This window comes from Peromyscus leucopus, chromosome 4 (genome assembly GCF_004664715.2).
Source record: "Peromyscus leucopus breed LL Stock chromosome 4, UCI_PerLeu_2.1, whole genome shotgun sequence".
In the NCBI taxonomy this organism is placed as follows: domain Eukaryota; kingdom Metazoa; phylum Chordata; class Mammalia; order Rodentia; family Cricetidae; genus Peromyscus; species Peromyscus leucopus.
The window spans coordinates 93,682,949-93,797,216 of record NC_051066.1 but is presented as its reverse complement, the minus strand read 5'-3'; the positions used below and the strand labels follow the sequence as shown (position 1 = coordinate 93,797,216).

The 114,268-nt window shown below is 45.5% G+C and overlaps 1 protein-coding gene across 1 annotated transcript; it reads left to right on the top strand.

Annotated features, from left to right (window-relative positions):
• Positions 1-2,675: 2,675 nt before the first annotated feature.
• On the top strand, positions 2,676-106,555 carry Gpr176 (G protein-coupled receptor 176). Its single transcript, XM_028888062.2, has 3 exons — positions 2,676-3,080; positions 101,195-101,447; positions 105,033-106,555. Exons 1-3 carry the CDS (start codon positions 2,765-2,767, stop codon positions 106,153-106,155), a joined length of 1,692 nt encoding a protein of 563 aa, XP_028743895.1. The 5' UTR covers positions 2,676-2,764; the 3' UTR covers positions 106,156-106,555.
• Positions 106,556-114,268: the final 7,713 nt, after the last annotated feature.

Below are 114,268 nucleotides of genomic sequence, written 5' to 3'. Positions count from 1 at the left end.
TTTCTTCCTACACAGGACCCTTCGTGCTTTTTTAAACAAATGCCTAAGAATATTAAAGTCTTGAGAAGTCTTCTGAACACAAATGAAGAGATAAAAGGAAACAAGCTTTAGTGCTATTTTGGGCCTCCCAGTCCAGAACTATCAGAAACAAAATTTTGTTGTTTATAAAGTGCTCAGTACAGGGCATTTTGTTACAGTAGCCTAAGCAAATCAGGACAGCTCCTCTAAGTCATGTGGTTTTGACCTCTTCAGGGCCAATTCCAGATAAATAGCTAAATTAAAAAAAAAAAAAAACTTCCAACAGGAAACTATTATGATGTAACATTTTTATCTAATGACTCCAATATCCTGCTCATTCTACATGTTCTTGTACCTGTTTCTTGAAACCCCCGGAGACCACCAAGGAGCCGGTTTCCGAAGCATGTAAGGGTCCTTTTATTGTCACGTTCAAATCTGGGCCACTGCCAGGCAGATGGAGGGAAACGCTGGGGCAGTGGGCCCAGGGGTAGAGAGTTTTTATAGGGAAAAGCTGCAAGCTGGGAATTACATGCTTTGGCATCTTGGGATTGGGTAGAAGGGATATGAGGCAAGGTGAGTTTTTGAAACTATTGGTCTAGACTTTTGGCATGAAACCACAACTTGCTGAGCAGGATTATCTGGGCTGCTCAGCAGGATTATCTGAGTATCTTCAAGGGCCATACACCACAGACAGAATGTCTGCAAGAGCATACTGCCCTGTATCTGTTGTCATGGCCCATTCCTGCGGTCCTTCCTGGAACTGAGTACAGCAGGTGGTCTAAGATGGTGGCCCTTCCCTAAGATGGAGTCTATATTGCCTTCACACTAGTGACTGGCACTCCTGAGGGCTGACTGCCTAAATGTAGTCTGGCTTTGTGACTGCTTCAACCAATCTAGGACAGTGGACAGGATACCATGTAGATTCTGAAATAGGCCATAAAAGTGAATGGAGCTTTTGCCCTGTCCTCTTGCTATTTCTTCTCTTGGGATGCTCACTTGAAGAACAGAGGTGCCTATGAGGAAGGTGAGCAGCCACATGGAAGGGCCACGGGTGGATAGTCCAGGGGACAGCTGCAGCTGAGTTCTAAATTACAGCCCGAATCTCTTGCCAGCCATGAAGGACCTCCATATTCTAGACTCAGCCACTGACTGACCTACTGACAAGATACATTGTTGAAGCCACTGAAATTATGAGTTTGTTGTGCAGTAACCAGAGAGTATAAATACATATTTAAATAATGTCCCAGCTCCTATATCTCATATAAATCTCACCCTTGACTTGTCATTGGGATCTGTGGGAAAGTCACCTAAGATGTAACTGTAAAGCTGATGCCACCTTGTCTTTGGTTCCGTGTTTTCATAAGGCAAACATTCCTCAAATTTGGAAATCAAGGTGACCTCAGCTGTTTGGTTTTTTGTTTCTTTGTGTTTGTTTTATTGTAAAAGGTCTCACGTACTTACTAAGTAGCAAATTCCAGATCCTCTCCGGTCTCCACCTCCCAAACTCCGGGATTACAGGCACGCACTACCGTGTCCGACTCATTTCTCCATTCTTCCCTTGGTCCCTCTCTGGATATCTCCCCCCACCCCCAACTTCACTCCTCCTTTACTCTTTCTTCTTGTTGGCCTCGTTGTTATCCCAACGTCCCAATGCTTGGCATCAATTTGCAGGAGGCGGCCTCCAACTCTTCTCAGCTGGATTCATTAATTAGCAATGCCCATTGCAGAGGTGAAGGGGCCGAGGAAAGCCCCACCACTGCGGTCCTCTATTCCGCCTTTCTTAACAGGCTTTGGCTTGGCTGAGGGCCCCGAGGCTGGGCTCCCGGCCCGGGTGGCCGTGGCAAGTGATTATGCGCTGCCGGCGGCTCCCCTGATGACGCCGGAGCAGCGCATTCCACAGACACCAGACACGGCCACGGCGCGCCTCCCACGCTCCCCGCGACGAAGTCACGCTCCACCGGGGCAAGATGGCGCCGTCCCGGTAGCAGCGTGAGGGGGCGGGTCGTGAGTCATGTGACCTCGCCCGCCTGCCGCGCGGCCCCGACTGCCCCAGGCACGCGCCGCCGGGAGTCCCGCGGCCCGGCGAGCGGTGCCACTGCCCCGCTAAGGGCTCGTCCTCGCAGGTCCCGTCCCCCCTCCCCGGCTAGGTCACGGCAATCTGTCCCAGCCACGAACCGACCCGGGGGCCGTGAGACCAAGGGTCGGGGCGGCGTGGGGAGGCCAAGGGGCTGCAGAGCTGGTTCCCGGGGGGTGGGGGTGCAGGCAGCCTTGGGGAGGCGGGAGATCGCAGCCCCGCAAGCCGGACGGACCGTCCTGGAGTCCTGGAGCTCAGCCCAGTGTGCGGGGCCAGGCTGTGGACCCTCGGGGCCTCCTGCCCAAGCCTTGGCTGCCCACGGGGTCTGGCCCTCACCCTCCCAGCTCCGATCACTAGGCTGGGGCATTTCTTGGGGTTCGCACCACTCTAGCCTCGAAGCCAGTAGCATTGAAATAATAGATTCGGCCAAGCGTGCCCTTCTCTATAGGGCGAGGGGAGCAGAGCGTGCGTGGGTCCTCCGCAGCCACCGATGATGTCTCTGCAGGGTGGGCTTGGCCGCGGAGCCCCCCCACTCTCGGGAGGAGGGCCCAGCGATGGATGCGCTGTGACCGTGCCGCCTCCATGTGGCTGCTGACGGGTCCAGGGGGGGAGCAGGCATGGGGCGCGGCCGCGCCTCCCTCCCACCCCTGCTCGCGGACTGCTGGCTAGGCTATGAGCAGACGTGAGGGGCCAGCCTCCCGCCCGGCTCTGCAGGACGCTGCTCGGCACCCGCGCGTCGCTCCCTCCGCGCCCGGGCCAGGAGCGGCTGTGCGCGGGGCTCCGAGGCCGGGCGGGCGAGCGCAAGCCCCCGGCTTCGCTATGGGGCACAACAACAGCTGGGTGTCGCCGAACGCCAGCCACCCGCGCAACACGTCGGGTGCCGAGGCTGGCGCCAACCTCAGCGCGCTCGGGGAGCTGAGCGAGGCGCAGCTGTACCGCCAGTTCACAACCACCGTGCAGGTTGTCATCTTCATCGGCTCGCTGCTCGGTAAGCCACCCCGCGGGCCACCAGCCAGGCCGGTCTTCCCCCGAGGACAAGAGAGCCTCGGTGGGTTACGGGGTGCTTTGGCAATGTGTGGGGAGTTGAAGGAGGTTGAAGAATGCCTCGGTAACTGCCGTGGAGTTAAGCGAGTTGGGACAGGGCTTCTTTTGGCTGGAGGATGGTACAGGATTCTGGCGGAAGACCTGTCCACACAGCCCTTGCCCAACGTTTCGGGGCTCCGCGCATCACCACTTACCTCCTGGTGCCCCGAGCATCGCTGCCTCTAGCTCTTGTTTACAAATAGGAGCAAAGATTCTGTGGGAATTTGTTGCTGATGAAGGAATGTTACTCAATGAAAGATGTGTTTTTGCGTCACCATCTGCTTCCTATATATGATAATTATTTTTGAAAGAGTTCTATTTTGCGTGTCAGTGTTGGCTTGATTCTTAGGAACACCACCGACCGGCTAAAAGAGCGCGTGAAGTTAAACTTTATACTGCCTTCAGATAATTTTACAATCTCTGAGTAACACGATATCCGTTCTACTCCTCTACCTGTGTTTTAAGTGCAGAACAGAGTCAGGGGGAAAAAAGGAAGGAAGAGAGAAAAGAAATCTCAAACCACACACAATAGATTTTTTACCTGTTCAGAGGGGATTTAAAAATTGATTAAAACGAGGTCCCTGCCCCCATTACAGGCCCCTGAATCAATTTCAAAAAGAGCTGGAGGACCTACGAAGGATGAAGGAATTACTTACTGTCCATGGGATTTCTTTGCGCAATAGCTAGTAAGATAGCGTGAGAATCACCTGTACTTCGACCCACTCTTGAATGGTGCTTGTTCTTTAGGGCTACTCTTTAAACGATGAACAACAGTACAATCACTACTGCTTTCCACTGAGGTTTGGCAAACATAACGGATACTAGCAAACATGTCTCAGTTCTCTGTTGTGGCGTTTATAAGAACGTGAAAAGATTACAATTTATGTGTGGATGTTGTGGAGAAGTCAAAGTTTCAAAGTCAGAATAGATTTTATTTCCTAGACTCTTGGGAATTTCCATGGAAACCAAGATATCTGAGATATTAAAAGACCATATTTGGAAAAAAAATAATGTTTGGAATTTCCCTTCGTACTTTCTCAAATTGTCATCTTTCTAGTCTATTCTGTTGTAATAGTTATCATCCCTTTATGTCATGCAGGCATTTTGAGGTGTAGACATCTGTGTGACTTTTCAAGTGGACTATTAAATACACATTTAGAAAATAAACCCTATGTTTCAAATATTTCCAAGATTCATTTAACAGTCACTACCTAAACATTTACTATGCAAGGTATTGTGCAAAGAGTTAAATTCCAATATTGCTTCATGTAAAATATATGTTAAGAGAAAGGCAGAAAAAAATGACTCTGGGTTTTTCAAATATATTCCCCCTCCTATTATACAAATGCATATATGAATAGCTTTCTCCCATGGCAACTTTGGTGTTGAATTTTTTTTTATGGATTGAATCTAAAAAGTTAAGTATTAGCAGAGTAGAAGATAGCAGTCTCTAAAAGACATATCAAACAGTGGGCATTTAAATATTATTTCTGCTACCCATCTGTGTTTTTCTCATTTCTGTCTTTGCTCTGGATTCAGGAATTCCTAGGTCATCTGCTCTTATTTCTATTCTTTCCCACACAGTCCTTGTAAGTGACATGCAAGACTGCCTTCATGGATATCTCTACAAAAGAGACTCATTTCCCCCCCAGATCTTTGGTTATGCCTGACTGCACCTACTGAGAATTCCATTTGCTCTATTCTATTTTCAGAAAATACAAATATAGATAGCATTTCATGTTTCTTTGAAAACATAGCCAAATCATAATATTGTCCTGTGAGCTTATTCCTTGTGGGTGTTCTTGAATCATTGTTCTTCAAGGTTCTGATCCATTCAAACACATCTATGTACATGCAGATTTTCCTGGAAATGACAATTGAAGCCTCACACTTAAGGTCCAACGCTATGTCCACTTATACGCTAGGCAAGTAAACTTGGAACTATAGCTCCAAAGTCCATACATAAATAGAGCAAAGTCATAGGTTAGAAGTATGAGGAAGGTGAAATCGTGGAGGTTGGAGTATGTCTAATGAAAGACTGACCGTGACTTACTATACTTACTTCCCATCCCCAAACATAGGCAAATGAGTTGTTCTTTACTTTTTCTCTTTAAACAAATACAAACACTCTTTGCATACCCCCCAAATAGATTCTCTTTCCTAGGCTTCCAGAGACCCATGGGTATGTGGGAATACTTTCCTTCCACTGCTGTCTTGCAAAACTGTAAGCACGTTTTTTACTTCTCTGTAACTAGAAAAATGTCCCAGCAACTTGGAATAACTATAGTATTTCAGTCATAGGGAACTTTATTTATTGTGCTGAAAATGACTCAAGAATTATATATAGCTCAAATAATATAATATGCCTTTTGGGGATCTGAGTAAATGAGTCTTTTTCAGCCTTCATGATACAACAACTTGGGATACCTTCAGTTATATAGGCATCCTGGAAGAGAGTCCAATAATTTAAGTCCTTCAATAGGTGGCTCACACCACTTCTAGAAGTCAACAGTGGGAAATCAAAGACGCAGATTTGGAATCACCATGGCCAATAAGGCTGAACTCCGCCAGGCAAGGTGGCACATGCCTTTAATCTCAGCACTCAGGAGACAGAAGCAGGCAGATCTCTAAGTTTGAGGCCAGCCTGGGCTACAGAGGGAGTTCCAGGACAGCCAGGGCTACTCAGAGAAACCTTGTCTCAAAAAACAGACAGACAGACAGACAGACAGACAACCAAACTCCATAGGACTGATCTTTCTTTTTCCTAATCTCCTTGGATTCACAATGAAAATACCCACAGAGCTACATTTCTCTTGGTTGCTTTGGCTTAGAAAGGCCAGTAGCTATGGCCGACTATTACTGCCAAGCTACTCCAACACAGATCACTTGTCACCTGTGCCTGTCATCCTTGGAGGCATGGAAGACATTTTTATAAATGAGCTGCCCATTAAAGAAAGTCACCAAATGTGAACAATAGCCAACATGTAAGTATTCTACACCGAAATTTATCTTAAAGTGTTTTCAAATATAGAGATCAGCCTTTTTCCTTCTTGTGGAGCCAATATGTATATATGATTCTCATTTTTTAAGTTGGCCTCCTTTTGCAACCATTATGCCCTGAATATTGCTAGGTAACCAGTCTCCTGCATTCATATGTTGCAGATCTAACCCCCGTGTGATGGTCTTTAGGAAGTGGACCTTTTGGAGGAAATTTAGATGAGATCAGGTTTAGTGCCAAAGAGCTCACAGACTCTGGTCATCTTGTAAAAATGTAGAAGGAAGGCAGTTGTCTGCAAGTCAGAAAGAGGCCCTTCCCCAGAACCTACCCACCCTGGCATCTGATCTAGGACTTCCTAGCTTCCAGAACTGTAGAAATAAATGTTGTTCAAGCCACCCCGTATATGGCTTTTGTTTGTTTGTTTGTTTTAAGACAGGGTTTCTTTGTGTAGCTCTGGCTGTCCTGGAACGCACTATGTAGACCAGCCTGCCTAGAACCTGGAGATGCTCCTCCTGCCTCTGCCTCCCAAGGGCTGGGATTAAAGGTGTGCACTACCACGCCTGGGTGTTTGTTTGTTTGTTTTTAATAGCAGCCTGTGCAGCCATTATACTTACAGTGGTGTATAGTGAATCACTGTGAACCTGATAACCACCAAGTAAAGGTTCTTATCACCTTTTGTCTTATTCTTTCAAAACAGGGTCTCTCACGGAACCTGCAGCTAGGCTGTTGGCCGGGAAACCCCAGCTATCTTCCCGCCACTGCCCCCACATCACTAGGATTACACCTTGACCTTTCACATGTGTGCTGGGATCTGAACTCAGGTCCTGACGCTTGCAGAGTAAACACTCGTACCCACTGAGCCATCTCTATGGCCCTAAAGTATTCGTTTTAAAGAAAAGACGGAGAGAAGGCAGATGCTGCTCAGTTAGGTAGAGTGCTCACCTAGCATGGAAGAGAGCAGTGCTTCGGTTCAAGCACTGGGACTGAGGGGAGGGGAGGAAGGGGCCAGGGAATGGCTTCTTGAATCTGTTTAACAGAGAGATGAAATATATAAACACCATTTTACCTCATGCTTATTTTTTACAGTCTTCCAGCAAAATCACATGGTACAACAACATGTTCTTAATACTTAAAAGAAATATATATTTGTGCCTTTAATACTAGCTGGATAATTCTTAGAGTTTCTTAGCTAAATGTTGACAGGTGATATGTTACGCTAGCTTGTGCTCATAATTCATAATTACACAGAATAATTTTTAGTTAACCATAATTATAGACATTAGTAATATAATACCAGCTACCTTACATCTGTATGCTGTTTCTGTTTTGGCATGTCTAGAAACCTGGACAGATGACATAAAAAAAAATAAGGTGTCCTAGTCAGGTGTGGTGTTGCACACTTGTAATTTCAGCATTTGGGAGGTGGAGGCAGGAAGATCAGGAGTTCAAGGGCATCCATAGCTACATAGTGAGTTCAAGGCCAGACTGAGATACACAGGATCCTGTACACGTGCTCGCGTGCGCGCACGCACACGCACACACACACACACACACACACACACACACACACATACACATACACACACACTGAGAGAGAGAGAGAGAGAGGAGAGAGAGAGAGAGAGAGAGAGAGAGAGAGAAGGTATATCCTAAACTGCCCTAAAGAGTCAGGCTATGGTGGCAGGGTCAGTAATTAGCCTGGGTAGATACTGAATCCAGTTGCCCCATCTTTGATTTTCATAGGATAGAAGCATACTCCACCCATTCCCCTCCCTCCATTTTTATGTTTGTGTGTGTGTGCATGTATATATACAAATGCCTGTGCCGGGGAAGGCCAGAGGAGAACCTTGGGGTCACCTGCAGATATTTCTACCACCTCCTTTTGAGACAGGCTCTCTTACTGGCCTGTAGCTTATTAATTGGGCTACACTGACTGGCCTCTGAGCCCCAGAGATCTCCTTGTCTCTACATCATGAGCTCTGGAGTTACAAGTTACTACCACCATGCCTGACTTTTTTTTTTTTTAAGTGTAGATTCTGAGAATTGAACTCTGGTTCTTGTGTTTGCAAGCATTTTGCTGACAGAGATATCCCCCAGCCGTCATTTTTCTTTCTTTAATTCTGTAGAGTTAGAATATTGAACAGTGATCAATTGGTTCTTTTATAGTGTGTCAGACAGGGAATCGACCTAACTTCCTTCTGAATGAAATGCTGTAACCCCTTGCTGCTCTGTTCTTGCTTACTTATGTATAATACATCCTTCCATTTTCTAATTCTGCTTGTGAACTCAATTTTCCATTGAAAACCATAAAAACCCAGTATTTAAGATAAAATTTGTATGCTACAGAATTCACCCACACAGTACAACTCAGTGGTTTTTAGTATATTCACAGAGTTGGGAAATCATCATCATTATTTAATTTGGGAACATTTTTAAACATTCCATAAAGAAAACATGTGCCCACTAGCAATTAATCCAATTTCCCTCAATAACCTGAGTTGTAAGTAGCCACCAATCTATTTATGTCTCTGTGGATTGTCTGTTGTAGACATTTTTCATGTATTTGAAGTCAAATGTGTTATCTTTTAGGATAACTGACTTCTTTCATTGATAATATTTTTATTGTATATTTGTTTTTCATTCATATTGTATGTAGTGTGTATCAGAACTTCATTACTATTATTTATTCTACCCTTGAAGTGTTGGGAATTGAACCTAGGGCCTCCTGAATGCTAGGCAAGCACTCTACCACTGAGCTGTATTCCTTCTCAGCTCTCACTCTGTATTAAAAAGTTGTGGAATTGGGACCAGCAAGATAGCTCGGCAGGATACTTGCCCCCGAGCCAGATGACCTGAGTGGCAGAAGGAGAGACCATGCTCTAGCAAGTTGATCTTTAACTTCTAACATGTGCTGTCGCATGCACATGGCTGCATGCACAGATACAAACTCATGCAATAAAAAAAAAATAAGTAAAAAATAAGTAAAAACATTGCTAAATAGTACCTCCTAGTATGGACTCAGTACAGGATCCATTCATTGTTTGGTAGACATTTGAGTTAGTCACCTTTCAACTACTATGAATAATGCTGCTTGCTCTAAGTATTCATGTGTAAGTTTTTGTGTGGACATGTTCACAGTTCTTTTGGACACATACCTTAGAATAGAATAAATGGGTCGCAGGAGACCGCTGTGGTTATCCTTTTAGGAACTGTCAAATTCTTTTCCTAAGTGTCTGCATGAATTTTCATTCTCACTGGAGTTGTATTTGAGGGTTCTATTTTCTTTACATTCTTGTCAATATGTTATTACTTGTCCTTTTTAGCATACCCTCATTTTAGTGACTAGGGAATGGTATCTCATTGTGACTCCAATATACATTTCTCTAATGACTAATGATAATACATGTAGACAGACGTTTCTAAGGTTGAGAGACATTAAAAGATAGTTTTGGTAATGCAAGTTAGAATAGAAAGTGAATTAGGTACAACCTTTTGGACTTAACAAGATAGGATAGATATGGAGTATTTTCTCTGAAAAATTTGTCAAAAGTTAATGGACTAGACATTGTTAATGTAATTGTTGCTTGTATATATTGTATATAGTTATTGTACTTATTGTTTATAGTTTCTCTTATATTAGTTATAACCTTTTTATTTTAGACCAGAAAAAGGGGAAATGGAGTGATATTTTGTTTGTGATCTAACAAATAAAGCTTGCTAGAAGATCAGAGGGCAAAGCCAGCCACTAGTTAGCCATAGAGGCCAGGCAGTGGTGGCACATACCTTTAATCCCAGCACTTGGGATCTCATGCCTTTGCTCCCAGTACTTGGGAGGCATGCATGCCTTTAATCCCAGCACTAGGGAGGTTAAGACAGGAAGTGATATGGCTGGGCAGAAAAAGGAATATAAGGTTAGAGGAGCCCTTTTGGATGAGGATTTTGTAGAGGTAAGAACTAGTGACTGGCTACTCTGCTTCTCTGATCTTCAGGCGAGCTTTATTTGTTAGATCACAAACAAAATATCACAAGTAAGCATCTTTTCATGTACTCATTACCCATTTGGGTATTTTCTTTTTAGTAGCATCTATTGAGATCCTTTGTCTTTTTTGTTGAATTGTGAGTTTTGTAAATAGTCAAGACACCAAACCCTTATATAATTTACATATTTCTCTCACTTTGTGTGTTTTCTGTGCTTCATTTTCTTGTTGCCAGAGTCAGAAGTTGAACAATAAGTAAAGCACATTAAAAGCAAAAAGTGGAATGATTGTTGTACTTGATGTTAAATGCCTTTACCCAAATTTAAATTGCTGTAAAGTGGCATGGTGAGATTTGATTAGAATAAAAATGCTTTGTAAGATTATGGAAAATTGGCAGTGGAATGGGGGTAAAAAACACAATAGTGGAAAGTCTAGCCTGAAAAAGTTAAATTAAATTTTAATAAAATGTATGTGTAGGTATAGATATGATTTATTTATTTTTATTTTGTGTGTATATACATTTGACTGCATGTATGTATGTGCATTATGTGTGTGCCTGGTGCCTGTGGAGGTCAGAAGAGGGCATAAGATCCCCAGAACAGGAATTACAGACAGTTGTGAGCTGTCATGTGGGAGCTGAACCTTGGTCCTGCAAAAGCAACAAGTGCTCTTAACCACTGAGCCATCTCTCCATCCCTTTATATTTCCAACATTTGATCATGTTTGACATTTAAATACCATAATTTTACATGTGTGTTAATTACTTTTGTGTCTCTGTGACCATAACCCACAACAGAAACAAGTCAAGGTGGGTGTGGGAGGAGATGGTTTAACTTGACTCATGGTTTTAGAGGGTTCCAGTCCATCATGTCAGGGAAAGCACAGTGGCAGGAGTGTGCAGTGTGGACTTTTCATAGCATGGTAGACTAGGAGAGAGCATGACAGGAACCAGAGGCTGGGTATAACCTCCAAAGTCTGTTCCTTTCTGCCAGCTAGACTCTGCCTCCCAAAGCTTTCAAAACCTCCCAGAAGAGCTCCCCCAGCTGGGGAACAATTGTTCCAAATACAAGTCTCTGTGTGACATTTCAGATTTAAATGGAAACATTCCATGCTTGGCCTCCAAAGGCTCATGGTTATCTCACAGTGAGAAATGCATCTAGTCTAACTTCCAGAGTCCCTAAAGTCTTAATAGTTCCAATACTGCCAAGACATACATGTTCAAAGTCTCTACTGAAAGTCAAGGTAGTTTCTCAGCTGTGAGTCCCTATAACATTAAAAAGAGATTCATATACTTCCAACATACAGTGACACAGAATAGGCATCACTACTCCAAAAGGGAGGAATGAGCGTAGATGGGACCAAGGCAAAGACATCAGGGCAGAAGTTAATCCCTCTAGCTCCATGCTGACATTGAGACTGTGGTGTCAGGTCTGGGTAGCACATCCTCTAAAGCTGTGTCACTTGCAGCCCACATGGCTTCTTGAGTTGCCTCCACTTGGTGTATGCACCTTGCCTTGGCAGATGACCCATGTTCTTGGCATCTCCAACATCCTGAAGTCTCCACTCCAGCTTCGGCTTTACCTTCAGAGCTTCATGCATGGTCCACAGGAGTTCCTGCAGAGAAACTAATCTTGCTACTTATTGCCTGACCTCACCGACTTTTCTCTGGAATGTTGGTGGAAGCCTGCATGGCCCTGTAAATCTTGTATTATGCTCGCAAAACCAGCCACACATGTGAGACGTCAACTCCTATTGCCAGTTTTAGCTGTAGCCTGGTTGGTCCTCTTGCACCATAACTGTGGTGCCCTTTGAGTGCCCGAGTGGCTGAACCATGGAGAACACTTCCCTAGTGTGCTGGCTAGTTTTGTGTCAATCCAATACAGGCTATAGTGATCTGAGAGGAAGGAACCTTGATTGAGAAAATGTCTCCATGAGATCTGGCTGTACACAAGTTTTTAGAACACTTTCTTAACTAGTGATGGATGGGGGAGGCCTAGCTTATCATGAGTGGTGCCATACCTAGGCTGGTGGTCCTGGGTTCTAGAAGAAAGCAGGCTGAGCAAGCCGTGAGGAGCAAGCCACATAAGCAGCACCCCTCCACGGCCTCTGTATCAGCTCCTGCCTCCAGGTTCCTGCCTGTTTAAGTTCCTTCAGTGATGAACAATGATGTGGAAGTATAAGCCAAATAAACCCTTTCTGCTCCAAGTTATTTTTGGTCATGGTGTTTCATCACAGCAACAGTAACCCTAACTAGGACACCTAGTGACTTGTAACAGAGGAGCCCCCTTTTTAGTGCTATCTTTTTTATTGTGTTATTTTTAAGCTTTTATTTTTATTTATGTGTATATGTGGGTGCCTGCTTGTCTATATGTGCTCCACCTGTGCCTGTGGAGACCAGATGAGAGTGTTGGGACTCTGAGAACTGGAGTTACAGGCTGTTGTGAGCCACCCCAAATGGGTCTTGGGAACTGGCACGGAAACCCAGGTCCTTTGCAGGAGCAGCCACCTCTTCAGCCCCAGCACTTTCCTTGAGAAAGAAACTCTTTCAAATGAGTAGTTTTACATCCTGGAGCCTCTGACAGATGGGGTCTGGCCCATTCCTGAAATGCCCACAAGATGTCTTTCCTGTTGTTACAGTGCAACGCTTTTAAAGGCTCCTTGTAGCTCTTGGGTTAAATGGAGAGCCCACAACTTGAATGAGGCCAACTTACTTCTCAAGGGAGGGAAGTAGCAAGCCTGAGACAGGGGTGGAACATTTTTAGCCAAAAAACTTAAAACCCCAGTTTTAGCCTTTGCACTTGGACTAGTAACGGTCGTACAGCTGACTATTTCCGGGACTTGCACCCGCTTCAGCTTAGATCCTCCGGTAATTGTCGGACTTAATCGTACAATCATGATTTGTGTAAGTTTGGCTCCCTTAAAATTCCACTATAAGGCTAGAGTATTACCAAGGATTGAAAGGAAAATAATTATGAATAAAAGTTTCTCAACGCACTCTAAGATGTGGGCAAAGTCAAGAAGCCAAGTGGGAGTCGGAGCCTTCCCCTTGATTACTGTGTTATTTAAAAACACAAACCACGGACTTTTCTTCTGTCTTACACAGACCTTACACTGAAAACAAGAGTGATTGTCCTCAGGACATTTGAGCGCTCTCTGTCTCTCTCTGTCTCTCTCTCTCTGTCTCTCTCTCTCTGTCTCTCTGTCTCTGTCTCTCTCTCTCTCTGTCTCTCTTTCTCTCTCTCTCTCTGTCTCTCTCTCTCTGTCTCTCTCTCTGTCTCTCTCTCTGATGGTTTAGTCCAGTGGTTCTCAACCTGGGGGTTGGGATCACCACAACACGTGGAACTGTATTAGAAGGCTGCAGCATTGGCAAGGTTGGGAACCACTGGTTTAGGCACTTTGGACTTATCTGCCAACATGGTACCTAACTAACAAGGAAACTAGAGTAGCCTCACTTCCACATAGGGCTTTTTAAGTTTGCAGCACAAGCCATGTTATTTCATTCAGTTGTCATAGTAACTGTGTGAAATGATGTAAAGGGTAGTTTCTTTTTAATTTTCTAACTAAATCTTTTCTCTCTAATAGTACAAACCCAAAGGTTTTGATAGCAATTGGCTGGAGCATGCCTACTGGAGACAGCAGAGTCACTGTCACAGAATGCCTGAGATCACCAGTCTTCTATGGAGCAAAGGTTTGCTCTGCTTCTTGGTTTCAGTTCATAGCCGTTTGGCTCCATGGTTTGGGGCCTGTAGTAAGGCTGACCAGCACAGCAGAGTGTGCAGTGAAGCGAAGCTGCTCATCTCACAGCATCCAGGAAGCGAACGAGAAAGGAGAGGTCCCACTATCTCCTTCTAGGCTATACCCCAAGGACCTAACTTAATTTCTATAGATTCTAGTCCCTCCTGACTGTGCTGCAGAACGGGTACCAAACCTTCAATTCATGGGCCTTCAGGGACATTCTAGATCCAAATTACATCAAGTTCCTGTTGTCCAAAGAAGAGTCATATAGTAAAGACAAATACTCGCTTAAGAAGATGAATTGCAAGAACACTCAGGCTTTACAGAAGGGAGCCCAGTTTTGGCAAATAAATCATGTCCCAGGCATCAGACAGAAAACAAGCTCAGGATTGCAATTCATTGCAATTTTCAATTGCTGTCTTCTGTGATAACCCTTCAGTAGTTTTCTTGGGTAGCTCCACTCATGCTTGGGAGAGAGAATTGGCACATGAGCCAGCCTTGCTGGTCCTAGGTCCTGTTTGCTTGTCCATGTGAGATGTATGCTTTATCTGTCAAATCAATCAGAGTGCTTAACATGGAAATGCTGGTAGAGAAGCCCTCTTTCCCTGAGGGTGTGCTGAGTGGTCCAATGGGAACTGGAAGCTGTCTACTTAGGTATGAGGGTAGAGGGAGAAACAGATGTAAGGATCAGAAGGGGAGAGAAGACATGAGTGTGAAGAGCAGGAAGGGAAAGAAACAGAATGAATGAGTTCTCATTCTGTTTGATTCCCTAGAGCTCTGGAGCCTAATTCTGACTCTATATTTTCCAGTTACACAAACCCCCATACTCGAAATCTCCTTTAAAAAAAAACAACTTGAGTTGAGTCACAGTAAAAACAACAGGAGTATCATTATTCATATCCTGCATTTGGATAAAAAACGTCAGCGGGTTTAGTGGCTTGTTTAGTAGCACATTTAACAGCCAGGAAGACCCTATGCAGTGGAAACTGAATGCCCTGCAAGAGCAGTGTTTGAAACCCAGAGCCAGAGAGGTCCTGGCAGCTGGAGACAGGCTCACAGGCCCTGAGGAACGTAAGGTCCAGCAGAGGGCGAGGTCAGGAGTGGAAGGTCCTGTTCAGACTCAGAGGGTCATGAACCCAGGATGTAGTGATGCTGGAAGCCGTGGGGCTGGCAAGAGGTTCATGGCTGTGTTGGAGCAGACACCCAGAAGTGATTCATTGGATCAGGAAATGTTTCAGCTACTGTCTGGAATCAGCACACAACCTCTGATGTTTTTAATCTTCATTTAAACACCTACTTTTACTCAGCAGCTTCTTACACATAAATTACATTCATGGTTAGTATAAAAACCCCCAAACGAGGAAAGAAAGCCTAGATGGGTTAGGAAGGGGAAATTGCCATCCTACCACGCAGCTTCCCAGGAGGCGACAGGCCCAAGTGCCTCTGGCTTGGATGGAAGCTGGCTTCTGCTTTCCGTAGTGTTTCCAGGCTCTGTCAGGGGCAAGGCTAACGGTGAGACCTGAGAACCGCAGCTCTCACGGAAGTCATTCTGCATCTGCAGGAAGTCCTGGACATCTGGCAGGTGTGTGGTTGGGGAACATGCTGCCCTGTGTCCAGCAGATCGCTTCTGTGAGGTTGAAACAAGTACTGTCAGCTGAGAACTTGGGCCCAGGCCTTGGCAGAGAGAGTGAGAGCTTTGGTAACAGGGGATCGAGGCATCGAAGCACAGAGGGGAATCCGGGCCAGACTCTCCACTGCTTTGTCAGGTTCAGCAGATCGCCCAAAGGCAGCAGGCACAGAGCAAGAGCAGGAGAGGACCAGAGCAGAGACGCATCAAGTTCAGTCCTGTGGGAGGCTGTTCACCTTTCCTGGCTGCTCTCTCTGCCATGGAATAGTCTTCTCTTGTTTGCCATACTTGTTTTTTGTCTCCTTCCCTCCTTCCCTCCCTTTTCTCAATATGTAGCGCAGGCTGGCCTTGAGTTCCGGATCTTTCTGCTTTGCCTCACCTACCATCGTGACCATGTGTCATCTTTTAAATTGCAACTCAAATGTCAAGGGGGCCTTTCCTGTGCACTGATCTAAAAAACCCTTCCACCTCTCTCCTATCTCCCTCTTTGTGATTTGAGTCCAGCTTGGGCTACATAGCAAGACTTTGTGTCAACCCCCCCCCCCCCCCCCCCCCCCCCCCCCCCCCCCCCCCCCCCCCCCCCCCCCCCAGCCAAATCTCAAACCAAACCAAACCCAAACCCCACAAATAACAATAATAAAATAATGTGTGTGTGTGTGTGTGTGTGTGTGTGTGTGTGTGTGTGTGTTATATTCTTTATTCAGTTTCCTAACGGTAGCATCTTGCAGTACATCATACGTGCATATGGGGGCTTGCGGGAGAGGCTGGGTCCAGTATCACAACCAAGATTCCACTGCTGTTTCTCTCCCTGTAAGGTTCCTCTTGTGCTCTTAGGCCACACCCACTCCTCTCCTGCCCCACCGCCATCCTTGTCATCGGCCACCAGTTTCTTCTCCATTGAGATAATTTCGCCATTTCAATGACATTATATAAATGAACGTTACTTTACATAACTTTTTGAAATTGGATTTTTTTTTTACTCAGTCTAATTTTGGAAAATTATTCAAATTAGCGCATGTATCAATAATTTATTCCCCTTTTTTGATTCCACGCATATGACCCTTTTTGGATGAAAGTATGGCCAACTCTCCATACTTTCTGGTCATTCATAAGATACACACTGTCTTTAGTACATACTGTGTGCTGTCGGATGGAAGAATCAACGCACCAAACGCCGTTGAAGAGGAAAAGTTCTACCTGCTGAACAGGAAAAGCTCTCCCCTTTGTGAGATCCTAAGTCCAGGCCTGCTGCCTGGGAGAGAGGGTTGAGGCTGGACAACAAAGTTTCATCTGCTTCCTCCCTCACCTCAAGCCTGTGGCCAGGTTTTCTTGGCTCTCCAGTCTGGATGGACTGGGGTTTGTGGCGAAGGAGGGAGGGAGATACAGGATGGCAGAGAAACTTCTGTCACTGGTTGTCTGTTGTAAGTAGTCCCATAGTCTTCAGATTGTACCTGTTTTCCTGATGATCGCGATGCTTCCATTGTGCTCTTAGCCTGTGAGTGCCACTGACCCCAGCTTCTCTCTCCTGAGGCCTGTTGGCCCTAAATGCTGATATGATATCACACCATGGCTCATACCACAGGAACAGGAACACAGAGGCCTCTTTGCCCTTGATGAATTCTGGGAATGCAGGCTGCCCACCACAGCCTCTTCTTTGCCAACCTATCTATCTCTTGTCCTTTAGGCTTCCCAGAACACGATGAACCCCACCCCAATGCAGGAGACACAAATCGAGCTGCCATGATGGCCTTGTTGACAGTGCCTTACTAGGACAGCAGGGAGATGGACACCGCTCTCTTCCTGCCTGGAAAGGACTCACAGTGCACCCACAGTTCTCTAGGCTAAGGAAGGTTCCAGTCTCAATACATTTACCATAACTTAGAGAAAGCTGTGTCATGTGTGTGTGCCATGCATGTGCATACAGAGGTCAGAGGAAAACATCTGGACTCCTCCACTATCACTCCTGATTGTATTCCCTTGAGCCGGGGTCTCATTAAACTCAGAGCTCATTATTTTTTGGCTAGACTGGCTGGCCAACTAGCCTCAGTAATCCTCTTAACTCCCCCAGTTTTCCTCATCACTCCTGGGGTTATAGATGTGCGTGGTGTTTTACGTGGGTCTGGTTCCCATTCACTACTGGGGTTATAGATGTGCGTGGTGTTTTACGTGGGATCTGAATGTGGGTCTTCATGTTTGTGCCTCAGGTGTTCTTAACTACTGAGTCATCTCTCCAGCCCTGAAATCTGCTTATTTTCCCCAAAGGTTTATTTTTAATTATGTGAATGCATGTGTGCCTCTCTGTGTGTGTATGTGCAGGTGTGTGAGTGTGTGGCAGGTGTGTGAGTGTGTGGGTGCCCGAGGAAGCCAGAAAAGGGCATCAGATCTGGAGCCGGAGTTACAGCTGGTTGGCAGCCACCTAACTTGGGGTTCTGGGTACTGAACACCAGTCCTCTGCCAGAGTAGCACTAGTAAGCACTAAGCCACCTCCCCAGCACAGACTCTTGACACCTTACTTTACAATGCCTGTAGCATCTGATGCCTTAGTCAGATTTTCTCTTTCCAGTCACAAAGCACTATGTGGATTTAGAAAAATACTGCATGCCTACTTAGAACACATGAGGCGGTTTTGTTGACGCCTGCTTAGAACACATGAGGCTGTTTTGCTGACGCCTACTGAGAACACACGAGGCGGTTTTGCTGACACCCTCCATGTTCTTGTTTGACATCAGCATCTGGTTTTGTTGGGAGAATTTTGAAGCTATCTCATAGAAGTTTCTAGGGCTTACAGCCATTGCTTCAAGTTCTGGAGATGAGACACCAACTACCTTTAACAACAACAACAACCACCCACAAATGACATGGCCATTGGGGATTTTAGAGCAACCCAGGGCCCACCAATCTGCTCTTTTTTTTTTTTAGCTTTCCCCCTTCTCCCCATTTGTGTGTTTTCCATTCACAAACTCCACGATACAATCATACACTTTTCAGAGAGCCTTTACAAAGCTAGCAGTTTCCAGCTTACGTCTTCAGGAATGATGAATGACGATGTCTCTCTTTTTTACTGATCCTGTCAGATGACCTCCAGTGGACCTAATATATCATCAACAGATAATTTCAGGTCATCATGCCTTCGCCAAAGTTCAGATAACTTATTACTTGTTCCAAATAAAGTAATTGGAGGGCGCCTTGTATTAAGAATGACTTAGTATTTTCTGAGGCAGGATGTCTGAGGACACCTCTGCCTTGTGTGCCTTAAAGGGTAAGTGCTATTGACTCTCTGGTTTCCCCGGCATCCCTGTGTGGACTCATTTGCACCTTTAATTACAGCTACTTTTGGTTGGGACCTACTGTGCGGTTTCTTAGGACAAGAAACACGTTTTGAGGCTGCTAAGTGGGAAGGAAAGAATAACTCTCCAAAGTCTATGTGAGTGTGAAATTAATTTCCAGGAACACAGAGTTCAATCGAGACTCATGCAGAGACAAAATAATCAAATTTCGGTTCCTAACCCCGCTCATCGATTGGCAAGAATAGCATCTCTTATGTCTGTCCTGTTGTTTCTGTAGCTTGCTCCCAAGACTGCGGATCGTTAGCAGCAATGAGTCTACCAACGATCAGAGTCCGAAAATGAAGCCTTCTGCCTCTGCTATGTGAAAGGGAGGGTGAGGGACTGGGGGGCTAACTGCTTGTTTCTCCGTGGGGTGCTGCCCTTGTTAAGATCGGATGGGACTTTGCTCTGAAGAGCACCCAATCATTTTTCTTGTTAGTAACAAATCAATGGGCCTAGCTGGTGAGACTCACACTAGGTGAGAGGAAGGGTGAGCTCTGGCCTGGCCCTGTTGCTGAGCCAGATGGAGGCCTGGTAAAGCTGGCTCTTTATGACCACAAGGTTGAGCTTCTTGGACTTGGGAAGCCATGGGTTCAATCCCTAGCCCCCATGTAAAGTGAGTGTAGTGTGCCTGTAATACCAGAAATTAGGAGGGAGAGGCTGGAGGGTCGGAAGTCATCCCATCTACACTGAGAGTCTGAGGCCAGTCTGGGATACACAAGACAGTGTCTCTGAAAAGAAAGTAAAAACCAGTCTGTCTTACTTGTTAAAAGTGCGGGTTCCTGTTCTGCTAGCAAGAATTCTGTTTGATTGGGTTGTTCTGGCCTGCTAGCATCTGTTGTTTTGCTGGGCACACTAGGTGATTTTTTTTAAATGTAGGTGTTTCACATTGACTGAGGGATGCCTGACTACTTTCTTAGAGTCTCTTGAGATGGTGGTAGGTATCAGGGTTGCCCCATAGGATGTAGCCCTGGGAGACAAACCATGAGGACAAACGTCTGGAAACTGAATGAGAGAAAATTGGTTATTTAATGTAAGTGCTAAGGTCGTTAGGAGGCCTTTGTCCTCTCGGGGAGTGGCATTGTCTGTAACCCTCTTTTTCTTGCAAAGGTAAGACTGAGAAGGGGAGGAATGAGGAATGCAGTTTGGAGTAATTGGTACCAGTTTTACTATTACTTTATTGTTATTGTTTGTGTACAGTCGAACCAGAGGTCAACCTTGGTGGTATTCCTCAGGTGCCATCTACCTTTTTAAACAGAGTCACTTATTGGTACCTGGGTTAGGCTGGTTGGCCAAAGAACTTCCGAGTTCTGCCTGTCTTCACCTCCCCAGTGCTGGGACAACTTTACTGACTGAACTTTCTACTTCCTCTACTCATAATGAGTGGCATTACTTAAACGCTGAGGATAATGTAAGAAAAACAGAGAGACTCTCATATGACTAGACAGGATCCCTTCAAAACTTTACGAATGAGATCACTGATTTTCCAAGTCCCTTTCCTGCTAAGTATCTCTATGATAACCCACATCTTGTAAATAGTCATTAAATTACTTATTCAAAAGGCAAGAGGGGAGTTCTGACATTTGCTTTTATGGTGAATCATTTTATAAATGGTGTGTTGGGTGATATGACTATCTTTCCATTACTTTGGGTTCCCTTGAAGCCTCAGATCTCAGCATCGATGACCAGATGGGCTTCTGTGTTGTCAGAAACATGTTGGAAACTGCCTGAGGCAGTTCTGATTCTACCACATGTACAAGGAACCGTGAATCCCTTTTTACGTGTTCTTGGTAGACATTTTTAAGATTCACAAAATTTTCACTGATGTAGAAATCCAAATTTCAGACCATGTCCATCACCCCATCGGGTCTGGTCACATGTATTCTGGATACTTCTCCCCTTAAACTATTTCAATCAAATTTATTTCTAACGTCTTCTGGGACTGTGGTAAAAGATTGTTTTCAGCTGGGCACTAGAAAGGGCAAGTGGGTGATCAGAAAGAGCAATTAAGGGCTATCCGGCTTTGGGGGAGAATTGTGATAGATTTAGCATGCAAATCTGTTGTTAGAACATAGGCAACCAGGGAGCAGGTGGGCAGCTTCGAAAGGACATTTCTCTGTGATTTGCCTTGTTTATTAGAACCCTTTATTGTTGCTCTCAGGTGTCTTTAATTTCGCCTGTGGGACCTTTGTGTATCACCTCAGGACATGAGTGCAAAGGCTAGTTTAAATCTCTCCTGCCCCCTTTGAATCTCCACGTTAGGGTGTGGGGAACTTGGCTTAACTGAGGTTACACGTAGCCCTGATGACTTGTGCTAATGTTAACTTGTCGATCCAGTGAGTGAAATGTTCACTGAGTCTTTATCTCATGTGCTGTCGCTATGCTTCTCTTTCATTGGCCAGATCTTTATCAAATTCCGGAGGTTAGATTAGCACTTCAGTAGTCTTTTAATCTAAATTTAATCACAGCATTTTAATTCTCTTAACAACCTCTTAGTTTTAGGGGGAGGGGAGGATCTGATTATGCCATGTAACAGTATTGCTTTCAGCCAGCCTTCCTATGTGCTTTTTATGCCTTCATTTAAATGATTAGTTTAAAGAGGTCTAGTGGTCAGGGAGCAAGATTGCCTCTCCAGGTTGATTTTAATTTATCAATCACAATCTTTCTGGAATAATCGTGAAACTAATTATGAATACACAGAGTAGAACTATTATCCGAGCCCATGTTGGTTTATCTTGTTTACAAGAGCATTCTGTTATATCCTGCCAGAGACATCACTGAATGCCAGAGACACCATGTGTGGTGTGTTTCTTAGAATTATTGGTGTAAGAAGATGAGAAGGATGTGCTGTGGGTTAGCCTCGGTGCAGTCATGGTCCCTCCTGATGAGTATGCTTGCCTTTCTGCCAAACGTTGATAGTGGTGTCAGGCTGACCAGTATGAATTTCGTTCCGTTTTTCTTCTTCCTCTTTTTGCCATCTTTAGCCTTTTGGTTCCATTTATGCTTCCCATAATTCCTTGAAGCTCACCAGAGGTGGTGTGCAATAGTTCTCACATTGCAGTGTGTAAAGGAATCTCTTAAGTGAAGATTCTAATTCAGGAGGTCTGGGATGCTGCACTGCCAGCAAGTTTTTTAGGCGATGTTGGCACTGATGGTACACAGACTGACTATATGAACTCTGAGCATCTAGAAGCTAGAAGATTTGGTGTTCCAGATAAAAGTCTAACTTTGGGTAGTCCTCTAGAATATGAAGGAGGGGCTCTGATGGGTGATGCCACCTCTTACTAATTTTTTTTTTTTTTTTTTTTTTTTGTGTGTGTGTGTGTGTGTGTGTGTGTGTGTGCATGTGTTCAGGGCATGTGGAGGTCTGAGGTTGATATCAGATGTTTCCTTCAATCACACTCCATGTTATTTAAGTGAGTGCTCTCGCTGAATCTGGACCCAGTTGGCTAGTCTAGCTAGTCAGCTGGCCCCAGGGATCCCCTGTCTCCACCTCCATCTATCATCCCTGCCCGGCTTTTCCTGGGTGCTGAGGATCTGAATACTGGTCCTCACATTTGTGCCCTAAATGCTTTATCCAGTGATCAGTCTCCCCAACTCCAGTGCTCTTCAGTGTCTATAAATGAAGCAGCATCCTTGTCTTTCACTGGTACCTCCCTCGTTCACTCATTTCCAAGGTTGCTTGCTCCTGCTGGTTGCTCTGCCCCTGCCCCTGCCTCCACAATGCCTTTCATCTTTTTCCCATTCATACTCGCTCTAGGAAGAGCAGCCCTACTGTTCACACTTGTTTTATCCCTTTCTGATTCCTCTTTAGTCCACCACTCTGATCATGTCACTCTTCTCTTTCAAAGCTGCTCTTGGCTCCCCACCCTCTTGAGCTCCTTCTAATGACATTGCTAATGGTTCTTGCTTCCCTCTCTAGCCGGCTCCTTGCACTGCAGGGGTTTCTCACTCTTTCATCCTTAGAGCTCACCAGTCTGGTCACTTTCCTTGGCGCCGTCTGTGCCTTAGCATCTCTGGTTCCCCGTCCATGATAACCTTTCTTTCTTCTTTTTTTTTTCTTTTTGCCATAATCACTCGGCTAACTCCTCTCGTTCTTTGTGTATTCCTTTCGCGCTTTCATTCATACAGCTGCGAGTTTGCCTCAAGTCTCAAAAGAGACTTTGAACAGTAGGCTTTTGAAGAGTTTTAGGACTATTAAGACTATGGAAGGCCGGGCGGTGGTGGCGCACGCCTTTAATCCCAGCACTCGGAGCAGAGCCAGTGGATCTTTGTGAGTTCGAGGCCAGCCTGGGCTACCAAGTGAGTTCCAGGAAAGGCGCAAAGCTACACAGAGAAACCCTGTCTCGAAAAACAAAACAAAACAAAACAAAACAAAACAAAAAAAAAAAAAAAAAAGACTATGGGAGACTGGTGAAGTTGGAATAAATGCTTTTTTGCATCGTGAGATGCCCATGAGCCCTTGAGGGTAGGGGTAGACTATTATAGTTCAGATCTGAAGTGTTCCCTACTGGCTCTCATCTGAAACACTTGGTCCCTGCCTTGTAGTACTAGCCATGTAAGTTTCTGTCTCTGCTTGTACTTACCAAATGTACAATTCAAGGACTTTGGAAAAGGTTCTTGTGAATGCCCATTCTGGGCCACAGCTATAATGGTAGGGTTATGATGGAAGAGGATGGAAGAGGTATTGTCTTAGTTAGGGTTTCTATTGCTGCGAAGAGACACCATGGCCGTGGCAACTCTTATAAAGGACATTTAATTGTGGTGGCTCACTTACAGTTCAGAGGTTCAGTCCATTATCATCATGGTGGGACATGGCAGTAGGCAGGCAGACATCATGCTGGAGAAGGAGCTGAGAGTCCTATATCTTGCAGGCAACAGGAAGTCCACTTACTCACTGGGCGACATCTTGAGCATAGGAAACCTCAAAGCCCATCCTCACAGTGACACACTACCTCCAACAAGACCATACCTACTCCAACAAAGCAACACCTCCTAATAGTGCCACTCCTTATGAGATTATGGGGGCCAGCCACATTCAGACTACCACAGGTATTACCTCAGCTTCTTACCAAAGGGTTTAGAGGTACTGAGTCTGTAAAATCACCATAAATCTCATTTTAAATAAAGGAGTACTTAGCCATCATTCTGTAAATGAAGAGAAAGAAGAACTATTTAAAATTAGTTCATCATTGTATGAATTACTCTTGCTTACCTACACAATAGTTATTATATTCATGGGAATGGATTGATAAAGTTTCATCAGATGTGAATATATTCATTATGTCTGTAGAAATAATAATGAGTGGTAAGCTTGGGACCTTGATATCATCTTGCATTAGCTGCCCCAGATAGCCTTTGTGGCTTTCAGAGTGGTCACAGACATCACCACATTAATTTGGATTTCTCAACGGAAATGGAGAATAGAGGCAGAGAGCTGCCTGAAAGGGTGCAGATGTTCAGGCTGGGTGAATGATTAGCTGACTATTCATGTTGCAATATAGAAGCACAGGAGCCTGTAATAAATTAAGACCCCAAGAAACTAGGCTGTGGCCAAAGGAATTTTTTTTTGTTAAAATTTGAAAATATTTTCCATAGCTGTGGTCACGATTCCCGAGGCAGCAAATGCCATTTGCTGTCAGATGGGTTGCCATGGCACTTACTGGTCAGAGGAGGATGGTGATAGGAGAGAGTGAGGGCTGTCAGACTTCAAACTTTCTGTGCCCAGTGGCCTTTTGTGAAAGCTCTACCCATAGGTCTTAGTTCCCTGAACACAATAGGCATTTAACAATGTACGTAGAATGAAATCTTTACAATTAAATGAAGGGAACACTTACGTTTTATAATGAGGTTTTGGGGCCTCTGTGTCTCTTAGTGACCTAGATGCCTACGATGCTGAGACAGCCCCGAGAAGGGAATTGCTAGCTTCATTAGGATGCCACAGGTATTGATATAATATCCTTTCCCCCGGGACACGCTGCTGCTGAATTATGTTCTAGCTGAAATGCCTGGAGTGGGAACTCAGGCCTCTTTTCTCGTGACTGATTCCCTGGCCACTCTGTTTCTGGGTCTGTGCTGCCCCTGAGCATAAGGCATTTGTTCAGACTGATCTCAGCGTCTGGTGATTTGCACCAGACTACCAAAGAACCACAGCCAGAGCTGGGGGCGATGTTTTCAATTGTGAAAGTTCCTGGTCGTAATAGTTTGTTTCGTGAAAGAGCACTCGGCCATGCCAAAGTGATTCTTCTTTTGAGGATAACGTTCCTGGGATAAAAATAGGACTTTTATGTAAGACCACCGTGGGTTGTGGCTGAAGGGCTCTGGAATCAGATAGCTTTAGGGTTAAGTTCTGGCTCTGCCACTTGCTGATGGTTTTATCCTTGGGTCAGCTTTCATTCTTTTTAAAATAATGGTTTTTCATTGTAATGAATCAAGGGCTGGTGGACTGCTCAGTGGGCAAGTCTGTTTGCCATGCAAGCGTGAGGACCCGAGTCTGACTCTCCATCACCCATGTAAGAGCCGTGCGTGGCCCTGTGTGCCTGTCACTTCAGTGTTTGGGGACAGAGGTGGGTGGATACCAGAAGCTTGTTGGCTAGTCAGATAGCCTGGACAAAACAGTTAGCTTTGGGATCAGTGAGAGACCTTGTCCCCAAGAGTAAGGTGGGGGAGCTGGACACAGTAGTGAATGCCCTTAATCCTAGAACTTGGGAGGCAGAGGCCTTCTGTTCAGGGCCAGATTTCAGGCCAGCCAGGAATGCATGGTGAGACCCTGTCTCAATAAATAAATACATAATAAATAAATAAATAAATAAAGAAAGAAAGAAGGGTTTGATAGACAGCTGACCATGCTCCTTTTGTCTGTGAATGCACCATGTGCATAACACACACACACACACACACACACACATACACACACACACACACTCTTAAAAAATTTGATAAACACATAAGGAAATAATGAAATCTCTCATCTTATTTTTTCCATTTCCAACATTCCACTGTATATAGCAGGGCCACATTCATTTTCTAGGATCATAGTGCCAAATTGTCCCAAGCCAAATGGTCTAAAACATCAGAAATTTGTTCTCGCAGGCTTGGGAGGCCAGAGCTCTACAGTCGGGGGTGTGAGCAGGGCTGGCTCTTTCTGGGAGCTCCGAGGGAGAGTCTGCCTGCCTTGCAAACTCTTAAGGGCAGTGGTGTGTTGTCGATGTCCACCACTTGGTTCTAAGAAAGAAGCCTGGCTTTGTAGTGTGGGTGACTCTCACAGCGTAGACGCTCCCGTCCACAGTCAGTCCTACACCATCAGAGGGACCCCACTGGTCGTGCAGAGAAGAGGAGCATGGCCCTGTAAGAGGCCTGGCTTCCACACTGATGGAGGACTGAATCTTCGGAGAGACTGAGCGTAGCTCCTTTTGGGGCTGTTATTGGTTTATTAATTTCTTTTTACAAATATTTATTAAGCACCAACTATATGTCAAGCATTGCTTTAGGAATTGGGAATTTAGATGGGGACCAGAAAAAAAAAATCACTGAACTCATGACATTTGTGTCCCAGTGTGAGGCATTCAGAAAGTTCTAATTCCAGCTGGTTCCAATATTCGGGAATAGCATGAGTCAGGCTCCCAAAACACTTTTACTGTAAGCCTCCTGATGTGGGTGCTGGGAACTGAGCTCTGATCCTCTGGAAGAGTAGTAAATGCTCCTAACTACAGATCCCGTCTCTCAAGTTCCTTCGGAACACTTTACTAAACACTGAAACTTGAGTTAAGTTCCTGTAACTCATTAAACAGAGAAATCTGCGTGGCTCGTTGTCTTGTTCCTGGGTGTGAAGCAGGGACTAACTAGCAAGGGAGGTAGACCTGTCCTCTCACCTGTCTCTGAACTGCGGAGTCCCGACTGCTCTGTGAGGACTGGGGCTGTGTGCCTCTAGAAGAGGAGGCGCTGAAGAGCGGAGAAGACAGTGTGCTCGCTCAGGATTCCAGGCACCCAGTAGTCCAGAAGTGACTGTGGTGGCAAACTGTGGCATAAAAGTTCCAGGTAAGAGTGGATAGGCTTTGGGAAACCAAAGGGAGTCTTAAGATCAGGAAGTCTGTGTGCTCTGGAAGGTCAGGGCCCGGTTTAATGCGGCTCCTGAAGGGAGAACAGTCGAGAGAAGGGTGACTCGTACATGTAGGGAGGAAAGATGCTTTTTCCTTTAGGAGTCTCAGTTCTCAGCCGAGATTCTTGAAAGGTAAGACAGGCTAATAAGAGAAGAATAAAGGGATCCTTGTTAGTGGGTGTGTCTCATGAATATGTATGTTTTAGCCAGTTTTATACTCTAACAGAATACCACAGATTAGGGAATTTATGAAGCAGTGAAACTTTCTCACAGCTCTAAAAGCTAAGAAGGCTAGTGTTGAGGAGCCCATCTGATGGGCTTCTTGCTGCGTCCTAATACGATGGAGGGCACCGTGTGTCAAAAGAATACGCTTTAGTGCTCTGACTTCTAGAACATCTTTAACAAAGAACAATATAGTTTTAGAGAGCTTAAAATACCCAAGAAGAGAGCCTTGGATTTCTCAGGCCACTAACGTCTGGGAAGGAAGATCTAGTCCTGTGCACTGAACAGTGGGCTATGATCTGAGAAGTGTTAAGTGATTTTTGTCATGGTGTGCACACCACCCAGATGGTAGAATCCACCACCTAGATGAGGTAATAGACTAGACCCATGAAAATGTAAGCCAGCCCCAATTAAATGTTTTTCCTTTTATAAGAGTGCTGTGGTCATGGTGTCTCCTCACAGCAATAGAAACCCTAACTAAGACATGTGTGTACTATGAAATACAGGCATATCCATTCCAATTTCCCCTCCAACTCCCCCATATCCTCCCCAACATGTCCCCTTCCCAACTTGATGTCTTCTTTGTGTGTGAGAACCCACTAAGTCCAGTTAGTGATGTCTATGTGTGAGTTGTGGAGCCGTCCACTGGAGCATGGGAACCTTACCAGTGGCCACACCTTGAGGAAGAATGTTCTCCCCTAACCCCAAGCAACTCTTAATTGACAGTAGCCCCTCAGTAAAGAATGGAGCCTGGAGAGCAAATCTGCAAGAATTTTGGCTGGCTTGGTCTTGTGCAGGTGACCACAGCTGCTGTGACTTTGAGAGTGCAATCAATTTGCCGGGTCCAGGAGACAGCGCTTCCTGGTGCTCCTTCCCATCCTCTGGCTCTTGCATTCTTTCTGCCTCCTCTTCTGAGATGTCCTCTAAGCCTTCTGGGTGGGAGTTAGTTAGTTTTTCTATTGCTGTGGCAAACACTTGAGAAAAACAATAGTGAAGAATTAGTTATCTTGTCTAGTGGTGTCCGTAGCAAGCTTTCGTGTTGGACTGTCTTTGGACCACCAGTCCCCAAATAATGACCTGAAGACTTATTATTAATTATGAAAGCGTTTCCCCAACTAGCTTTTATAACTTAACTAACACTTATTTTTAAATCTATGCTCTGCCATGTGGCTTTTCTTAGCATGGCACATTCAACTTGCTCCAAATCTGCTGGTGAAATGGAGCACCTAGATTCCTCCTCCTAGTTTCTCCGTCTCTGCCCGGAAGTCCTGCCTATTCTCTCCTGCGTAGCTATTGGTCATTCAGCTCTTTATTAAACCAATCACAGTGATACATCTTCACACAGTGTAAACAAATATTCCACAACAGGTTTCAGTGGTTTTCAACCCATAGTTCTCACGGTGAGGCAGAATATCATGGCAGAGGCCATCCACCTTGTGGTGGGCAGAAAGCAGAAAGAAATAGGCTCCCAGGACAATATGCAGCCCACAGGGTCATGTCCCAATATCCTCCTTCATCTCGACCCCATCTCTTAGTTCCCAGATTTCCCTAAAATAGGACTACCAGCTGGAGACCAAACCTTTAATACATGTGTGTTTCTGAGGGAGACTTCATATTTAAGCCATGACACTAGCTAGTAGAACTTTATCAGCTCTGTTTTTATCTCATGGGACCACTGTTCTCTATGTGACCCATCAGAGACCGATATTATTTGATACATGGCTACCTTTGAAAGCTAGGGAGTCAAGTTTGTTACGTGAATTCCTTTGGTGCCTTCTCCAGTCTGAGAAGGGTCTAAAGTCACCCATGGCAGTCAAGTCAGCCTCCAGATGGGAAATAAAACATTATTACAAATTTATGTCCTCATCCTAGGCAGGTGGAGGGCAGGGAGCTTTTATTGCCTCATTTGCTTCAACCGTCTTCAGACTGAAATAATTGTTATGTAACAGTAGCATGGTTTGGGTGCATAATCTTCCTTCTTTGGACATACTTCCTTGTTATAAGACTTAATATTCCTGTGCCAAGTTTACTAATAGCTGGGGTGACTTGAGGTGAGATTTTCCTCTAGAAGGTGTGTTTTCCGTAAATTCAGAAGCTTTAGAGGAGCAAGTGCAGGAAGAAAGGGGCATAGTGTTTCAGGGGCTCGTGAGGTGGCTCAGCAGGTAAAGGCGCTCGAGGCCAAGCTTGACCCTGTGAATCCAGCCTCTGGAGCCCCCATGGTGGGAGGAGAGGGCCAATTCCTCTGGTTATCCTCTGGCCTTCACATGCATGATGTGGCCTACTAACACACCCACACAAAGTGAAATAAACGAATACATATAAAAGAACAACCGAGGAGAAATCAACGGCTGGGTGCTGCATGGGCCTGGGCTGGGTTGCAGGGCTTGTTGTAGCCATTGCCCAGGCTGGTTTTCAGTGGAAGGAATGTACCACCTGCTCACAGTATCCAATGCTGCTGTGCAGCAGCTACCCCCTTGTGTTTGGGAGCACCACTGCTCCCTCGTGGCTAGGCCACCTCCATCTTTGCTAGGAGAATGGACCCATATACCTGGAATGCTGGCTTGGAATTTAAATTGCAACTGTTCTGTGCTTAACCAAGTAAAGAAGATGAAGGCCCTTTTCTGGTACTAGGACCCCTTCCAGTTACTCAGAAATTGCCTGTGTGTCCCTCTGCTTATTCAGTATGGATGTCTTGTATCTGTAGTTACCTAGGAAGCTATCCAAAGCTTCCTAGAGCTATCTAGAGTTTCTGGAGTGGAGTTTAAACATATGTATCTCTAATAAGTGTCACAGATGATTCTGATTTTTGAGACAGGATTTCTCTGTGTAGCTCTGGCTGTCCTGGAACTCACTCTGTAGACCAGGCTGGCCTTGAACTCACAGAGATCTGCCTGCTTCTGCCACCTGAGTGCTGGGATTAAAGATGTGTGCCACCACCACCCAGCTTGTTATTTATTTATTTTTTTCCAGAGCTGAGGACCGAACCCTGAGCTAAATCCCCAACCCCGGTTTAGACTCTTAAAGCCAGGAAATCTTTAGAGTTCCCCAGGGTCACAAGCTGTGTTCCATTGGGACAGACTGAGAAGAATTACTGTAGCCCAACCTTTCTGCTGAAATTAGAATGCCTGTGCAGTCTTAGGGCAGCAAGGATCTCCCTTGCCCAAGCATCTCTGTGATGTGACATTTAGCAGATAGCAGGCTTGGTCCATTCCTCATTATGGATGAAAGCAGAGACAATTATTTTGTTTTTGACTGTTGAAGTGTAATTTTCCTAGTATTATTTAAGTGACTCAGGCATTTGCATAAGAATTTACAAAAATGATCAGGATAAGTAAACATTTTCTGTACCTATGACTCCTTTCTTGTCACTCTAGCATTTGTGTGCCACATGTGGGTTCTTCCGCCTGTGCTTGGAGGAGAAACAGCGCAGATACCCTTGTGTGGGTGCAGTATTGTCATTTTGCAGATGTGAAAATCAAGATGGGGGTAGAAGATGCTTTCTTAAAGCAGGCATGTTAGGCTGGAGGGAGTCTCCTGATCCCCACTTCTAAGTGCGAACCTGCTCCTCGTTGAACAGCCCTTCCAATAGGAGGGAAGGGTCCTATTGGAAGAATTCACATTCTCTGCTGAGTCCCACAGTTCTTGGCAAACAAAACCTAACAGTCCCATTTCTAAAGACACGTATGGATTGTGTTCTTCTGGGGAAGCAGGGAAGTTGCTAAGAGCTGTCACTCAGCCTGAGAAAGTGTCTCACTGTCTGTATCTTGTTCTACAATAGTGAACCATCTCATATTAAAAGAGAGGGTCCCTGTGTGGCTGAACTAATCTAAGCCGGGGGACTGCCCTCAGTGCCTGTGAGGGCAGGTGTGCTGTAATTATCAAGTCCTGTGATAAATGTGCCACAGTTAATTAATTGGAAGACTTGTCTCTAATTTTTTTTTCGGAGACCCACAAACGATTCAATTAATTAATGTGTGGCAGTAGCTGCCCAGATACATAGAGGTGGGGATGGGTTTGTACATAGTTTGAATTCCTATTCTGTCTCCCTTACCCTCTTTTTACCTGATATGCTTTGGAAAGCATCTTGGCTTTTAAAAAGAGAACAGACATAATACTTACTGTGAATTAGCAGAAAAAGCATAGTTCTTGGTTCCCTGAAAGGATGCCAATGAGTTGGAGAATCTCTGTAACTTCTAAAGTGGCATTTTCAGACTGTCACATTAATCCAGTTAGGAGAACAGGGGTAATTTGAGTCATTGGTAAAGAATAGGTTTCTAGCTGTGATAGTTAATGTTGTTGACTTGATAGGATCTGGAATCACCTTAAATATAAGTTTCTGGGCATGCCTATGAGGGATTATGTAGATTAGGTTAATTGAGGTGAACTCTGACACCAACCTGTAAGTTTGGGTCCTGGACTTTTTAAAAAGCAGAAATCCAGCCGAGCATAAGCATTTATCACTCTTCCCTCCGGACTGTGGCTGCAATGTGGCCAACAGAGACTTCCTTGCCATGATGGACTCTACCCTTGGACTCTGAGCCAAAACAAACACTTTCTCAAGTTGCTTTTGTCAGGGTCTTTTATCAGAGCAACAAGAAGGGTAATACAGTGGTAAAGGACAAGGGAACTTAGGGCAATTTCTTGGAAGAAAAACAACCACTGACGTTAGCAGACAGTCTGAGGTTTGAGTCAGTGGTGTTTTGGTTCGTGGAACTTAAGGAAATTGGAGATGTCATTGGTTATATGGCAGCCACTGCCTCTGAGGCATCCATCTCCTTATTTCCTCCTCAAGGGATCTTGCTTCTGTTTTCATCAACACAATGCCCAGATGGAAATGCCTCCTAGACTCCTTTGCCGCTAGGGGTATCTGTATCATCTGTATTTTGACCATAAATGCCAGTGATGCTGAGTGAAGTTCTGAAATACTGTGAGGTAAAAGGGGGTAGACTAAAGCTGAGTTCTGCCTTTTATCTTTGACTTTCCTACCTGGTAGTGGGTTCTAAGGGTGGACAATTTGTCTTGAAGGCAAGATGATACAAACCTTGTGTTAAAAAGTTGTAAGTCTGGGCCCTTCATGATGATGTCTCTGGATAACTTCCTCCATTTCTTCTGGAGTTTGGTTTATATGGACAGAATCACCTTCATTACTTTGATGTGTTGCATTTCTGATACAGAGTCAAATGTACCTTTTAGAAGCTATTAGGTAGAATATTACATATATGTGCATATATATACATATATTACTAGGTTGTATAATTATAGTGTATGATAGTGAACTGTTCAGCTTACAGAGTTAGACAGTTTAGATATGGAGAGATTCCCGCATCTGCTGGGCTTGCTCTGTTGGAAGTACTGGACATGGAGGCATAAAAACTTGCCAAATGTTGCTATACCAGGCAGTTTTTAACAACAGTCAGGTCGTCATTTACTCTGTTTACTGCTCTGTGTAAGGGAAGAGCACACCCAAAGTCGGTCAAGGCAGGAGCCAACAAGTTGGTGTGACTCCTTTGTTCGAAGGATGTGGCCTCAGAGGGATTTGTCTGCAGCTAGCAGGAGGCTCTGTGGGCATGACCCGGTGACTGCCTCCATGAGGAATGTTTGGACCTCTTTTTTTCCCCCTCCTCTCGGCCAGAGATGTTGGTCTGGGATCACGTCCAGCTATAGATCTGTTGCCTTACTGGAAGGCAGTTCCATCAGGCAGGTTTTCTCTAAGTAGATTCAGCAAGCGGCAGCTAACCATGACCTGAACAAAGGCTTATCAGAGGAGTGTTACAGGCATCTCCTACTGCCCTCTCCTCAGGCCACTTTTTAGTAATTTGTCTGGACCATACTGTTACAGATACCTGTTGATTATTAATCCCTTCTTCTTGTGACAAGAAAGGAAAAGTACTGAGTAGGGAATGTTTCAGGACTTTATGCTCAGAAGAGAAAAAAATCTCCCAAAGATCATATGGAATATTCTAGACTGTTTATTTCTATGCCTTGATGTTTCTCAGATGTTTAGCCACCACATACCACTCAGAGGGTGCTTTGTGAATGTCCACACCGTAATTGAGGTAAACTTTAAAAATAATGGCTATTTAGAAAATTTTAATTATAATTTTGTTTACCATGTATGTGTATATTTGTGTGCATGTGTGTGTGTGTGTGTGTGTGTGTGTGTCTGTCTGTCTGTCTGTCTTTCAGTTTGTCTGTCTATCTACTGGTATCATGATGTGCATGTGGAGATCAGAAGACAGCTTGTAGGCATTGATTCTTTCCCCCTGCTTCTTGGGTCCTGGGGATAAGACTCAGTTCATCAAGCTCTGTGGCCAGAGCCTTTACCTGCTAGGCCATCTTGCTGGCTAGAGCTAAACCTGTAAAAGTTTTAGAAATAAAAAGTATGCTTGCTAGATCTTAGTGGGGACATACTTGCTTAGTCTTGGTCTCCATCTCTAGTAACACACACACACACACACACACACACACACACACACACACACACATCTCTCACGACCCCCACAAAACCTCAGAGAAGCGTGGATGGTAAGAGATGGGAGGAAGCTGAGAGGTTATGAGAATGTTTGTATACTTTATGTTGGGAATAGTTTTAAATCCCAAGTTCATTGACTTGTGTATATTAAGTATGTATGGCTTTTTATGTGTCAGTCATACCTCAATAAAGTGGTCTTTTTCTTTTAAAAACGAAGTATGTTTGAAATACCAATGGTAAATAACTGAGAACTATTAATTCTAAATTCTAAATGAAACATCTAATTTTCATTAAATTATAAATTCCATATCCACCGAGTTTCTTTCTTCTTTCTTTCTTCTTTCTTTCCTTTCTTTCTTTCTTTCTTTCTTTCTTTCTTTCTTTTTTTCTTTCTTTCTTTCTTTCTTTCTTTCTTTCTTTCTTTTCTTTTCTTTCTTTCTTTTTTTTTTTTTTTTTTTTTTTTTTTTTTTTTTTTTTTTTTTTTTTTTTTTTTTTTTTTCTTTCTTTCTTTCTTTCTTTCTTTCTTTCTTTCTTTCTTTCTTTCTTTCTTTTTCGAGACAGGGTTTTTCTGTGACAGTCCTGGCTGTCCTGGAACTCACTCTGTGGCCCAGGCTGGCCTCAAACTCACTGAGATCCGCCTGCCTATGCCTTCTGAGTGCTGGGATTAAAGGCATGCGCCACCATTGCCTGGCTTCTTTCTTATTTTTACCAAATAGGAATTACCTCTTTCTAATTGGAGCATCTTAGGGCTAGTGATAAATGTGTGAGAAGTCTGGATAATTCATATTGAACTTGTGTTAGGAATCTGGCAAGAGTTCCACCTGTATGGAGCCTGTGCCTCCACAGCCTATCTCCCTAAGCTTGCCGATCAGGCTTCTCAAAGGTTTCTGTGCCTATTCTTAATCTTCAACATGAGCATGTCTTAGTCCTGGAGGAGAGAGAGGTTTAGGGATACCAAAATGCTGACTATACTCTACCATTTTCTCCTAGAAACCCTGGCTCTGCCCCTTTCTGACAAGATCCAAAGGGGCCAGCAACTCCTTGGTCTCACTCTTCATTTAGAAATTTTTGTGACTGTGGGGCGCATGGTGAAAGGGAAATAGTTGATGTAGCAGTTGCTAGGTCATGCCGTGTTCTGATCCCTGGCCAGGCCTATGGAGCAGGAGGAACAAGGAAATCAAACTAGCAGGGCCACTGAGCCTGGAAGCTTGGTAGTCAACTCCTTGATAGTCAGTCTGGGAACACAGGCACTCGAACGTCCTCTGCCTCTTTGTAGAGCATGTAGAGAAGATACTCAGTGGCTGTGGTTTTCTCATACTTACCCTTAAAACTCTTTTCTATAACTTTGCACTAAAAAATTAGGAACTGTATTATAGTGTTTTGTATATTTGATATCATTGCCTGGGGGACCAGCCTCCAGGCATCACAGGGCTTGAAAGGAATCCACAGCGGTGTTTACTAGACTTTTCTATCTGAGGGGGTTAAAGGAAGGAAACACTCACACACTGTCTTGATGGTTTCCTTCAGAACTTTTTCTTTATTCTTCTTCTTTTACATTCTCTACTCTTTATTTTCCTGGTGATTTCCTTCTTTGATTCTGGATGATTTCCTTATAACTCTATCTTTATTCTTGATGTTTTCTTTCTAGTTCCTTCTAACTCTCTCATTCTTGATGTTTTACCTCTAACTCATTTTAACTCTCTCATTCTTGATGTTCTCCTTCTAGCCCATTTTAACTCTCTTTTTTTCTCTTTCTTTATTCTTTTCCTTGCAGCTTATATACCCCAGCAAAATTGTTCAGGCAATATAAAAAATTACAATGTGGTTACATTTTGTTTTTCAAGTGAATGATTACAATGTATACAAAACAAACAGAAAAAAAAAACCTGCATGTTTTCCAGATCCCTTAGGTGATTAAACATTTTACGCATTACAGGTGAAAAACAAATTATCCCAAGAACCCACATAAATTCACACCCAAGCAACTTGTTGTAGATTAACCGTGTGGGCAAGCAAGGCATTCTTCTCTGTCAGGTCTTTAACCGGCAGGCTGCGTTTTGCAGTTGCAAAGAAGGAATCAATTACTTTATTACTTACCTTGAAAGATAATCTTATAAAGAATCACAAACCTAAGCTTTCGTCTATGAAAAAGAATAAGTCAGCTCTGCTTTAAATCTTTAGGGTACATACGCACTCATTTTTTTTTTTTTTTTTTTTTTAATATCAGGAGACTGAGGACAGAAATGGGTATAAGGAATTAATCATCACCTTTGATCATCAACCAACCCTAGCAAGGAAAATATGTCAGCTAGTAATAATTGTGCTGCTTTGTATTTTTGGCCTCAGCTGTTTGTTCTTGTTTTCTAGGGGTTTTTGTCTTAAAGCTATTATCAAAACATCAGATCTAACCTGAAGTTATTTTGAGGCTTTCTTTCAGCTAAGGATGCACTCTGAAACCTGTGAACTCATCTCCCAACATTAAGGTTAAAAGAATTTCAGCTATCTGGGTTAAATAGGACTCAATTGTTTTTCTTAGTCATTAACCTAAGCCACAGTCTGTACAGCTCCTCAATAGAAACTCATGTGTTATAGCAGTGTGACACTTCCTTGTTTATATTTTTAATCATCAGAACTCTATTAAAACTAACATTATTATTATCATTGGTATAGTACAGCTTAGGAAGAAATCATCTTCATAATAATCCACAGGTTGGGGGAATAGGCAGGGGGATGGGGTGGGGAGAGTGGGAGGAGGGAAGAGAGTGGGATCTGTGGTTGGTATATAAAATGAATAAAAAAAATTCTTAATAAAGAAAAAAAGAGAAAAAAAAAAAAGAAAAAAATGATCCACAGGTAAAAATGCCCAACAGAACAGGACGTTTCCATGAGATAAACACACTACATTACAGGCAGTGGGGATCTCCCCACGCCCATTCACGCCATGCCAGATACTAGAGGAGGATGGCAGAGGCAAACATGTAAAGGACCAGCAGAAGCAAAAGACATTCTGGGGTCTGTGGTCTTGGGGCCTTGCCTAACCAAGAGAGTTTCCTCCTGCTGGGCTGACACCTTGGATTCAGTTGCCACCTGCTGCTCCTCTGGCATGGCCACCGGCAGTTTGGGTGAATAAAGAATTGTATGTTTCAGGACCAAAGTAAAACTTCTGTTTATCCTCACGTGTCCTCATGGTTGACTGCCAACATAATTGGTTATTCTGTCAGCACTGATAAAATATTCCATTTCCAGTTCTTGTGGCTTGCAAAAGAATGCTAGGTAAATGGAAGTTTTCTTTTTGAACATGATTTGTTGGTGATAGAACCAAGAGTCGTCAAGTACTTCTCTCTCAAACATCTTCCACTCTAATGCTGACTCCTTTGATTTCACACACACACACACACACACACACACACACACACACTGCCCCTCGTGAAAAGCAGAATACGAGTGCCTGTAAGTATGTGATTTCCCATGCTACCTGCCATTTACATGTGTCATCCAGCAGGACTATCAGTTATGTTGCCAGTTTGCCAGTGTACACCCACAGTCGAATCTTCCTCTGAGAGTGTCGTCCTTAACTACATTGCTAGCCCCATTCATTTCCTGGGAGTAATTTTTGTCTGCCTTGTCTGAGGAAAATGTGGCCTTGAGTAAGGCTTGAATAGCTTTGGTCTTTTTTTTTTTTTTTTTTTAAGCCTTTAGATGAGTCAACTCCATCCTAAAAGGTGTTATACTTGTTTCTGAAAAATTCAGAAAGTTAATAGGAAGATTTTTGTGTCGTACCATCTCTGAAATACAGTTTAAACTGATGTGAAGCCTTTGACTGCTTCAAGCTGTTTTTTGATAAGAGCTTATAATGCAAGCACTGCCACATGTAATCATTGTCTAGTATAATCTTGTCCAATGTGTTCCTTGGCTGCTGATTGGACTTTGAAGCCACTGATGTGAAGTCATCTTATTCTCATTCTCTTCCTGTGCTAGGCTGAGATTCACCACTTAATATAGTTCTGTGAGGCCTAATATCTTTATTACTGTTTTTTTTATCAGCATTCTTGCATCAAAATGAGGACTTTCAAACCGTCTGTTCACTTGTGTGAACTAGAGATAAGACACATGAGCAGCAGTAAGAAATGCAAAAGTTTATTAACAAACGGTAACACATAAAGATGCTAAAATACATTAACAGAGACTAGCTGCCCCAAGTGTGCCTTTAAGAGAATGGTCAATATGGAGATTGCTAAGAACAGAGCAGGATTGCTATAAAAATCCTAATCGACTTTGTCTTTCAAAAGTAACATGTATGGGATAAAAGTACCTATGGGTCATTTGACGGAGTGATTGCCTGAGAAATTTACATTCTCAGATCCTTTAAAAATGCCATAGTAGGGTTGGAGAGATGGTTCAGTGGTTAAGAGCACTGACTGCTCTTCCAGGGCACCTGGGTCTAATCCTCAGCATCTGGGGTTCTCCATCTTGGTGGCTCCCAACTGTTATTCCACTTCCAGAGGATCTGATACCCTCTTTGGACACTGCGCACATGTGGTGCACAGATGTTCATGCAGGTAAAACACCCAGACCCACAAAATAAAAACAAGTAAAACAAACAAACAAACAAACAAACAAACAAACAAACAAGAAACCCCCCAAAGGTGGCATAGTAGGCTGTGAAGCCATGCTTTTTAGAAGGCAATTTCTGAGTTTGTTAATTAACATTAATTGAGTTAGGCATATGTTATACGAATAAGATACCATTAGGTATCTTAGCTCATGTTTTACTGGAGAAGACGGAAATGCAGATCAATTGTTGGACTTCACTGTGCTAAGTCAACGCTGGAGATACACTCATGAGAACACAGCGGGGCACATGAAAATCATAAGCCGTTCAGAGAGGGTGGAGCATACACTCCAAGATTGAAACAACAGAGGGCGAGGCTGGAGTGGTGGGCAGAAGCCAGCATCCTCAGGGCTCCGCATGGCTGCTTAGGAAGTAGAGACGGAGAGACATGGGGTGGTTTAACCAGGGCAGGGGCAGGATAGCTTTATGTTACTGTAAGATCATTCTCTTTGGGGCCGTGTGAAGAATTGATTGGATGAAGTAAAGCTTAGCACAGGTAGACCATCTAGGAGACCACTATCAAAATTCCAAGCTAGATGTAGTGAAGACAGACAGAGGCCCAGCCATGGGAACGAAGAGTAGGCGACAAATTCAAGAAGTATAGAAGATAAAATTGTGAGGACTTGGGGGGTAAGCTGATATGGAGGTGAAAGCCAGGTTCTCTAGGATTGAGTTCTTGGGGGTGGTACCATCAATATGGAGAGAGATGGTGTCTGAGAGAGGCAGGTGGGATAAACCAGGGTATAAGGAGATAGATTATTGAGTTTGGGCACTTTTGGAATGCCCAGTTTGACCCAATAATCTGAAACTTGGTATAAATCTGAAACTCTTCAGAACAAGCTTCAGCACAGCTCACGTGAAAACATCACCTTGTAGTCTTGAGGCACACACAGTCTGAAGATCCAGGACAGCAGGGAGAATGAACGTCGGTGGTGGTGGTGAGGCTACCTGCTCCATGTTCTCGTCATTCCTGTCAGGGCACACTGCGTCCATGACAGTGAGAGCCTGGGGTTGAGAGCCAGGAGGCCCAGGCTTTGATGCACCCAGCAACATGTATGATAAAGGGTGATCCAGTATTTAGAGGAGTTCCTGATTGCATTCGATGAGGCATCTGTTGTTTGCTTACGTTTGAATTTGGGTAGGCAGGACTAGGTGCGCTCATCAAAGGATGTTCACTTGTACGTTACTGTGTGTGTGTTGGGGGTGGGGTGGGGTGAGGGAATAAATCTATATGCTCTTAGCTGCTGTTCTCCATCTTGTTTTTATGTTTCCTGGAAACAGCAATTGCACTAAAAGAGATCTTTCTAAGCAGAATGGGACATCAAACTGAAGAATGACAGAAGGGAGAAAATAAATGGCAGTCAGGACCAACATGGGTTTCCACTAGATGTTCTCAGGGTGGCTAGACTCCATAATTAGGCTTTGCTATGAGACTTCTAATTGTGTCATTAACAAAAATAGGATGGGATAATGTTAAACAGATAAGGCAGCCTAGCTGGGCAGCTGAGAAAAAGATGTCTCTGTAAGTGGAAGAAGTAACCTCCCCTACCTACTGATTTCTATGGTTACCTCGAAGCGACAGAAGAGACTGTTGAGCTCTGATCCTAGAGTGTTCACCTAGCCACTGCTAAAATTTCCCACCAGAATGTGAGCCAAGAAGGCTAGTTCCAGGAGGTAACTTCATGGGCGATTCTATAGTAACAGCAGCAGTGAACTCGTTAGCATGAATGGAAACATCACTTAGGGTATTAGTTGCTTTCCTTGTTCCTGTGACAAGTACCCGAGAAAAGCAACCTCAGAAAGGCTATTTTGTTTCATTTTTGAAGGATATCTGCAGCCAGGAAGCAGAGAGGAATACATGCTGTGCTTAGATCCCTTCCTTTCTCATTTAGTTACGGGGTGGTGCTGCTCCCTTTCAGAATGGGTTGTTCTTTCTCAGTTAAACCCTTCTGGAAACGTCCCCACAGAACAGGTGTGTTCTAAATCTTGTCAAGTTGACAAGGAAGATGAACCATGCAGCGAGCACTTTGCCTATTTCACTTAGCAACTGTGATGACCGACCCAGTGTTCAAGATGGAAGAAGGCCTGAATTCCTTGTGTGCAAGAAGGGAACACCAGTGGGATTCATCCTTCCCAAGCCCCTTTCCTGACTGGCTTCCCTCCCTCTCTCCCTCCTTCCTCCTTCCTCCCTCCCTTCCTCCCCCCCCCACTTCCTTCTTTAGGACTGAGAGAAAGGAATTTATGAAGTTCTTGTTTAATGGTGTGGGGGACCCTTGAGCCCATGAGTTGGAGCCCAACTTGAGGAACACTGCAACCCTTGTGTGGTGCTATTGTGTTCCCCGAAATATTGTGCACCCTAATAAACTTATCTGGGGTCAGAGACAAAACAACCACAATATTAAACATAGAGGATAGGCAGTGATAGCATACGCCTTTAACCCTAGCATTCCAGAGGCAGACATCCATGTTTCAAGGAAACATCCAAGCATGGTGACCCATGCCTTTAATCCCAGAAATTGAGCCTTTAATCCCAGGGAGTGATGGCAGAAAGCAGAAAGGTATATAAGGCATGAGGACCAGAAACTAGAAGCATTTGGCTGGTTAAGCTTTTAGGCTTTGAGTAGCACAATTCAGCTGAGATTCATTCTGGATGAGGACTGAGAAGCTTCCAGTCTGAGGAAACAGGATCAGCTGAGGAACTGTCAAGGTGAGGTGGCTGTGGCTTGTTCTGCTTCTCTGATCTTCCAGTGTTCACCCTAATACCCGGCTCAGGTTTGATTTTATTAATAAGAACTTTTAAGATTCATGCTACACCCTTGTTCCCTGTTTCAAGAAAAAGAAGTGTTAAACTGAAAGTTTAGAAAAGACTCAAATAACTGAAAATAAATTAATTAATGATGGTTGATGGCAAATATGTAAGAAACTTCTTTGAGTTAATCAAAATAATAGGACCTTTTAATTTCTCTCATACTTCATAATTTCTAAACATTTTCATGTTATCTTGATTTTTTCAAAGAACCATAAGATACAGAGTATTGCATTATAATTCCATTTTATATATGAATAAAATGAGTCAGGTTTTGACCAAGCATAATGAGTGGCAGACTGGATGAGAATCTTGCTGATTCTTTAGCTAGTGATCATTTTCAGTACTCTCCACCATCTATGTATGTACAGTTTAAAGATGCTGTGTTTAGGAATCAGCCAACTTGGCTTGTGTGTAAGAACCTGTACATTTCCCAAGAGTGCTTCATGTCACCTCTAAGAGTCATAGCATGGATACTGCAAAGACAAATATTTCTGTGAGAACAAATCTTGCAAAGCAGTGTTAGCTACCTTTGTCATTATACCATGGCACTGATGTTGGTTGCATTATCTTGACAATCTTAGAGGTCTTCAGAAGTGATTGCTTTTACTTTAATCAGGCTCAAAATTTGGATGGTGGCTTCTGTATTCAGGAACTTAACAGCTATTAACCTTAAAAGGTTGGAATGGGGGAAGAAGCCATGTTATCAAGCAGAAATAAGCTAATTCTGCTTGCTACCAACAGATGGCGGTATAGGTTACATACGAGCTTCTATTTTCTGTTACTCTATGGCAGACTTCTTTGTTGGGCTTGGTCTTAAAGTCAGTCAGTCAGTCAGTCAGTCAGTCAGTCAGTCAGTCAGTCAGTCAGTCAGTCAGTCTGTCTCTGTCTCTCTCTCTCTCTCTCTCTCTTCTCTCTCTGTTAATTTCACTTAAATATTCTTGAGACAAGATCTCACTAAGTAGCCAAGGCTGTGTAGGTAATCTTATGTGACTTCCGAGGGCTGGGCGACTGTTGGGGCTTCATTAAGGACAGGTGTGGTTACTTGCCAATACAAGTTCTAGAAAAGGTTGCACAGTTTTAAGTAAGACAAGTGGAAAGAAGAGGAAGATGATCAGCATTGACGTTTTGAAGTGTCTCCTGTTTAGTGGAATCCTAGATAGACACTGTGATGCCATTTGGGACTTAGAAGCAGCCCCTTGAGGCTGTGTATTTATATAGTAAAGTTTGAGTTTCATGCTGTGGATTTTAGGAAATGCATGGCTTGCTGATTTCACAGATTTTATTTTACTCAGTAATTTGACCATCTGCCCTGGGAAAACTTTAATCAAAATCGTCTAGCTTTGTGTTTTTCTTCTTGGTGATAAAAGTGTGGTTGATGATTGGATTGCTCAAAATGGGGACCAAGAAGAGAATAAGATGAGAAGTAAAGGATGCAAGTGGCATCCAGGATGGCTGGTGGTGGTGGTGGTGGCGGAGCAAAGTGTCAGTATGCCACAGTTGGCCTCCTGGGTGACTAAGGTCCACTAGGAGAACTTTAGTCCCTGGCTGGTTAGCATTTGCAGGAATGAAGGGCTGACAACCACAAGAGTCATACACTCAGTGAGTAGCTTTGCATTTTCGGGTACCCAGTGTGGGTATTCTCAGTCCCCCGTCTTCTCGGATTGTGGACATCCTCACTTATAGATAGCCGGCTTGGAAATCCTCCAGACATCTTTGATACTTTTCTCTTCTGCATCTCCAAATCAAATCTGTCACCAGCACAGTCTTTACTAAAGCCAGTTGTTAACAATTCTATCCATGAATTGGCTTTCCAACCCTCCCACCACTGCCATGGTCCATACCTGGTGCCCCCAGCCTTGGGATCAGGAGCAGCAGCTGCTTTCTGAAGCTGGTGCTGCTACCGACCCACCTTGTCACCTTGAGCTAGATGCTCCCTCTAAGCCCGGCTTTTCCCAGGCAGAGAATGAGGTTAGTCCTAGCCCCTCTTTGTGTAGGGTCTTGAATATGAAATGAGATAATGCAGGGTCATTGCCTAGTGTCCGATAACCTGCCGAGTCAGCGCCTGCATTATTATAATGGGATCCTACCTGCTTCTCATTTCTCCAGGCTTTTGCTCCCACAGACAGTTCCCTACTGCTGTCAGTGGTGCTTTCCAAAAGCACTGTTTGAATTCTGTTAGTTTCACGGTGGAGCACAGACAGGAGCAGCCGCCGCCGCCGCCCTTCCTTGGCACCTCAGTTCCTGTAGGATGGCATTGGTCCATTATGACCTGTTCCAGTTGGGTCCCATGAGATCTCTACTCATGAGGAGCCCGACTGTCAGCCTCCTCCTTTCCTGCCCCTGCTTCTCATCTTCCTGCACACATCGGGAACATGGACCAGTCTGCCTTTGACCTTCTTTCTCCTTAAATTTGGAAGGAATGTCCCATCTCCCCTCAGCTCCTCACTCTTCAAGGACCACCAGATCATGTCTTCTCATTTTTCCCATAATGCTTTTGTCTCTGATGCACCGTCTTTTTTCCCTGCCTTGAGCATTTAGGGGTTGTTTTCATGTTTCTGCTACCATCACATGCTAACCTTGGGAATGTCAGGAACTTGATTTAGGAATCTTTCTTTTCCATAGTGGCCAACTCAGTGGGTTGCAGATTTGCAAGCGCTCGGGAAATAAATGCTGAACTGGATGAAATAATTATAGCTTCATTAGCCTTTGCCATGTAACAGCGGTCTCATTTGCTAATTCGGGGCTTGTTTCTAAATGTCTTTCCATTTTAGCTTTTGGGTCACTCAGCAGGGATCAGCACAGAGCAGGTGTTGGTATTAGATGAAGTCAAGTGTTCTGAATTCAGTGTCTGATTGGTTAGATCCTTAGGTAGGTGGGTTTTTCTGGTTGCTAGGAGATCATGTCAAAAAGATCAGGCACTGGTCATCTGAGTGGGTGGAAAAGAGTCTGTGTAGTCGCTCCTGAGATGAGGGAAGACAACTTGGAGCTTCCATTCAGAGCCTCCTGGAAAAGTGTTCTAATGTGTGTTTATACTGAATGGTGAGCCACTGTAGAGTGTTAGGGAAGGGAGATGAGGAAAAGGGGCATGAGGTCAAGGTGGCAGTTGAAGAAGGCAGGCACTGCCAGTTGTATACAAGTATTCTTTCTTTCTTTCTTCCTTTTTTTTTTGTTTTTTTTTTCTCTGTGTAGCTTTCACACCTTTCCTGGATCTTGCTCTGTAGACCAGGCTGGCCTCGAACTCACAAAGATCCACCTGGCTCTGCCTCCCGAGCGCTGGGATTAGAGGCGTGCGCCACTACCGCCCAGCGTATACAAGCATTCTAGCAGTAGGACCTGCCCTACTCTGTTTCTCTCTCAGAACTGCTTTGCAGTGAGATCTCCTCCAAGACTCCCCTGTCTCCCTTGCTCTATGTGACATGGGAAGGTACCCACAACACATAGCTTCTGAGTCCCACTGTATGTTTGTAGAATTTCCAAACCCTTTCATATCATGCCAGATGGGGACCCCAAAAGAATCTCCTCAAGAGGTTAATGTTTAACAGCTTCATTAGAATCCTAATTTAACGTTCCTCATCTTGGTATAGGTTTTTAGCCTGTTGAGTAAATTGATGCAAATTGTGAGCTCGTTCCTTAACTAAATGTATATGTTTATGGGAATGCTAAAATTTTCATGTAATTTCATGTCAGTCACTGACTTTTCAAAGATTATTCATTCAGCTCTTTGCTCATGTTCTATGCTTGCCAACTACAATAGTTTCCTCAATTGTTTTAACAGATTACTGGAAACATAATGGTATAACACAAGTGTGTAATCTCAGTTTCTGGGAACATGGGCTAGCTCAGGGTCTTATCATGAGTCAGGGTGTAAGTCTGAGCTGTGATTTCATCTGGAGTCTTCTTCTCTGCTCAGTGAGGTTGTGAGCGGAGTCAGCTTCCTTGCAGATCTAGAAAAGGGTCTCATTTTCTCACTCAGTGTTGCCTAGGTATTGCTATCCACTCAGAGGTCATTGTGACATGGCTGAATAGTGGTCCTGGAGATATCCTGGTCCTAATTCTGAGATAGGACCTTACATGGCGAAAAGAACTTTGTGGATGAGATTCACTTAAGGTTCTTGAGATGCAGAGACTTTCCTGGGCTCGCTGGGCTGACTCTAAATATGATAACAAATGTAAGAATGAGAGATAACTCTGCAGAAGAGGGAGATGTGACTGTGGAAAAAGATCTGAGCCAAAGAATTCAGGACCCTCCAGAAGCTGGGAAGACAGGGAAGTGGGGTTTCCTTTGGAGCTTCTGCAGGATCCAACTCTGATGTCCCAATGGCTTCTGGCCCGAAGAACTGTAAGAGAGCAAATTTGGGGCATGTCAAAGCACTGGTATGTTATAGAAGCCCCCAAAGGGAAATGGACTTGTAGAAATAACTATGTGCAGAATATACATAATGCTACATATAGCACTGAGACCAACCAGGGTTAATCATTCCCATATCTATGTCTACTTTTTTTTTTTTTTGTTTTTGTTTTTTGTTTTTTGTTTTTTCGAGACAGGGTTTCTCTGTGTAGCTTTGCGCCTTTCCTGGAGCTCACTTGGTAGCCCAGGCTGGCCTCAAACTCACAGAGATCCACCTGGCTCTGCCTCCCTAGTGCTGGGATTAAAGGCGTGCGCCACCACGCCCGGCATACTTTTTTTTTGTTTTTAACAATATTCTCAAATGATTTGGGGTTAAAACAAGAAGAAGTAGAAATAGATTGGAGTAAAGCACTCACAGTGGGGCTTTGAACAGTAGGAAAAAACCCCACAGATACCAAGACAGGGATCACAAGGGAGGGTAAAAAAGATAGAGGAACTCTAGGTGCGGGCATGAAAGAGAGGGAAGACGATGGACCTGAGAAGTATGATCTGGCTGTGCAAACTTGCTCTGTAGACAGCATGTGACAAGTGGCTTCTGTTTGGGAGGATCAGTGGCTCATGGCTGGACCCCTGGGAGCCTAGAATCCTGCTAGAGGTCAGCATCGTGACAGAACCGCGGCTCCCCACAGCCCTGAAGGGATGTCACGTGAGCAGCTTGACATGGCGTCTCTGAGCTTTGTCGTCTTCGTCTGGGGCTCCAGATCCAAGAATCTCCACTTTTTCTTTAAAACCATTTTCGTTGGAGAAAGAAAGAATGTACTTGTATTTTCTCGGTCTTAAGTACTGTCCAAAGTACTTGGGGTACAATCCTTTCTAACATAAAGCAATAGACCTTCAATCTGAAAAATGGTAAGCTTACCAAGATGCCCTCTTTTCAAACAACCAAACCCAAACTATTGCAGAACAAAGGGCAGGATTACCGCTTGAACCAGAGCAGAGTGTGCCCATGGTTCATGGGAGCTTGGCTGTCAGGAGCAATCTATAGGGCTAACTTGTTTCTTTTGGGGATACTTCAGAAGTGAAGTCAGCCCCCATTTTTGGTGACCCCAGATCCTTTTGTGAAGCTGAAACTGTTACTTTGCCAGTGACAGGACATTCGGGGAGAGAACCTGTCCTTGTTCTCCTGCTCTTTTCTGTGGTTACAAATAGGACCTGGGCAGCTCGAGGACTAGCCAGCTCGCAGGTCACTGAAATGTTGGTTTATCTCCATATTTAATTATAACTACTAGGTTAATAGGCTAATGTTAACACTAATTAAAAATGTCTTAAAGCCATTTTTCATAAAAGTTCATGAAAGTCTAATTAAAACAATTAGAGCAGGCCTTTTGGAGGAGTGTGTTTATTTAAAATGCCTATACGCAAAGCACCAGCTGTCTTTGAGTGGCCTCCTTGACTGCCCTAGATAGGATGCTCAGCAGTGTGCCAGTTCTGGTGAAGCCATGCCCAGGTTGTCTTTCCTGCTTTGTATCTCTTGTGTGTCTTATTGAAATCTCCCGCGCACCCTGTCCACACTGCTTTCATCTGGAAGCGTCCTGTGCCCACAGTCGGTCTCAGGAGCCTCCTTGTTCCTGAGCTGGGTTAGGGTCTTTGTGTAAGGAACAAAGCCCTCTGTAGACTGTCTTCTAATTGCTTCACTAATCAGCTGCACTGTTAACCAGCGGCCAAATCTCTCTCTCTCTCTCTCTCTCTCTCTCTCTCTCTCTCTCTCTCTCTCTCTCTCTCTCTCTCTCTCTCTCTCTCACACACACACACACACACACACACACACACACACAGAGACAGAGACTTGGAGAATGGGAAAAACCAGTTCGTGGGTGGCTGTTCACGAGTCAAGACTTTAAGCTCTTCTGGTATCTTCTCATCCTACCTTCTCCTGGAGCCTGTGTTAAGTCTCAGTGTGTTACTTTCTAGTGTCCTCCTCTCACGTGCTGTTACATCAAAGGAGGTTCTCACACCCCAACTCATTTCTCTAGTGAGGTGTCCTTTATCAACTGAGAGGGTGGCCTCACAACCTACTTTTTGGTTGAGTAATAGAGTACAGTTAATAGTGAAGTTGGAGAAAATTGCAAAGTTCCACACAATCTTTCCCCGCCCCCAGGAACCCAGGCTGCCTCCTATTCCAGAGATACTTGAGCAAAGACACCCAAGTTCTCATCACTCAGGGCAGATGGTCTGAGGCCTAGATGGTGGTGGAGGCACTCACTCCAGGCTCCTCCTCTGCTCTGGACCGGCTTTCACTCCTCACAGGACTCCTCCCTGCTGTCAGTTCAAACTAATAATCCACTGCTGGGTTCTTTTCTCTCTCCACTGCTTATTCATGCCTCATGGAGTAATGCTAATGAGGTCTCTGTCTCTCTAGTTTCTTTCCCCTGCAGTCATGTGAAAATTCCGTATCTGACAATTTCATATAGTTGCTTAAAATCCCCCGGTGGGGCTGGAGAAGTGGGGCACAAAAAAGTCTCCAGTGGCCTTGAGTAGCCTCCATGGCAAAGTTCAGACCCATGGCCTGTGAGGCTTCTTCTCATAGCTGGTCCTGTGCTCACCTCCCCTCTGACCAGCCATAACTCTGGCCAGTTTTCTGAGCAGCCATGCATGTCCAGACCTTGATGTCTCTGCATGTGCTATGGCAGCTTGCAATCTGACCTTTCTCTCTATAATTCACTCTCGACCTTGAAATTTGGAACCTGAACCCAGGGAGTCCAATAGCCCTTTACTGTGGCCCCAATGTGCCCGACTTTAGCAGATCCCCTAAACCATACACAGCATGTGGTGGTGGTGGGCACACTTGGCTTTGGACCCCACTAGATGTCTAACGTGTGTTATGGGAGGGATTGGGGTCATCTGGCATTAACACATGCAGATCAGTTCTGGACTCTGTATCCTCACCTCAGTGAACCGTCTCTCATCTGCTTTCACCGTTTATGCTTCTCTATTGTTGGACAGTCTGCTCAAGGGGTCCCCTGTTGGTGTGCGTTCACTTTGTTTGAAATCTTGTATACCTTGTGCTGCCACGGGAAACTTCCGTACACGGTTTCCTATTTGTGGAAGGGGTGAAAGGTTACTTCCTGGATAGACTCATAGAAGTAGGCATCGCAAGTCAGAGGATCAGTAGATTCGCAGCTTTGGTCAGGGCTGCCCAGTACATTTGTGAATCCCTTAGATCAGTGGTTCTCAATCATCCTGATGCTGTGACCCTTTAACACAGTTCCTGATGTTGTGGTGACCCCCAACCATAAAATTGTTTCATTGCTGCTTCATACCTGTAATTTTGCCACTGGAGTCGTAATGCAAATATCTGATAGGCGACTGCAGTGAAAGGGTCGTTCGACCCTCTCCCCAAAAGGGGTGGTGACCCATAGGTTGAGAAGCACTGCCTTAGACATTCCTTCCATGGGGTGTAAAGAAAGCATGTTGATTCTCAGCAGCAATGCACAAAGTTGCTGCCGCTTCATAGCCTTGCCAATACGACACGTTGTCAATACAATAGATGAAAAACGACATCTGATTGCAGTTTGAATTTCTTACTCTGAAATCTGACATTTCCTCTCATCTTTCTAAAGGTCGTTTATCTTTCTTTTGCTTTGAACTACCTCTCTGATATTTTTGGATGCATTTTTGTTATTGAGTGGCTTTTTCTTTCCCAGTTTTAAAGAGCTTTTTATATATTAGGAAGATTAGTCATCTATGAATAAATTACAGGTATTTGCCTCTCAATGTGTGATTTGTGTTTTGACTTTACTGATCGTTTTCTTTTTCCCTTAAAGATATTTAATGCTTTCCCCTCTTCTCTTCCCATCCCCCAACCCCCACCTCTTTTTCTTCCATTCCTGAGGGAACCCAGGTTCTCATGAATTCTAAGCTTGTATTCTACTTCTGAATCACACCCAGCCCCAGATTTTTCTTTTCTTTTTTATCAAGAGATTTACTATTCATTTTACATATCAACCTCAGATTCCCCTGTCCTCCCTCCTCCCACCCACCAGCCTTCCCCCCCAACCCCCCCATTCCCACCTTCTCCAAGGCAAGGTCTCCCATGGGGAGTCAGCAGAACCTGGTACATTCAGTTGAGGCAGGTCCAAGCCCCTCCTCCCTGCACCAAGGCTGTTCAATGTTTAACTTTAATTCCTTCTAGATATTTAGTTATAATTAGAAAAGCATTTCTCCTGATTATAAAGAAGTCACCTGTTTTTTAATACCTGTTCATTCTCTGTCTCTCTGTCTGTCTCTCTCCTTTAACTCTGAAATCGTTGGTCTGTTTAGAACTGAAGTGGTTTCTTTGTGTGCTCTGGAGGCTTTCTCAGCCTCTGGTGAGTTCACTCGGGGCACTGGAGGGCCGGACACTCAGTGGTCACTTAAGCCTTTGCATGCTCTCTTTCCCTGCACAGCTGCAGAGGTGATCATGTGTCACTCCTCTGACAAGGGAGGTGGCCGCACAGTGTGGTCCTCTTTGTCCACTCTCTCTCCACCTGTCCTGCAGGCTGCTCTTCCAGTTACTCCACTTTCTTGGTCTCAGGCTGGCTGTGTGACTAGTTCACAATCTGTTGGGGTCGGGTGGAGGTGGGGAGTAGGGCTTGTCCTTACCGCCTATGGAGAGCTACCTCCTGTCTCAGAACTATGTGTGAGCCATGGAACTAAGATAATCTTTTCTGGATGTTATTTAATTCCCTGGTTCTGTTATTGAGAACTTCTGGACTAGGCCGGATGGCTCAGTGAATATAAATGCTTGCTGCACAATCTGATAGCTTAGATCCCATGACCTCCGCATGCTTGTTGTGACATGTGCAGACCCACATTCTCCGCTCCCCCCACAGTAACATACATGAAAGAATTTCAACAACAACAAAATCCCTTTACTGAGGGGCCACCGGAGAGGGGAAAGGGGTTTGTTTGTTGAGGCGGGGTTTCACTGTGTAACCCAGGTTGGCCTTGAACTCACAGAGATCTACCTGCCTCTGCCTCCCAGGTACTGGGACTAAAGATGCATGCCACCACAGAGGAGGGAGCCGAGGTCAGAGCCGGGAGGAGACTGTGATGGGATACAGGTCACCTGAAAACAGAAGAAGGTGGTGGCCGCTGTTTGGGAGGGGGAAGGGAGCAGCAAGCAGGGCCAGGGCAGTGGGGGAGGGGAGTGAGTTAGAACAAAGCATCCTGACGCACATGGATGCCAATGCCACGACGACGACGAAACCCATTACTTTGTGTGCTGAATTTCAAAATGAGCTTTCGGAGCCTTGTTTCTCTGCGTCATCGTTAGTTGAGGTGGTGTTTCCATTCTGTCCTCACTACTCGGCGGTTCTTGGCCTGCTTGTTTGGCTCTCTGTCCTGCTTCATTGCTTTGTTCATACGTTAAGTTCAGAGCCACGGCTTCAGTCAGGATGTATGGGGCGTTGAGTCGCCCCCTGAGCCCCATCTCCCATGATGCTCTCCTTTTTCAAGATTTTCCGAATTATCCTCCATGGTTCATCTTTTCATAGGAAATTTAAAATTGGAGAGTAAAATAACTTGTTGGCTTTGTTATGTATAGTTATATGTATATGTATATGTAAATGTATAGTATATATAATGTATGGTGTTTCACTGTGTAACCTAAAGCTCACCATGTTTACCACTCCAGTTTGCAGTGATCCCTCTGCCTCTGTCTCCTGAGTGCTGGGACTGTAGACATGCCCCACAACAGCTGACTTATAACTAGGTCACGCTAGGGAATGCCTTCCTATTTCTAGTTTTCTCTGTTGACCTCAGGGCCTCATAAGTTCTAGGTGAGCACTCTGCCTCTGAACTATAGCCCTGGTGGCTAAAATCTTGTGTTAATTGGGGAGATGTGCTGCTGTCTTTAAGAAGTTGATAGTCTTTGTTAAGAGTCATCAGTGGTCCTTCCTATGCTCGAGTTTTTCTTCCCCCTCAAAATTTTAAAGATCTTTGAAAATGTAAAGAAATAACTATGGCATGTTTAAAAATAAATTTGGGCAGTCGAGATTGTTGGTGTGTGTAGCTGTTGAAGAGCAGATATAAATGTCAGAGGTCTGGGCTGGAAAGATGCTCATCAGATAAGAGCACTGTTGCTCATGTAGAGGACCAGGATTTGATTCCCAGCGCCCACATGAGGCCACTCACAGTCATTTGTAATTCCAGCCTCAGGGGCTTCTGCAGTCACATGTACATATCTATACATAGACACACACTCTGACCCCCCCCAAGTTAAAAAGATAAATCTTAAAAAATAATACCATAAATCTTACAAAAATATGGGAAAAAGGTCATTTCTTCGGTTTATGAGTATAAAATGATGCCAGTGCCTCAATTTGTACTGAATAAATATGACCAGGTATTCTTTTTACTCAGCAGTGTCTACCTGTACTGTAGGAGTAGCTGGGGTATTTCTGGAATTTTGAATTGTGACTTCATTTTACTGCAGTGGCCCACCGGCTGCTGGAAAGGAGTCTTGGGATCCATGTGATTTCCAGCTCTGGATTTTGTTTATCCCTCACAGCTCACTTGCAGGTCAGGTCATCACCAGGGAGCGTGCTTTTCCTTACCCGGAGAATTTACTACTTACTTTTCTAGTAAGAGTGTTGTGTTTCAGAGTCCTTACCTTGTGCGCACACAGGAAAAGCTTTTCATATTTTTTTTTACAAAATGGCTGGTAAAACATGACATTTTGGCCAATTTCTGTCATTTTGAGCTTTGGTTTTAGATGGCGCCAGTAAAAATGTAAGTTTAGTTTAAGGTATCGCCGCTCTTGCCCATCTCTGCCCTCCACCTCTCCTCTCGTATCCCCTTTCTTGTGTGTTTAGACGGGAGGCCAGCTGCTCTGGTCCTGAGGTCTAGGTGGGGTTCCCCAATGAGCTGGGAGCAGTATGGGTCTCACAAAAAAGACAAGGACAATCCAAAGCCATGAATAGAACCAGAGAATAAATTCCCACTCCAGTTCAGACAACGTTTTATGAACAGTATCATAGAATAGAGGCGGGAAGTGTGACATTTGAGTATGTCTGTTAAAGGCTCAGGGCTGGCACTGGTGGTCAGCCCTAGTTCTCACCCCCCAGTGTTGTCTTGTTAAGGCCCAATGTGCAAATGTGCCTTCGTTTGTAAAACGGACCCTCAGCATGTTTTATTTATTTATTTATTTTTATTCTTTTCCTTTTATTTTATTTTACAATACCATTCAGTTCTCCATATCAGCCATGGGTTCCCCTGTTCTCCCCCCTCCCACCCCCTCCTCTTACCTCCAGCCTACCCCCCTTCCCACCTCCTCCAGGGCAAAGCCTCCCCCAAGGACTGCGATCAACCTGGTAGACTCAGCCCAGGCAGGTCCAGTCCCTTCCTCCCAGAATGAGCCAAGTGTCCCTGCATAAGTCCCAGGTTTCAAACAGCCAACTCATGCAATGAGCACAGAACTTGGTCCCACCCCTTAGCATGTTTTAAGCGAGGGATTTCTGAATGGAAATACTGGCAGTGCTGGCCCAGGGCACTGGTAATCGCTGGTGCTGGATTCCCTTCTAGCTCACTCAGAAAGGTGCAGAGTATTAAATAAGAATGTCTTTGCAAAGCTTTGCTTTTTGGCCATGTTACTACTAGAACATAGTTTCAAACGAAGTGATTCCAGCCATTCTCCATGTGCCGCTCCTGATAGTGCAGCCTGCGTTACTTCACGGTTGACAAAGTGTTCACGGGGACGTTGGGCTTCTTAGGACATTTCAGTTATTGGGGCTGTGGTGAAGAGGCTGGGCACAGCCAAACCTGCCTCAGCACCCCATAGAGTCTCTCCTCATCCGGGTCATGGGAGTGAATTCCTTTAGTCATTCTTTTACCCCATAATTATTTTCCAAATGGTGCCTGATGCTGGGTACTCCAAGGTGGCCCAGCCCTGGCACAGTTATCTGGAACTTGTGTTTTGTTTCCCGGGCCTGGCATCAGCACTGGGAAAGTTGTAAAACAGTAGAGTGCAGCAAAATGCAGTCATCCAAAGGCCTCATGACTCTTTCCTCATGAGGAAGCTAGTCCAGGCCAGCTTCTCTCACCTGGAGCTGCAGGCTGTGTCGTGAACTCTCGGGTCTCTTTTTGTGCCGTGGTGGGGATCAAACCCAGGGTCCTGATCATGGTAGCAGACAAAGGCTCTACCACTGAGCTACTCTGCCACCCAGCTAATCCCTAAACCTGTAGCTAACTATAGTCTACGTCTGAAAATGACCGTGAACCAGGGCATTTTCTCAACATGGACTCCAAAATAAAGGCTGACAGAGGGTGTAGGATCTGGAAGACAGAGTATAAAATTGGCAACATTTTTTCTTCACCTGGCATTTGAATCAGCAGGAGGTTTAACTCCTGGGGTCTTCATTCCCTCCCCAGGACCTGGAATCAGCCACTCTTGTTTCTGCCTCCTTTTTCTCCTTTATGGAGAGTGCATAGAGGAAAAGGCTCTTCAAGTAGCAGATTGGAACTTTCATAAGATAAACTAGAAGGCTCCCAGCAAGCAGGCAGCAGCTGCTGTTAGGGACGGCGGGGACTTTGTGCCTCCTGCTTACCTGCCGTTCACGGATGAGCTCTAAGCACATTTCACCCTGGACCCTGATGGCTGATGTCTTACACTGGCAGAGGTGAGCAATGCGGCAGTAAACACAGGCGTGGTGACTTTCTCGGTTCTTTTGGATACGTCCTCAGAAGTGGGACTGCTATATCGCATGGGAACTCCATTTTCAGTTGTTCTAGAAACGTCCGCACTGTCTTCTATAGCAGCCTGTTTCATCTTACATTCTTATCCATACTGAACAAGACACCCAACTTCTCCATGTCTTCTTGAAAACGTAATTTTTTTTTTCAGTTTTTAATTGGCATATAGTACGCATGTTTGTTTATGGGGCATACTATATAGCTTGATATTGTATAATATGTGGTAATTAAGCAGGGCGATTAGCATTTTGTTTTCTCAAAAATCTGCCATTTCTGTGTTTTGGGAATGCATGTTCTGCTTTTTAAAAAGGCACGCTATGTTAATGGATTCAGAAGAACAGGTGCTTTTCGACGCCTGTGATCTACGGGGTATTGTTAGAAATATTGTAGATAGAGTGGTAAAGGAAGGCCCTGATTTCATTATGTCGCCTGGTGCCTTTCAAGGGCTCATGATGGTTTTGAGTTGACACCTATATTCATTTTAAAAAACTGATCACTAAAGAACCCTGACACAGTATAACGAGCTTATCCTAAAACTGGAGAGATAGCTTGATCCCAGGATTAGGGATGCCTCCCCTAGAAGATCTCCCTAGACCTGGAAGCAGTCCAGACTGATGGAGAGCTTAAGGGAGCTTCCAATGGGATGAAGGAGAGTACAGCCTGGGGAGCAGCTGGGCGTGCAGATGAGAGAGCGGCTGAGTCTTTGTGTCCTGGCATCTTCTGCTGAGGTGTGAAAGTCGTATTCTGTCCAGGGTGAACTGAGCCTCAGGGACAAACAATGCTTGCCTTTGTTTGGGGCCACCTGCTCACGCACAGGCATACTGGTGGGAAGCGCTACAAGAAAGGAAGTTGCCTGCCAGAGCTGTGTGGTCTTTGAAGCAGGGTCCATGTGCACCACCAGCTGTGGAAACTTGGCCACCTCTTCAGTCCTGTCAGCCCGTGGGGTCTTAGAGTCCACGTGTGGCCCAAGTCAGGCTGTGTCTTACAGACACAGATAATGGCTGATCTGATTTTACTGTTGTGGGTTTGCCGGCCCTGCCATTTGGGGCCATGAAGAAGCCATTTGACCACATTTTATTGCTGTTGGTTTCATCTTTTAGTTTTGTGGTGAAGCTGTCTGGGGATTGGCTGTTACTTAACAAAGAGTCATCAATCCGCAAGCTGCTTTGCTTTAAGTCAGTCAGCGATGGGAGGTGGTGGGCAGTGGTGGGCAGTGGCAGGCAGTGACAGGCAGTGATGGGTAGTGGGTCAGTGGCAGGCAATGGGGGCAGTGGGGGCAGTGGGGGGCAGTGGGGCAGTGGCAGTGGCAGGCAGTGGTTGTCAGGCAGTGGGGCAGTGAGGGGCAGTGGCAGGCAGTGAGGGCAGTGGGGGCAGTGGCAGTGGCAGGCAGTGGTTGTCAGGCAGTGGGGGCAGTGAGGGGCAGTGGCAGACAGTGGTAGGCAGTGAGGGTAGTAGGGGCAGTGGGGGCAGTGGCAGGCAGTGGAGCAGTGGTTGGCAGGCAGTGGCAGGCAGTGGGGGCAGTGGTGGGCAGTGGGGGCAGTGAGGGCAGTGGGGGTAGGGGCAGTGGTGGGCAGTGGGGGCAGTGAGGGCAGTAGCAGACAGTGGCAGGCAGTGGGGGCAGTGGCAGGCAGTGGGGGCAGTGGCGGCAGTGGCAGACAGTGGGGGCAGTGGCAGGCAGTGGCAGGCAGTGGGGGCAGTGGCAGGCAGTGGCAGGCAGTGGGGCAGTGGCAGGCAGTGGGGGCAGTGGGGGCAGTGACAGGCAGTGGCAGGCGGTGGGGGCAGTGACAGGCAGTGGCAGGCAGTGGCAGGCGGTGGCAGGCAGTGGGGGCAGTGGCAGACAGACAGTTGTAGGCAGTGGTAGACAAGCGGCGATGGACAGTGGGGGCAGTGACAGGCAGTGGCAGGCAGTGGGGACAGTGGCAGACAGTTTGAGGTTGCTTGCTAAAGGGTCAGCATTTGAAGTTTCAAGTTTCTCAGTTGGAGATCCGCCTCCTCTCCTGATTCCCTGCCTCCTTGCCTGATGGGGTCATCAGTACTGCGCTGTGGCTGTTGGAGTGGGTAGCAGGGAAGAAGCTAGCAGGACCGTCTGTCGCCCCCGTGACTTTGGGTAAACATCGTGTTTTAACCGCCTGAGTTGATAGGTGTGGACCGGTTCACTCTGCAAAGGGAAATTCGGACTAGTTTTGCAAAGTCTTAGCTCCTGCACTGTGATGTCTTTGGAACTCTTTCGACTGTTTGTAGTCCTGGCTAACAGTAAGTCGCAGACAGAGAGTAGGTCCCCGAGGAGACTCAGGGGCTCAGGGCAGGAGGTCTGCTGGTAGGTTTGCTGCAGGGGAAAGGGAGGTGTAGTGGATTGAGTGGGAAATACCTCCATGGGTTCCAGCTGTTGGAGCACTTGGTCCCCGGTTGGCGCTGCTGTTTGGGAGGGTTGGGAGGCGCCGTCTGGCTGGAGGAAGAGTGGTTTGGGGAGTGGGCTTGGAGGTTTCATAGCCTTTCCCTGCTCTGAGTTTGCTTCCTCTGCCCTCTGCTGTTGGAAGATACGAGCTCTCAGCTACCCGCTCCGCTGCCCTGCCTTCTGCCACAGTGGACTCTCATCCCTAGGACCGTAAGTCCAAATAAGTTCTAGTTTCCACAAGTTACTTCTGATCATGGTATTTTATCACAGTGACAGAAAAGTAATACAAGGGGTAACAATGAATGTGTTTTATGTGCACTCTCAGGCCATTTGGAATTTTTTTTTTTTTTTTTTTTTTTTTTTGTTTTTCAAGACAGGGTTTCTCTGTGTAGTTTTGGAGCCTGTCCTGGATCTCGCTCTGTAGACCAGGCTAGCCTCGAACTCACAGAGGCTCTGCCTCCCGAGTGCTGGGACTAAAGGTGTGTGCCACCACTGCCCGGCTCATTTGGAAATTTTTAAATAGGAAACAATTCTGACTTCTTATACTGCAGTAGCTGAGTGATCATGTTAACAATACAACTTTCACCTTAATGGGATGAGAAATAATTTATTCAGCAGTCAAATATGAATGACCATGGCTTAGGTTACTTCAGATTCAATGTTCCAATGTGGTAACAGTTTCATGGACATTTTTTTGTGCTAACAGGACAGAGAAAGCCTTAAATCAAGGTATGTTTCAGATACATTGATGGGTGTATCTGGTGGCTTAAAGCAGAGTGATGCCACAACATTTTTAGCTTCTGGGTTGATGGGAGCTAGAGTTATGTTCATACATTTCACAAAGGCTCATCTAATAGTCATAAGGATGTTGGGCCATACACAGAGATGGGCAATACGCAGCTATTCAAAGAGGGTCAAGGTAGCCCAAGATAATGTGTAATCAGACTCTGAACCGGCAATATTCCAGCCCCTCTGTTACCACTAACATTCTAGTCTGTCAACCAGCCTTATAGGAAGATTCCTCAGGTAACTTCAATTCATATGAGCAATTCATCTTCCATATTCCCTCCCTGCCTCCCTCCCTGCCTCCCTCCCTCCCTGCCTCCCTCCCTGCTCCCTCCCTCCCTCCCTCCCTCCCTCCTCCCTCCCTCCCTCCCTCTCCTCTTTGCCATTAGGAAACACTATTGTCAGAAGAGTAACAATAGAATAACAAGAAGAGATGCCCATCCTTCCTTTTCTGATCTGTCTGATGGACTGGGTCTGATGGCATGGCCTGATGCTGCCCGGACCACAGTACCAAAAAGAAAGTCTTCAGGGGCAGAGAGCAGCCAAGGGAGCAATTACAATCAAAAGGTTAATTAAAGGACAAAGTTGGGAGCCTCTTTTTGTGCCAGCCTTCAGTTAGCTGAAACAGAACAGATCTGAGACAAAGGAGGTGACTAGAAATGTCACCAGATCCATTGTGTGCTAAGATACACACTTCGAAAAAGGGCCACTCCACGTCTGTGTTCTGAGGAAAAGCATGTTGGCGTGTGAAGTCGCAGTTACTATGGCAACCAGAGGCTGCAGCCCACTGACTCAACATTCACAAGGGAAACAAGAATTGATGTTAATGGGTGAAAAGCAACCGTTGGCTTAAGAATGAGCCTGGTGCCTGGGATGTGTTCATCTGAGCTCCAGGCCGTGTCTCAGAGGAGATAATTCTCTATCGCCCCCACTTCGTCTGCCTTTTGGTGGATAGCGTTCAGTTATTGTTAACTGGCTGAGGCGTCCTTTTTGTTACCCAGGAGAAAACACATAAACAAGAATGACGGGTTGAGTGGAAATACATTTTAAATGGAGAATTTCTTTACCAACTCAGAGTAGCAACCTCGTTTTTGTACATGAAGAAAAAGATGGATAAAGGGTACCGAGTCAGCAGTGTGGGTCTTTTAAAACGTATTTTCTTGACTGCTTTGACTCAAAACTCCATGGCCTGGGTTGAGCCTTGGGAGCTCTTCATGTGCAGGGACGGTTTCAGATACTTCAGAAGAGGATAAATTAATCGACAATGGTCTCACGTCACAAGTGTCTCCAGAACAGAATTGTAGTTGAGTGACTCCATTGTTTGTCTGGTTGTTTAAATGAGAGGCCCGAAGCCACAGCCACCTGTAGACACGCTTGATTCTGCCTCAGCTGTGTACACCAAGTCTACCCACTTCTCTCCGATTCTCTTTCCACCATGTTAGTTCAAACACAGTCTCCTCTTACCTGATTGATTTCATCTTCTGCCTGCTTTTTTTTTTTTTTATCATCACTGTTTTTTTTTCCATTCATTTCCCTACACCACTGATGGATTATCTTTTTTTCTTCAATGAAACATTTTATGTTGAGGCAAGTGTATACTGAAATATAGTTTGTGAGAATACATCCCATGTACTTCTAACTCTGTTTTCTCAGATGGCAAGTTCTTGCATGACTGTAGCATAGCACTACAGACAGGAGATGAACCCGGATCCATCCAGATGTGGAGTGTGTTCATAGCCTCACGGATCCCTCGGTTACCCTCCCATTCCATCTCCCCTCCTACGCGAGTCTCTGCCAGCTGCGCTGCTCATCTGTTCTCCAGTGCTGAGACTCTTTGGCAGGGTGTTGTATGGATGGCATCATGCCACATGGCTGTCTAGGATTCTAGCACTAATTTGAAAGGGAGTGGTGATGATGGTTGTATTAGTGGGTTCTTCAGGGAAACAGATTTGGTGAAATTTATAATAGCAGTTAACAATCCTCCCAATGCTTTCTTCTGACACTTCTTTCTGCAGATAATCAGAGAGTGGACTTCTTTAGCAGGAAACCTGAGCCAGGTATTGGGGTGAACTGGAAGATCAGAGAACCAGGACAAGCCACAGCTAACTTTACCTGGCCAACTTCTCAGCTGGTCTTGTTTCCTCAGACTGGATGCTTCTGTGTCCTCATCTCAATGGCTCTCAATTGAACTGCTGCTAGAAGCCTGAAAGCTTAACCAGCCAAATGCTTCTAGTTTCTGGTCTCCATGCCTTATGTATCTTTCTGCTTTCTACCATCACTCTCTGGGATTAAAGGCTCAGCTTTCTGGGATTAAAGGCGTGAGTCACCATGCTTGGCTGTATCCTTGAACACATGGTTTTCTACCTCTGGAATGCTAGGATTAAAGGCGTGTGCTACCAACTGCCTATCCTCTATGTTTAATATTGTGGCTGTTCTGTCTCTGACCCCAGATAAGTTTATTAGCATGCACAATATTTCAGGGAACACAATACCACAGACTTCAGTGATAAGTGACAGACTAGTGGCTTCATAGGCGTTTAACACCCCGGCTTCATAGCCTCCACTGTGAAAGAAGGAAAACTTTAGTGAAGAAAGTGAGCCAAAGTCACACAGACAGAGGCTGCCCTTGGTGCCCTTGTGTTCTGAAGCTGCATTCCCAGGAGATCTTAAAGACGTTGTTGATTGAGATCAGCTTCTACTCCACATGAGCTGTGCCCGCTGCAATCAGCCCAGCAGTTCAAACGGAATATGTATTCTTCAGTGATATTTCTGCTCCATAAATCCAGATGACACTTTAGCTGGGAGTCTGGCTTCCCTCTTTAGGAATTGTGCTTACGTAATAATCTTTTACTTTAGCAGACACTGTTATTGATATCTGTCAGTCAACTGGTGTGTTCAAACTCCAGATGTGAGATAACTTGCACAGTGTGATTCTGGGAGTGGCTCACTGAGTCACAGCAGCAAATGACCTGAGAAACAGTCTGTTTATAAATGGGAAGGGTTATTTTGACTCACAGTTTTGAGGGCTCCAGTTCATGCTGGCAGGCCCTGTTGTTTTGGGCCTGTGACCAGACAGTGGATATTGCTAGGAGTGTGTGGAAAAGCAAAACTCCTCCCCTTAGCATGAGCCAGTGGGTGAAAGAGAAGAAGAAAGGGACAAGAGCCCAGTCTCCTCTGATGACATGCCCTCCAGTGTCCCAGACCCTCTCATGCAGCGGTACTCTGCAAAGGTTCCATTACACCTGACTGCCACCCTAGGGACAAGCCTTTAGTGCACACTCCTTTGGAGAACACTGAAGGTCTAAGCTGTATCGGGCTGATCTGGGCTCCTTTGAAGATCCTGTTTCATTTGGCAGGGACTTTCCCAGGTGGAGTATGAACAGGCTTGAAGGTAGGTTTGTTTAGGGATGGTTGACATTAGATTATGTCCTTAGGCTAGTCTAACAAGAGCCTAAACTGGGGGTAATAAAAATGTCCAGGATTGGGCTGTAACTTAGTGGTGGAACTGTTGTCTAGAATGTATAAGGCTCTGAGATCAGTCCACAGCACAGGGAAGACAAAGCTCAGAATCCACGTCTTTATCAATTATTTTTTGAAATACATCTCATTGAGCCCGTTTTTCTTTTTCTTTCTTTTTTTTTTTTTTAAATGTTGGCTTATGTTGGCTTTTGTGAAGTACTTGTAGGACACCTGATTGTATGTGTTTTGGTTTGGTTTTGTATTGCTGTGAAGAGACACCATGACCATGACAACTCTTACAAATAAAAACATTTAATTGAGGTGGCTTACAGTTCAGAGGTTCAGGCCATTATCATCAGGATGGGGAACATGGTGGCATGCAGGCAGATGTGGCACTGGAGCTGAGAGTCATGCATGTGTGGTGAGCATATTGCCCATCTCCCCATGGGGTTTTGTTTTGAGGAAGCATGAAAAGCTAAAGTTGAAAAGGGTAGATTTCTTTACAGAATTTTTTTTCCTGTGTGGATTGAATTCTTTGCAGTATTTAAGTATATCTAAACTTAAAAGTTTGGTCTGTTGAAAAACCCACCAATTATGCATGAAGTATTCAGAAAGAATAAGTTCCTCTTCTGTCTTTGAAGATTGCTTGATAGCCTTGACCCCTAAGATAGCTAGCTGGTCCTGCCCATACCAGGTGGGCTAGTAGGCGCTCACTGGTGGGACCCACAGTCACATTTGGACAGTCTCAGGTGTGTAGTAAGTTGAGGCATTTGTGAGAAGGCAGGGATTTTTAATTTTTATTAATTTGCTTTTTTGCTTATTTCCGTAGTTTTATTTGCGAGCCACTGGTCCTGCACTTATGTGTAGTGACTCTGAATAATCTGGGGTACAAGACTGAATGAACCCTGAAACTTACCTGGAAGTGCAGAGACTGGAGAGGTGCTTAAATGTTTCTGGGTACATAAAGTTTGAAAAAGCTATTTTCCTCCAAATCTTTAAAGATATTGTACAAAGAAGTATGTTCCCAAAGAGTCTGTTCTGAGTGAATGACAGCAGCAGAAATTATGGGATGCTCCTCTTTCCACCTCTTTCCAGAACAATGCAAACCCTGAGTTTTAGAGGGGCACCTTACTACCCAGAATAAAGACAGGTCCTGTGTCAACTAATGTGGTCATGTGACTAATGCATGTGACTATTACACGGTAGCTTCCTGGACTTTTCTTTAAGGGCAGTTAACACAGGCTGCCCCCTTTCCAGTTTCCCCAGCCTTTCCTCCTCCTGCACCTGTCCTACGGATGTGTTTACAGGAACTCATTTTCTGCCTTGGGCTTACAGGGTAGTCATATGTACAAGGATAACAGTGAGCTGTGGGCTTACAGGGTAGTCATATGTACATGGATGACAGCTGTGGACTTACAGGGTAGTCATATGTACATGGATGACAGCAGTGGACTTACAGGGTAGTCATATGTACAAGGATAACAGTGAGCTGTGGGCTTACAGGGTAGTCATATGTACACAGATAACAGTGAGCTGTGGGCTTACAGGGTAGTCATATGTACATGGATGACAGCTGTGGACTTACAGGGTAGTCATATGTACAAGGATAACAGTGAGCTGTGGGCTTACAGGGTAGTCATATGTACACAAGGATATAACATGTGAGCTGTGGACTTACAGGGTAGTCATATGTACACAGATGACAGCTGTGGACTTACAGGGTAGTCATATGTACATGGATGACAGCTGTGGACTTACAGGGTAGTCATATGTACATGGATGACAGCTGTGGACTTACAGGGTAGTCATATGGACATGGATGACAGCTGTGGACTTACAGGGTAGTCACATGTACATGGATGACAGCTGTGGACTTACAGGATAGATCATATGGACATGGATGACAGCTGTGGACTTACAGGGTAGTCATATGTACATGGATGACAGCTGTGGACTTACAGGGTAGTCACATGTACATGGATGACAGCTGTTGGACTTATAGGATAGATCATATGGACATGGATGACAGCTGTGGACTTACAGGGTAGGTCAGGTGACCGAGGATAACAGTGATCTAGAAAGGGGCTAAATATTCTCTTAGAGCAAAGCCCCTTTTGTAGTGGTTTGAATGGCAGTGGCCCCCATAGGCTCATATATTTGAATGCTTGGTGCCCAGCCGGTGGACTGTTTGGAAAGCATTAGCAGGCGTGGCCTTGGAGGAGGTGTGTCACTGGGGGTGGGTTGTGAGGTTCAAAAGCTCCTGCTAGCCCCAGTTCTCTCTCTCTGCCTCGTGCTTGTGGATCAGATGTGAGCTCTCAGCTACCGCTCCAGTGCCATGCCTGCCTGTCCGCTACCCTGCGCCCTGCCGTGACGGTCATGGGCGCATGCTCCGAAACTGTAACTTGCTTCTATAAGTTGCCTTGCTTACAGTGTTTCTTTATAGCAATAGAAAAGTAGGTAAGACACCCTGTGGTTGCCGGCTCTGGTTTGTCTGTGTCCTACATTTTGATATAAGATAAAAAGCATGTATTTGTTTTCCATAAGATGGTATTTTGTATTAGCCAATTGTGGTGAGTCAGTGATACTGTCATTTAGGAAGTGAAATTGAAATTTTTATTTTATGTGCATCTGTGCATGCCTACGTATATGTATGTCCACAGAAGTCAGAAGAGGGTGTTGAATCCCCCGGAACTGAAGTTACAGGTGTTGTGAGCCGCCATGTGGGTTCTGGGTACAGAATCCAGGTCTTCCGGAAGAGCAATAAGTGCTCTTAACCACTGAGCCTTCTCTCCAGCTCCCAGGAAGGAGGATTTGTAACTTGTCCTAGAAGATTATTACAGGGCTTATTAATCCTTAAGAACAAAATGCTCATTTTTAATTTTTAAAAAAGTATCTTTAGGACATTATATAAACTGAGCAGGATATATATATATATCTATATATATCTATCTATCTCTATATGTGTGTGTGTGTGTGTGTGTGTATCAACAATTAAAGAAAAAGAGGCCATGAATTTGAGAGAGAGAAAGTGAGGTGCATGGGAAGGGATTCAAGGGAGGGAAGGGAAGGGGAAATGATATAATTTTAAAAACTATTATGAAAAACTATTATGAAAAAAGTATCTTTGGGGCTGGGGAGATGCTCAGTAGGTAAGAATGCTGGCATTGCAAGCATGAGGACCTGAGTTCGAATCCCCAGCACCCATGTAGAAACCCGGGCATGGCTGTGGGTGTGCCTGCAGTCCCAGGATTTGGAGCCCCGGGGCAGATGGAGCCCAAGAGCACTCTGGTTAGCCAGATGTGGTGAACTTTGGCTTCTGTGAGCGACCCTGCTCAAGACAGTTTAGGTGGAGGGATACAGGAAGACACCTTGTGTCCTGCTCTGGCCTCTTCAGGGGTACCAGTGGGTGTGCCACCTGCACACTCATGTGTGAGCATCATACCACACACACACACACACACACACACACACACACACACACACAAATAAATAAATAAATGAATATGCAAATACATCTTTGATGGAGTCTGTTTCTATTTTCCCTTGTCTGAATATTTGAAAGTGGAAAACAATTGGTTAGAATCTTCTTCATGATAAATCCTTGTTCCTTGTGGAATATAAGATTATTGGTTTGTTTTTATTTTCTTCCCCTCCTTCCTTCCCTCCCTCCCACTCTTTCTTGCGTGTATATATATGTGTGTTTGTACGTGTGTGTATGTGTATATTTGTGTGTATGTATGTGTATGTGTGTATGTATATGTGTGTGTGTATGTATGTGTATGTGTGTGTATGTATATATGTGTGTGTGTATATGTGTATATGTGTGTGTTTGTATGTATGTGTCTCTGTGTATGTGTATGTGTATGTGTGTGTGTATGGTGCTGGAGATGAGTGCCTGTGTATGTGTATGTGTGTGTGTATGTGCTGGCAATGAGGCCCCTATGCCACTGAGCCACATGCTAGTCTCTTGATTTAATTTTATGTTTTATATTAATTTTATGTAGATCAGTGGATTTAGAATTTTAAAAGTTATTTTATTTTATGAAAACTGTTTTTAGTAATACTTTTTAAATATGAGAATTGGATGTGTTAGGCTCGAGGCTCTACTTGTGCTTAGCATTGGTTATTGGTGGCTTACGGCAAGCTTGCTTTTAGCAAAATAAATACAGTGTTTGCAGAACCGTGAAAGACGTGGAGAGAATACACTGGTCCTCTGTCTGGGGAGAATGTCTAGGGCTTCTTCACTCACACACAGAGAAGGAAGGGGGAGGGAGGGAGGAGAAAGGCCCTTTGTGGGGCGGGGGGAAGTGATTCTGAGAGAGAGATAGCAAGCATATGTCTTTGAATCAAAGCTCTTGGCATGTTTAATTGATGCTGAGTTCCTGGCTTCCTGGGAAGCAACAGGCGCATCCCAGGAGGGACAGTGTCGCTTTCCTTTGGAGCATGAAATTGACTGGTGTCTGAGAGGCTGGACACATGGCTGTGCCAGCTGTCTTCGTATTCTGGCTTACTTAGGACATTTCCGTCCTTGCTAGTCACTTGAAAACAACCTTTAGGAGAGACACAATTGAATCATCATCGAGACTTCTCTCGTTTTTGTGTCTCACACATCAGTATGTGAAATATACTGATGGACTCATTAAAAAAAAACCTTATTGAGATATTCACTTGCAGGATGATTCACCCCTGTAGAGTGTATAATTCAGTGCTTTAATAATCATGTTCCAGAAAAATCCACTACCACAATCCATTCTTGAATGCAGTTATTGCTCCAGAAAAATTCCTTGCTCATTAATATCTCCATTTTCTCCCATTTCCTTTCTTCCCAGCCCTAGGCAACTACTAATCTCCTTTGTATCTTTAAGGAATTGCTGATTCTGGATATATGGAAATGGACCAAACAATATATGGTCTTTTGTTATTGGCTTCTTTACGTAGCCTAATGTTGTTGTGATTCATCCATGTTGTGGAACGCATCCATACATCATCTCTTTTTATAGCTGTATAATATTCCACCAACTGTATATACTACATTTTCTTTATTAATCAGTAGATGAATGTTTGGCTTATTTCCTCTTTTGGCTATTGTGAACAATGCTGCTATGCACATTCTTGTACAAGTTTCATATTGGCATATCTTTTCATTTGTTGTGAGCATATACCAAGAAATTGCTGGATGTGACAGACATGGGCTCCCATGTCATACTGTACCAAAGATGTCAATGTCCTAATCCTTTGAGCTTGTGACTATGTTATGTCACGAGGTGATGGGACATAGAATTATGATGGCGGATGGACTGACGTTTGCTAATCAGATCACTTTCAAACAGATTATTCTGTACCATCTGGGTGGGTTACCCAGTGCGGCCGTAGGGTCCTGAGGGTGGAAGAGGAGAGCAGAACGTGAGTCACAGTGACTCGCTATGGAAAATACTCGGCTGCTGTTTGAAGATGGAGGGTCACCAGCCACAAGAACAGGGAGCTTCCGGAAGCTGGAAGAAGCAAGGAAGACGTTTTCTCCCAAAGCTCCAAAAGCAGAGCTTCGTTTCAGCCATGCTGATTCCTTTTGGACTTTTGACCCAGAGAACAGCGAGGTGATGACTTTGTGTTGTTTTAGGCCATCGTTATCACGACAGTAGGGACATGAATGGGTCGCACGGTCTTCCAGGAACGGCCAGAATGTCTCTGTTACAGTCTCCCACACCCACAGGAGGGCTGGAAGGCTCAGCACCTGTGGCCCAGCACACTCCTTAGTGTCTGTCCGTCTTTCTGAGCAGCCTGTCTAAGGGGTGTGAAGTGATGTCCCTTTCCTGGGGGCTTTGATTTGCATTTCCTGGCTGATGACATGGGCCAGCTTTTCCTTTGTTTGTTGGCTATCTGTGTGCCTTCTTTGGAGAAATGTCAATCTGTTCCTTAGCCAATTGCAAGTCAGATGGTCTCTTGGTTCTTATGTTGTAAGAATTCTTTATATTCTAGATGCAAATGCTTCATCAAATATGCAGAAAATAGCCTATTTTATCCTTTTACTTTCTTCATGATGTTCTTTAGATTTTGATTTTGGTGAAATTCAATTTATCTATTTTTCTTCCATTAAAAGTTTTTTTTTTTTTTTTTTTTTTTTTTTTTTTTTTTTTTCGAGACAGGGTTTCTCTGTGTAGCTTTGCGCCTTTCCTGGGACTCACTCTGGAGATCAGGCTGGCCTCAAACTCACAAAGATCCGCCTGCCTCTGCCTCCCGAGTGCTGGGATTAAAGGCGTGCGCCACCACCGCCCGGCCATTAAAAGTTTTATTAGCACATATTATATGCAATAATAGATTTTCTTTCTTTCTTTCTTTTTTTTTTTTTTTGTTTTTTGTTTTTTGTTTTTCGAGGCAGGGTTTCTCTGTAGCTTTGGAGCCTGCCCTGGAACTTGCTCTGTAGGCCAGGTTGGCCTTGAACTCACAGAGATCCACCTGTCTCTGCCTCCTGAGTGCTGGGATTAAAGGCATGAGCCACCACTGCCCAGCTAATAATGGATTTTCTTATGGCATTCCCACATATATGTATTATATATTTTGATCATATTCACTTCCATTGTCCTCTCTTGTCTCCTCCTTCCTGCCAATCCCCTTCTCCTCCCAGCCAGCTCCGCCTTCTCATGTTTACTTTGTGTAACACAGTGGGCGTAGTTAGGGTGGCCTGTACGAGCGTGAGGAAGGGGTGAGTAAGGGTGGCCTGTGCGAGCATGGGGAAGGGGTGAGTAATGAGCACAGGCAACCTGCCAGTGGCTACACTAGTACAGAAAATGCCTGGAGGACTTTGGTTATTGTGCTCTTGATGTCCTACCTAATAAACCACTGTCTAGTACATTATCGGCTTTACTATAAAAAACCTTGCTAACAAAAATGTCAGCACCCAAATTAATCCGACCCACAAGGTCCGTACAACTTAATGAGCTTATATACAATTAGAACTGGCTTTCAGAACTTAAACCTTGCACTTTCAGTATCAAATATCCTTTATGCACTTGCAGATTTTTTGGTTTTGGTGGTGGATAAGTGCATATAATACACTGACTGAGTTTTAGAGGATGTTTTAGTGGTTCTCAACCTTCCTAATGCTTCCATCCTTTAATACAGTTCCTCATGTTGTGGTGACCTCCAACCATCAAATTATTTTCAATGCTACTTCATAGCTGTAGTTTTGTTACTGTTATGAGTTGTAATGTAAATAATTTTTGGAGATAGAGGTTTGTCGAAGGGGTTGTGACCCACAGATTGAGAACTGCTGCTGTAGGTGCTGTGAAAGAGGCAGGGTGTGGAGGTGATGGCTCAGTTCCTACCTAAGAACATTCCAGGCTAGTGGTGTGACAATGAGAGAGCTTAGAATGGACTACAGTGTGCCTGACAGAAAGCCTGCTGTAGCTTGGAGGCAGAGACTTTTAATCTGCCTTGGAGAGACAGGAAGGCTTGTTTCACAGAAAGGGTGGGTCTAGAATTCTAAAGGATGAGGAGGCATTCAACAGGTCAAGTGATTAGTGGAAGTAGGGTGCATTCTGGAGAGGCCAAAGAAGAGGTACAAGAGTAAGGTGTGCTGGAACATGGGGAGAGGGGGTGGGATATGTATTGATTGATTTTAGAGGCTTGGGATCAATGTGGAGCAGTGCACTCCAGCCCTTGCATGCCCTGTGTAGCAGTTTGTAAAACACTGAGGGGGAGGGACGGTGTTGAAGGATGCGGAGCCTGGTGATCAAGTAGGCAGTATAGGAAGAATTTGGAGTAGCCAGTACAGGAAGCATGGAGGCAGAGGGAGCAGACTGGGGACGCCTGTGGTCAAACAGTCAAGAAATGATGAGGATCAGAAACCAAAGCAGAGAAGGAATTAAAGGGGAGAAATAAACCTATAGGGCTTGGATATGGGGATAAAACCAGCTGAGAAAATGCCAGATATCTGGTTTGGGCCATTGAGTGGGAAGATGGGCCTTTTATGACCACGAGAACCTCTAAAGCGAGATTATTAGGAGCATGCAGTGAAGTCATAGTGTTTCATGTTTTTGGCAGTTCTGAGAATCAAATTCGAGCCTCCATGGCAAACACTACCACTTAGCTAGGAGTATCTCTCCCCCATTCCCACCCAAAATTGTTTTAAACCCCATTTTTTGTTTTTTTTTTTTAAAGATGCTTGTGAGATACCAAGTGGAAAAATCCTGAGGGAGATGGACATGTGAGCATTAAGGAGAGGGGTCTGGAGTGGACAGAAGAACATGGAAGCAACTGTAGGTAGATTTAGCTGAAGCTGTGGATGAGAAAGAGAGTTAGGGTTAGAAATGTTGTCAGGCAAGACGGCACATGCTTTTAATCCCAGCACTCTGTATCCCAGTAACAGGCTACCCCCTCCAGATGTTTAGTTACTGCTTGTCTACTATTGTGTTCCAGCCATTTTTCTTATTCATTTTGAAAAACCTGATATTTTAGCTCAGAGCCTTTTGGTCTAATAATTCAATGGAAGCTTGTTGAGTTATTTAAATTTTTCTTTGCTATTATCTAACACACAGTTCATTGGTTGTTTAATATCAAATGTGTAAATCAAATATCCCTCTCACTCCATAGAGTCTTTCTATGTTGCCCAGGCTAGTTTCATTCAAACTTGCAGGCTTAATCGAGCCTCCTGCTTCAGCCTGCTGAGCACTGGGAATACAGGTGTGTACCACTCAACCCATCAAAAACGTCTTGAGTCAGAGAAGTGATCTAATAATGATCACATTCCCTCAGCAGGACTTGGCCATCCCTTTGTGGCGGTTGCCATGTGATGCCTAATACACCGTGACTGGAATTCTTGTGGCTGCTGACTCTAGCAGCAATAGCAAGGTTTTATTTGACCAGCTGGTCAGATCTGACTGTGTGTAATCATAATTACAGGCATCTAGTAAGACCATTAGACCATACACCGTTGCCAGTGGTGGTGGTGCACACCTTTAATCCCAGCACTTGGGAGGCAGAGGCAGGCAGATCTGAGTTCAAGGCCAGCCTGGTCTACGTGGTGGGAAGTTCCAGGCAGGGATACACAGTGAAAGCCTGTCTCCCAAACCAAAACCAAAACACAAAGTTGAAGCCAGATGGGATGCACTTATAGGTAGTGATGCCATTGTTCAAAAAAAGTGTGTGTGTGTGTGTGTGTGTGTGTGTGTGTGTGTGAGAGAGAGAGAGAGAGAGAGAGAGAGAGAGAGAGAGAGAGAGAGACAGAGAGAGAGAGAGAGAGAGAGAAGCACGCTGAATTGTTCAGACTGAGAAGAGAAAATCTACTGCCCATGTAATACTTGTCAATTCACTGCAGCTCTGTGGTGTAACAGCTTAGGACACACTAGTCAAGAAGCTCACATGCTACCAAATCAGGAGCTAGGCTGTCCTGTTGGGGCCAGACGTCCATGTCTTTGCTGCTCAGGAAGGCCTGGATGGGGCCACTCAGAGTTTTCACACTGCAGTTGTAAAGACGGTTTCCGGGTGGTGTGGGGACCGTGCTGATAGCCACAGAGCAATAAGGGTGAATGTTTTACAACAGAGGAGGTAGTGAAAACCAGACAGCCACCTACAGAGCTCTCTCGAGAAGCCCTTCCCACTTGGCTTTTAGCCAGTCAGCAAAGCCACTACGGCTGCAGGTTCTTTGTGAGCATTGCAGGCCTGCCCTCTGCTCCCAGCAGGCTCCGTGGTCCCAGCAGGCTCCGGCAGTCACTGTCCAGGGCTGTCCTGGATTCTACAGACTGCAGAAGCCCCTTGCATCCTCTCCTTTGAGGGAGATCCTGCTCTCATGGCTTCCTTACATCTAGTTAGGTACAGATTCATCCTGCTCAAGTCCAGGTGGTTCCCAGGGACACACACATCTTGGCCCTTGTTTTCAACGTCAGTGGTGACATTGTCAGGGGGTCTCTTTAAAAGAGGCAGTGTGGTGCCGTAGTTACATCCTAGGCTGTAGAGTTCTATGGCCTGGCTCTGAATTCTAGGACTCCAGTTTCTTATTTCTGACTATGGGGAAACCTTTAATGTCTCAGCACCTGGATTTGAACCATACCTCTGACATGGCTTTTTGCAAAGACCACATGATAAAATCAAGTTGTAAGTAAGATCTAGTTGGCAGATGCTTTCTAGATGCTGGCTGTTGATCTGAGTCCTTCTAACACCTGTATGCTACCTCTGTTTCTGCCATGTTATCCCAACCTGGCCAGACAGGACAGCTTGCAAGGTTGGGGGAGGAGAATCTTGCTGTGTGCTGTTCCATCCTGAAGAACCTGTAGCCTCAGGTTAAAATCCTAGTGGAAGCAGTAATTGTTCATTTTCATTGCTTATCCTTGGAGCAGGCCACTGTCTTCTGAAATGCTGTGTGTGTAATGTATGTGCGTGCGCATGCATGCACATACGTGAACATGCCCGTGGGCATATGTGTGCACCTGTGGAGGCCAGAGGTTGATGCTATGTGTATTCCTCAATCACTCCCCCCCCACTTATTTTTTGACACAGGGTCTTTCATTGATCTTGAAGTTGGTTGATGTGTCTATAGACTAGCTGGTCCACAAGCCCCAAGGATCCTCTCATCTCTCCCTCCCAGACTTGGGATTACTTGTGCGCATTGCCATATCTGGTTTTTGATGTGTGCAGGGATTTAACACAGGTCATCGTGCGTGTGTGGCAGACACTACTGACTGAGCCCATCTCTCCAGCTTCTCCTTAAACTCTTTCTTGATTCTCCTGGCATGTTACAAGAGCAGGCCTTTTCTTTTTCATTTTTATTGGAGCAGAAGAAAGTCACACTTTCCTGATAATTTTTTCCTTTTATTGAAAATAGATTTTTTTCCTCACATAATATATCCTGATTATGGTTCCCCTCCCTCTACTCCTCCCAGTTCCTTCTATTTCCTCTCCTGTCCAGACTCACTCCCTTTCCATCTCTCATTAGAGAACAGACAGGCTTGTAAGGGATAATAATACAATATGATAATATAAAATAAGATACAATAAGATAAAACAAAAGCTAACACATCAGAATTGGGCAAAACAAACAAATAAGGAAAATAACCCACTTATTCACACACTCAGGGATCCCATGAAAACACTAAACTGGAAGCCATACTACATATGCAGAGAACCTGCTGCAGATCCATGCGGGCCCTGTGCATGCTGCCTCAGTCTCTGTGGGTTCATATGAGCCTTGCTCAGTTGATGTAAAGGACTTTGTTTTCCTGGTGTCCCCATCCCCTCTGGCTCTTACACTCTTTCTGTCTCCTCTTCCATGGGGTCCCCTGAGCTCTGATGGGAGGGATTTGGTAGAGGCATCAGTTTAGGGCTGGGTGTTCTAAGGTCTCTCACTCTCTGCTGTGGATCTGTTTGCTCCCATCTGCTGTGGGAGGAAGTTTCTCTGATGATGGCTGACTGAGCAAGGCACTGATCCATGAGTTTAGCAGAATGTCACTGGGAGCCATTGTATTGCTCCTTTTTTTTTTTTTTTTTTTTTTTTTTAAGAACAGTAGTGTTTAGTTTTACCCTATGTCCCTGGAGTATCTAACCTCAGGTTCTTTTTTTTTTTTTTTTTTTTAAAGATTTATTTATTTATTATGTATACAGCATGTATAGCTGCAGGCCAGAAGAGGGCACCAGATCTCATTATAGATGGTTGTGAGCCACCATGTGGTTGCTGGGAATTGAACTCAGGACCTCTGGAAGAGCAGTCAGTGCTCTTAACCTCTGAGCCATCTCTCCAGCCCCATAACCTCAGGTTCTTGATCATCTAGCAGTGTTGGACATGGGTTCTATCTCATGGAATGAACCCTACATCAAATCAGACATTGGTTGGTTACTCCCATAAGCTTTGTGCCACCATTGCCCTAGCATGTCTTGCAGGCAGGACAACACGGTAGATCAAAGGGTTTGTGGCTGGTTGGCGTTTATGTTCTTCTTTTGGTAGCATGCAGAGGACCTTCTGTACCACGATGCTGGCACATAGGGGTGAAGGCTCTATGGAGACACCAGCTCGACTTCTCCGTGTTCAATGGGTTGTGTAGATGTTGTCTTCAGCAGTGGAACCTTGTTGTCGGTTTGTGGGGGGCAAGCCTAGGTTGTTTGGGAGTTCTCATGGGACCCTTTGGCCAACAACTCAATTAGATGGAACCCAAGCTTGGTACTGGAAGTTTCATTTGGTGACAAGAGATGGCTAATAGGGGCTTTGTTTTTTCCACTGTTTGGCAATTTCATTTAGATCACCTTCATATATGTATATATTTTAAGAAGCATACTACATTAGATTTTCATACTAGCCCTCAAATGGCCCCTAATTTAACTGCCTGTCCCCCTATTCCCTCCCTTGTTGTCCTCTCTCCTCCCTCCCTACTTGATCGTCCTGTTCCAGGCCCCCATCCATCCATAATGATCTATTTCCATTTCCTAGTGAGATCTATCTGTCCCCATGTGTCCTTTTTACTACATCTCTGTGGTTCTATGGATTGTAGCTTGGATATCGTTGACTTAACAGCTAATATCCACATATAAATGAATACATACCATATTTTTTTCTAGGTCTGAGATATCTTATTCAGGATGATTTTTTTTTCCTAATCCTATCCACTTACCTGTGAATTTCATGATTTTTGTTTAATGGTTTAGTAATACCCCATTGTGTAAATCTACCACATTTTCTTTATCCATTCTTCTGTTGAGGGACATGAGGTTGTTTGCAGTCTCTGGATATTATGAATAGAGCAGCAATAGACATGATTGAGCAAGTGTCTCTGTGGTAGGATGAAGCATTCTCTGGGTATATGCCCAAGGGCCACTTTCCTGATTAGTTATCCAGCTTTCCAGGTGAATCACAGGAAACTGTCTAGCTGGGCTGGCTACTCTCTCAGCTGAGACTAAATTTTCCACCCTTTAATGGTCACTGTTGACTGCATTCCTGTTGGGACATTGCTAACTCAATGCTTGTGCAAACCCCCAAGGGCCAGAAAGGACCCCCTGCACGTCCTTAGGAGCACTAGACAAAATAGGCAGCAGGAAATGTGGGTGCCCCTGCAGCCTCGACACTTGGGGTCACTTTCTCTGTCTTGGGTTTCCTGTCCAGATGAGATGTTAAGAGTCAGCGTGGTGTGAGGAGTGGCATGCGGAACAACAGAGCAGCTGGGTGCAGGCTGTGCACCCCAGGGCAGTATGCAATATGGGGACATGACCGTGGTCTGTCCTCTTACTTCCCACACTGAGCCCTAAGGCTGTTTCTGTCAACCTCTGTCATAGCCAGAAAGCAATAAAAACATTGGCTCTCGATGTTGAGGGCCACCAGAAACTCTAAGGATTTGTGTATTTTAACAACAGATCTACATGAATTAGCTCCTGTTGGGCATGATGTCATACACATTTGGGGATAGCCTCTCTTTATAGTGATTCCAGGCCAGCATGAACTATGTTACAAGATCTAGACTCAGAAAGAAAGAACATCAACTCCCAAAGAAGGCTCCCTCTCTGTCTCTGTCTGTCTGTATGAGTGTGTGTATACAAACATATTTTTCCTTTCTCATATTTAGTGAAAAAATAAATTATATCGCAACTTCACTAGGTCATCTCTAGTTGCACTTGGTTTGGGATAATCAGTGTTGACAGCCTGGTATATGGTCTTCCGCATGACTGTTTTCTCATAGGGACATGCCACTGTTGAGCCTTTATTATATTCGAACATGAAACCTATGCATTAATTCTGTTTATTTATAGGGCAATCTTTCAAAAGTAAAACTGTCTAGGGCTGAGGAGATGACTTATTTGGTAAAGTGTTTCCTGCGCAAGTGTGGGGACCAGTGTTTGAATCCTAGAATCCATGTAAAGGCTGGACAGGTGCGGTTGGCTTGCTTTTTTTTTTTTTTTTTTTTTTTTTTTGGTTTTTCAAGACAGGGTTTCTCTGTGTAGTTTTGGTGCCTGTCCTGGATCTCACAGTGTAGACCAGACTGGCCTCGAACTCACAGAGATCTGCCTGGCTCTGCCTCCCAAGTGCTGGGATTAAAGGCGTGCACCACCACCACCGCCCGCCTGGCTTGTTTTTAATTCCAATACTCAGGAAGCAGAGATAGAGGATTCCCAGGGCAAGCTGGCTAGTTAGAGTAGCTAGAATTGATGAACTGTGGGTTCTGTAGGGGACCCTGGCTCAATAGTAAACAGTGGAAAGAAGTCAAGAAAGACACCAGTGTGAATTTCAAGTCTTCATATGCACGTGCACACATGTGCAGGTACACCTGTGCCCATACACATGCATCCACACCCATGTAAACACATGCACACAGACACAGTTAAGGTACATGCATCTCAGGTGCTGCCAGCTTTCCTTCCTGTTGTGTATAACAATTCACTTGTCAAACCAAAACATGTAATTCTATCTCCTGGTCTCTAGTACTAGCTGTTGTCAATTTTATTTTGGGTTCTCTTTTTGATTTTAGTGTTCATTTTCCCATTCCGTGAGGAATCAGATTCCTTTTGCATCTTGTTGGTAAACGTTGGCATGGCTTTCCTGCCCAGCCTCTGCTGACTTCTGTCCGTCCAGGCAGGAACTGTAGCAGCAGCTCCAGTGGGCGTGATGGATTTTAGTTCTAATGACTGTTGGGTGCTGTGTTGATTCAAACCCATCAAAAAGATGGACTCCAAGCCGATGTCATTTGAAAAGGTTACGAACGAGAAGAACGGCTGATGTGTATACAGGGTTGCCAGGGGGGTCTGATTTACCCAGCTCTTGGCAGTGGTCGCCCTGTGGGTTCATGACCTTTCTGTGTCCTGTGCTCTGCAGAGCATGTAGAGCCTGTGATAGCTGCATGCAGTGAGGAGGAACTCACATAGTGTCTTAATAGGAAGAGGCGTGTGTAGGGAGGAATTGTGTAGCATGATATGTTAGGGACTCAGGGGAGGCTTGCGGGAGGAACACGGGTGGCATGTGCGTTAGAGAGGCTCATGGGAGGAACTCGGGTGGCATGTGCGTTAGAGAGGCTCATGGGAGGAAGTCGGGTGGCATGTGTGTTAGAGAGAGGCTCATGGGAGGAAGTCGGGTGGCATGTGCATTAGAGAGGCTCATGGGAGGAACACGGGTGGCATGTGTGTTAGAGAGAGGCTCATGGGAGGAAGTCGGGTGGCATGTGCATTAGAGAGGCTCATGGGAGGAAGTCGGGTGGCATGTTTTTAGAGAGAGGCTCATGGGAGGAAGACGGGTGGCATGTGCGTTAGAGAGGCTCATGGGAGGAAGTCGGGTGGCATGTGCGTTAGAGAGGCTCATGGGAGGAACTCGGGTGGCATGTGCGTTAGAGAGAGGCTCACACGGAGACAGGACTTTGCAGCATCCAGCACACCGTGACCTTTCTCCTGCCCCCTGCTAACACAAGAAGAACATCAGAAGGTGTGCCTGTTTTTCTGAGGATTTTTTTTTCTAGTGTAAAACTCGATGCTGCTTTTCTGAACCGTTTGAACAACATGGGTTAGTTAAAAAAAATAAACAAACAATCCAGAAACTGAGACTGTGGTCATGGTGAAGAGCAGAGGCCAGAGGGAGAAATACAGAGCAGAGCTCTGAGGTTTTGAGGACTCACAGGAAGGCCTCAGAGGGCCGGTCACAGCCCCTAGTCCAGGGCCCCATGCACCTCACAGGCCACGGTGCCACCTCACAGGCTGCACTGCCACCTCACAGGCCACGGTGCCACCTCATAGGCCACACTGCCATCTCAGGCCACGGTGCCACCTCACAGGCTGCACTGCCACCTCACAGGCCACACTGCCACCTCACAGGCCGCACTGCCACCTCACAGGCCACACGGCCACCTCAGGCCACACTGCCACCTCACAGGCCACATGGCCACCTTGCGGGCCACACTGCCACCTCACAGGCCACGGTGCCACCTCACAGGCCACATGGCCACCTCACAGGCCACACTGCCACCTCACAGGCCACACTGCCACCTCACAGGCCGCACTGCCACCTCACAGGCCGCACGGCCACCTCACAGGCCGCACTGCCACCTCACAGGCCACACGGCCACCTCACAGGCCACGGTGTCACCACACAGGCCGCACTGCCACCTCACAGGCCACACGGCCACCTCACAGGCCACACGGCCACCTCGCAGGCCACGGTGCCACCTCACAGGCTACACTGCCACCTCACAGGCCACACGGCTACCTCACAGGCCGCACTGCCACCTCACAGGCCACGGTGCCACCTCACAGGCTACACTGCCACCTCACAGGCCACACTGCCACCTCACAGGCCACACTGCCATCTCACAGGCCACGGTGCCACCTCACAGGCCACGGTGCCACCTCACAGGCCACACTGCCACCTCACAGGCCACGGTGCCACCTCACAGGCCACAGTGCCACCTCACAGGCCATGGTGCCACCTCACAGGCCATGGTGCCACCTCACAGGCCACAGTGCCACCTCACAGGCCACAGTGCCACCTCACAGGCCACGGTGCCACTCATCAGGCCTTACTGCATTGCACCCACAGACCTCACTGCCATCCAAGACCTCATTGTCTCCCTACAGGCCTTACTATGACCTCACAGGCCTCACCATCATATCACAGCCACCCTGCAGCACTGAGTTTACACCACAGGGTCTCAGTGCCTCCTTGAAGTCTACGTGGCCACCTCAAGTACTCAGGTACTCCCCGTCACCTCATGCACTCAGGTACTCCCCGTCACCTCATGCACTCAGGTACTCCCCGTCACCTCATGCACTCAGGTACTCCCCATCACCTCATGCACTCAGGTACTCCCCGTCACCTCATGCACTCAGGTACTCCCCATCACCTCATGCACTCTCAGGTACTCCCCGTCACCTCATGTACTCTCAGGTACTCCCCGTCACCTCATGCACTCAGGTACTCCCCGTCACCTCATGCACTCAGGTACTCCCCGTCACCTCATGCACTCAGGTACTCCCCGTCACCTCATGTACTCAGGTACTCCCCGTCACCTCATGTACTCTCAGGTACTCCCCATCACCTCATGTACTCTCAGGTACTCCCTGTCACCTCATGTACTCTCAGGTACTCCCCGTCACCTCATGTACTCTCAGGTACTCCCCATCACCTCATGTACTCTCAGGTACTCCCTGTCACCTCACAGGCATTGTTGCTACCTCACAGCCCTTACTGCCAACATGCAAGCTGTCGTTGCCCTCTCAAAGACAACAATGACGACTTCTAGGCCTTGCCATCACCTCATAGGCGCCATCTGCCATCTCACAGGCTCACAAGGCCACCTTACGAGTACTCACTGTACCTCACGGACCGTAATACCACCTCACAGATTTCACCGCCATGTCAGAAGCATCACTTTGACTACTGCCCCTCACTGTCACCCCACAGGCCTTCAGCCCCACCTGACATTTTCATAACCTCCTCAGAGGCATTCTGGATACACAGGAGGCGTCACTGCCATTTTCACAACCCCTCCCTGTCACCTCACGTGTAACAATGTCACCTTACATGCTGAAGCATTTATCTAATTATTCCTTATCCATGAAAACTCGGAAGTCAGGTATCGGGGTAAGAAGCGGAATGATCAGAGACGTGGAGAAGCAACCAGTGACCTCCTCTCTCCTTCCTTGATCCACAAGGGCTGAGAATCTTTCTAAGCCCCACCCTCCTACTTTCTATGTCTCTCTATCTGTTCTCTGTCCTCCAAAACCTCTATGGCTAGTTTTGGTCAGCTAGTCACTAGCTCCGCCCTCTGATTCCAAGTAAACTTCATCGGCGGTCTTGGGAGTGCAGTGTGGTCAAACTGTCCCACAACAACTTACCCTGACCGTTACCCAACACACCCACTCCTATCACCTCAGAGACCCTTCCTGCCGACCCTCAGACCTCACTGCCACCCGAGTGGCCTCGCTGACACCCACTGGCCTCAGTGCCCGCCATCCGATGTCACTGCCACCTTAGAGTCCCCGCTGGCACCCCACGGTCCCCGCTGGCACCCCACGGTCCCCGCTGGCACCCCACGGTCCCCGCTGCACCCCCGTCCCCGCTGGCACCCCACGGTCCCCGCTGGCACCCCACGGTCCCCGCTGGCACCCCACGGTCCCCGCTGGCACCCCACGGTCCCCGCTGGCACCCCACGGTCCCCGCTGGCACCCCACGGTCCCCCCCCCCCCCCCCCCCCCCCCCCCCCCCCCCCCCCCCCCCCCCCCCCCACCCCACGGTCCCCCGCTGCCACCCCACGGTCCCCGCTGGCACCCCAAAGTCCTCGCTGGCACCCCAAAGTCCTCGCTGGCACCCCAAAGTCCTCGCTGGCACCCCACGGTCCCCGCTCCACCCCACGGTCCCCGCTGCCACCCCACGGTCCCCGCTGGCACCCCACGGTCCCCGCTGGCACCCCACCAGGCCCTCCCTTCTGTCTGACTGGCACCCATTGCCACCTCACAGACTTCACTTTCGCTTCACAGGCCTTACTACCCTCTCACAGGCTCTACGCGTTGACACTTCCCAGGCCCTCATCGTCACCTCGTAGACTTTACTGTTACCTCACAGTCCCTACCTGCCTCTCACAGGCCCTCACTGCAGGGTACAGACTTCTGCCACCAACATGTCTTCAACGCCACCTCTGAAGCATCCCCTCCATCCTGTAGGCCTCAGGGCCACCTCACAGGACTGCTATCCCCCAGTCCCTCCCAATCGCCTCACAGTCTTTCACTGACAGCTCACAGAAATCACTGTCACATCCCAGCCCCTAGTGCTCCACCCCAGGCCCTCACTGCCACCTCACTGGACCTCACTGCCACCTCACTGGGCCTCACTGCCACCTCACTGGCCCTCACAGAACCTCACTGCCACCTCACTGGACCTCACTGCCACCTCACTGGCCCTCACTGCCACCTCACTGCCACCTCACTGGCCCTCACTGCCACCTCACTGGGCCTCACTGCCACCTCACTGGACCTCACTGCCACCTCACTGCCACCTCACTGCCACCTCACTGGACCTCACAGAACCTCACTGCCACCTCACTGCCACCTCACTGGACCTCACAGAACCTCACTGCCACCTCACTGGCCCTCACTGGACCTCACAGAACCTCACTGCCACCTCACTGGCCCTCACTGCCACCTCACTGGCCCTCACTGCCACCTCACTGGCCCTCACTGCCACCTCACTGGCCCTCACTGTCACCTCACTGGCCCTCAATGCCACCTCACTGCCACCTCACTGCCACCTCACTGCCACCTCACTGCCACCTCACTGGCCCTCACTGTCACCTCACTGCCACCTCACTGCCACCTCACTGGCCCTCACTGCCACCTCACTGGCCCCTCACTGGCCCTCACTGTCACCTCACTGCCACCTCACTGGCCCTCACTGCCACCTCACTGGCCCCTCACCCCCCCCTCACTGGCCCTCACTGCCACCTCACTGCCACCTCACTGGCCCTCAATGCCACCTCACTGGCCCTCACTGCCACCTCACTGCCACCTCACTGGGCCTCACTGCCACCTCACTGGCCCTCACTGCCACCTCACTGGCCCTCACTGCCACCTCACTGCCACCTCACTGGCCCTCACTGCCACCTCACTGCCACCTCACTGCCCCCTCACTGGCCCTCACTGCCCCCTCACTGCCCACCTCACTGCCACCTCATTGGCCCTCACTGCCACCTCACTGCCACCTCACTGGCCCTCACTGGCCCTCACTGCCCCCTCACTGCCACCTCACTGCCACCTCACTGGCCACCTCACTGCCCCCCCCCCTCACTGGCCCTCACTGCCCCCTCACTGCCACCTCACAGGCTGCACTGCCACCTCACTGCCACCTCACTGGCCCTCACTGTCATCTCACTGCCATCTCACTGGCCCTCACTGGCCCTCACTGCCCCCTCACAGGCCCTCACTGGCCCTCACTGCCACCTCACAGGCCCTCACTGCCACCTCACTGGCCCTCACTGGCCCTCACTGCCACCTCACTGGCCCTCAATGCCACCTCACTGGCCCTCACTGCCACCTCACTGGCCCTCACTGCCACCTCACAGGCCCTTGCTGTCATCTTAAAGACGAAACGCCACACTTTCACCTCATGGCCACAGGGCCACTTCACATGTCTCACTGTTACCTCACCTGCCCTCACTGCCACATCAGAGACCCTTTCTGTCACCCCACAGCCCACAATACTATCTCACAGGCATCACGGTCATCTCGTAGACCCTTACTTAACAGGCCACACTGCCACCCAGTAGGGCACATCACCATCTCACAGGATTCAGTTTCCCTCACAGGCTTCACTGACACCTTACAGGCCATTAGCGCCACTTCAGAGGCATCACCGTCCCGTCACAGGCCCTCACTAATACCATATAGACCTTGATCACTACCTCATACGCCTCACTTCCAACTCAAGGCTCGCTCTGCCACCTCACGGCATGCCTCACTGTGACCCCTCGGACATCACTGCCACCCCACAGGCCAGGGTTCCCGTGCAGCTGACTTATGCACCTCGATGATGGCTTTGTGCTGTTCCAGGAACCTTCCCGTAGGGCGAGTCACATTTCGCCAGCCTGGTAACTGCATTTTCTGACTTCACTCATTACTGGACGAGAAGAGGTCAAACCGGTAAACTGGTCTTAAGGACTCACCGTTGTTGGGGGTTTTGTTCTCATCCACAGTCCTTAGAAAGTCAAGAGACGCAGTAGGACATTCACTCTCGCGAGTTATCAGGGCTGTGTGTAGGAGAAAAGTTTAAAGGAGCTTGTCTCTATTCTTTGTAGAGGAAGAGTAATTCATTGTAACACTCTGAAGAAGCAATTACTTTGTGGTCGCACAGTGAATGCTGTGGTGTCTTTCATGACTTCTGGTAATCAGTCTCACTGATTCATAGTTAGGCCATGATCACTGACAGGCCCCTGCCATGACAGTTATTTAACACTCCCTGTGAGTGAGGCCGAGCTTGGCACTTTGTATATGTCGTTTCATTGGATACGATGGTCCTTCAGGGTCAGCGTTGGCATGTTCCTTCTGTGCAGTGTTGAAGGGGCGGACCTCACCACAGAGCTACTCAGAGCAGCGAGCGCTCGGCACCTCTCACAGCTGCTGAAGGTCAGGGATGTGCTTGCAGCTTGGCCAGGTGCTCCTGGCTCATGCTCTCTCCTAAAATTATAGTTCAGATGCTGGCCAGAGATGCAGGCACTGGAAGGCTTAAGCATGGATGGAAGGTCCCCTTGGGTTCTTTCACATGGCTGCAGTTCCTCACTGTGTGGACCTCTTCACCGGACAGCTTGGGTTCTGTGAAGCTTATCCACTAGTTGGCTTTCCCCAGGGCAAGTGACTCAAGAGAGAGGAAAGGAGCATGCTCGTGTCTTCTGCAACCGGCCTTGGAAGTCTCTCCATCAAATCTGTCGTGTTCTATTTAGGCTAGTTAGTCCTATTCATTGTGAGAGAGGCCCATACAAGACCATGAATGGGGGGGTGGGCAGAGATCATTGACTATCTTTCAATTACTTATTAATTAATCTTATTAATACTTAGTTACTTCTTGCAATGCAAATGTTAGTTTATTTTTCAGGCTATAAAAATAGATGTCATAATTACAGCCTAGTCTTTGTAAGAATGGTTCTAACCATTTAAAAGTTACATAGAGTTAGCCAGGTGGTGGAGGCGCATGCCTTTAATCCAAGCACTCGGGAGGCAGAGGCAGGCGGGTCTCTGAGTTCAAGGCCAGCCTGTCTACAGAACGAGATCCAGAACATCTAGGGCTACACAGAAAAACCCTGTCTGGAAAAACAAACCAAACTAAAGTGTATTCAGAGAATGGAGAAAGCTATTCTCAGTGGTTCAATGTGTGTTGTTAGTTATTTGCAACTTTTGGGGTTGCTCATAAGGGGAAGGGCAGTGTTTAGACATTTTGATTGTTGCTGCAAAAGCTATAATTTAAAAAATTTAAAATAGAAGTAAGCTCACTTTAGAAATTATAAGTTTTGATCAATAAAGGCAGCTTAAATGTCAGTTTCACTCTATTTTAATAGTATATTAGAAATAGTGTGTATAGTTTTGGTCTAGAATAAATTATTAGTTTTAAAATTATGTGATATGAAACATTAATTCTGGATGTACTAAAGAAACAAAAGAGGTATAGTTAGCTTTAAAATGTTTTAAAATTGCCAAGATTTTACAGTTTAACCAAAAGCTTCCTCTTCAAAAGACATAAAGTGAATGAGTTTGTTCTTTTGAATTTAATTTGAAGATTTTTTTCTCTATTTTCTATTTAAAACAAGTGAGTCATGCAACAGAAACATGTTTCAGAACTTGCCCAAGGCCACATAAATAGTTTTATCTTCAAATAATAGATAATGCAGTTGATGGCACAAAATTCAAGAAAGGAGATTGCCTATTCATTTGGTGGGGGCCGGTCGTACACGGGGGACTTTGGGTCAAAGTTTATATGGAAGACTTCGTTAAGACTGTTGTCACGAGGAGGCTACAGGAACTTCGTTTCCAACTTTGCCCTGAGGTCCTTGTTGCTAGGTTAGGCTTGTTGCTGACATTTCACCTCCATAAGTTCTTGAATCAGTTGAGACCTATAATGGGGAAAAGTGTGAATGAAATAAAAAGACCCACGAATTCTCACTCTTGGAACACAGCTGATACTCATGTGATGTGTAAACCTAATTATCATTATCGATAAAAATTAGGAGTCAGATATTGGAGTAAAAACCGGAAAGATCAGAGAGGCAGGGGAGCAGCCACCAGTGACTTCCTACCTCTTCTGTTCCTCCAACCAAAAGGGGCTGAGATCCTGTCTTCATCCCTCATTATCAGTTCCTGTTTCCTCTCTGTATGGACCTCCAGACCTCTATGGTTAATTAGTGGCTAGCTCTGCCCTCTGACTCCAAGCAAGCTTTACTTGTCCGAACACAAACAAAATATCACACAACACTCATGACCACTTGGCAAGTATATTTGTTGACTTAGATTTAAGTCCTCAAATGTCTCCCATTTTGGGAGACAGGAAACAAGGAGGTGACAGAAGTTTTACCCATTTGCTCGTGTGCCTCAGTTTGAGCTTTGCCTTTGGGTTTTTTCATCTCTTGTGTGTGTGGGGGTGGGGGTGGTCCATGTGCATGTGGAAGCTAGAGGATGACCTCAGGTGTCATTCCTCTTTGGAGATGGTCTCTCACTGGCCTGGACCTTGCCAAGTAGTCCAGGCCAGCTGGCCAGTGAGCCCCACGGATCCCCCACCTCTTCCTGGTGCACAAGTGCAGGTATCCTGTGCCTGGCTTTTGGGGATTCTGGGGACCAAACCCAGGTCTTCTCGCAGGCCTGGATGTCTACATTTATGATTCCCAACTTCTCATTAAACCTTTTACGTCTACTACCTCATTAACTAAATCTAAATCTGAGAACATTTTCCATCTCTCTAGTTGGTTAACTCATTCTATAAGGAAATTTGTCAATATAAGAAAACTTAATATGGAAGAGGACTACAGAATGTGTATGCAGTTCACGTATGTCCGAGTAGTTACTTAAACCTGAACTGAACTGATTTTAAAAGGCTATCCTGAGGGGCTGGAGAGATGGCTCCATTAAGAGCACTGGCTGCTCCTCCAGAGATAACCTGGTTTGATTCCCAGCATCCACATGGCAGCTCACATCTGTCTGTAACTCCAGTTCCAGAGGATCTGAAGTCCCCTTTTGGCCTCTGTGGGCACATACATGCAGGCAAAACACCCATACACATAAAATTAAAGACATTTTATAAACTATCTTAGCATTTAAAACTACATTACTAATATCAGCTGCAAATAAACACTACGAGATTAACCTAGCAACCAACGGCTCCAGATCCTGCCGTGGAGCGGTGTTGTAGGTATCCCAGAGGTAGTAACCAACAGGCCAGTGTGGGAGGAGCTTTGCTAGTTCTGAAGCACATGTTTGATATTGCTCTAAGAACGTCACTAGTGGAGCATCCACGTGAGGCATGCAAAGTGAGCATTAGCACTGTTAAGGGCAACAATCCAAACTGGCAGCAGCTTGGGAAAGGTGTTTCTAGAAATGAAAACAAATAATTTGTTTTAGCTTCAGCACAGACTGCCTTCTAGTGGTTTTATAATGAAGTGCACTCATCACATGAACTTCTTTTGCTGGAACTAATGGGCGATTGGATGGACTTTCACCCTCTAACTACTAGCCCAGTTCTGAAGAATGGAAGCTGGCATTTACAGTCTTCCACATGATGGTGTTAGGAGTGGACGGAGCAGCCAAGGCTCTGGTTGAAGTAGTGTTTCCATTAATCCTCACAGTTCCGCTGGGTACAAGGAGAACTGTTGACATGGATAAGAGGGTTGCTTAGCCATGGACTGGTTGGCAATTTAACATGTTGACCTGGAACTCACTAGAAGTCAACGTCTCAAAAGAACCCAGGACACTCAGCCCTGTGACATCATTTCCATTCCGTATTAAAGTGGCCTTGTCAGATGCAGCCTGATAAGGACTGGTCTTTCTGTCTAAGTAAATATTGCCAAGCAGCTATTCATGTCTGATCTACTTAAGTTTTAAAAAACTACAGACTGGTCATTGGGAGCTCAGAATAGTTTTTCCCTGCAACATCAGGACACATCTGACCTCTTTGAGAGAAAGGGGATAGGGAGGAGGAGGAGGAGAAGAGGAAGAGGCAGGTGTATGAGTTAGAGGCCAGCCTGGTCTAGATAGTGAGAGAGCCTGTCTCAGGAAACAAAACTGTGTAGAGCAGAGCAGAATCTAAGCCACTGAAACCAAAGCAATGAGAAAAAGCCAACAAGTAAAACCTGCTTTTGTCGTCTGGACTCTGGGAAGTGCCCCGATTTTTCTGCATACTTTAACCTTCATAAGCACCATGCGGACTAATGGGAAGTGTGGCTTGCGAAAGTGAATAGCTCTTAGAGTCGATCTTATTTGCTTTATCCATATTACTTGGTGACCTTGATTGTTCTGTGAAAGCCAGTCTTTCATGAACCCTTAAGATAGGAAATCACTCTCTCACAGGATAGAAAACATTTTTTGTTTTGTAATGGGAAAATAACAGGTCATATTTTCTCATTTATGTTTTCAACCAGCTAATAGTGTTGCATGCTGGCTTTTGAACTTGTAGGAAAATTACACAATAAATAACCGTGATATTCAAATCAACTAGTGTGAGAAGGGCAATGTGGGAGCTGGAAGCCAATTTATTCATGAAATTCTAAAATGGTAGGGAAGTTCTCCTGCATCTCTCTGGCCACCGTCATTAGGAATCTTGGAGTCTTAGAAAATGATACGGAGAAAGGGAACCTTTTGTTCAGTTTTCAGCAAGGAAGATCCCAGCACAGAAAGCCGGAGTTGCTGTAAATGGCCCCTGGGAAATGCACGTACACAATGGTGCTCAGCATGGGGAGATGAGCAGAGCAGAAATGGCTCTCCCTAGCTGTTTGTTCTCAATGCTTTCTTCCTGTCTCTTAGCCCACATGTAGCATCCTCTGTTACGGCCTGAAGGGAGGGTAGAAGAGGAAAAGAGAAAGAAAAGTGTTAGGTGTTGCTTTAGAAAGTAATTTGTCACTCTTGTATGTATGCATGCTGGCTTTATTTTGAACCTGTAGGGAAATGCATGACCAGTAGCTCTGTGAGTGAGTGTGTGTATGTGAGTGTGTGTGTGTGGGCACATGACTTGGGTGAGGGCCCTGGTGCCACAGTGAGTCTCTGGAGGTCAGAGGACAACTTTATGGCATCAGTTTTGTCCTCCCACCTTTATGTGGGTTCTGGGGATTGAACTTTCCAGCAAGCTCTGTTGCTGCTGGGTTGTTCCACAGTCGTGGCTTGCATTTTAAATAGTGTTGTTTCTGTCCACTGGACTGCCCTTCATTACAGGCAAGTACTTCCCAAGCGCCTTAGTTCTATGTTAGTTTATATGTTAGCAGTGTGCTGATCCACTCCGTCGCTTACTTTATACCGCTCTCTCCTTCCAGAACATTTTTGACTCCTGGTATTCTGAGCATTTATTCTGTGTTCATATTTTGAGTATCCTCATGGGGCTGTGTGCTGTACATCGTCCTTTCAGTGATCCTTGTGTACTAGGCCTGACCTTGCTCTCAACTTCAGATGGGTCACTTCCTTCCAGAGCCTTCCATGCCTTGACCATCTGGCCCTGTCCTGGATCTGGCCGCCTTAGCTCTCGCCCCATCTGCGGCTCTGGTTCTCCCAGCTCCTCGTTCCAGGACCATCCTTCTCTGTTGGTCTTCTCCTTCCTTCGGGGACAGGAGACAGTGGTGAAGGACTTGGAGAAGGTGTGCTGGGGAAAACAGCCTTTCCAGTTGTGGAAGAATGGCTTAAAAAACCGGGCAGTGGTGGCGCACACCTTTAATCCCAGCACTCGGGAGGCAGAGCCAGGTGGATCTCTGTGAGTTCGAGGCCAGCCTGGTCTACAGAGTAAGATCCAGGACAGCCACCAAAACTACACAGAGAAATCCTGTCTCAAACAAAAACAAAAACAAAAACAAACAAAAAAAAACATAAAAAAAAGAAGAATGGCTTCAAATCTGTTAGAATCACAACACATTTCTTAGTTCTTCAACCTCCGGTCTCTGCTCTTCTCCCCGCCTCCCCTCCAAACTCAGCCATGAAAAAGTAACAGAATTTGAACTTTGAACTGTGTCGTTGTCAGATGAGGCCCAGATCGCGAGGAGCGAAGCAGCTATTTCCAAACCTCGCTCCCCAGCTCTCCAGCTGTGCTGGTCCCGGTGGACTGAAGCGGAATGTGTTCACTTTCTTTTCTTAGTCTTGTAGTTATCTTACCCTCGAGGCTCTTGGAAAGATTTCCAACATGATTTTTCCTTTCCAACTACATAATTATAGTTACTGGAAGAGAGGGGGTAGAGAGTGGAGTGTATGAGCCTCACATGTACACTAATTACAGTACAGCACCATGTGTCATGGTTGAACGTGTCTCTTCAGCCTACTTGGACGGTGTGTTGACAATGGGGCGTAGTAAACATTCAGCTTGTTGACTGGAGTCTGTTGTCATCAGTAAATGTACCTACAGAAACCAAGTACACAGAGAAAAGCATCTGGTGAGTCTGATAAAATCATAGGAAACTTCGAGTTTTCATTTAATTATTCAGATCTTTACGAAGCAACTCCTCATTGTAAAAATGTGCTTGGTTCAAGCTGCGTGTGGTGCTTTAATCCCAGCACTAGGGAGGTAGGTAGATGCAGATGGATCTCTGTGAGTTCGAGGCCAGCCTGGTCTGCAGAGTGAGTTCCAGGACAGCCAGGGCTACATTGGGAATCAATCTCTCTCTCTCTCTCTCTCTCTCTCTCTCTTCTCTCTCTCTCTCTCTCTCTCTCTCTCTCTCTTTCTCTCTTCTCTCTCTCTCTCTCTCTCTCTCTCACACACACACACACACACACATACACACACACACAGAACAAAAGTGCTTGTGCTAATGAAGGTGAACAGAATGATAAGTTATGGCTCTTGATGTTTATTTATTTATCTAGCGAGTGTGAGTGAGTGGATGTATGTATGTGGGTGTGGTATAGATGCATGTATGTGTGCACCTTGCATGTGGAGGCCATCAGAACCTGCTGGGTGTCTTCTTTTATCACTCTCTGTTGTATTCCCTTAAGGCAGGGGCTCTCCCTGAATCTGAAACTTGTGCCATCCCCCACCCCTCTGTTCTGGGGTTTGAAGGACATGCAGGTCCATGCCCTCACTTCTTATATGGGTGCTGGGATCCCAACTCTGGTTTCCAGGCTTGGCTTATATTAGTGAGTGACAATGCCTGGTTCACTGAAGGAACACTTTGGTATCTGAAAAGTCCTCTTACTGAGGAGGCCTGTGCAATAGATACCTAGGACCATGAGGTAGCTCACCTCTCCACAGTCGGCTTGGCTCTTTTGCATGCCTGATGGTGGAGAGTGCCAGAGTACTCGGTTCGTTTTCACAAGATGCATTGCTTTAATATATTTTCTGTTGCTATCGGAAGGTTGCTTTGGTTCACAGTTGTAGTGGTTGGAAGTCTCAGAATTTCTGATGAGGGTTTCCTGAGGCTTCAGCTCAGGGTGAAGAGCGGAAGGGAAGCATGGGTGTGTGAGATAGAGGAGGCACCAGGCTCAAGTCATGACAACACACTCTGCCATACCAATCTAGTCCTGCGAGAACGGGCATTCACTCAATGGGAGAAAAGCATGTCTACCTCCTAAGGGGACGCTCAGCTCTTAAAGGTTTCTGGTTCCTCTCAAGGCTGTTATGTTGCTAAGTAACCGTCAACACAGTTTTTATTTAATTGACAGCAACTAATGAAAGGGAAATGGAGAATGAAGTTATTAATTGTTGTTGCTGTCACCGACGAGGCAGGGCATTCTGGGGTTCTTATCATAGTGTTTCAAGGAATAACACACTTTCCAGGGAGGCCGCAGCCAGTATGAGAGACCAGAGAGAGTAAGGTATTTGTGAACCATGAACGTTTTATAGTTTAGACTAGTTTTGACTCTTGACTTTCCTCTTACCTTGCGCATTTGTGTATTGAGAGACCCAAGGGACCACTCGAGGGCCTCTGACTGAGAAAGTTGAGACTGTGGCCATTTCCATCTTGATGGTATAAAGTTTGCCTCCCTGTTGGCACACACCATTGCCGCTAGACCCTCCGGGTTTGTGGCACTCTTACCTAACGCTCTTTGTGTGGCCTCATGGGAGATGGCCAGACAAGGCTATTACTGGAGTCCCTTTTTATAGTCTTAGGAATTACAATAATGAATCCAGTTAATACTTTACCTGAATTATTCATTGGGAATGAGTACTCCAAGGAGAAGCTAACCAAGGTTAAATTGGAAAGATATATTTCATAAGATGCTTTTCATTCAAAGTGATGGCTTAAAATTCACCATGAATTTTAATATACTCACTGTGAAGCTCTCTCCTGCTAATTCAATTCCTACTTAATTTGAACTCCCTGAATCTTTCTTAAATGAAAGAGTGTCTGAATCAAATTAATTGTAGCTGAAATAACATAATTTTCTCATGATAATAGCTATCAGCTTAGGCAGTGTAGGGCAGATATTAGACAGTTTAATCACAAGTTATAGGAAATTAACACTTCATTAGTGAGGAAAGCGTCCAAACTTCAAGTGAGGGGAGTAGAGTGAATTGCATTGGAAACCACCAGGCGTAACTGTCCAAGCTAGTTCTCCTTCGCATCCTTGTCGGTGGTCAGACTTCTGTCAATACCAACAGCAAAAGACTCACTTTTCATCTAACCAGTGTTGGCCTTCTGTGCTGTGGAACAATCAATCCTTCTCTATACTATGAATACGTATTACTCTCATTGGTTAGTAAAAAGCTGACAAGCTGGTAGCTGGGCAGGAAGTTAGGTGGAAAAGCCAAGCTGAGAATGATGGGAAGAAGGATGGCAGAGCCAGCCAGTCACCAACCAAGAAGGACATGTGGAAAATGAGGTAACAAGCCATGAGCCATATGGCAAAGCATAAAGAGAAATATGGGTTAATTTAAATGTTAAGAGTTAGCCGGTAACAAGCCTGAGCTATTGACTAAGCATTTATAAGTAATATTAAGCCTCTAAGTGATTATTTGGGACCAGGCATTCAGGACAGGAAATGTCCATTTATACTTCTGAGCAGCTGGGAGATGATCTGAGTAGATTAGAGAGGGGAAGTTTTTTGTTTTTTAACACCAGAATAAGAAAGAATCTTTAAGCATTTCTCTGGAGATGTGAACTTTCGTGAACTTTGAAAAGCTCAGCTATTGCGCCATTTCCTCTCCACTGCCTGAAGGTTCACCCAGCTCAACAGTGTCTTCCAAAATTTCTTTAGGGGTCATTCACTTCTCTACACCAAGGAAGTTCTTTCCTCCAGTCTTATCTTTCCATCACTGTCCCTTTTTGTTCAGTTTCCCTTTCTGATGAAAAGGAATTACATTTGAGAGTTTGGGTTGAGCAGTACCTGGAAGGGTTAAAGAAAAATACACATTTGAATCTTAATTTCGCTCTGGTTTCAATGTGTCCCCTTTAAAATGTTGGCATTTAATGCATAGCAATTGATAGGATGGTATTAAAAGAAGATTAGGCCACGAGGGCTGTTCTCCCTGCCCCTGACTGGGATCATGGCTCTTATAAAAGAGGCTCACACAGTGATTGACTCACTTGCCCTCCTGCTTCCCCGCCACACCCTCCTCCTCTAGAGGATACAGCAACAGGGAGCCATCCTGGAAACAGAGAGCAGCCCTGGCTAGACAATTGAGCTGATTCGTGCCTTGATCCTGGATTTCCATACTCCAAAATAAGAAACACATTTTTGCTTTATTTATTATTATTATTATTATTATTATTATTATTATTATTATTATTAGTGTGTGTGTGTACACATGCCATTGTGGATATGTGGAACTCGGAGGATAACTTTGAGAAGTCAGTTCTCTCCTTCCATCATGGGATCCCTGGGTCAAACTCAGATAATCAGGCTTCAATAGCAAGTTCTTTTACCCACTTCCATTTCAACCACATTTCAGCTTTTTGGGTTACTTATTAGTCTGTGGTATTGTCATCATCATATGGCTACTGCCCTCCTTAGAGCCTAGGGGACCTCTCCTTTGGTGCACCAGTATACTTAACTTTCATCACGAAGAGAGACTTTCAGGACCACTCAGAGAGAGGCACAGTCAGTGAGCCGATTGGTTAAACAGAAAGATGCTCAAGATGCACGTGCACAGAGCAAAGGGTGAGCATTAGAAAAGCAGTGCACTCAAGTGGCTCAGAAGTAGCTGCGTGTGGTTTGGAGACTTTAAGATGGCCTTGGGAGATACTAGAGAGAGGATGTGCCATTGTACTCATCCACAGAGTTCTGTCCTGACGTGGAGACCTCGTTTTAGGTTCTTTGTGCAAGCTTGCAGGGGAAGAAGGAGTACCATTCAAGACAGAAGCATCGAACAACCGTGTCCTTCCTCCTGAAGAGGTTGGAATTGAGACCGAGTTCATCAGCCTTTTTAACAATCTCCCTTGCCATGGTTCTCAGAAAAGGCAGTACGGTTCATCTGTAGGTGTTCTGGCTGGTCACGTTGACATTCCTGGGTATGAGGCAGTGGGAGATTGAAATCAGAACCAGGAGAGTGGCGGTGGCCGTGTGAGTGGGTGTTCCTTTCTCGTGTCCTCTTTCTTTCCCAACTGGCTGTCGTGCCTCAGTGTTCTGCTACAGCAGTAGAAAGGACCAAGACAGATTTTAGGATGACTTTATTTCACTAGGATGCTGCAAACCTGGGTAATAAGCACGGGGACAGCCAGGGATCATATCTTATGCAGCACTGGAAAGTTTGGGGTTATTTCTTTCTTTCATCAGTGGCAATAGGGATTGGTGGAGTGTTTTTGGTATAATCAGTCATTACCTTTGCACCTCTACACTTTGAAATGGACTGAACTCAGTCTCATCCTTTTTTTAATCCTCTGGCAGTATGTATTTGCTAATTTATTCATGTATTTGTAAATAAATAACCAACCTGAAGGGGAAAAAAACATGTTATGAAGAACGCACATAGAATCATACCTAGAGAAAATGGAACTGTGCCCTTAGGGATGTTTTGGCTTCCTAGTAATAAGGTTAAAAAAATGAATAGTGTTTTTTTTCTATTTTTATTAAAATTCTTGATTGTTTATCTTATGAGGAAATATACAAGAGGACTTCCTGCCACTCATGGGAAGATGATAGATAAAGGTGTTTTAAATGTTTTTTTTAAACAAATAACCAGATATTCTTATAATTGTTTTATTATATGTAATATATCCTTGGGCAGATGACATTTTTAGTCTCCCTGCTCCAGGAGCTGCTGAGATGGCTTGGTGATTAAGAGTGTTTGTTGGGCTGGAGAGATGGCTCAGAGGTTAAGAACACTGGCTGTTCTTCCAGAGGTCCTGAGTTCAATTCCCAGCAACCACATGGTGGCTCACAACCATCTGTACTGAGATCTGGTGCCCTTTTCTGGTGTGCAGGCAGAACAATGTATACATAAATGAATAAAAAAAATAAGAGTGTTTATTACTTTTCTAGAGGACCTGAGTTTGGTTCCCAGCATCCACAGCAGGTGACTTAACAACTGTCTGAACTCCAGATCCAGGGGATCCAATGCCTCCTTCTGGCCTCCATTGATACAGCATGCATATGGTGCGCAGACAAAAATTAAATGCAGGGAAACATTCATAAACATAAAATAAAATAATATACATTTATTATTTATATATGTCTTGGAGTTTCTATTGCTGTGAAGAGACACCATGACCACAGCAACTCTTATAAAGGAGAACATTTAATTGAGGTTGGATTACACTTTCAGAGGTTTAGCCCATTATCATTATGATGGGGAACATGGCAGAGTGCAGGCAGACATGGTGCTGGAAAAGAGCTGAGAGTTCTACATCATGATCCACAGGCAACAGGAAGTGAACTGTAACACAGGGCGTAGCTTAAGCATAGGAGATCTCAAAGCCCAACCCCACAACGACACACTTCGTCCAACAAGACCACACCTCCGAGTAGTGCCACTCCCTTTGGGGGCCATTTTCTTCCAAACCATCACAATATACTTATTTTTTAGTACTTATATATATATTTTACATATTATTATTTATATACTTATTATATAATTTATATTTTACTTTACTATTTTAATATATACAAATATATTAATAAAATAAATATAAATATAAATACAATCTTTTTTAAAAAGACTGTTTGAGGGAACCATCAGGGAGGACCACTAGACCCAACAGGTAAGAAAGTTAGCACTCCCAGAACCGGATACGGTAGAATAATCTGAAAGAAACTACAAGCACACAGAGATGATTGGACTATAGAAGGAAGGAGGCCATAGTAAACTAACTCTGTGGGAATTAGGAATAGGCTGCTTCAGGGGTGGTGACACACACTTTTAATCCCAGCACTCGGAGGCAGCGGCAGAAGGATCTCTGGGAGTCGAGGCCAGCCTGATCTGCAGAGTGAGTCCCAGGACAGCCAGGGCTACACAGAGAAACCCTGCCTTGAAAAACCAAAAAAATAGTCTGCTTGACATTGCTCAAATACACTTTAGTAAGTTGGGTTTGATTGCCTCTGATGAATTGAGGTTTAATAAAACGGAAGGGGATCTGAGAAGTATCACCCAGTTTGTGGAAGAGAGTAGTTGTTGAAAACATCGATGAGATAAGCAGTGGGTGAGAGCTAACGCACATCTAACATGGCTCGGAAGAAGAGAATAAAAAGGATAGCAGTGAAAAGTGAAAAGGGTTGAAGCCAGGCCTGAAGTAGGCTTTTAATCCCGGTGGCTTGGTAGGCTGGAGCAGGCGAATCAAAAACTCAAGGTCTAGCTGAGCTCCAGAGGCAGGCTCAAGGCTAGCCTGGGCAACTTAGTGAGACTCTGTTTCAGAAACAAAAATGGCTGTGGCTACAGCTCAGTCACAAGCATGATTGACTTGAGTTCTGATCCCCAGCACCCATGTACAAAGCTTGGCGTGGCAGTGCACTCCCACAATCACAGTGTTCAGGAGGAAGAGATGGGGGAGGGCGGACTCCTGGAGCTCAATGGTCAGTCAGTCTGTGTGAATCAGTGAGTGATCAAGGAAGACATCTAACATCAACAGACAGACACCAGACACAGACACACAGACATACAGCCTTAGTTAGGGTTTCTGTTGCTGTGAAGAGACACTGTGACCATGGCAACTCTTATAAAGGAAAACATGTAATTGGGGCTGGCTTACGGTTTCAGAGGATTAGTCCATTGTTATCACAGCGGGAAGCATGGCTGGCAGAGTGCAGGCAGACATGGTGCTGGGAGAGAGCTGAGAGTTCTACATCTTGATGTGCGGGCAACAGAAGGAGACTGAGCCACACTGGGCATAGCTACACTGGGCGAGCCTAGGAGACCTCAAAGCTTCCTCCAACAAGACCACACCTACTCCAACAAGGCCACACCTCCTAATAATTCCACTCCCTATGGCCAAGCATTCAAACACCTCTTCAAATTAACACACACAGAGAGGGAGAGAGAGAGATGGACAGAGACAGAGACAGAGAGACAGAGAGAAACACTGGAGATATAGTTTGGTAGGGTACTTGCCTGACATTTAAATTGATCCAAATTCAACCCTCAGTACTGTAAAAAGTTAATACCATAATAACAAATAAATAATGCTAAAAACTTTTCTTAAGCCTACAGAGAAACCATTTTTTATAGTGTTTGTAGAAGGCCATTGGCTATATATATATATATAGTATTATAGAGAGAAATTTTGCTTATAGGAATTTCTCATCAATAAATATGCAGTTTGATTATTTATTCAGCTTTGTATAATATTGGAATATTAGAAACAGCTTAAACAAGCCCACTAATACACAGTAGATAAATTAATTGGGATATAGCCAGAAACGCACTGTTGCTTTATCTGGCTGTTAAAACAATGATATAGATCTGCTTTATTTATTGTTACAGAAACAGTTTATATGATGACAAGATCTTGTACAGCGTGCATAGTTTGGTCCCACTGGCATAGACAAAAGTCCGTGTCTGCGAAAAGCATTTTTAAAGTTTACACTGGGTGGTTAATTCTTATTCTTTCCTCTGTAGCTTAAAGTGTGTGTGTGAGTGTGTGTGTGTGTGTGTGTGTGTGTGTGTGTGTGTGTGTGTGTGTACATTCCACCTATGTGCAAGTACTCATATAAGCAGGCCAGGAAGGGCATTGGGTCGCCTAGGGCTGGAGTTGTAGGCAGTGGGAGCCCCTGCCATGGGTTCTGGGAACCCGTTTCTGGAGGAGCAGCAAGCATTGTTAGCAGCTGAGCCATCTTTTCAGTGCTTGTCCGTTGTATTCTTATACATTGTCTACATTTTAAAAATTGGTTGTAGATCAGCTTAGTAATCATTTAAAAAGGTGTTTCCCTGGGAAACAAGGGAAACAGCCCTGAAGTTCCAGACTAGAAGTAACTAGACTAGGCAGGCTTGCTGACTCTCAGGCTGCAGTGACCAGAGTCGATCTGGGAATGAAGCGCCTAGGATTGCTCTCCATCTTACCCTGTGGTACATTCTCCTGCACAGTATACCTTTTAGTGAGTAACCGACCCCACCCCCAACTTCCTCTCTTCTTTCCTAAACAAAGTGGATAGTTCCAATATACTTAAGGGCACTCCATGGAATGGGGGTAATAGAAAGTAACTCTATTAAAAGCTAATTAAAATCTCTCGTATTTTCTGCTTGGCTAGTGGGTCATCTGGGAGAGATACAAAGTATCAGAGAAGGTTGGTTAAAAACAATTTAAAGCTTGGTCAAAGGTTGTGTTTCTCCTAGTGTTGCTGCTCCCAGAGGAAGAGCTTCCTCTGTGGCTGGAGCTCAGCCTCCCCAGCAGAGGAGACGAGCTCCGCCCTGATTCTTGATGGAGAAGCAGTCCCTCCAGGATCTGTGGACACTTGTTCTTGGAGTTTCCCGAGATTTCTGTGTTTGCCCTGAATGCTGTGGGACAGGACACTGTTTCTCTTTCTGTTTAAGGAATTCTGAGTGTAGTGCTCCTGCGGTGCTGGGCTTGGAGAAGCTAGGAGGAAATGGTTGTGGTTACTCACTCTGAACTCCCTGCCGGGCACATGAAATTAAAGATTCCCAGGCTCTCCAAGGTTCTGATGTAGTAGGGTCAGATGTGGGGGACTCTGCATTTTAAAAGTTTCCAGGTGATCCCAATGATCAGAGAGGTTTGAGAACTCTGGACTTGGGGCTGGAGAGATGGCTCAGCAGTTAAGAGCGCTTTCTGCTCTTGACTGCTTCCCTCTGGGGTGCTCATTGTCAGGGCTTCATCACCCAGGGAAGCTGGTACTGGACTCAGTGAGCCACAGTCCTCCATAGGCTCCCTGAGCCTGCCATGGGACCACAGCAGGAATGTGATGGCCACCGCTGTGGACCTAGTGGAAATGTTTCTCAGGTTGCAAAGAGCTGTCCAGCCCAGGGGCATGGGTGAAGGCTCTGCTGAGCCGGGTTGCCGTGATCCTTTGGGATTTGACCACAGATCTTACTCAGACAACTTTAGAATGTCCCCAAGGACTGAGGTGCCCAGCAGCCCTGGGGTGCTACAGAAGGGAACTTAGACACAGATGTGACAGGGTTAAAATAATGGGCTGAAAATCCAAAATACGTTTTTGAAAATATACAGGCTACGGGACCAGTACAAAATGGCTCTTTTGGTATCGGTGCTTGCTGCAGAAGCTTGGTGTCTTAGTTATGGTTGCTGTTTCTGTGAAGAGACGCGCTGACCACAGCGACTCTTACGAAAGCATTTCATTGTGGTGACTGCTTACAGTTTCAGAGGCCCAGTCATCATCATCAGTGGTGGGAGCATGGTGGTGTGCAGGCAGATGTGGCGCTGGACAAGGAGCTGAGAGAGTCCTACATCGTGCAGGCCACAAGAAGTTGCCTGAGACACTAGGCTGTATCCTGAGCATAGGAAATCTCAAAGTGTGCCCCCACAGTGACACACTTCCTCTAACAAGGCCGTACCCACTCCAACAAAGCCATACCACCTAATAGTGCCACTCCCTGTGAGATCATGGGGGCCAGGTACATTCAAACCACCACACTTGGAGATCTTAGTGCGAAAGGTCTTAGTGTGAAAGAAAGAGACCCAGTGGTGAAAATCAAGGAGACTGTGATGTGTACATCTCTTCATGGATGACATCTTCTGGTGGGCTATTTCATTAATAGACCATGACAAGACTTTTAAGTCCTGCCTGTAAAACTATGTAAGGGAGGATGCTTTGGTCAGGCTCTAATCTGTGTGTCAGTGAAGAAAGGCCTAGAAAGACCTTCCAAATCAGCAGGCTTCCCATACATCATTATTGTTCATCTTATCACCTTGGTGACAGGTGAAATCAGTATAAGCAATTCTTATCCTGAATAAATGGGAGTGTGTGTGTGTGTGTGTGTGTATAAACACTGTTGATGTTTTCTTACTGAGTCACCATGCTAATACAGAATTCTGTAGAGAATTCCTGGAAGCAGCTGGCCTTTGTACCTAGATACATCAATTGGTTTTTCTACATTGTTTACCAGATAATAGGCATCATAGAACATTGTGTTTGAGAACTTGGCAGTAAGTTCTGTCCACATTCAGGGACCAAGGCAGGTCCTTGGGGTGACCCTTTCTGGAGCTCTGGATCTGCTGTGCCCTGCTTAGCATCATGTCCTTTCCACAGCACATAGCTCTGCTGTCAAAATGGCTCGTTAGCAGGCATCCTCTGGGCAGGTGCACAAGAGCAAGCAGTGTCCTTAGGGAGATGGTCAAGTTACAGAATGGATCTTCTTTCTCACCAGACAAATGAAGAATGTGCTGTGTGGTACCCCTAAAGATGGGCCCTGGGCAGCTTGGCAGGCTGTGGGTTCCAGGTCTAGGAGTCTGAGAGCTGAGCTTGGAGCTCACTGTGCAGTTGAGGGGCCTCAGTCGAAAACAGGCTTTGATTCAGTATGTCTTTCTAACTCAGAGTTCAGTTTGGAAACTCTGATGACAATATCCATACCCCTAAAAGATGGTTTCACTACAAGGACTTTTGATTGCTTTCTGTCCATGTATTTTTTATAAATTAATTTAACAAATATTTGTAAGATGCTTACTCTCCCTAATATTGAGCTGTGTGTGGACTTGTAACTGAACAAGAGTGACATGTTTTTTTTGTTTTTCACTGATGACAAAGAGAGAGGCAAATGGCTAGTAATTAAGGACCTACTATCAAGGAACAGTAGAGGGTATTATAATGAAGCACATGAAGGGAGGAACGTAAGTGTTTAAAATAGAGAGATAATCAGAGAAGGCCTTTTGGAGGAGACAGTATTTAAACTAAAACCTGGACTTAAGAGAACCAAACATATATGAAGAACATGTCAGGCAATCTAGAAATGCTATGCAAAGATACCCCAGGGTTAGGATTAACTTTGATGTAGTTCAAGAGCAACCAGAGAGCTGGTGTCCTGCAAACCAGAGGAGGAAAGGTATGAGGTTAGATAGACAGACACCAGATTATATACACAGGCCCTAGAGGCTGACACATTGAGAAAGGGTTACATTATCAGGCTTAATTGGAGTTAGGAGTCTGGAGTTGAGAGGGAAAGGCTTCTTTGGAACATGAATCTCGGAGTCATCAGCATTGTGATGGAAAGCCACAGGAACAAGTAGTCTAAGCAGGAAGAGGTTGTAGAGACACCAGAGTCCTTGAGAAAGACCAATCAGAGGCTGATGGAAGGGGGAGGTGTTGTGGGATGTTTGTAAACTGTGTGAAGATGTATGGCTGTGATTGGTGTAATAAAAAACTGAACAGCCATTGGCTAGGCAGGAGGTATAGGCAGGACTTCCTGGGAGAAGAAGGAAGAGAAAGAGGAATCTAGGTGTGTAGGAGATGCCAGGAGACATGGAGAGGAAACAGGAGGTGCAAGATGGGAGAGAGGTAACACCACGTGATAGAACATAGATTAATATAAATGGGTTGATTTAAGTTATAAGAGCTAATAAGACAAGCCTAAGCTTTAGGCTGATCCTTCATAATTGACCCTCTGAATGTGGGTGACAGTTATATGGCTTGTTCTGTTTGTGGGGCCCCTGGCAGTGGGACCAGGACTTACCCCAGGTATATGAACTGGCTTTCTGGAACCCATTCCCTGTGGAGGGACGCCTTGCTCAGTCTTGATGCAGGGGGAGGGGCTAGGCCCTGCCTCAATTTGATATGCCAGACTTTGTTGACTACCCAAGGGGGGCCTTACCCCTCTAAGGAGTGGGGAGAGGTGGGGAGGCGGGAAAAGGGGAGGGAGGGGGAACTGGGGTTCATGTGTAAAATGAAAAAATTAAAAAAGAAGTCTCTGAGTCATTATTTGGGAACTGGCTGGCAGGACAGAAATAAATTCGTTCCAGGGAAGGTGGGAGAAAAAAAAACAGAGAAAGTAGGCCTGTGGAAGCCAGAGAGGCAAACTGTCTGAGAGAAATGGTGATGAGGTTGTTATTGCTGCAAAATCTAGAATTTCGCTCTTCAGTGTGTAGGTCACTAGTTACATGTGCTGGGTAGTTTTTTTGTTTGTTTTGTTTTGTTTTGTTTGTTTTGACCCCACAAACAAGGGTCATCTGGGAAAAGGGAACCTCAGCTGAGAAAATGCCTCCATCACATTGGCGTGCTGCAAGTCTGTGGGGCATTTTCTTGATTAATGATTGAGAGAATGCCCAGCTCACTGTGGGTGGTGCCACCCCTGGGCAGGGGTGCTGGGAACATGAAAGGCAGCTTAACTTGAGCCTGGAGAGCAAGCCAGGAAGTAGTGTTCCTCCATGGTTTCTGCTTCAGTTCTTGACAAATCAGTCAGATTCCTGCTTTTCTCTTCCCTGGTTTCTCTCAAGGATATACTGTGACATGGAAATGTGAGCCAAATAAGCTATTTCCTTCCCGAGTTGGTTTTGTTTTGTTTTGTTTTTGGGGGTGGGTGGGTGGAGTTCAAGATAAGGTTTCTCTGTGTAATAGCTCTAGCTGTCTTGGAACTTGCTTTGTAGACCAGACTGGTCTTGAACTCACGAGATCCACCTACCTCTGCTTCCAAGTGCTGGGATTAAAGGCATGAGCCACCATCGCCCAGCTCCCAAGTTGTTTTTGATCATGGTGCTTATCACAACAATAGAAAGCAAACTGATTCACTGCCTGTGGCCTCCCAGTACTTGAAATGTGACCACTTCAAACTGAGATGCTCTGGAAATGTAAAATAAAATGCACACTGGATTTTGAAGACAGCACAAAAGCAAGGAAGGAAAATATTTCATCAGTAATTTATCAGTAATGTTATCTTGCAATCACAATGTTTGGGATTAATTTAGTTAAATAAAAGATATCATTAAAATCCACTTGCTTCCTTTTTCTCCATGAACTGCTAGAGAGTTGTAAACATGGAAGTCATTGGCAAACTCAAGAGGAGTAGACTGATGGTCAGGGGGCATCAGGTGGTAGATGCACAAAGCCCTAGCTTTCATCACCAGCACTTTGTAGATTGGGCTTGGAGAATACACTCAGAAGGATCAGAAGTTCAAGGTCATCCTTGACTACATAGCTAGTTCAAGGACACCATGGGCTATGTGTCTCAAAAGAAACCAAAACAGACTACCTGGGATGAATACCTAACATTGTTTATACTGCCAATAAGACTGAGCTGTCATAGATTATCCTTTGCCTGGAATTAAAAAACCAAAGTAGTACTAAAATTTCATGAGCAATTTTTGGTATGGATGTGCTCCAGCAATTTTACATAAAATGACAGTATGATATCCTTGAAACAAACTCTTAGCATGTTAAAATATTTAACCTGTGTTTCTTTCCTGTCTTCTTTTTTGTTGTCTTTCCTCTTGATTTAAATCCTTAATTCACTTCCATTTATTTATTTTTCTTTACATATCTGGCCAGGAAACTTCATGGTGTTATGGTCAACTTGCCGCACAACCGTGTTCAAATCTGTCACCAACAGGTTCATTAAAAACCTGGCCTGCTCTGGGATTTGTGCCAGCCTGGTCTGTGTGCCCTTCGACATCATCCTCAGCACCAGCCCTCACTGCTGCTGGTGGATCTACACCATGTTCTTCTGCAAGGTTGTCAAATTCCTACACAAAGTCTTCTGCTCTGTGACTATCCTCAGTTTCCCTGCCATTGCCCTGGACAGGTAATTTAATTTTAACTTTTATTCGTGTGTGTGTGTGTGTGTGTGTGTGTGTGTCTACAGTTGGCTGTGGAGGTCTGAAGAGGGCGTTAGACTTTCATCCCCTGGATCTGGAGTTACAGGCATTTGTGAGGTGCTCAATGTGGATGGTGGAAACCGAACTTAGGTCCCCCACATGAGCAGCAAGTTCTCTTAAACACTTAGCTATCTCTCCAGCCCTGAGTTGTTGTTTGTTTTTATGCATTAAAAAATGAGCATCATGGAGTGAATGATGAGTAGTTGATATTTCATACACTGGTTTCTTCTTTGGTTTGCTTATGTCCATAAGAAAGAGAATGCATGTCCAAAACAGAGTCTTAAAAAAGGATGAGTTGAACATCCATGGACCCTCTTGAGAAAAGACCCAGGGGTCGGATTTTTATCACTAGGATGCTACTGGATCATGGTGCTGTTCTAGCCTGGTTGGAATTTGTACTGTCATCTGAAGTAGCTTGCCCATCAGACTGATAACTCTGCAATTAAGGCTCTTTGATGGAGGATGTAAGCATTTCTGGGAGAAAAAGGGAGTTACTTACTGAATGATTAGATGGCTCTGATGATACCAGAATTCCTCCGGAGGAATTAGTTCTGGGGCTTCATGCTGTCCGGTTGGTTGTTTGCTCTTCCATCATCTTTAATGGATGTTTGGGAATGAATCAAATGCCTTAGTTACTGCCATCATTGATGACTTGGACGGCAGAGCGCTTGCCTCGGTTTGCCTTCTGATGGGGGCTCTAATGCTTTGGTTTTCTGCTGGGTCATTTGTGTCACACAGGTGTCTTTCTGTAATCCCATTATACTCTGGTGTAGTCTCTCTGTGTTGTCTGCCATAGCTTCAAATTCCTGGGCTCAAGAGATCCTCCTGCTTCAGCTTTTCTCTTAGCTGGGGTGTCAGGTGCACGTCACCATACCCGGAGTTAGTGAAGTCTCAGGTCTTCACTTTTACCTTATGGACTCTTTTTTTCTGAAAGTTTTTTTTGAATAGTTTTGAGATATAGTTTACATGTTATAGAAAAAAATCACCTATTTTAAGGATGCAAGTCAATGTGTTTTAGTATATTTTTTTGGATTGTGTCTGCGCTACAGTCTAGTGTCGGGATTTCCTTAACTCTCCCAAGAAGCCTCATGCTAGTGGGTACTCGCTCTGTTCCCATCCATCGTCACACCACAGGCAGCCCCTCATCTGCTTCCCGGCTCTGTGTTGGCCTTTGTGAGGCAGTTCATGTAAGTAGAATCACACAGCATGTGTTCTTTTGTTTTCAGCTCATTTCACTTAGCATGTCAGAGCGTGTGTCAGCATCCCATTAGTGTTTTATGAGCACAGAAAAGCCCATGGTTATTCATTTACCAATTGGTAGTTATTTGGGTTGTTTCCACTTTTTGGTTGCTATGAATGCTGAGAGTTTTGTGGGTTTTTTTTAAGATTTAAAATTTTTATTTTATGTGTGTTTTGTCTGCATGTATGTGTATGTTTGTGTGTGTATGTCTGGTGCCTGCAGAGGTCAGGAGAAGGCACTAGGTTCCCTGGAACAGGCATTACAGTTAGCTGTGAGTTGTTGTGTGGGTGCTGGGAACTGAACTCAGGTCCTCTGGAAGTGCAGCAAATGCTTACAACCACTGAGCCATTTCCCCAGACCAATGTTTTTAAAGAATAAGATTCAATGAGAGTGGGAACATATTATTTAGAACACCTTCTTGTTGTTACACCATGAATCAGCACAATAATCCCTATTTGTTATGTCTAGGCCCTTGATCTTAGACAAGAAAATATGCAAACAATAAAAAATCCTGGTTTTTCCTTCCAGCTGATAAACCATCACTCATAGAGAAAAGTAAACAAATGCTTTAGTAGAAAAACCAGGCCGATAAATTCCTGTTTTATTATTCAGCTACAGATTACTTGCAGGCATCAGTGAGGTGCACTTGAAGAAGGGAAGTGGATCTTTTTGCTTCCTTGCATCTATTTGTTTGATGACCCTAAGTCGGCGAGTTAATTACGAGGCCGCCTACGCTTCCTGCATCCTCTTCTTAGAGACGCACACACTGAGAACATTATTTATAACGAGCTGTGTGCATATCTTAGTTTATTTCCCAATGTGTAATGGGATGGAAAACAAATAGATGCCTGCCTGATCGTGTCTCATGGCAGCGAGCAAGTGGCAGCCAGAGCCAGGGCACTCTTGGGCATGTTATATGTGAGAGTGGTACCATCAGATGTCTATAGAGTTGTGATTAGAAAAATTTATCTGTATTCAGGGCCAAAGTATTTTGAGGGCATGCATTGTTCATGCACACTCTTTTCTTCTTCCCCGGGTGTCGGGGAGAGATAAGTAGAGCCTACTTCACAGTGCCCCACCCTTCTGTGATCATCCATGGCCTGTGTGGTACTTGAATCATGTCTCTCTCTGCCTCAGCACATCCCCTCACTGTCCACCATCAGACTCCACAACAGTGCCACTTTCTCTGGTAGTTTCCTAGGTAACCATAGATGTTCTGTGCCAAGTACCTCCTCCGGCAGCTCCATCACCTTCTAGATTGTAATTGTTCACACATTCTCATAGAGTCTGTTCATGTTTGCAACCCAGTCTGGCACAGGGGTACAGGGGTGCTCATCGGTTGTCACTCATTCTTTACCTGTCCCCAGGAGTGTGGGGCTACCATCAGGGGAGGGAGACCACCTCCAGTGTTGGCAGACGCAGAATCTCACCATGCCTCTGATGGCCGATGGCAGCGCCTTGGTGATGGGTATGGTTGTGGGGTCTGAGAAACTACCCAGTTCTCCCAGATCACTGATGATAAGAAGACGAGGTACATTTGGAATTCTTTGGTACTTACAGAATGATCAAATTAAAGCTCGGAGGAGGGGAAAGTCCTCATTTGAATTTTAACAACAAATTCATTTGAGACCTGCTGGTTGCTCTTAGAGTTATGGTAACTGGATGCTGGGCAGACACAGTGCGATTGGCTGGATTTGATGGAGACCCGTCGTTCACTAGGGTGTCTTCTGCCATGAGCAGGAGGCTAATAATCTGCAGTGTAGGGTGTAAGTCTGCTTTCCACGTGTATGGAGACAAAGTTGTTGAGACAGTGGCTTTAAAAAATTTCTCAGAGGCTTCTCAATATAGAAAATTTACAAGTTACCCCTTATCATTACATTGAAAACCAGTTATCCTTCACACAGGAGGCTTTAGGGATCTGTGTCCTTTCTGTTGAAGGCACTCAAGATCTTAGTCCTGTTGGCAATTATTCTAAAGCTAGTTACGAGCTGAGTGTATTTGCTTGTTTTCCTGACAGAGTCTTAAGAGTCGCATGAAGATGGGGCTTTTCTCTGTGTCTTCAGGAAGTTTTTGTTTTGCTGTTTTGATTTGTTGGTTCCCCCACCATACTGCAGAGTCCCCCAAAACTCAAGGTCTGGCTTCCTGGATTCTTCAAATAATTCTACCTGTCTCCGTAACTGTCCCATTCTGCCGACTCTTGGTAGTTTAGGTTACCCTAATTTCAAGAATATTTTTTCCCCTGTGAAGTGAATTGTGATCTTATGTCATGCAGGTACTATTCAGTCCTCTATCCTCTGGAAAGAAAAATATCTGACGCCAAGTCTCGGGAGCTAGTGATGTACATCTGGGCTCACGCAGTGGTGGCCAGTGTCCCCGTGTTTGCCGTGACCAATGTCGCCGACATCTATGCCATGTCCACCTGCACGGAAGTCTGGAGCAACTCCTTGGGCCACCTGGTGTACGTTCTGATCTACAACGTCACCACGGTCATTGTGCCTGTGGCTGTGGTATTCCTCTTCCTAATCCTGATCCGGAGGGCTCTGAGTGCCAGCCAGAAGAAGAAAGTCATCATTGCTGCGCTGAGGACCCCACAGAACACCATCTCCATCCCCTATGCCTCCCAGCGGGAGGCTGAGCTACATGCCACCCTGCTCTCCATGGTGACAGTTTTCATCCTCTGCAGCGTACCCTATGCCACCCTGGTCGTCTACCAGACCGTGCTCAATGTACCTAACACTTCCGTCTTCTTGCTTCTCACTGCCATTTGGCTGCCCAAAGTCTCTCTGTTGGCCAACCCTGTGCTCTTCCTCACTGTGAACAAATCCGTCCGCAAGTGCTTGGTTGGGACCCTGGTGCAGCTGCACCACCGGTACAGTCGCCGAAACGTGGTTAGTACTGGGAGTGGGGTGGCTGAGGCCAGCCTGGAGCCCAGCATGCGCTCTGGCAGCCAGCTCTTGGAGATGTTCCACATCGGGCAGCAGCAGATCTTTAAGCCCTCAGAGGATGAGGAAGAGAGTGAGGCCAAGTATCTTGGCTCAGCCGATTGCCAGGCCAAGGAGGTACTCACCTCCTGCCCAGAGGGGGAACAGGAGCCGCAGCAGGTACCCTCTGTACCACCTCCAGGCACAGTGGACTCTACATCTCAGGTGGCCCCGGTAGCCCCTGTGGAACATGGGATATTCCCTGATAAATATTCTCTGCAGTTTGGCTTTGGGCCTTTCGAGTTGCCCCCTCAGTGGCTCTCTGAGACCCGAAATAGCAAGAAGAGGCTGCTTCCCCCACTGGGCAATACCCCAGAAGAGCTGATCCAGACAAAGGTGCCCAGAGTAGGCAGGGTGGAGCGGAAGATGAGCAGAAACAATAAAGTGAGCATTTTCCCAAAGGTAGACTCCTAGCGAGGATTGTAAGTGCCTGGAAGCAACAGGGGCTTATGTATTCCTGTTCTTCTGCACTCTGGCTGCAAGCCACTGTGGGGTGACTCCTCCTGTCTGGGCAAAAGGGAAGTTTACATAAAATCCAGTGTCCTCTTTATTGAGGGAGTATATATCCATCTATCTTAGTGATCTGTGTCCTTGTCAGACCCACTGTGAGCTGGACAGTATGGAACAGGTCTGAGGGTCCTTCATGCATATTTTCTGGGGGGCTCCTCCTTTCCCTGTGCATAGGAAAGAACTCAAAGGGAGCAGGTACTCAGAGGAGGCCCAAGATAATTATGAGCTGCAATGGCCACAAAGGTGAAGTTGGTTTGGTTTTTTGAATTTTGTTTTAATTTTTTTGGGACTGGGTCTCTCTATGTAGCCCTGACTGTCCTGGAACTCACTATACAGACTAAGCTGGCCTCACACTCAGAGATCCACCTGCTTCTGCTTTCTGAGCACTGAGATTAATAGTCTGTGCCACCATGCCCAGTGAAGAGCCTACTTGGGTAACTAAATAGGAGTAACAAATAGAAGTTTCTATACTGAGAAGTCAGAGCCACGGTGTCCAGTGGTGTTCCTTAGTCAGTCATCCGACCCGTTTTCTAACCCCTTTATCCGGCTTTCTGGTCATAAATGGGGGATGACTGGTCCCACCTCTACTTACCTTTACACCCTGTTGGTATCACTGAGGCCTCCAGCGAATGTACCCGCTTCTACCAGTCACCAGTAGTGCTGCCTAGAACACACTGCCAGCCCTTCGCTGGGGGTTCCGCTTTACACTGTACTTGGCCAACAGCAGGGAGGGAAGCCTTGTAGTGGAGAAGACAGTCTGAGAAATGCCCACGGCGCAGTCTTCTTTTCTTCCACATGACCTAGAACAAAAGACCAGAGTCGGTGTAGAGGCGTGTATTGAGTGACTTATAGGAGTGAAGTAACACAGGCAGATGTTTGGAGTTAAAAGGTGCTGAAGAAATTGCAGGTGACATGTACCGGGTTCTTGGGTGCCGTTAAGGTAAAAATACTTGATTAGGACAAGTGATGCTGCCCCAAGACTTGTTGGTCTGACGCAGAGAACAGGCCAACCCTCCGGTCTCATTTTCAGTGTGCTGTATGATTCTGGTTTCCACGCCCTGGTTAATCGCTTCACTCCTGTTCCCCAGTGGTTTCAGTGTGGACCATGGTGAGTGGGAGAGAGCGCTCTTCTCCGCAGCTCAGTGACCTGGTTCTTGTGTGGGATCGACGGTGGTGGGATTGATCTCCTAGGCCAAGTTCAAACCCAACCCTTCCCTCTTATAGCAAGTGGGCAGCTCTGCTCTTCTTCTTAGGATATTTTGCTCTTGTTCACGATACTTGGTGGAGCCAGTCTGGTGCCTTGAGTGGATGGGTGTTCCTCACTGGCAGACTTCTACATCTCAAAGGCAGTGCTCCTAGCAGCCCCTGTTTTAGCCACGCTGGCCCTTGTCCCCTAGGAGGACGCTCAGTCCACGTGTAAGGCATCTCCTTTTCTGTTGTGTGATGTCCTGTGATTCCTGAGTGTGAACCCAAACACCTTCTCCTCCGAGAGGGACCATCCTTCCTCTCTGTTTGTCACCCCTCAGAGTTGTTTGCCCACAGCAGAAATGGGGGACTGGCACCCCTCTTGAGGCTCTGCTGCCCCCTGGGCCCTGTGTGCATGCCATCTGTAGCTCTTGGCCCCGTTACTGTGTTAATACTGTGGTCCTTCAAGCTCGTATTTCAAAGCCTTCTTAATTGTTTCAGCTTTTACTGAGGGGAAAAACAATCTGTCAGAAAATTCTGTGTGCCTGAGAAGAACCTGTCAAATGTTCTCATGTTGACATCGTCCTGACACTATGTATGTACGACTTAATACATTCGCAGCCGCACAGTTTGGCTTGCAATTTCTCACGTGTGTTTGAAAGGGAAGGCTGATGTCTAATAGGTTGTCACCAAGTGTATTTCTATACTCTGTGAAGAACAACATTTTAATAAAAATTAAAAAGCCTCTTCTGAGCTCTAGTGATTGTCTGAGCTGTTTTCCCTCCCTGAATGTCTCTTTAAACATGGCCTCAAATGAAAGGGACCTGTTTGTCTCCCAAAAATACAATCACAGCACTGTGGGAGCATTTTTTCTATGTTGTTGTTGTTGTTGAAGGAATGAAAATTCACTCTCCAGGAGGAAATGCAACATTTGAATGAATGTCACGAAGATAGATTCTGAGCTGAGCTGATGAGTGGGCTGTGCAGATCACCCAGGAGAGCGCCATAGTAGCTGTGGATGAAGCCTCATCAGCTTTCCAGTCTTTGGAGTCTTTGGACAGGTGAGGAAATGGCCATGTGCCTCAGTTTCCTTTCTGTAACGTGGGATGGTAATTGTGACAAGCTTGTTGTTCTGACTCAGGTACTTCATCTCTGCTTGGATTTTAACTGTGGCTGCAGTCAGCCTGGGCGGCTGTATCCACTCTCTTCCCAACCATGGGAGCGTGTTGTAAATCCATCAGTTGTTCCTTCTGGGAGTAATATTTACCCTAAGCACATGGAAACCAGTGAAAAATACCCTTGCTCTCTGCCTTTCTGCTTGATAATTATAGAGCATAAATGCCCAGTTCTTAGAAGGCTAAATAGAATTGAATGCCCATTGTCACTCTGGGGCCTGCTTAATGCATCCCTAGACTGGCTCTTTTTATTTTTCCAGCCTTCTTTATACTTTGAAGGATCACTCCCAAATTTTATCTGCACAAAGCCTTGCCTCAAACTGTGTGTTCAGGAAGACTCAAGATATACAAGAGAAAGTTCATCAGTGTGCACGAGGGTTAAATACTCCACACAGGCTGGCCCAGAGTGGAGCTATGTCAATGTTGGGACCTAGACAATTAAAAAGAGATCATGGAATTTATTTAGAATGTTATTTAGAGAACCACACTAACTGGTGCTTTCCCAGGTTATTCTAGCAATAATCATCACAGTGCTGATACTTTGGGCAGTTCATACACAAAGGACTGCTTAAATCCCCAGGGAAAGAAACCATAAGCCAGAGTGTTTCTTTAGACAATGCAGAAGCCATATCTGAGAGCAAATGCATATAACCTGTTATGCCGGTGACACAGACGTATAACAGAACACACAAAGAGCATCAGGAGTCACATACAGACCCAGAGTGGCCTATCTACAGAAAAGGAGACTCGAGTCCGTCACCTGCTGCACTGGAGAGAAGAACCCCCTCATTACCCTGTGATGCCCAGCTTGTGGCACACCTGCATCTGGAGTTCAAGGGTTTGACATGCATTGCAGATCTGATATGTTCTGAGTGGGGAAGAGTTTATTTTACGCCGGGTTTCCATGAAGGATAGAGATTAATACTTTCATATTTTTAACTGCATCTTAAATGTTTTGAAACTTTCATATATATGTATATATATTTACAAATATATAGTGTACTGTGACCATACTCACCCCGAGCCAGCCTCTTATCCCCCTCCTGCTAACCGCTTTCCTCTCGACTCGTCCCCTCCCACTTTCATGTCTTTGTTTTTGTTTTTGACCCCCACTGAGTCATTTAGGGTTGTCTGCATGAGCATGAGTGGGGGATATTTATTTACTGGGGCACAGGCAACTTACCAGTGGTTACACCACCAGAGAAAAGGACGTCTCCCTCCCTGACATCCACTGACTAATTCTTTCAGATTGCAGGCTGCCAGTATACCGACGTATATGTAATTCACACCTGTGACAAAGTGATTCACTTCCCTCAAATGGTTGCAAAATGTTAGCAGGCATATGCTGCAACTGATGTGCTATGTTAGAGTTCTTTGGGCCAGGGAAAAGTACATCATGGTAAATGAGAGGGTGTGTGTCTGTGAATAAATCAGGAATTGAGGTCAGTACTAGCTCCCAGGGCAGCTTCCAAAGCCTTCGTGTGGGAAGCTTTTAAAGTGAATGGAAATGAGCTCCGAGTCTCCATGTACGATGCTTTGGGAGTAAAACATTCTCTCTGCTTTAGGTTCCAGCCAGTGTTCTCATTTGTGCCGAGGGCATCAGTTAGTTAATCAGGAGAATAAAGTCCTGGGGCCTTTCATAAATAGGAATCTGTGATCTCCGACGTGGTTTTATGAAAACCTCCATAGCTATTCATGTTCTTAGCACTAAGGAGCCTCTTACTGTCAAATTCAAATGAATTAATGATAGATGAATGAATAAATAAATAAGAAATGACAGCCCATGGGGGCAGTGGTGAAACCTTTCTGGTGGAAGATCTGCTGTTTAGGAGCGTTGTTGCTGGTTTTTTATTAATTCCTCTAATGATTTTGGCCAGGGTTAATATCATAGAGGCAGGGTTTTATATCCTTCTGTCTTCAGCCCTCCAGTCTTATTTTAATTCAGTAGAGATGTGTAGGTTATCAAGCTGGGGCTTGGGGGGGGGAGGGGGGATAGTTCAATACTGAGAAACATGGTTCCTGACCTACATAACAGACATGAACAATAATTCTTTTTCAGCTATAATGATTAGAATTTAGTGATCCCAAATTTATTTGTTTTTATTCATTGCAGTCCATAAATAATATAGCACCCACAAAAGGTGCTAGAAAGAACATGATAATTTCCAACCTAGAGCTTTCTCTCCAGCCACACTTCAAATGCAAAGGTAGAATAAAAACATTTACAAATAATTCTCAGAAAGCTTACCTCTCATGTACTCTTTTCCTAAAAGCCACTAGAGGATATTGTCCAAGAGGAGGAGGAGGAGGAGGAGGGGGAGGAGGAGGAGGAGGGGGAGGAGGAGGAGGAGGAGGAGGAGGAGGAGGAAGATAGACAGAGGGCCTGTGACGCTGATGACAGCCATGGTGTCACAGAGGAGGGAGACTTTGGGATGACAGTGCATGAGGTGTTTGAAGTCACCCGTCCATGCTGGAACAGTATGGCCTGAGACATGTCTTACTGCACGTGTGCTCCTATGACGGGATGCCACAGACTACATGATTTATGAAGAACAAAATCTCCCAGCCTTAGAATGTGGGAGATCAAGGTGCCAGTAGGTTCCGTTCTCTGAAGAGGGCGCTCTGTGCTTCAAGACAGGTAACTTGTTGCTGTATCCCCTGGAGAGCAGGAGGGCAATGTGCTCACATGATAGGAGGCAGAAAAGCAAGCCCATTAGGGCCATGAAACCTCTTTTTACATAGGCCATAGTTCCATTCAGAAGGGAAGAGACAGCCCTCATGGCCTCATCACCTGGTGAAGGCCCAACATCTTTATTTTTTTATTTTATTTTATTTTTCAAGACAAGGTTTCTCTGTGTAGCCATGGCTGTCCTGGAACTCACTCTGTAGACCAGGCTGGCCTGGACTCAGAGAGATCTGCCTGCTTCTACCTCCCAAGTCCTGGGGTTAAAGGTGTGCACCACCACTGCCGGGCTGACCCAATGTCTTAATAATATCATACTGATGTTAATGTGGTGTCCAACTCAGTGGTAGAAGTTGTCCTTTCTTCTGTCATGGCATAGCCATTATAATCTGATGGCAGTTCTAGATGCTGTGTTTCAATAAAGCAAGAGTGAAAAACGTGAAAGAGGAAGAAGTAAAATCCAGGAAACAAGAAAATGGCCCAGGATGCATGTCAAGGAAACTCCAAGGGTAAGAGTAGGGGGACATATAGGGATACTGCCCTGGGGATGTATAGGAAGACTACTCCAGGGGATGTATAGGAAGACTACCCCAGGGAATACATAGGAAGACTGCCCCAGGGGATGTATATAGGGGAAACTACCCTAGGGAATACATAGGAAGACTACCCCAGGGGATGTATAGGGGAAACTATTCCAGGGATATAAGGGGGACTACCCCAGGGGATGTATAGGAAGACTACCCCAGGGGATGTGTAGGAAGACTACCCCAGTGGTAGAACATGTGCTTAGGATATGTGAAGTTCCACATTCAGTGCCCAGAACCACAAAAAACAACCCAGGCAAAAAGAAGGCAAGGAAATCAGGCAGGGCATATTGCTATTAGACCCATAGATCAAGCTGCCCAGAGAGAAGGAAAATAGAATTTTCAGGAGGGGTAATTTAAAAAAAGAGCGCAACTCTGGGCTTGGAAGATGGCTTGGGTGGAAACGTAGGAATAGCATGTGCTGATAAATCATGAGGACCTGAGCGTAGATCCCAGCACCCATGTACAAAGCCAGGGGTGGCCACATGTGTCTGTAACCCTAGCACTGTGGGGTGCCGAGACAGGATTGCTGCTGGTGCTGGTTGGCCCCAGTCTAGCTCGAGGTCAGTGACAGGCCCTGCTTTGAAGGACTAAGTTGGAGAGTCATCGGACCCCTGACATCCTCCTCTAGCTGCACGTGTGTGTGTGTGTGTGTGTGTGTGTGTGTGTGTGTGTGGGCAGGCATACTTACACATACACTCATGTGCCTGCAGCATACACCCATAACAACCCCCCCCCACACACACAAACAAAGAGTGGAATTCATTCCAGAGGATGACCTCCCACCCAACAGTGTATGGCCAGGACAAATTGGATTCAGTGAGTTATTAAAACAAAACAAAACAAAACAAAACCATCCAAACAAAAAAATGAGGATATGAAGTTGGGAGGGGGCGGGGAGGCAGGGAGTGGATGTGGGGTGAATATGATCAAAATATATTGAATGAATTCTGTGGCACGAATCCTAATTGGTCTTAATAATAAAAACCTGGAGTCAGATATCAGGGTGAAAGCTGAAAGATCAGAGAAGCAGAACAGCCAGCCACTAGAGAGAGTTCTTACCTCTACTGAATCCTCAGCCTGAAAGGGGCTGCGCTCCTGTCTCCTTCTGCCTTGTATTTCTCTCTCTGCCCAGCCTTATCACTTCCTGTCTCCACCTCCCTAGTGCTGGGATTAAAGGCATGAGATCCCAAGAGCTGAGATCAAAGGTGTGTGCCACCACTGCCTGACTGTTTCTCTTTTAGACTGGATCAATCTTGTATAGCCCAGGGTGGCCTTGAACTCACAGAGATCTATCTGCCTCTGCCTCCTGAGTACTGGGATTAAAGATGTGCACCACCACTGCTGGCCTCTATGGCTAACTGGTGGATTAGCTCCGCACTCTGATCTTCAGACAAGCTTTATTTGTTAGATCATAAACAAAACATCACCGCAGAAATCCTCAAAGAATTAATAAAAATGTATTTTTAAAAAAAAAGAACACAACTTACAGATGCCTTTGCTACTGACGCGGTACATGAAGGCTTTTGAGAGGCGCAGGAGGGCTCAGCAGCAGCAGGTATGAGGAGAATCAGGCAAAGCAGACAGTAAGGCGCTTCTGAAGTCCAGGAGGAGTGAAAGGGAGACAGGGAACACAGACGGACTCAGGGGTGAGTGGGGTTCATGTGTGCAGATCAGTGTGAACACCAGATAGCGAGTTAGCCCAAGAGAGAGTGCTGGAGAGGATGACGGAGAGGCAGGAGAGTTGATAGTGGAAGACATCTGCCCTGACCGGGTGTGTGTGTGTGTGTGTGTGTGTGTGTGTGTGTGTGTGTGTGTGTGTGCAACTCGTCTGTCTGTCTAAAATGGATGATGCAGAAGGTAGACTATGCATATTACTTAGATCTGTGGTGATGTATAAGTGCCGGAGAGCACAGCTCAGGGGACAGCAGGTCCTCATCTCTGGAACTCTTTCTTGGATTTGTTTTAAAGCTTTTTAGGTACAATGAAAATTCATCTACATGTATTGCTTTCATAGAAGTAAAAACTTTTAATGTTCATAATGTTCAAAAACTTCTGAATTTTGGAGTGCGCCATTTGACTAAACCGAGGAAGACCCTGGTGTCTCATTAAAGGAAACTGAAGAAATGAGGAGATTTGGGCCGCCAGGGGCAGAGTAACCAAGGGCTTTTGCAGATGTCCATTGGCTCAGATGGTTCCTTTGGTTTCACCGTATGAACAAGGCAGTGATGGGCTAGTCTGAACTCTATTCCCCCTTGTATCTTCTGGATGACCAAGAAGAAAAATTTCTTCTTTTGGGTTTATTACCATTCTTTTGGAACATTGCTACTTTGTTGAAATAAGTTTAACTTAATGCTAGTTGGCTTCAGAAATCAGTTTATAATATTTCA

Excerpts from the sequence above, each read along its gene's own strand:
- Gpr176 (XM_028888062.2), top strand. The coding sequence starts at position 2,765 with ATGAGCAGACGTGAGGGGCCAGCCTCCCGCCCGGCTCTGCAGGACGCT. Across the intron at positions 3,081-101,194 it reads CTTCATCGGCTCGCTGCTCG|GAAACTTCATGGTGTTATGG; the intron begins GTAAGCCACCCC and ends ATATCTGGCCAG. Across the intron at positions 101,448-105,032 it reads CCTGCCATTGCCCTGGACAG|GTACTATTCAGTCCTCTATC; the intron begins GTAATTTAATTT and ends TATGTCATGCAG.